At 46.9% G+C, this 143,066-nt stretch overlaps 5 protein-coding genes across 6 annotated transcripts; all 5 read left to right on the top strand.

The window, feature by feature from the left end:
- The first annotated feature begins 22,939 nt into the window (after nt 1–22,939).
- Nucleotides 22,940–32,113, top strand: LOC149329090 (Y+L amino acid transporter 2-like). Its single transcript, XM_089562113.1, has 7 exons — nt 22,940–23,262; nt 24,051–24,134; nt 24,930–25,031; nt 27,618–27,875; nt 29,042–29,167; nt 31,137–31,233; nt 31,354–32,113. The coding sequence occupies exons 1-7, from the start codon at nt 23,211–23,213 to the stop codon at nt 32,111–32,113; spliced, it is 1,479 nt and encodes a 492-aa protein (XP_089418239.1). The 5' UTR covers nt 22,940–23,210.
- Nucleotides 32,114–44,701: 12,588 nt separating this feature from the next.
- LOC149329089 (large neutral amino acids transporter small subunit 2-like) lies at nt 44,702–46,795 on the top strand. The gene is made up of 4 exons (XM_089559169.1): nt 44,702–44,771; nt 44,964–45,131; nt 45,559–45,660; nt 46,749–46,795. The coding sequence occupies exons 1-4, from the start codon at nt 44,720–44,722 to the stop codon at nt 46,793–46,795; spliced, it is 369 nt and encodes a 122-aa protein (XP_089415295.1). The 5' UTR covers nt 44,702–44,719.
- A 2,948-nt stretch (nt 46,796–49,743) lies between these two features.
- Nucleotides 49,744–54,644, top strand: LOC149329088 (Y+L amino acid transporter 2-like). The gene is made up of 2 exons (XM_089562112.1): nt 49,744–49,836; nt 53,096–54,644. Exon 2 carries the CDS (start codon nt 53,124–53,126, stop codon nt 54,108–54,110), a length of 987 nt encoding a protein of 328 aa, XP_089418238.1. The 5' UTR covers nt 49,744–49,836; nt 53,096–53,123; the 3' UTR covers nt 54,111–54,644.
- Nucleotides 54,645–72,442: 17,798 nt separating this feature from the next.
- On the top strand, nt 72,443–92,641 carry LOC149329087 (b(0,+)-type amino acid transporter 1-like). The gene is made up of 6 exons (XM_089562111.1): nt 72,443–72,586; nt 74,629–74,730; nt 76,792–77,052; nt 83,427–83,552; nt 85,689–85,785; nt 88,434–92,641. The coding sequence occupies exons 1-6, from the start codon at nt 72,445–72,447 to the stop codon at nt 89,434–89,436; spliced, it is 1,731 nt and encodes a 576-aa protein (XP_089418237.1). The 5' UTR covers nt 72,443–72,444; the 3' UTR covers nt 89,437–92,641.
- Nucleotides 92,642–103,852: 11,211 nt separating this feature from the next.
- On the top strand, nt 103,853–141,285 carry LOC149329086 (b(0,+)-type amino acid transporter 1-like). 2 transcript variants are annotated; one of them, XM_089560097.1, is made up of 8 exons: nt 103,853–103,900; nt 107,140–107,224; nt 120,740–120,946; nt 123,785–123,886; nt 125,066–125,326; nt 127,909–128,034; nt 130,046–130,142; nt 140,000–141,285. In XM_089560097.1, the coding sequence occupies exons 2-8, from the start codon at nt 107,221–107,223 to the stop codon at nt 140,778–140,780; spliced, it is 1,578 nt and encodes a 525-aa protein (XP_089416223.1). In that variant the 5' UTR covers nt 103,853–103,900; nt 107,140–107,220; the 3' UTR covers nt 140,781–141,285. The 2 variants fall into 2 exon arrangements, with proteins under 2 accessions (XP_089416223.1, XP_089416224.1); XM_089560098.1 differs by lacking the exons at nt 103,853–103,900; nt 107,140–107,224; nt 120,740–120,946 and adding an exon at nt 123,277–123,405.
- The last annotated feature ends 1,781 nt before the right edge of the window (nt 141,286–143,066 follow it).

Below are 143,066 nucleotides of genomic sequence, written 5' to 3'. Positions count from 1 at the left end.
GCCAAAATGGTTGGCGGCACCGGTATTTCTCTTTAATCTCCACAACTTTTCCGCGTTTCGTTTTCACGTATCGAGAAATCAATTTTTTCAAATAGTAATTTCGAACTTTAGTAGAGAGCTAGTAAAGAAAGCCCGGGCTCTGCACCAAGCTTCAAAGTCAATGTCTTTGTTGTAGACACTGGAGGACACCACCATGTTACGCTGTGCACCACCTCTAGCGAGCGGCCGAAAAATATTTACCTCAGGGAATCGCGAGAAGCGATCCCTCTTAAAATTTTTCAAAATTATAACTAATACCTAGTCAAATATTTGAGCGCCCGCGTTAATACAGGTTGCACTTTAAATTGTTCTGCGCAGTAGCCAAAAGTGGTGTGTAGAAATTACCTGTTTTTGAATACATGTTCTTTCACCAAGTCTCACCTCGTTATTTATTCCCGCATGTTATCTTTATGCCAAGTTTATTGCATATCTGGGGACTAATTCAGGCGAGGAATCTAATTTATTTTATTGCGCGTTTAAATATGAGTTGCCGCAAAATGCAAAATGTCCCCCGTTCCCCCATATCGCATTAAAACGAATATCCCCTTAATAGGACAGAAATGTGCTCAGAACCGAGATATTCTTTTTGATGCAATGCATGGCAGCTCGCAGTGAGGCGGTCAAAAAGAAGGGCTCGTGTTATTATATTACCTGCAGTTAGAATATAAATAGCTGCTGGATCGCTAAGTATATTGTTACGTAGCCGTTGGGGCTCGTAACCGAAAGCCTTTAAGGGGGGGTTGACGTGGACTGCACCGGAGAGCAAGCCAAGAGCACCCAGAGGAGGCCGGAACCGATCTTCTTCTTTCACTCGCCGGTGCACGCGACTTGCGAAGAGAAGCCGCCCAGCGGCTGCTTGTGGAAACGTGGCTTTACCCCCCTTTCTCAAAAAAAAAAAACATCGACCCGATGCATGCGTAAGAAAAGAAGGTAAGGAAAGCAGTTCACAAAAACATGGAAGAAAATAAGCAGTTCGTAAACAAGGATGGTGAGAAAATGAACAGTCACAAGAAGGATGCGGTGATGGCGTGGTGGTAGGCTGCTAGCGGAGCTCGCGCGAAAAATACGGCTTCATTCGCACTACGTGGACGACTTCGGGCTTCTGCTGGTGGCGATGAGTAGTAGAAGAGCCGTCGGGAAGAAGTTCGTATGTGACGTCACTCAGCTGACGGACCACTCTGTAGGGACCGAAGTACTGCTTTAGCAGTTTCTCGGAAAGTCCTCGGCGTCGAATCGGAGTCCACACGCACACCATGTCGTCCGGTTCGATGGTCACTACTCGGTGGCGGTCATTGTAACGCCGAGCGTCTCGGCCTTGCTGGTTCCGGATGCGCAGTCGCGCAAGCTGCCGTGCTTCTTCGCCGCGCTGAGTAAGTTCTTCGGTACCAACTTCGGGGTCGTGGCCTTCATGGGGCAACATGGCCTCTAGCATGGTGGACACCTCGCGGCCATACAACAGAGAGAAGGGCGTCATGCACGTGGTCTCTTGTTGCGCCGTATTGTACGCGAATGTGTCGTAAGGTAGGATGTCATACCAAGACCGATGTTCAACATCCAGGTACATAGACAGCATGTCGGCGAGAGTTTTGTTTAGACGTTCGGTCAGGGCATTCGTCTGTGGATGGTAGGCGGTGGATTTACGGTGGGTAGTGCCACTCAGCCGCATGACGGATTCCAGCAGCTTGGCCGTGAAAGCTGTGCCTCGGTCCGTTATGACAATTGACGGGGCGCCGTGCCTGAGGACGATGCGCTCTACGAAAAATTTCGCTGCTTCGGCTGCCGTGCCTCGTTCGAGGCCCTTTGTTTCAGCATAGCGTGTGAGGTAATCGGTAGCGACTATTATCTACCGGTTGCCCGAGGAGGAAGTTGGAAAAGGGCCCAACAAGTCCATGCCAACCTGCTCGAATGGAAGTCTGGGCTCTTGGACAGGCTGCAGTAAACCAGCTGGCCTTACAGACGGTATTTTCCGTCGCTGGCAATCGTGGCACGTTCGTACATAGTGGCGCACTACCGCCGCAAGTTTGGGCCAGTAAAACCTCTTTTGAATGCGAGCCAAAGTTCGAGCATAACCGAGGTGTCCGGCGGTGGGCTCATCATGACATGCCTGCAAGACTTCGTCGCGGAAAGTCTCTGGCACGACGAGGAGATAATCCTTTCCCCTTTGGAGAAAAGTTGATCTTGTACAGCACGTCGTTTAGGAGACAAAACGAGGAGTGCGTTCTGGCGAAGGGACGGGGTAATTCCGTAGTACGCGCTTTCAGGAAGTCGATGAGTGGTGCGAGTCCCGGGTCCTCACGTTGGTGCTGCGAATCAGTGACTGCGTCGACAGTTGCGATAAGTTGGAAGTCGGGTTCTTCGTCTTCGTTCGCCGACTGGATAGGCGAACGGGACAAGCAGTCGGCGTCGTTGTGCTGGCGCCCGGACTTATACACGATGGTCATGTCGAACTCCTGTAGACGTAAACTCCAACGTGCAAGGCGTCCAGAGGGATCGCGCAAGTTCGTCAACCAGCAAAGAGAATGATGGTGGCTCACGACCTGGTAGCGGCGGCCATAAAGATACGGGAGAAATTTCATCACTGCCCAGACAACAGCGAGGCATTCTTTCTCGGTGGTGGAATAATTGGTTTCAGCACGAGACAAAGTCCGGCTAGCGTACGCGATGACTCGCTCAGCGCCGTCCTGCCGCTGTACGAGCACAGCGCCGAGGCCTGCATTGCTTGCATCCGTGTAAACCAGGGACTCGGCATGGGCATCGAAGTGGGCAAGCACAGGCGTTGTTTGCAAGCGGTGCCGTAAGTCATCGAATGCCTATTGCTGTTCGTCTTTCCAGGCGAAGGTAACATCATCTCGGGTGAGACGCGTCAACGCGGGGCAGCAATTCGTGAAAAGTTTGCAATGAATCGGCGGTAATAGGCGCAAGTCCCAAAAAACGCCGGACTGTTTTTTTGTCGGAGGGAGTAGGCAAGTTGGCGACGGCTGCAGTTTTGGCGGGATCGGGCTGAACACCTCGACGGCTGACGACGTGGCCCAGGAACAGGAGCTCTTCATAACCGAAGTGGCACTTTTCAGGTTTTAACGTCAGGCCGGCAGATCTTATAGCCCGTAGCACGGTGGAAAGGCGTTGGAGGTGTTCCTCGAACGTTGGGGAAAACACAATAACGTCGTCCAGATATACTAAACAAGTTTGCCATTTAAGGCCGGATAAGACTGCGTCCATCATTCGCTGGAATGTCGCTGGAGTGGAGCACAATCCAAACGGTAGAACCTTGAACTCGTAAAGACCATCCGGCGTGACAAACGCAGTCTTCTCACGGTCCCGTTCGTCTACTTCGATCTGCCAATAACCGCTTTTGAGATCGAGCGAGGAGAAGTAGCGCGCATGGCGCACCCGGTCTAAGGGGTCATCAATGCGTGGTAGCGGGTAGACGTCTTTTTTTGTGACCTGGTTGAGTTTACGGTAGTCAACACAGAATCTCAGACTGCCGTCGGCAATTTCCTCACTGGCGTCCCAGAACCCTCCTCGCAGCGCCGCCCGTCCTCCTCCGCTTTTTTCTCCCTTCTCCTCTTTTTTTCTTTCGCCGTCGCTGCGCTCTTCGGTCTATTCCTCTTTCGTGGTCGCTGCGCTCGTCGGTCTATTCCTCCGGCGAGTGTCTCTCACCCTTTTGTCCGTTCTCCTCTTTTTTTCTTTCACGGCTGTTCCGCTCTTCGGTGTATTTCTCTTGCGAGCGGCCGGGGAGGGCCGGCTGGCCATTGCACTATACCATTGCGACGCAAGCGCGCCGCACTGGGCGCCATTTTGTGCGCCCTTCGTCGCATGTGTTTGTGCGCTTATGGCCCCAGTATGCTTTCAATAATCACATGCCTATTTTGGCATTTGCCGAAGAACGCCAAAATGCCAACCCCCTCTCCCTTATCTAAGGCTCGTAGCCGCGATGACGGTGCAGTACACCGGCGCGTATGTGATGCAGTGAACTGCTCCTGGCCGGAGCTTTGCAAGTGCACAAAAAGAAAGTAAAAAAAAAAGAATCCAGTGGTGTGCGCTCTGCCGCGTATGTCCTTTCGCAGACGGTAGCGCAAGGCAGCGCTACAAACGTCATAATCATATTTAAAACTGCGCGAACAGAAACAAGGACCGAGCAAGAACACAGTAACGCACACAAGCGCAGTGTGTGTTACTGTGTTCTTGCTCGGTCCTTGATTCTGTTCGCGCAGTTTTAAATATGAACGATTCAGACCAACTATACTCTGTTTCATACATAGCAGTCAACGCTGCCAAAGGTACGAAAGTAGTCCGCTGCAAAAAAACAAGCTAAATGTATCCGTCCGCCTCGCGTCGTGGCTGAGTGGTACAAAGCGCGCGCCTGTCTGTTCATTTCATAAGGGGCCAAGGTTCGACTCCCGGCTTGGCTGGTTTTTTATTTATTTTTTTTATTTTCCTTAAAAGATTCATTAGGTAGAAACTCGAAAATGTCAAATCCTAATACCTACTTTGAAAAACACAGCGCTGTTTACTTGTTTCGAAGGGAAAACGCAGTGGTGTAGTGTACGGCACACATACGGTGTAACTTGAGTCAGATCAACGTTCCTAGACAGTTTCAGTTTCGCAGCTCCGCTCGGAAGGTGGCTAAAGTGGCGGTCACGGGAACTAGTGGAGCTGCAGTCGAGCTTTTCTACATCGTCTGCTGTCGCGGGAGTTTCGCTCGCTGCAGTTACGACAGGCTAGTCAGATTTTCAAGCTGGTTTTCCGTGTGGTGGTGCTGTTAGTGTTGTGAAAACGTGTTTGTGGTGAAATATGTGCACTTGGTGACTTCAAGCGAGAGGTACACATGCCATCCTGCTTTGCGCCCGGCTGCACAAGTGGCAACAGAAACGATGCCACCGGTCGTCATTTTTTCAAATCGCCTCGCGATGCAAGCGAATTTAAAAGGTGGGAGCAGACGTTGCATGGCAAGTACAGACGGCTCTCTCACACGTCTAAGATATGTGAGCATCATTTTGAGCATGAAGATATTATCAAGGAGTACAAGCAGGTTGTGAATAGGCAAGAGGTCCGAATTCCCCGCGGGAACTGGGCGCTAGTGCGCGATGCCGTCCCTCGACTCTTTCCCGGCCTGCCAGACCGATTCTCAAAGCCAAAAATTGTGAAATTCAGACGGAAGTCACCAAAAACGCGTGCTGTCATGCAGACTGATAAGTGTGAAGATTCTTGCAGCGACAGTACGTCCTTCTCAGGCGATCCTTGCGTAGAGGCAGTCAGCCCGAATGAGCTGATGCCTCTTTCCCGCTCAGCGGAAACCAGTACTACGTCGACTGCACTGAGGATTGGTGACCTGGCGACTGCGACTCTGCCATCTACTGAGTGGCAACATGATTCTACACAGGACGAAATAACTGGGAAGGTGTGTGCAGTTTTCTACTGCAGAAAGCTATAGCGGCAAGCCGTCTAGTCATTCCCAAGGCGTGGAAGATGGTAGCTGCTTCGTGAACGGCTACAACAAGCTGCACAAGCAGCTTTTAAAAACTGTAGCTTCTGTCACTGACCTTGAGGACATTATGCTGGAAACAGATGGCTTAAATATCTGTGCAGGAGTAAATACAAACCTTCATGAACAGCCGACGAAGTCGGAAGCTGTTCTTCGCAAACACTGTTATGTTTTTTTTTTTCGAAACAGCTAATCTGTGCGCGTTGCTTGCGTTTTCGAAAACAGGTTCGAGCGAGGAAGAAAACGTCAGCACCTAAGAAGGGCCAGAAGCTGCAGAACTTGAAGAGGAAAGCTTTTCGAGCAACTGCCGCGCGGGAGAAGAAACAGAGCGATGTTGTGGCACTGAAAGCAGCGCTCGCAACGCTTACAGATCAAGGAATTGAAACAGCACTGGTTGATCCCCCAGCTTTGCAGCGCCTGCATTCATGACATCCTTAAAGCAGCTGAAATCGATCATACAGTTCAGCTTGAGTTCAGCATAAGCTCTTTTTCGAGTGAAAGTGATGACTTGGGCGAGCATGGATACGAAAGAGCTGGACCAGAAGAAATGGTTGTTTATTACTTAGCAGGATATGTGCATAAGAAGATAGCTAAGGCAGTGCATTGTAAGGATTGCCAGGTCACGCTGACGACTGCTCCTGGACACGCCAGCCCAAGTGATGTTGTTCAGAGGCACTTGACTGACCTGAGGTCGTTCAAGCCAGGATGCCTTCACGAGCCGTCGCTAAGGCTGTACGCAGTCATAAATTAAATATGATAGAGAGCATTGTTCACAAAGCCCCTGAGAAACGCGTTGTATTTGGCGACCTGTCCTGGGAGGTACTAGACAAGCATGAAGAGTCCTCTGTGCCTGCAGTCGGTTGTCATGCTCACTGCCAGGAAGTCACTGATGACGTAAAACCAAGTTTTACGTCATCATGAGGATGAACTTTTTTCCAGGAAATGAACTCTGAAATGCTGGTAACTGCTCAAGTGCAGTCGGCGAGAAAGAGAGCAAAACTGCTTTAAGCACCCATTAATGGAACGCTTTTTACAAAGCAAGACGTTTTTTTTTCTCTTTCCATGGAAGCGTTTGACATTTAAAATAATTTTCTCCTCAAGAGATCGATAAATTGTTTTTAAAAATGGCGCAGTTTAACGAACGATGTGCCGTAAAAGAGCTGTACAGTGAAACATTTAAACAAGTTTGTCTTACCTTATTCAGATCACGTTCAATTATTCGAACCTAATGAACACAAGAAACAGTAGATTATTTCGTTGCACAGGTTGGTGTGAAGTGCTATAACCGCCAGAAAAAACATAATATATACAATGACACACACGAGAAGGTTGGGACTATAGACACCTAAAAGGCGAAGCGCGCCGATCGTGCGTGCCTCCTTCAGATATTGTTCGCCCCAACCTCATAGGTTGTACCCTTCTGCCCTCCAAGCGGAACAGCTTTTCGACACGTACCAACAGCAGTTATGCCATATTCTTGTTTGGTCACGCCGGAAAAAAATAATTAACCTGCAGGTATAGGCGCGGCGCCTCCCGTCTCTACGAGGGTGTAGCAGACGATGCGCGAGATGCGTAGAAAAGCGCGACTGCAGCGCCGTTAGTTCCAGCGACGTCCACTATAGGCACGCTATCAAGCGGCGAGTATAGGGAGCTGCGAAACTGAAACTGTCTAAGAACGTTGAGTCAGATGGCGTTGAGTGCGAGCTGTCATTTAACACTGCGAGAGCTAGATATTGTCACCTTGCTAGGTCGTTTTTGCGGTGATCTTATTCCAGTAGAGAGACCTTTCTTGAACCTCGCAACTGTCCGAGGGCTCCCCGGTCATCTGGCCCACATATTCGAGAACTTCACGTACAGTCTTCTCCGGGAAGCGCTTCCTTACGCTAGAGTAAACGTTGACAATCACCTGCTTGCAGCCATTAGAAATTTTCGGAGACTTCAGCTTGGAGAAAAGACGAGCAGGAGATGTTTTTGAAGCCGCAATGGGCGAAGAAAACCAGCGAGTAGGAGATAGCGGCGCCATTTTCGCAGACTCAGAAACCGAAAGACGAAAGCAGACGACATCACCGGCAGGCCTAGGTGCGAAAACCTGATACAGCAGGAGCCGGAAAAAAACCAGAAAACTAAGGCACTCTGTTTTGAAGAACATAAAAAAAGCAATCTTTTTGCAAAATGAAACACTTTTATTATTATACTACAATATCGACCAACATTTACTTTAATTTTAAGTTCATTACTCTTTTCACTTTCGACGCACTACATTACGATGCGGACGAGGAGCGCGAACAGGCGCCGCAGCCTTCGCTGCGTTGACTGCTATGTATGAAACGGTGTATAGCCCGCCAGATGATACTTTTAAACGTCATAAGCAGGAGGTAAAGCCGCGGCCGCCTGCGAGCCCCGAAAAGACAGGCAGCGCTGTCAGTTTGGCCACGCGTGCCCACGCTCCGTCGTCTCGAACCAGGCGTTATATCGCTAGACGTCGCGCACGTAGCTCCGTGCGGCCCGGAGCACGCATTTCGGCCGTTCTAGACATTGTTAAGAGTGGACAACGTGGTCCTAGGAGCCGGGTGTGACTCATCGCAAAGCAAGGGATATGACGAGGCCTGGCGCCGGCGGCAGAAGCATTGACGACGACGGACGGGGTTGTTGCACTCCAAATCACCGAACCTCCGAACCGATCGAAGGGCGCTGTGTTCCACGGACCTGGGAGAAATTACTGTCAGACGAGTGTCGTCGTTAGGCAAAGATGCGGCGAGAGCTTGCGACAGCAGCAGCAACGGTGAAAGCAGAGATGCACAGGAAGCACGGCGGAAGCAGCGGTATACGTTGGCCGAGTCGGCCTTCGGGTCACCGGACGGGATGATGCTACGCAAGGTCACGCTGAGCGAGGCTGCTAATTGAAAGACGCTGTGTCGAAGGGGTCTCGTGCTTCGGCCATCCGGCGGGGGAGTTCGAGGAGGCTCAACCACCTGCGAGAAGAATGCGGGATTCTGCTTTCCCACGGAGGCAACGCACAGAAAACTTGCGGCAGTGGTCAAGGTGACGCATCTGTGTTTGATGACTGTCTTCCCCTTCTCATCCCCCGAGCTGTGAGAGAGCGAGAGGGCATCAGCACCGCCCTGCCGTGGGTGGTACCGTCAGCATCATCAACCGACCATCCGATTGGACAACATTCTTCAAACTAAATTCCCCAGTCAGGGATCTGGGGAATACGAACCGTATATAACGGGACGTTGTTTGTGATCGGAGCATTCGATTCGATTCCATTCTCATCTGTAAATATGTAGAATAAACACTTCTGTACAGTTTCCTCGATAACGCAGTCCGACATCGTCATTCGGAGCCGGTACCTGCGGGGCTAAACGAGTTAGTCATCTCCAGGATCCCTCCGTCTTCAACTCTGGTTCCAGCGGTGGGATAGAAGCCCCATCTTTAACACTGGTTCCAGCGGTGGGATTGTGGCCCGTTCTTAACAACATGCATTTTGCCCTTGTACGTGCGCAGTCGCGTTTGCGCGAGGAACGCGCAGGCCACACAAATGGCTCGAAGGGCAACGCGAAAGTCGCGAGCCGGCCGCCCTAGAAGCTCGGCAGGAGCAAAACAGCTGTGAAAGAAAATACGAGCAGAATCGCTTTATTAAGGCGAAAGCCTTTAATGCCTCATACCGTCGTGAGCAGGGAATGCTAGCAAGTGTGTTCGAGTTCCTGCGAACAAAAAAAAAACTTTATTGACACTGTTTACCTTCTTCTCCTTCCTGTGTTGTGTTCGCGCTGCTGATGCATATAGGCACATCTAGTGAACGCACGGGTTTCGTGAGTGAAATAAAACAAATAAAAAAATGCAAATATCAAAATCAACAAAATAATAAAGAAATTAAACTATAAAACACGAAAAAATTCAGGGGGCACTTTGACTGTCTAAAGTGGGTAGAGGCGGAAGCGTTTTCCGCACCACCTTCGCTGTTTCTGTGGCACTGGTGGCGTCACATATATTTGAGTACTAATTACTAAGTGATGGCAAATCACTAATTGTTAATTACTAATTAATGTCTGAATACTAATTAACTGCTAATTAATGACGCTTAAGCTTCGCCTTTAGGAGTGGAACAAGACAGCGCGTTGTAGCGCTGCCAGGGAGTCCACGGAACGCCACCACCCGTTCGGCGCGATGCCTTGCCCTTTGAACGCAACGCTTTTTGAGGAAAGGAAATGGCGCAGTAATTCTCTGTCATCTCGGTGGACGCCTGAACCGCACCGTAGAGGAAGGGAGGTGGGAGTGAAAGAAGATAGATAAAGAGGAGCCGTAATGAAGAAAATGAAAATTGTATTTGAGCAAAGGAAATTACGCAGTAACTGTCTCACATATCTCGGTGGACACCCGTCAAAATTCAGGGGGGCACTTTTTTTACCTAAAGTGTGGTCACTGATGTGTGGTTAAGATGTTAAGCTTCGCCCCTAAGAGTGGAACGCGACAGCGTCTTGCAACACTGCCAAGGAGTCCATAGAACGCCATCGCCCATTCGGTTCTACACCTCACCCGTCGGTAAATTGGTTTTTGAGGAAAGGAAATGTATCTGTCTCTCACATCTCGGTGGACACCTAAACCTCGCCGGAAGGGAAGGGAGGAGGATGGCAGTATGTGAAGACACCGTATTCACTAGACGCGCCTTTGTTCATTCCAAACCATCTAGCTGGCATGGCGGAGTGGATAGCGTGCTCGTCTCTCATGCCGAAGACCGGGGTTCGATTCGTGAGCTCGACCAATTTCTTAATCACTTTTATTTATTTATATGGCCTGACTAGTAAAGCGAACTACGCTAATTGAGTAATTAAGCAATTAACTAAGCTCAGGCCCACTTACTTGGATCGTCACTATACGATCCCTTGAATTGGTTGTATGGTTACTAGCCAAAGTGCAATTGGCCCCGTTTGAAATTCGCGCACTGTGACGTCACGACCGTTTCCACCAATTGAAAAGCGTGACATTTTCTGTCGACAACTACTCTTACAACGATGAGACATTAAAGGCTTCCGCCTTAAAACATTAAAGAACAAAGACCGCGTGGTCCAGAAGACGCGCAGAATCGCGGTTTTGCACAGCAGAACTGCAAGAAGAGATCGAACCAGGGCCTTTGGCACTTCAAGTGTAGTCGCTGCCAGTCCGTCACGAACACGGTTTGAGCATGAATAAAGGCAGATGTAGAGAACGCACAGGTTTCGTGAGTCAAATAAAACAAACAAAAAATTGCGAGTATGAAAAAAAACTATAAAGAAATTAGATCATAAAACACGAAAAATATTAGAGAAAAGGCACATCTAACACCATCTGCCGGGTAGTTGGTTGCGATCCATATGTATCAGCAGCGCGAACACAACACATGAAGAAGCGCTCTTTACCTTCTTCTCCTTCTTCCTGTGTTGTGTTCGCGCTGCTGATACATATAGGCCTCTTGCGCTGGAGTTTCAGGTAACGTGGCGGCGCCTGGTGGCGGCAAGGAGAAGTTGGCTGGGTAGTACCAGGTTGGGTCAGTAGTGAGCCCTGGCTGTGGCGGCGCACCTTTCTAGCCTGCGTTTTGCGTCGATTCGCACGTTTTTCTGCACTGTTGTGAGTGCGATAAGGATCGTCACTTGTGACCAACCACCCCGCGGCCTGGCCGTGGCTTAGTATTTAGAAAACCGACGCTCCGTGTGCCTCAGCACGAAACGCAGGCAGCAGAAGGAATCGGCGACGCCGATCCGCCCGAGAGACCTCGTTCAGTCTCGAAAAAGCGTCATCGTCGTTACTGCTGCGTCGTGGGCTGCCACGAGCAAGAAGGTCTGAATCCCAGTATCAAATTCCACCGTTTTTCTTCAAGGTCTCACGAAGCGGAGCGCCGGACGCGCTGGATAGCTGCAGTTCGACGCACTGAGTAAGCGAACCTTCGCGTTGTGCTGGCTGCTTCGCCTGCCTTGATGTTTGTTTGGTTATCCGCGTTGCTGAAATTCGTTCTTTTTGCACATGCAGTCCTGACGGCAAACCGTGGGATGCAGTGCCGAACATCAGGATATGCAGTTGCCACTTTGTGGGTAACGAGAAAAACAATTCGGCCAGTCATCTGGCATATGTAGTACCTACAATCTTCCCCGCAGTCTACAGCCGGCCTCATCCTCCTTGTTCTTTTGGCGCTTACCTCTCTCAAAAATTGTATATGTATACAGCGAGCAGCCGCATATGCAGGCGTAGAATGAGAATTTATGCATTCTACAACACAACTTGTCTAGTAGATCCCTACATAGACAGTTGGACCAAGCAAGCAGCAAAGCAGCAAAAAGTGTACGATGACAATCACCAAACAGTAGGGAATGCACAACAGAGCAAGCAGCAAAAAGTGAGAAACGAACAGCATAATTCAGAGATCATATCAAGGGAATGCACAACACAGCAAAGAGCGCAAAAAAAAATACATGGTATAATTCATATGCCATGTCAACATCTCACTTCAGATAATCACTATTAAGGCAAATCGACAAATCAGCAGGCATGGCTGGTGATTCACGACTAAAGACCCGGCCACTGCGACAATTGAGACAATTCTACTGGTGCAACGTGGTGAGGTGGCCAGGTGCGTGCAAATGACCACAAATGGGCGGGTTGATTAGGTCCGAATTCGCTGCGCACTACGAGCAGCCCAGCGTCGAGAGTGAAATGTGCACATTGTCGACCTCAAACCAGCACGTATGTGGCAGCGCGGCATCACTGATAACAGCGAACGTGTTCGAGCGATGTCGTTTTAAGGATGAAAAGCTACATCAAGAAAACGACATCAAGCGCGCAGCGCACGAGCTCGCACTGCAGCGTTATTCGGCTGCGAGCTCATATATGCATTGCATCATGTTAGCATTTGCTGAAGGAACAGATGGCGGCTACTACAAGGCAGGCATGACTACTTGTTTAGCGAGATGCAGTCAAGAAAGACTGCAGGAGGCCCACCGTTTCGTGGCATGCTGAAAGACCGCTGCTGGCGCGGCGTGTACCGTCGTGCGCTCGAGCAGTCCCGTATACATATCTGTTTAGAACTGCTGCGAATTCATATATTGCAAGTATTTCATCGCGTTGGTCCGCTTGAATCTCGAAGCGTGCAGACCTTATCTGAAGTTCAACTTCGTACGCGACTCTCTTCACTTGCGAATGACACCGCGTTGAAACTTCGCCGCTTATTTCTTGAACAGAGTGCACGTGCTTGGCGTTGCATAATTTCTTCCCTTTACACTGCGTGCCAGCCCTGAAAAAATCTTCGGCGCCCGATATTCGTTGTAGGCCATGGCACAGCACAAGCGAAAGTCGCGGGTCCATACTGCCAACGTGCTTTCCGAAGCAGACGCCAGAGCCCGGTACTACCCAGCCGAGGGCAGAGGGCGCTCTTTAGCACCATTTTCGCAGCGCCCCCTGGGCAATGCAAGAGGTCTATAGGCACATCTAGTGAACGCACGGGTTTCGTGAGTGAAATAAAACAAATAAAAAAATACAAATATCAAAATAAACAAAATAATAAAGAAATTAAAGTACAAAACACGAAAAACATTAAAGAACACAGACCGCGTGGTCCAGAAGACGCGCAAAATCGCGGTTTTGCACGGCAGAACCGCAAGAAAACGCGGCGGCAGGGCGCGGAGCCAAGCCACGTGCGACGAAGGGCGCACAAAATGGCGCCCAGTGCGGCGCGCTTGCGTCAAAATGGCCAGCTGGCCCTCCCCGGCCGCTCGCAAGAGGAATACACCGAAGAGCGGAACAGCCGTGAAAGAAAAAAAGAGGAGAAGGGAGAAAAGGGTGAGAGACACTCGCCGGAGGAATAGACCGACGAGCGCAGCGACCACGAAAGAGGAATAGACCGAAGAGCGCAGCGACGGCGAAAACAAAAAAGAGGAGAAGGGAGAAAAAGCGGAGGAGGACGGGCGGCGCTGCGAGGAGGGTTCTGGGACGCCAGTGAGGAAATTGCCCTGCCGTCTTTCTTCTTAACCAAGACGACAGGTGAAGCCCAGGGACTCCTCGATGGCTGTGTCATACGGTGTCATACAGCCATCGAGGGACTTCTCGATGGCTGTATGACACCGTCATTCAGCATTTCGTCTACCTGCTGAGCGATGACTTCGCGTTCCCGCGGTGACACTCGGTATGGGTTCTGTCGGACTGGTCGGATACGTTCGTCGGTTATTATGCGGTGCTTGGTGGGGGGCGTCTGCTTGACCGCAGAAGCAGACGAGAAACAGTCTTGACTTAGCTTATCTGGGTTTAACGTCCCAAAGCAACTCAGGCTATCAAGGACGCCGTAGTGAAGGACTCCGGAAATTTCGACCACCTGGGGTTCTTTAACGTGCACTGACATCGTACAGTACACGGGCCTCTAGAATTTCGCCTTCATCGAAATACAGCCGCCGCGGCCGGGATCGAACCCGCGTCTTTCGGGTCAGCAGCCGAGCACCGTAACCACTGAGCCACCGCGGCGGGGAGAAACAGTCTTGAAACTGACAGAGCAGCCCAACAAATCGATCCTTCTCGGTTGGTGATAGAGCGGGGTTCACATCGAGGGCGAATAGGGCCGTTCGGCTGGCGGATGTCCCGGTCTGGAGTGCGATGCAGTCAGAAGTTTCGGCGATATCTTCCAAGTAGGCGACCGCGGTCCCTTTAGCAATGCGTTGTAGCTCATTGCCGAAGTTTGTAAGAAGTACATCCGCGAGGCCATTGGTCAGATGGACGATACCGCGGGCAACACAGACGCCGTGATGGAGCAGCAGCTCAGTGTTCTGTTCGGCCACCCCTGCAGCACGGTACTGGTCATCGCACCTGACGGTAACGAGGGCACATGAGCGTGGCGGCACGGTTACATCCGCGTCATGGATGCGCAAAGGTGTGTGGCGTCGTTCGGCGTCTGAGGAAGTCGGTGCAGGCGGTGAAAGCGTGACCAAACGGCGAGGAACGTTAATGACGGCACCATGCTGTCGTAAAAAGTCAAGGCCGAGGATGAGGTCCTTGCAACAGTTGGGCAGAATAACGATAACCGGAACAAACACGGAGTCGGCAATGGTGACTCGTGCAGTGCACCGCCCTAAAGGTGTAATAAGGTGGCCACCAGCAGTACGAATTTGGGGTCCAGGCCATTCAGTCCTAACTTTTGCGAGCCGATCCGCGAAATTCTTGCTGATTATTGAGAAGCCTGCCCCTGTATCTACTAAAGCAGTCACTGGGTGCCCGTCAACAAGCAGAAGAAGGTCGGCGCTAGCTGTGTCATCGGTATGAGGGAAGCTTGGAGTCACGGAATCACGCTGCGGCGGCATCGCTGTCACGGAATCACGCTGCGTCGTCACGGGGGGGTCTTCGGGACGTCGGTTTCGTTTGTCAGCAACCTGACCCCCTGAGGTCGCCGCCTTCAGTTTCCCCGCCGTGGGCTTGGCGACAGCCCCCTCAGCGTATCGCTGAAAGTCCGACGGCTAGGTGACGAGTAGCGGACGGGAGAAGGTGACCGTTGGCGGTGACCCAGAGGAGGCCAGTACCGATTTTCTTCTTCTTTCACTCGCCGGTGCACGCGACTTGCGAAGAGCAGCCGCCCAGCGGCTGCTTGTGGAAACGTGGCATTATGTTTCAGTAGCCGGACAGTCGTCATGACTTGTGCATAGGGGATATTTTTCCGTTCAACAATGTAGAAAAAGTATCCGAGGTTAAAACTGCCGGTAGCTAAATCTATGTGCTGAGAGAAGTATAACGCTATTGAACATATCTACACTTGTAGGCGCGAATGCTCATCGCGAGTGCTAACTGAGCAGCAACCTTAAATGCTTGGTGTGATCCCCGCAAATGGGGCGAAGAGGGAAGAGCAGCTCTAATTTATTAAATATGTAAAAGATCAGCGATCTGAGACCTGCTAATTTTGGTCAGGTGTTGTAGTTACACGTACAGTTTTCATTTCAATCAGACGATTAAAAACAAATTGTTCACCACTTCGTTCCAAAATTGGTAACTCTTTTGTCACTTGCACAGCAGACAACCTCTAACTCACGGTAGGGTCTTGTTTTTAGTGTTTCTCTTTATTCGAACGCTTGTAAATGCGGTGGGTAGTGACTGCAAAAACAGGATGTCGCTAGGCACAGCTGGCAGAATGGGGCACGGAAAACAATGTCGGGGGTAAGGAGTCAAGGCGAATGCCGCTGTAAGCACAACTTCCGCTCGTACGTAGTGCTGATGGTCGAGCTAGTCGGTACTTTATTGAGAGTAAAACAACCGAGGAAGAAGAAACATATTCAAAAGTTTAACTTTGAAGTATCTGAAAATGGCGAAATGTTCACAAATATCTTCACTAATTTTTAATCCTGGTGTTTTCGAGGTCGAAATCTTTTACTCGGCGTTTTTGTTTTCTCTCACAAGTGGAAGAAAAACAATACTAGAACAGGATCATAAAGATACTATCTTAGCAGTTTGAAGGTAATATTTGTTATTAGGTTTTTTTTTTTTATGACGATAGCCATTATTGACACTCAAAGGCATGTCCCCAGTGTGTTCAAGCGACTCTCAAACGGGACTTCTGCTACTGCATCCTTCTCCTCTTAAAATATTGGCGCACAAAACTATGAGTTTGGTTTGGTTTGGTTTGGTTTATGGGGTTTAACGTCCCAAAGCGACTAAGGCTATGAGAGACGCCGTAGTGGAGGGCTCCGGAAATTGCGACCACCTGGGGTTCTTTAACGTGCACGGACAACGCACAGTACACGGGCCTCGAATTTCTCCTCCAAAGAAATTCAGCCGCCGCGGCCGGGACCGAACCCGCGTCTTTCGGGCCAGCAGCCGAGCACCATAGCCACTGAGCCACCGCGGCGGCCAAAACTATGAGTGTAAAACAAAAATGGTACAGGACTTCAGGAGCATCCTTCTTTATAGATAACACGTTTTCAAGCAAGCATCCTGGCTTTCGTACGCTTTGTTAGCAGGGGCCCGCCTCGGTGGCTCAGTAGTCACGGCGCTTGGCTGCTGACACAAGCCCGTATCCCAGACTGGACGAAATTAAGCAAAATTTTCACTCACTTGATAATACACCCATTTCAGAGCAAGGATACCCAGCATGGTCCCAACAGCTGCTGACACACCTTTGCTCGCATGAAACTCAGATACAGCTCTCAGAGGCGGTCACGGACGTGGATAACCACCTTCTGCACCTCTGGGAAGCTCGTCGCAGCCTCGTCCGCCGTTGGCGATGCCAAAAACAGAACAGAAAGCTTAAAGCTCGAATTGCCGAGCTTACCCAGAAAGCGGCAGAGTACGCGGCTCAACTCGCCGGCTCCAACTGGGTGGATAGATGCAACACGGCCACGCGACAAATGTAGAGCCGCAACACATGGCGTCTCTTTCGAGGCCTAATCGACCCAACCCAAACACGAACCGAAACACAGAAACATTTGCAGCGAGCCATGCACGCTTTCCCTGGCAACACAACTCAATTGGCACAGAAACTTCGGGACCAGTATCTGTGTACAGCCCAAGACCCCCGTGGATCTGCGTACTCTGATGCAGGCAGAGAGAACACGGAGCTGGATCAACCTTTCCAGCTCCATGATCTGCGGGTGGCTCTCGCCAAAATGAAACGGGGCACACCGCCAGGAAGGGATAAGGCCACCGTCAAGCTTTTGACGAACCTGCCCGACTTAGCATACGGGTCCCTCCTAGATTACATCAATGCAATTCGGCGCGGGGACACCCTCTTGCTAATTGACTGGAAAGCAGCTCTGGTCACTTTTTTCCTAAAGCAGGAAAACAAATTGACACAGATAACCTCCGCCCCATCTCTCTCACCTCCTGTGTGGGCATACTAATGGAGACGATGGTGCGCGATCGGTTATCAGCATATCTTGAACACAAACATGTCTTTGCGAGCACCATGTTCGGAATCCGCCCACACATATCCGCATAGGATGTCCTCCTGCAACTTAATCGGGAAGCCCTACCCCCTCGAATGCCCCCATAATGACCGGGTAGTACTCGATTTGGATCTTAAAGGGGCATTTGACAATGTAACACACGAGATCATACTCACTAACTTAAGCCAGACCGACTGTGGCCTCAACACATTCCGGTACATCAGCCAGTTTTTAAATGGATCGTCAATCCTACATCCGAATCCAAGATAGAGAGCATGGTGCTTACCTACTCGGCACGCGGGGAACAACCCAAGGGGCGGTACTTTCCCCGCTGCTCTTCAATCTGGCTATGATGCACCTGCCGGCCCAGCTGAGTGGTGTCGCCCGCGTGCAGCACGCCCTGTACGCTGATGACATAGCTCTGTGGGCCACGCAGGGCAACACAGGGGACATTGAAACCAGCCTGGAACCAGCGGCGACGATAGTAGACCGCTACGCCCGCCGCTGCGGTTTTTAAAGTTCTCCTGAAAAATCTAAATTTGTGCACCTCCGTCAGTCACAAAAGTGCACAACTAAAGCATCCCTCTCTTTTGAAAGTGGTCCCATACGCGAAAGTGATGAGATACGTGTACTCGGACTCTACATCCACAAACACAGATGGCCTGACACTACACTGGCCAAACTCCGTAAGGTGGGGGACCAGGCGGGCCGCATGGTCCTCCGGGTTTACAACAAACGCGAGGGGTTACTAAGTAAGGATGCCTTGCGGCTGGCAAACGCCTTTGTAACCAGTCGAATTCTCTATTCGACTCCTTATTTCCACCTACAGAAACAAGAGGAGGATGCGCTTGAGGTCATCCTTCGCAAAATTATTAAGCGTGCCCTTGACCTCCCCGTCACTACTTCAAACAGCCGGCTTATGGCCCTTGGGGTTGTGAATACTTTCCAGGAGCACCTTGCAATCCATTAGACGCGTTTGTCGCTAAAGGAGTCGGGCCGCCACCTTCTTGCTTGACTCCATATCCAACACTCACTCCCATGGAACACAGGTTTCACATCCCAGAACTGTGGAGACGTGCCCTCCACGTGCGCCCTCTTCCAGCCAACATGTCAAACGAAGACCATAAGGGTCGGCGCCAGGCACGAGCGGAAGCGCTAGCCCGACATTATGGCAACAAAACAGGTGGATACTATGTGGACGCCTCCGGTCCTCACCACGAGGGATGGTACACGGTCGCGGTAGTTCACAACAACAACACAGTTAACGGCCTCACCTTCAGAGCCCGTAGTGCAAGACAAGCAGAAGAGGTCGTTATTGCTCTCGCGGCCTCACATTCCGATTCAAAATACATAATCATCGACCCGCGAGGGGCATGTCGGAACATCGAACAAGGCTGCACTCCCTTCCTAGCCTATCGAATATACCAAAATTGCATACGGGAAACGGACCCCGCACACCGTCACCTTATATGGGCCCCTGCTCATCAGGGGTTGGCAGGAAACGAGGCAGCAGACGCAGCCGCCCGCGTGCTTTCTCATTGGGCTGTTTTCTCCTCCTCCGATCAGGAACCCGATCCTAATCCGATCTATACCTTCAAAGATATTACAACCTATTATCAAGGCAGGCATCGCCTTTACCCTCGCCCATGTAAAGGCCTGAAGAAGGCGGATGAGCGGCTCCTTCTCCGCCTTCTCACCAATACATTTCTGTGCCCGGCGGCACTAAAACATTTTTACCCCTCCTTTAACGGCAGCTCCCCGCACTGTAGTGCGGTGTCTTCTAACATCTATCACATTGTGTGGGCCTGCCCCTCCAACCCGGCTATTCCCCCCATCCCAAACCCAACCCGGGAGGACTGGGAGGCGACCCTGCTCGGCTGCCACGACTTACAGGCCCAACAAGCCTTAGTCGGGCGCGCCCGGGCGGCGGCCACCGCCAGTGGGGTCCCATACTAGGGACCTCCACCTACTGTTTGTAAGGATCAGTCCCTTAAGGGCTGATCCAAACATACCTCGTGTCCCTTTTTAATAAATGTTTTCACCACCACCCACCCGATGGACGCGGGTTTGATCCCGGCCGCGGCGGTCGAATTTCGATGAAGGCGAAACTCTAGAGCCCCGTGCGCTGTGTGATGTCAGTGCACGATAAAGATTCCCAGGTGGTCGAAATTCCCGGAGCCCTTCACTGCGGCGTCCCTCAGAGCCTGAGTTGCTTTGGGACGTTAGCCCCCAATAAACCAATAAATCAAACTTTGTTAGCAAGGACACCGAGGGAAAGAAAACTTATCGGAGCGTACTATCACCCTCCTGCATCTTGAATTCAGGCACGCACTCAGCCTGCTGCAGAAAATATTAACGGGTCTTCATAAAGAAAGCCGTCCAAGCTTGAAGGAGTAGGACGCTCCGGTAGGATGCTAGGCGTCGGCGCCGGTGAATGGCTAACGGTGGACGTCGAAGCTTCTTTCCGCTTGTGGGGGCGCTCCGGTAGGCTTTTGAGCTCAGATGGCAGCCCTCGCGGAGGCAGGCCGCTTCGAGTCTCGTTACTAGAGCCAAGAACCTCTAACAGATGTCGCGTGGTGCTGGCAACGCTTAGGGTGCACTGTGGACAACAGACCAGAAGTGTGACTTGACACTCTAATACGAACTTTTTATATCGCGGACTTGCTTCCACAAAGGACTTTACAACTTTGCGACGGCGACAGCAATAAGCCTGCTCGGCTTCTGTCCACTGATTCCATTTGCTGCTCCAAAGCTTTTGTCTTCTTAGTCCCATTTATCATAGAACTTAAAACATGACACTGAGTGAGTGAGTGAGTGAGTGAGTGAGTGAGTGAGTGAGTGAGTGAGTGAGTGAGTGAAAACTTTATTAGCTCTAGATTCGGTTGTATTCGGCGGTTTTGAGATGGCTTCATCCATCTTGCTCAAAGGTCGGTTGCCCTTAGTCCAGGGCTCCGCTGTATGCTGCTGCCAGTTTTGTTCGCCGAATCAGACCTTCTTGGTCGACCCGGCGATCGCTGGAGAGCACTCCTTCCCATTGTTCCGACCTCGGGTTTGTTATCACTGGTACCACGCTTATTCTCTGGCATGCCCACGTTATGTGGTACAGCGTGGGGGGTTCTTGGCACCAAGGGCATTTGTCATTGTATTGTGTTGGATACATTTTGTTGAGTACGTGTAGGTTCGGGTAGGAGCCCGTCTGAAGCTGCCTCCACGCGACAGAGTCCTCTCTGCTAAGGGAGTTGTCCGGTGGTGGATACCGTTTTCTGCAGCCCTTGTAATAATTTAGAAACGCCGAATAATCTTGGGGTACAGGTTCGTTCCCCTCGAGGTCGCCTACGTTGGATGCTCGGTAATAAGTGTACCCTCGAGCTATCCTGTCGGCCTCTTGGTTCCCTGTTACTCCCGCGTGTCCCGGCGTCCATACTATCGTATGCCTGATTGGTTCTTCGTTTGTTTGTCTTTGTGTTATGTGGCCCCCAGAGCGGAGTATGCGGAGCACTCTGTGCCCTATTCTGCCGCGTAGGTAGTTGCGGCATGCTGTTTGTGAGTCTGTAAGGATTTTTAGAGACCGTTTAGATCGATAGCCCTCCGCTGCCGCTAGAGCGACGGCCGCTTCCTCAGCCTCGACTATCGTACAGTCTTGTGGTGATGCGCTGGTGATCTCGCGTAGGGTCGAGTCGATCACCGTTGTTACCGCATTGCTGTTGTGCTACACTGAGAACCCATTCTATCCCGTTACATAGCGAAACATCTTACAGCAATGCATCGTCGAGATATTTCACGATGAATCTATGAGATCAATGTTTAAATGTGCTTGCGTACCACTCGCTCCGCACTAGATCACGCGGTTGCCCTGACACCAATCTTCCATCTGTTTCGCGGAGCCGCCGCATTATGGCGCTGCCGTCTGGTAAACTGTAGGGTGCCTCGATGCCAGCGGCGCAGTGCTGGCATCGAGGCACCCTAGTAAACTGTGAAGTCACTGGAACTCTGAAAGTACCGCATCTGTTTCTCTTCGCCGCCGCGCCGCCTATTGCCCAGTTGCGATCACGTGATTAGGCGCCTCCATAGAGGGTCCACTCGCTCTAGGAGCCGACGGGGCGCAGTGCTTCCGATGGGGTTGGACTGTGTGTTTTACGAAGTAGCACGTTCAGTATCGCATCTGTGTGCGTGTGTCTGTCTGTGTGCGTGCGTGTGTCTGTGTGAGTGTGCGCGCGCGTGTCTGTGCCTCTATCTGAGCGTATGTATGCGTGCGTGTGCGTGTCTCTGTGTGCGCGCAGTGTGCTGCGCGCGCGTTTGTCTGTGTGCGTGCGTGTGTCTGTGTATGCGTGTCTGTCAGTGCATGTGTCTGCGTGCGTATCTGTGCACCGCGTGTGTCTGTGTGCGTGCGTGTGTCTGTGTATGCGTGTCTGTCAGTGCGTGTATCTGCGTGCGTATCTGTGCACCGCGTGTGTCTGTGTGCGTGCGTGTGTCTGTGTATGCGTGTCTCTGTCAGTGCGTGTGTCTGCGTGCGTATCTGTGCACCGCGTGTGTCTGCGTGCGTGCGTGTGTCTGTGTATGCGTGTCTCTGTCAGTGCGTGTGTCTGCGTGCGTATCTGTGTGCGCGCGTGTCTTTGTGCACCGCGTGTGTCTGTCTGTGTGCGTGCGTGTGCGTGTCTCTGTGCGTCGTGTGTCTGTGTGAGTGTGACGGCTATAAATGTCTTCGTAGACGTTGCTTTACGAGATTTCGCAGAGCTCGTCGACTTTAGGGTCGCCCAACTGCCTCCCAGAAGCCTCCGACCGGCTACTGACCACACGGAGGGAAGAACAGGCGGCAGGAAATAGTAAGCGTTAAGGGAACGTTTTATACGCAGCAGACTTCCAAGTGAACCTATTTACTAAACGTTTTGTTATATCCCGAAAACATGCATTTGCGAGCCTCTCGCGGAAGTGATAGGACAAGCCTGCTTCTTGCGTTGTTAGCTCACACCCATGGGCTCAAGAATACGAGAGGTTGCGCAGCTGTCGTGCAACGCTTTCAAGGTTTTCGAAACCCTCACCTCATCTAAGCTCTCAATCATGAATACTTTAATTAATTTTTGCGCAAAAGCGATGAACAACGCCGCCGCAAGGGAGACTTTCTTCGCCTAGCAGACGACGCGCTCGCCGCGCTGGACCACCTCTGGCAACAACACCCCAATGTTGCCTGCGCGCCGCCCGCTGGTTGCGGTACTTTCAGAGTTCCAGTGACTTTAGTAAACTGCGAGCTCAAAAAGGAATAGTAGGCATGGCTTACTGAGTCTTTTTCTTATAAAACACATACGCGATGTTCTGAAAAAAGCTGCGCATTACTAGTTAACCCTACGGCATCCGCTTAACGTCAAGCTGAACACCTGCTAAAAAAGCATGCGCCTCGGCGGCACAAAAATTCGTGCCGCTGGGAGGATTTCCAGCACAAACCTTGCTGTGCATTTCCGAACATGGGCACCAGGAATAGATTATACAGCCTTGCCAGCTGCTGCGCGGTAGCAGACAAGGTGGATGTGTGCTGGAAAGGCCTTTATTGTTTTTAGCGAGCGCGGAATGTTGGTTTTTTTCGAAAGCCCATTTTGCATTAACCCAAAGAGGCAGCAAAGAGAAGTGAGGTTTAGTGAAAGCGATCAAGGAACAACGTACAGCGCTTGAAATTACATATGAAGGATCTGACGTGTGCTTGTTAGTGGGGAATTCGTAGTTGTATGGCGAATCATCAGACTACGTCTACAAACGTTTGACTAAACGGGATGTTTCGGAGGGAATAACTTCACCTAGAGCCTGTCGTGGAAATGCATCTATGCCAACAAAGTCAGCTATCACCAATGATGGAAGAAGAAAGTGGTGAGTTCAACATTCCTCATATTTTGCCTAATATACAACCCCTTTTCAAACAGTGCCCTAATCTCTGGGTTATTAAAATGGCGAACGTAGCAGATAGAGCTGTCATGGTGCGATTAACCACCCGGTATTGTTTACAACTTTTGTTCTGCGGACCCTTGAATTCTTGCTATGAATATTTTTAGCGCAAGGCGAGAATTTTGGGGGGTGTCCGAAAGCTGAAATTTCATTACATCTTGGTACACTGTACTGGCACAGCTATTTTTGGTAGAAACCCTAGAGCATAGTGAGATATTTTGAAAGTATTGCATGCCAACCACTCCTGTTGTTTAAACTTCGAAGTTCCAAGCAATAACTTGTAGCCTTTCACATGTGCGCATTATATGTTCGACAATCGCGGGAATGTTTTTCTTGTTTTGCAGGTGGAAGTTTATCAGCACGCTTTCTGTATACTATCAACTTTGTGTTATCTATTGTGTAGTGTCACAAAGTAATCTTCCTCCTTAAGCTGCACTGACAGAGCAGCTTAAGGTTGAGGTCCATCCAATATGAAGAGAAACAAAGAGTTCTCACACATAGCAATTTTTTCGTCTTTTTCGTACTAACGTTCACAGTGAATTTTGGATATTGTACTTCAAAAGAAAACTAAGAAAACACAAGTAAGTGTGCGTGTCTTAAGCAAATATTCAGTTGAACTGAGTGGCCAAACTTCCTTCCCATTCATAGTGCAGTGAACTGTACATATACTACGTTTAGCAAAAAAGAATCACGCCTGCTTTATTCACTTCTAGTGGGTACAAGTACAACCCATGGCCGCCTCAGGAGGGACATGGGACTTTTTAACGCCATATCTCTAGTAGTCGGCAGCTCCATAGGTAAGCTTCCTCGTCTCCTCACTAGACTTACTGATGCAAATTACGAAGCACTCGCCGGCACTACAACCAAAGCTTAGTTTCTTCTTAATTTTAAGCTGTACTGAAATTAATGCCAGTGGCCTAATTTTGTCGGGCCGTCTGTTTATTTAAATCCTCTTTTCAATAAACAAACATGGCCACTTAGGTTGGGCGCCTGCAGTGCTTCCAACGCCATACCTCTGATATGATGGTTGGTTGCTTTGGGTGGTTTATGGGGTTTAGCGTCCCAAAGCGACTAAGGCTATGAGAGACGCCGTAGTGGAGGGCTCCCGAAATTTCGACTACCTGGGGTTCTTTAACGCGCACTCACATCGCACAGTACACGGGCCCCTAGAATTTCTCCTCCAAAGAAATTCAACCGCCGCGGCCGGGATCGAACCCGCGTCTTTCGGGTCAGCAGCCGAGCACCATAACCACTTTCACTGCGGCGGCCTCTGATATGATATGTTTTATTTTTTTACTTTTTTGGGGGGATATCATTAATAAATCCTCGTAAGAACGATATCACAGCGTACTATAAACGAGCTGCCGTAATGTCTGCCTTCAATTTGTCAAGCAACTCGTAAAAGCTTTGAACGTTTTGTCGCTGTCCTCACGGTCCTTAAAACGAATTTTTTAAACCGGCAACGCCCACAATAGTTCAAATTGTCGTAAATAGCTGTCGCGATTGTGTGACAGCTGTGGGAAGGAACAGTTATATAATACTGCTGTCTGAACTTGCGTCATTTTGTTTGCTGCGGTTGTAAAATATTGCAGGTGCTGGGATCTTCATAACACCGAGCATTGTTTTTAAAGACGCTGGGTCCGTGGGCGTTGATCTTATCATGTGGCTCGCAGCCGGAGTCGCATCTCTAATCCGTAAGTTGTGCAACAATTGCTTAATCTCTATTGCATCATTGTAGCGAAGATTATTTCATCCATATGCCAGTCTTACACGTGCATGAACAGACTCAGTGTGTGAGCGCTGATGTCTTCTGCGTTGTGTTGGAGTAACCGCATGAGGTATGCCATACAAAGCTCAGAAGCCGACATATTTGGGCCTGACGAACTGCCCGGGTTTATAGACTTCCGTGCTGTTGTTTGAAAACAAGGTGCCGCATATGCTGCACTTTCTGCGATAACTGTTTTAACGCTTCAAACTAAACTGTCAAGGGGAACCAACGTGACAATTATATCTTAAGGTCCCAGTCCCCTTGTAACAGTGAAAGCACTGGCCAGTGAGTTATTATTGCTGCATTACGAATTGCGGCCGCACTGAACTTGAGATCTTCATTGAAGGAACAACATATACTATCTTTGTTACACTACCACTAGCGGTCGCATAGGGACTATACTTTTCAGCTGCTATCCTGGCATGGAGGGTATGGAACTCCGCTATATGCAAGATGTAAAAGCTCTCATTTGCTCTGGTTTCGGTGCATGTAAAATAAAACCAATTGATCGATATCTATTTGGAGCAATGCACAACACCGTTCTTTCTTCAACAACCTAAGAACAGCTTCTGTACATTGAACTCCACAACATTATATCCTGGTTATACGACAATGTTTTTTTTAGTATTTTCTTCTTAAACCATTTTCATTTATAACAGACTGCGTCAGGCATCCTTCACGCTGTCAGACACCAATACCATAAATAAACAGTTTACAAAATGCTGATAGCATCGTGCATCTCACATGTTTTCTGCCTGTGTATTAGGAACTCACATCCCTTGTAACAGCGTCCGTGTCTGAAAAAAAAAACAGGATGTATAAAAGTATTTTCTATCAGCGGCAGAAAACTATAGACGGAGAGTGAATGCGTATTAAACGCAATTCGCGCAAAAAAGATAGACCAATGCATAGTGGCCCGCAGCAGGGCAGAATGATCGGGCAGCAAATATCGGCTCGCAGGCAATCTGAACAATGTGAATAAAAGAACTCATGAAACGAGATCAACGCCGAATTTAAACGAAGTTTAAGAAACTCAACTACAAAAAGTAGCTATACCACCGGTATCTCCGAAAAACCCTATAAATTAGTACTATTCAAGAGGGCTTCGGGAACTCCCATTCCAACTCCCGGATGTGCTACACTGCTGACAACGCTTTATCGAAGAAAGTACTTTTGTAACTCCAAGAGGCTATTTTTTAAAAGTGCAGAACATTTTAGAAGAAACACCGCTTGCAAACGCTGAGCACTGGAAATGGTTATTTTTGTACGGCCCTGAATGCTAAGTTGTACAGTTCGTAAATGCTTGGCGCCGCTTGCTGAGGCTCCTTCAAATAATGCCACTTAATATCCGAAACAGTAACGAGCTTATCTTCACTGAGTGACTAATAACTACGTGAAGTAGGCTACTCTACTCGAGTGAAATCCCCCCTACCGCAAGCTGCCGAATATACCTCTCCTATATCAAAATCTACGTCAAGCTAACCACAACGTAGCCGAGGTCTTTTGAGCACCTTGACACACATGGGAAGCAATGGGGCAGAGACACTACTCATCGCTATTGCGCCCAGTATGCCGCGAAGTACGCGCGTCTTAGACTGAACTCAAGGGCATAGACATGAGCAAAGTGCGCATGGCAGCACGGGGAAGGTTTCCGCTGAATGTAAAGCGTTAGCATGACACTGCGTTGTATTTCGCCGGTGGGTCACGTCATGTATTCCTGTTGAGCCGTACGAATACTAATTGGAACTCACGGTGGGAGACTCACCCTTCGCCGCACCATAAAAGAGGTCTACCTCGAGCTCCGCCTAGAAAAACGCCTTTACCCTCCCCCCCCCCCCCTTATCCATCGCTCACGGTGCCGGAGGCTCGCCTTCTTTGGCGCATCCAAATGAATGTAGTTATCACCCCGTCTCGCCTCTTTCTCTATCGCTATCGATCAGACCGTTCCTGTCCCAACTGCCCCTGTATCTATGCGGACCTGGCCCATTGCCTCTTCTATTGCCCGGCTGCTCAGCAGTCGGGTTCCTACCCCTCACCTTCTTTATCCATCACCCCCTGGCTCGACTGGCTTGGCGCTGAAGGGGAGGAAGAACAGCGACTTCTGGTCGCCCAGGCGGTCGACATGCTCGGCCTGTAAATTATGGCCGAATAAAGATCTTGTACTACTACTACTATCTATTGTCGGTTCCAGTAGGATGGCTTCGTCGGAGGCTCACTGCTGTGTAACGCTTCACCCCTGAAAATATAAAATTGTCCCATCGGTGGTGGAGCACGACGCAGAGGGATTAGGTGCCCTAGAGTTGCTGCTAGGGTTAATGTAATAATGAACACAGCGCGAGAAAATGGTAATTTCTTACTGTTTATCATGATAGCTGCGGTTGTGTCGACATCCTTGATACATGTATAAGAATGAAAGCTGCCAATAAAGAGAACAAGAACGGCGCTCATTGGAGGCGCGGGCAGAGACATCTGACAGTGTTCAGTTTCTGTGCTTTCCTCTTTCGTTTCACAGATGGCCTTTGCTACGCCGAATTGGGTGCCATGCTTCCATCCGCTGGGGGGCCTTACGAATACTTAAGCGTTGGCGTCCAGTCATTGGGGAGGACGGGGGATCTCCTCTCCTTCCTGGTCGCCTGGTGCTTTCTCGTTCTGGAGCCTATATCTACAACGATACACGGACGGACATTTACGGCATATGCCTTGAGCTTTGCCTACGGAACTTGCACACCACCGCATGAAGTGACTGCGTTGGTGACGGTGGTGGTCATTCGTAAGTTTTATAATAGTATAGTAGGCGGCGCGGTTCAGTATATTTTCTAACACCACAAATGAAAAGTATTTGTTTCACTCATATTGAGCTCAGAGATATTCATATGGGTAGTTTGCGCTCCTTGCAAATTTATCCGCTGTTGCAGAAGTTATCACGTGTTGGCGTAAGAGCACGCACAAATCGCTCCAACTCACTGGCTTCATCATCAAAGGTGCATAATAGGCGCTCAACTTCTGCTCACGACCTCGAGTGAATAAATTAACCAAGGGTTTTGAACAGCTTGCCCTTGCGACTGCAGCCAAGTGGACTGTTCCAGCCCTACAATTAAAATTCATCATAACATACATCGCTATTCATTTAGAAACACTGATCATGGAGCATTTTGTCACGTCAGTAGTTTATATGCAGCGGCGGGAATATGTTTAAAAATAATTTTCTCAACAATAAGTGCGTCCTTTTCTGCCGAGAAAATGTCCACATGGCATCACTGAGCCCAATAATTCATGTCCGCTAACAACAACATGAGCATCGAGCCGTCCTGTGCATAGACATATGCGTCGAGTCAACCTTTATCAAACACCCCTAAAGGGACACTTTATAAGAAACTCCAAACCTTGCAGTGAAAACTTTCACAACGGGAAACTACCTCTATCCATCTGAGTTCTTTTAATGTTATCGTCCTTATTCTTCGTGGTTTTCTTCTACAACAGACAAAAAAAGACACTACAGATATGAGAAACGCAGAATATGCGTTCTAACGGCCCTTATAGCGGCCTTTTACCTGCCAATATTCGAAGTAAGAAACGCCGGCGACCTGCATACAGAGACTGAGACTCGCTAACGCCCTCATATGTCAGTATCTGAACGTTCTTCTCACACGCTTATCAAGTGCGTACCGCGCTTAAGGGCCAAAATACTTGCTTTTCGGGTGGTTGATGGAGCTCGTTATTTGTTGTATGGCATTGGGATAAAGTTAATAGAAGCTGATGTACAGAACGTAGCACAGAACACACGGTCATTTGTGCCGTCTTTTTATCCCTGCTGGCTTTTTTACTTGAGCTCTACGCATATCGCATTAAGAGTCCTTGGTGCAGCAAGGGCCCTTGTAATGGCTAAGCAGCCTATTAGAAGTTGCGATAGCACTTGTTATATGTTTTCTTTTTCAGAACTGGCGGCTGCAGTCAACACATTTTCGCTGAAAATGTCCTTAAGAATACAAAATATCTTGTTCATGGTGAAGCTTGGGGTGCTTCTTTCTATCATTGCTACCGGTCTGGTATGGTGCATTAAAGGCAAGTATACGCTCTCCCTTCTCCCCTTATATCGCTGGTGAAGTGAATAATTGCATCCCTAATGCACCTTGAGCACCAAGCCACCCAGGTTCAATGTCGGCGTTAGGCATTCATTCCTTCAATGCTAGAGAAACGCCCGTACCCTGAAGAGATCTACATCTCATTCGTTAGGTCGCGCATGTTTTTGGTTTCCTTTCTATTGATGATAAATTATATTTTTTTCTTAACCATGATCATTAAATCTCTTTTTTACTCTCTCAGTGAAGCTTGCCATCTTTCTGAACCCTTATGTACAATGTCCCACACCGCTGGCAAACACTGGCGTTTGTTTTCTACACCACCAAAACAGCCGCCGTGTTTAAGGGCTCATGCTATACTTACCACATGATCAAAGTAGGCAATCGATGAAATTCAATTGATGTTTTGTAGCTTGCAGAGCCCTCTAGACACAGACAGCCCAAAGACAACCTGTACACTAACAGCCAAACGCTGTCCAGAAGACGCTTCACAGGGAATGACGATTATTTGCTCATTGAAAAAGATGCATTATGTATACTATGGAAGCCCCAAAAACACTCCATGTATGTTCATGTGGCTGCAGAGTGACGCGAAGGTTTGTTTTAAAGCTAAAAACCGGCTGACTGCGCCAATTAATGGCAACATATCCTGAGCGTTTTACATGAAAAAAAAAAAAAAGCATCGACCAGTTGAGTACTACTTAATTGATGTTTTTAAAAACATAAATTGGAAAGTGCGAATAACCTTCCTAAATAAGGTGCTAACAACAAGATATGTCTTGCTGTCGCAATATAGATGTGGATATCACACCGAAAACGTGACTAGTAGATGCTAGAGAAACTTTTATATCCACTTGGTGCATGAAGAATAAATCCAATTTTATGGGTTGGCTCGGAGCTACGGAGACCGTCTCCTTTCGCACCGTCGGTGTCCGATACTTTTCGTAGACGAAAGAAGGAACTACCATTCGCATCTCTAAAAAGACAATGACGCCAAAAGGTGTTAATCAGCCTTTCTTTGTTGAGCAAAAACTAACCTTGTGAACTTTACAGTTTCTGCGAGCGATGGGCATGCACTCTAAGATCATTAATAAATAATATGAGGCAAGCAATTTTTTGGGGCTTTGACAGAGCCATTGCTATTCCCACGCATCAATTTCTGTTTCTGGCCAGGTGAATTTTTACAAATGCACGTCAAGTGGGTGCGTAGCACCGGCACATTGTACAGATGCAGAGAGCCTAACTGTGCTCCAACTCCGTTCGATCATGCCGAAAAAGTGCGGGCTGTCCAAAGCCATTCCAGAACGAGAATGAACACGTGACATAACCTTGTATGCGTTGAAGGGAAGACAACAGCTGTTGGAGAAAGTAAATATGTCAGCGAACTCTGGCCGGGGTCCTTAAATTTTTATGTTTAAAGCGAAGAGGATCTCTATAAACAATACGCGAAAATTTATGAGCTTTCAGTGCAGTACGATTGACAAGAAACGGCTTCTGACTGAGCCGGCGGGCCGGCTTTCGTGAGTCAGCAAGATTGTTCCGCGTGTATAAATTCGCGGCAGATTTTAGTAGGGTGGCTCTTCCTTTAAACCCAGTTGGAGCCTTCAAACAAGCACTGAATGCCTCTAGTGGCAAGCATAGAAATGCATATTTTTTTTTTGGCTCGTAGTCCCTTGTTAATTATTAGAAACAGAATTGGCTCACGCTGTTTTACATTCTCCAGCAACAACATGACTGGACGATAAATCCTATTTGGTGTACAGAAAAAGCGCCGGGTAGGAACAGCTTCCATATTTTATTAGTGGTAAGTTTTGCATTCTTTCACAAGACATGTTCCCCACCTGAGGCCCCGATAATATCATGAAAACCACAGAAATTCTCATTAAAACGCACCTGAGGTAAGCGCCTAATTTTCACATCTGTTATTTTTATACGTTCTCTCCTCCTTCTAGCACCAACTGTGCTGAACAAGTTTTCCTTCGACACGAAGAGACCATCTGGAAAATTATTGGAAGCGTTTGTGGTGGCGAGTTTCACAGGATCTGGAGGGTAAGGGCATACAGCTTCATCTTTGCAATTTTCTTTATTTGAAGAGGTAACCAAATTTAAAATGCGAATTGCTAGAAATTTCTCAATCGGCTGTACTTTCTCCATTACTCACAAATGCAGCGGCATGATCTGCTGCATGACTGAAGAAATGTCCAACCCAGCAAGAATAATACCATGGTCTGTAATGGGAGGTCTGTTCTTGGTCACTGGGTTGCATGTCCTCACGAATGTGGCCTACTTTGCTGTCCTGGAACCCCAAACCCTGGCCGCTACCGATGCCACTGCGCTAACCTTTGCCCGGGAAACGTGGGGCGTCACTGGCGAGGTTCTGGTGCCCCTGATTGTCTGCATCTGCACCTTCGGAACCATGAGCGCCACCTTCTTCAGCAACACCCGCTTACTCATGGCCGCGGCCCGCAAAAACCACTTACCTGCGGTCTTCTCACTCATCACGACCCGGTCATCATTGCCACTCTTCTCAATCGCCTGGAGGTGTTCGATCGCCATGGTGTTCACAGTAGTAGGACCAGTAGGATTCCTCGCAAAAGTGGGAATGACAGGGTTCACTGCGGTGAACGTACTGGTGATGTTCGCGCTTCTGAGGCTGCGAGTGACGATGAAGCACGCTGCACGGCCCGTAAGAGTGCCGACCATCATCGTAGTTGTGAACATTGCAGTGCTGCTAGCAATTGCGGCCGCTCCGTTTTTTAGCGGAGCAGAGGCTGCCGTCTATCAAGTGACTCTGGGATGCGTCCTTCTAGGTCTGCCTGCGTACGGCGCGTTTAAAGCCCTCCGGACATCCCGTGTGGCGACGACGGTGTACAAGTTCATGCAGAAGTTACTGCTTTGTCTACCGTGCGCCGGTCGGACTGACATTTGAACGCTCGATAAATCAGAGTGGGTGTAATTGCGAATGTATCAGCGATAAATTTACTACGGACGCAGAAAGAAGAACGAACGGGTAAACCCTCGCGCACATCATGCGCGCTTTTGCCAGTGAGCCTGTCGTAATTGCAGCGCGGTTAGTTTACAATGCCTAGTAAATTATCCAAAGTTTATGATCTTAAGACAGGGAAAGCTTGGCTTCTCCAACATGCGGAAACCGGAACGGGTAGTGCTATAACCTACACAGGCAGGAAGCAAAGCTTCACGATGAGCTATATCTCGCGTTATCCACTATAATATGAGTTTGAAGTTTTCAGCACAACAGGAAGTATTATTTATCAGTTGTCCAAGATGAATGTAACGGCTGTTGTGAGAAGTGAAAGGCAGGCGTCTTAGCGTAGGCAATAGCATCGGCAAATCACCGCATAGGCGAGTGTCAGCGGAGGCTCGAAATTTACAACTAAGTGTCAAGATTCATGTAAGGGCAAAGCCCACCGCTCTCACTCATAATAGTTAGGTCGAAAAATAAGCTAGTGTTGAAGCACGGCAACGCATAGTTTAACAGTAATTTCAGTGAAATGTGGTCAGTTTTCAGCACAACAGGAAGTATTATTTATCAGTTGTCCAAGATGAATGTAACGGCTGTTGTGAGAAGTGAAAGGCAGGCGTATTAGCGTAGGCAATAGCATCGGCAAATCACCGCATAGGCGAGTGTCAGCGGAGGCTCGAAATTTACAACTAAGTGTCAAGATTCATGTAAGGGCAAAGCCCACCGCTCTCACTCATAATAGTTAGATCGAAAAATAAGCTAGTGTTGAAGCACGGCAACGCATAGTTTAACAGTAATTTCAGTGAAATGTGGTCAGCGACTGCGATGATGCTTAGAAATAGTCAGTACGCTACTGTTTTCTTTAAGCGTCGTGTTGTGTATAATTTTGTGTCATACACCCCCCCCCCCTCCCCCCCCCCCATACGCACAAAAACCTTGCCATAGGTACCAGAAATATAGAAACCACTAGTATTAAACATCTAGCCACTCGACTCCTTCTCAGGCTGTGCACGAATCATAACAAGGCGGAAGGATTTATTGATCATACATGCAATGTCAAAAAACCGCAAGAGATGGACAGGAATGCCTTGTTCTCATTGGACGATGAATTATTCACATTGTAATGAACGAAAACACCGTAAAAAAAGCGGTCGCATAAAGAAGAAAGCTTGTTCGCGGTATCTGGGCTCACAAGAAAGTTGTTCGGATGCTTCTTAGCCTGTTTCACTAATAAAAATTACGAGGAGCTTTAGCGGCTAACGTGCTGAAAGGCGAAAGCCTGAGTGCTGCATTCTGCTACGCGATTGTTCACTTCACATTTTGTTGGTGCATTAATTAACGGCCAATTAATGACGCTTAAGCTTCGCCTTTAGGAGTGGAACGCGACAGCGTGTTGTAGCGCTGCCACGGAGTCCATTGAACGCCACCACCCGTTCGGCGCGATGCCTTGCCCTTTGAACGCAACGCTTTTTAAGGAAAGTAAATGGCGCAGTAATTCTCTGTCGTCTCGGTGGACACCTGAGCCTCACTGTACAGGAAGGGAGGAAATAGAGTGAAAGAAGAAAGAGGGGAGATAATGAAGAAAATGAAAATTGTATTTGAGGAAAGGAAATACGCATTAACTGTCTCGCATATCTCAGTAGCACTAGTCGAAAATTGTATTTGACGGAAGAAAGTTGCGGAGTAACTGTCTCACATATTTCGGTGGACACCCGTCAAAATTCGCGCGTGGTGACATCACGACAAGTTGGAGCAATCTGAAACGCGGACAAATACGCCTTGCTCGTCAGTAAATTGTTTTTTGACGAAAGGAAATGTATCTGTCTCACATATCTCGGTGCACACCTGAACTTCGCCTTAAGGGAAGGGAGGAAGATGGGAGTGAGCGAAGACACCGTATTCACTAGACGCACCTTTGTTCATTCCAAACCATCGAGCTGGCATAGCGGAGTGGTAGCGTGCTCTACTCGCACTCCGGAGACCTGGGTTCGATTCCCAAGCTCGGCCAATGTCTTACTCGGTTTTATTTATTTATCTGGTCTGACTAGAAAGGTTAATTGGACTAATTGGTTTAGTAAGCAATTAACTAAACTCAAACTTACTTGGAGCATCACTATACGATCCCTTTAATTGGTTGCATGGTTAGTAGCCAAAGTACAATTGGCCCCGTTTGAAATTCGCGCACTGTGACGTTACGACCGTTTCGACCAACTGAAAAGCGTGACATTTCTTGTCGACAGCTCCTGCTTACAACGATGAGGCATTAAAGGCTTCCGCCTTAAAATGTACCCCAAAACAAACCAAATGCTGCAATGAAACCTCCATGCTGCTGTCACCAGTAGGTTACGTTATATCCGTACCCTCCTATCGAGCTTCAAACTGTCCCATGAGCAATGTTTTCACTTGCAACCTTCAGCCCTTCCTTCAGGATAGAAATTTCAAGATTATAAGAAGAATTGAGTTAAGAACAGCATTGTGGTTCACGGACTCTTGAGTGCTGCGGTCCTGCCCTATGGCGTCAGTACGCCTTTCCACCAATCAGAGCTCTCTCCAACTTTAGCCACCTTGTTGTGCTTCGCTTTCTTCGTCGCGTTTTTACGGTTACATCTCCGAACACAACTCAATATGGGATGTAATAAGGGAGTAATTACTCATTGAAGTCCCCCCAAGCACAGCCATACGGCTATAAAGGAAAGCTATACAGCTTTCTCAGAAACTTCGTAGTTAAAGAAAAATTGCGGCGGCGCTTGGGTGGATGTCAATGAGTAATTACTCCTTTATTACAAATCTACTCCACCTTGGGGGATTCCCCTAAGCATTTGGTCAACACTGCTCCCACTTCGAGTTATTGATCAATTCGCTCTCGCCCTACCATAAGCTTGCCGTCCCGGTTAGCTCAATTGGTAGAGTGACTGCTGCAGTAAAGCGGTGGTCCCGGGTTCGAACCCCGGGCCAGGACGAATTTTTCTTTAACTACGAAGTTTCTGAGAAAGCTGTGTAGCTTTCCTTTGTAGCCGTATGGCTGTGCTTGGGTGGACGTCAATGAGTAATTACTCCCTTATTACAAATATACTCCACCTTGGGGGATTCCCCTAAACATTTGGTCAACACTTCTCCCACTTCGAGTTATTGATCAATTCGCCCTCGCCCTACCACAAGCTTGCCGTCCCGGTTAGGTCAATTGGTAGAGCGACTGCTCCGGTGAAGCGGTGGTCCCGGGTTCGAACCCCGTGCCAGGACGAATTTTTCTTTAACTACGAAGTTTCTGAGAAAGCTGTATAGCTTTCCTTTGTAGCCGTATGGCTGCGCTTGGGTGGACGCCAATGAGTAATTACTCCTTTATTACAAATCTACTCCACCTTGGGGGATTCCCCTAAACATTTGGTCAACACTGCTCCCACTTCGAGTTATTGATCAATTCGCTCTCGCCCTACCATAAGCTTGCCGTCCCGGTTAGCTCAATTGGTAGAGTGACTGCTGCAGTAAAGCGGTGGTCCCGGGTTCGAACCCCGGGCCCGGACGAATTTTTCTTTAACTACGAAGTTTCTGAGAAAGCTGTATAGCTTTCCTTTGTAGCCGTATGGCTGTGCTTGGGTGGACGTCAATGAGTAATTACTCCCTTATTACAAATATACTCCACCTTGGGGGATTCCCCTAAACATTTGGTCAACACTTCTCCCACTTCGAGTTATTGATCAATTCGCTCTCGCCCTACCACAAGCTTGTCGTCCCGGTTAGGTCAATTGGTAGAGCGACTGCTCCGGTGAAGCGGTGGTCCGGGGTTCGAACCCCGTGCCAGGACGAATTTTTCTTTAACTACGAAGTTTCTGAGAAAGGTGTATAGCTTTCCTTTGTAGCCGTATGGCTGCGCTTGGGTGGACGCCAATGAGTAATTACTCCCTTATTACAAATCTACTCCACCTTGGGGGATTCCCCTAAACATTTGGTCAACACTGCTCCCACTTCGAGTTATTGATCAATTCGCTCTCGCCCTACCATAAGCTTGCCGTCCCGGTTAGCTCAATTGGTAGAGTGACTGCTGCAGTAAAGCGGTGGTCCCGGGTTCGAACCCCGGGCCAGGACGAATTTTTCTTTAACTACGAAGTTTCTGAGAAGGCTGTATAGCTTTCCTTTGTAGCCGTATGGCTGTGCTTGGGTGGACGTCAATGAGTAATTACTCCCTTATTACAAATATACTCCACCTTGGGGGATTCCCCTAAACATTTGGTCAACACTTCTCCCACTTCGAGTTATTGATCAATTCGTCCTCGCCCTACCACAAGCTTGCCGTCCCGGTTAGGTCAATTGGTAGAGCGACTGCTCCGGTGAAGCGGTGGTCCCGGGTTCGAACCCCGTGCCAGGACGAATTTTTCTTTAACTACGAAGTTTCTGAGAAAGCTGTATAGCTTTCCTTTGTAGCCGTATGGCTGCGCTTGGGTGGACGTCAATGAGTAATTACTCCCTTATTACAAATCTACTCCACCTTGGGGGATTCCCCTAAACATTTGGTCATCAATATTGGATGCTTAGCAACTGCACCGCAAAGGGAGGGCGAGAAAGCGGGGATCTAGGGTAGACAAACATTAGCCCGCTGATTTGAGTTAAACATTTTGTTCCTATAAAAGGTAATATATAGGCGGATTGGAGGGGTGGTTTAGGATTTATGGGTTATGTTTTATCCGGGCTTTAATGTCACAAAGCGACTCAAGCAATGAGGGACGCCGTAGCGATTGCTCCGGAAATTTCGACCACACGGGGTTCTTTAACGTGCACTGACATCGCACAGAACACTGGCCTCTAGAATTTTGTCTGCATCGAAATTCGACTGCCGCGGCAAGGATTGAACCCGCGTTTTTGGGGTCACCAGCCAAGCGCCATAACCACTGAGGCACCACGGCGGCTTGGATTGGAGGGATGGACGCAAACAAGTTTTCACATAGACTCTGCGTTGTAATCGCATCTGAGTCTACGTAGACTCGGCGGATTTATTTTTTTCTGTGTAGCCAATGTATTCAGTGTGTTTCTCTAAATCAGGGTATGCACAGTGTTCGTCTAAATTTATTCAAACAGAAGCAGCTCGAACTAGAGCCACACGCCTGGGACGCAGATATCAATAGACATAAATCGGCCAAAAGCCAACACAACTGGCAAGCAGCAGCAGCGTAGGGCGCTCTCTCTGTGCTGTTTTCGGTATATAAAAAAAAAAGAAATGATTTCACAGTAGCGTTTTATTCGCTGGGAAGGACGCAGCCCACGATGGGCGATGTTAAAACCTCGCTCATAGCACGCACTGCCGCATGCTTTCCAGAGATAAAATGCAACCTGCGGAGGTTTGCAGGGCCAGCAAGAAAACTGCGCCCTTACACTAGATCAGTGGCGCATTGGCGAGCTGAACCTACCTACCTGCCTGCCTCAAGGAGGAGACTTGGCCAAGATGGCACTTCCTACTTAAGGAGGAAAAAGAGCGCAGGAACAAGGGACGAGAAAGAACACCGGTAGCACAACGCCTTGTGCCGTCGTACTCTTTTGCTTGCCTGGCAGCCTGCCTCCCTGGCAGTTCGGCAGTCAGCCTGGCAGCCAGCCAGGCAGCCAGCCGGAATTCCGTCTGGCAACCAGCCAGCTAGTCTGTGTATGTCTGTCTGTCTGTCTGTGTCTGTCAAGCCTTGCCTCCATGTTTGGAGGCTTTGCGCCTCTGTGCCAGGGAGCAAGTGCGCGCGTCCGCAGATGGCATTTTATCGCCGAGCACGCTACGAGCGAGGTTACAACAAGGGCCATGGTAGGCTTCAACTTTCCACGAGTAAAATCCTTCTGTTGCCGTGAGGTCTGCTTGCCGCAAGCCGAGTACAGCTGGCGCATAGCGTTGCTGATGCTTTCGACGGACGTTCGCTTTAGTACGAGTCATGGTGACTGATATTTCCGTAGCAGGCTCGCATTTCTGTTTCAGCGGGTTTAGTAAACGGCTGGGAGGGGGAAGGCTCGGTTTGGAAAGCGTAATTTTCTTTTGTCCATTTTTGGTAACCCTCAGCAACACCACCACTGTTTGGCAAGAATGCTTACGGTGAAGTGTGTTTAAAGGGATTGATTTACATCGATAGAAAGCTGTGAGGTGAGGCTTGCCGTTTCTGCAATGTTGGCGTTGGCGAAACACCGTTTCACGCTGATTGCTCAGCATGCAGTGGCGTCACGCATGACGTCCATCAACACATCTCGCACATGGGTTCAAACAGAGTTAAGTCACAAATGAGACCGTAGTGACGCCAAACGGACTTTATTACAAGAGATGAATATGACCATAATTGAATGAGGAGTATTCTGTTCACCAAGGCAAATGCTTTGGTTTGGTTTATGGGGTTTAACGTCCCAAAGCGACTAAGGCTATGAGAGACGCCGTAGCGGAGGGCTCCGGAAATTTCGACCCCCTGGGGTTCTTTAACGTGCACTGACATCGCACAGTACACGGGTCTCTAGAATTTCTCCTCCAAAGAAATTCAATCACCGCGGCCGGGATCGAATCCGCGTCTTTCGGGTCAGCAGCCGAGCACCATAACCACTGAGCCACCGCGGCGGGTTGGCAAATGCTTTCGCTGAATCTCACCTTATAGAGTGGTAAGCGCGCTGGTTGTTCTTTGTACTTCCAAGCGCCCTCATCTCAAAGATGCTGCTGAAATTGCACAGTCAGAGAGTCTCATGGCGATGTCAGTGGCAGCTATTACGGTATTGGTTAGGGTCACTGATCTTTAAAGGTCGTTGTTGGCAGGTTAGTAGACCCTGTGTTTTGCCAGCTGGGTAAGATCTGGTTAGCAGGTGGTGTTAAACGCTGCCTCTGTTAGTATGATTGCGGAGTGGAAGCGTACATAATGCAAAAATCTGTCACAGCACGAACGAAACGGGGACAACAAGAGAGAACAAACGCGACAGGACGTACAGCGTACAGGCGGTTATTAGTGCGAAAGCACAATTCATGCGTTCAAATCCCAAGCAAGGTGTTGCGATTTTTGTGGGTTTGCTATGTTTGTCGGTTTGTATCAAGTGAATCAAATAAATAAGCAAACATAAATATCTGCGGCGAAGATTCGAAGCCGCGGTGGCGCAGACGGATCAGCTTCGCCGGCCACTGCGCGAAGCACTAAGCTATCGCCGGAGCCGAACACGCCTCGTATTAAACTGCAACACACTCTCGCACTGTGCATTGCACATTGTCTTCTTTAACTATTGCTACTATCAAACTAATAGTGGCGCTTTGAGCTACGTATCGGTAGTGACAGACAGGTGTGCGCTGCATGCGTTGGCGTGGACTAAGCTGTGGCAGAAACATGGCACTAGAGCAATACGCGTTGAGATTGGCAACACTGCTGCAGAAACGCGAAACAGGAGTGTAGGCCGCCGGGGTACATGGGCATTGACGACTAAAGAGCTGAAGACGTCACTACTGGCTCCACGGTCAAGGGACTGCTCAATCGCGCTTTCAGATACGTTGCGGTGGTGTCCACGAGCAAAAAACTGAGCTTTCCCACAGTATTTTGTACTTTGCATGCTAAACCGGCCGCCATTATATTCATAAACTTCTCGAAAGGGGTTGTACTATTAAAACTTTTGCACAGCAGTTTATTTCTCACATACAAACTTTTTTTGTCACGTTCATTCTCATTTGCTGAGCAATACTTCCGTGTCTATGCAAAATTTATCTGCCTTTGTTTCTTCACTGCGAAAAGATTCCTTTATCAACATAACAATTATTTTGACTTCAAAGGAGGCTTCAGGCACTACTCTATTATTGTGGGTAACGCTTGATAAAAATGCGCCAGTATGCCGTGTACTTGGTAGCCTGTTTTTTTAGACTCTCTTTTAAAGGACACTGAGGAGAAATTGAAGTTGACTTGCATCGACAGAATACCAGCTCCTGATTACAAAAACGCCATTCATACTGACAACAAAGCTCCTGTAACATAGAAAAGAGCAAGAACCAAAATACAGGTATCGCCGCCACAGGCCAAACTCGCAAGTACAAGCTTCATGGCGTCATAGGACAAAACAGTGTTGCTAGAACCAATAGTTCTAGCAACACTAGGGCAGGAGAAGCTACGAATCACTGAGGCGCAGCAAATGCATGCGCAAATCTCCTTGACGTCGCCAGATGGCGCCACGTACCCGATAGCTACGAAGACGAAGAGACGCCGGGATAATGAAACATAGGGCATTATGGGGGTACAACAAATATGAAGTACTAAGAGGTATTTGGAAAGGAATAATGGTGCCGGGACTTACTTTCGGCAATGCGGTTCTGTGCTTAAGGGCAGAAGTTCAGTCGAGATTAGACGTAAATCAGAGAGCTGTTGGAAGATTAGCACTAGGTGCCCACGGCAAAACCACAAACGAGGCAGTACAAGGGGATATGGGCTGGGCATCGTTTGAGGCACGGGAAGCTAAGAGTAAAATACTATATGAAGAACGCCTGAGGAAATTGGACGATAACAGATGGGCAGCTAAGGTATTTAAATATTTATACAGAAAGAACGTTGACTCACAGTGGCCGAAAAGAACTAGAAAACTAACCAGTAAGTATGCCGGTCATGAGGACGGAGAAAGAAAGAGCATTAAACGACAGGTTAAAAACGCGGAAGTTAAAAATTGGATGAATTCAATGGAAAAGAAACATAGTGTAGAACTATATCGATTCTGGAAAAGGCAGATCAGGAAAGAATTTTTCTATGATAACTCAAGAGGCAGTGCCCTACTTTTTGAAGCTAGATCAGGGTGTCTTAGAACGCGCAGCTACAAAAAGAAATTTAACGAAGAAGATGACACATGTGCAGTGTGTGGTAGATCTGTGGAAACAATTGAACACCTCATAATCAAATGTGATGGTATCCATCCGGATGTCGATGCAGGCACAGTCACTCTTTCTGAGGCCCTAGGGTTTAAAGATAACAATGGTCATGTAAATAAATCTGCAGTGGAAGTCAGCAAAAAGCGATTGGAGGATTGGTGGTTGAAAAGCAGAGATGTGGCATAAGGTTAGAATAGTAGGAAACCGTAGGCAAAGTTGATGGAGAATCTTAATGAGAATTGCCAACACAGTAAACAAAAAAAATAATAAATAAAGAAAAGCTGAGTATGGTGGCAATTGCCACCACCCCGTTTCAAAGGGGGCGCTCCTATCCATCCATCCATCCATCCATCCATCCATCCTACGCGCGCTCCTGCAGCGCCGGGACCAATCAGCGCTTGCTCTCAGCGGTATGGGGGCTCCCGGTATTCCGCTAACGGTAACAAGGTACACGGTATGCTAAAGGCGTCTATTTGCGAGAACTTCGTTGACGACTTCGAGAACGGGATCCATTGTAACGCTGGCAAAACGCCGGTGCAAATGTAAACGAAGCGACGGCCGCAATAGCCGATAGATGCCTTCAACGTGCGGCCGGCGGTAGCTTTCTTTTCGGCTGCTGCTGGGCCGCACTGCTGGCCGCCAGAAATCACGGAGTCTGTGTTACGTCATGTGAATGTCATGTTTCACGTCACTTAGTTCTGTGTCGTCATAGCAGAATCCCAAGTTTGAATCAGAGCGGCGGGAAAAACTATTTCAACTTCGAATCCAAATTTCTTATAAATAAATGCATCTTTCGCTGCCGGCCAAGTGGCAACAAAGCCATGAAATGCCGAACTATCGGATTTTGCTATAAAAATATATTAATAGAGCTCTCCTCAGTGTCCCTTTAAAGCACACTTTTCAAGCTTGACCTCTCATTAAGCAGCGCCATGACTAAAGGTTCCTGAAACAGCTTTCACCTCGTCAGTTCAGTGAATGCACCCGTCTGGAATAAGCAAAATGCATCCACTAATACTCCGTCATTGTCTTCAGCTTTGTCCGATGGACAGGCATTGCATCAAGAAGGCAGTTTGGGCCAGTAATTCGTGTTAACCCCAGTTAATAAATCTGCTCCAGACGCAAGATTCGACTGAAATCTGATTTTATATGAAAACGAATGGCACGGGCTAAAAGTCAGGTATATTTTTTGCGGCATCAGTACTCTGGCCTGTGAGTACTGTGAATCAGTACTGTGGCCGTAATGGCACTGGGTGTCTGACATTGTACCTAAGGAAGGCTGGGAGGCATCTCGCAACTTGTGACTTTCTAACGTATTAAAATAATGTTTGTATGTGCCATAAGTTGGGCGAAGACACTAAAAAACCTGCCATGGTGTAGTGCGTGCGTGTGTGCGTGTGTGTGTGTGTGTGTGTGCGTGTGTGTGCGCGCGCACACACACACACACACACACACACACACACACACACACACACACACACACACACACACACACACACACACACACACACACACACGCACACACTAGTTATCCTCTCATAACTTGAAAAGCATTCTAGTACAACTGTAATAAACATTCTGTCATGTACAAACTGTGCTTCATCCATGTCATTCAAACACTCACACACACAATATTCTAGGTATGCCACTTTATTCACATAGCAATATTATCAGTAACCGAGCATAACCACGAATTCGTATTTCGAATAACGCCAATCGCCATAATTTTTTTTGCAATATTTTTAGTCTTTGGGCTCGAGCGTGGCGGCCACTTTTCACTTCATCATTGTGCATAAATCGTAGTATATGCTCCGCTGCACAAAGCGTGATTTTTTACAACTACCAGGCTACAGATTTTGGACATAATCGCTTTGTTTAGAAGTACGATAATTTTTTTTAATAATAACTTCTCATTATGTGAAGAGCAAATCTTCCACTCTGGTAGGTTTTGGGTATGGTAATTCAGAGCACTATGCATGGCGTTCTAATTTTTTTTGTTACCTTTTAGCAACACGATGTTCTCGCTGCTCTAAATGCTGCTGGCCCGTCTATACGACTTTAAACACGAATACACTGATAAGAGATGACCTCCAACGAACTCCCTTAGGGAATGCGCTAAACAGCAGCTTTCTCTAGTTTTACTCCTTCCTCTTTACATTGTACGGGCAGTTTTTCTTACCACTCCCCTTGATATCTAATAAACTCGGTAGTATAGAAACAGTGTTGACTGCGTTGCTTAAATAAATTCCTTGCACCTAGTGGCCAAAAAACTCTCTAGTTCATCGTGCGTCACTTGCATCACCTAAAATTTGATCACAGTTTATATTTTGCTCCCAACTACAAAGTTATGCGAGCACATAACTTTTGCGCCTTGCGCATATTTTACAGCAGTGCCTATTCCAGGCGCTCTTATCGTTCGAGGTACATGTTGCACGAATATTGATGACGTAAAAGGCCAATAAAACGGATATGTGCAATTATCGCCACCTATCAACACTCCTGTGGTTTTGAAAGCTTTCGATAACCATAAAAGGGATTCCTTCAATTTGTGCCGAAACATCAATTCTTAGTCGACTGTCAGTCCGGTTTCAGGTAAGGTATCAGTCAGGAATGTTCAACAGTCTAACAAGGAAACAGCAGGTAACAATTGGTAGCTAGGTGCAGGAAATGGTAAGGACTTATGGTTACATAGAGCAGTTTGTCACCGCTGATCCGGATCACGAGGGGGAAATAACCGGAAGAATAAAAATGGGGTGGAGCGCATAGGGCAAATTTTCTCAGATCATGAATGGCAGTTTGCCAGTATCCCTCAAGAGAAATAGTAGACAAGAGTTCTATCTTACCGGTACTCATCTATGGGACAGAAACATGGAGGCTAACAAAGAGGGTTCAGCTTGAGTTAAGGACTACGCAGCGAGCTATGGAAAAAAAATGACAGGTCTAACGCTAAAGACCAGAAGTGCGTAGAGTGGGTGTGGAAGGAAGCCGGTTTAACACGCTGCTTGGGCGTTTTTTTGCTGATGTGTGACCGTATACAGAAGTCCTGGTATATAGAAAGAATGTTCAGACGAAAGGGCTTCAACCAAAAAAACTCCATGGCATAAAGTGTGCTGTTGACAGGCACATGTATTTCTACTGCGACTAGCTATGGTATCAATGAATGTATGCTCTGGATGGAGTGTTCCTCACTACTCGGACGCACCAACACTGTGGGTTTTGTCTGGGGATTTGTGGGTGTTAGCCCTGGCATCCTGCCCTATCGCATATCATGGTCTCTCGTTCTGCGCAGAAAACAATAAGCACGTGAAAACCTAGCAGCTCCAGTGGCACAGCTGTGCGTGTGTTGACTTTCGCAAAGGGTTCACAACACCAGCTTCATAGCAGAAATACACGGCACTGTTGGGTAAAAAAAAAGCACATGCAAAGTTTTTTGTCTCTTTCAAAATCAGCCGGAGTTTTCTAGCAGCACTCTCTCTGCGTCCAAAAAACACTCCCCAAACAAGTGCAACACAATCATGCGATTTTTTTTGTCCTTTTCAAATTCACCGCAGCTTTCTAGTAGCACTCCATCTGTGTTTAAAAAAGAAGCCTCAAACAAGTTCAAAACAACCCACCGTTGCCGTTGCTATGGAAGGTTTCAATCGCATCGAGTACAAGACCTAAGTGTGAAAGCCACTAAGCTCTATACGGGAGCCCGCCGTACATGACTCCAAAGGTGCAACCATCACATGACCTTCAAGCCCGCCGGAATGTCACAGCCAGCACCACCTCAACTTTTTGGTGCGTAACCCTGTTGACTCACGCTCTAAACGGAAAGGTGTAAAGAAAGAGTAAGTTGTCCTCTAAGTTCTTCCTTTTATAAAATGATGTGCTTTAGAGCACAGTTTACTTCTTTTTACTCCCATATATGCGTATTTGTGTTTACAGTGATACCAGTCACTCGTTTTTCTCACAATTGTGGCGCCGTTGAAGAAGCACACACCCAGGGCGACACCCCAAGTATGTCGAAGACAGCGAAAACAGCTGTGTCAGAACATGAAGCTGAACGAGAAGCCAGTCCTAAGAGCGATGATGGAATTCGATTGAAGAGAGAACTGAGTTGGGTTGGTGGCACGGCTCTACTCGTTGGAAGCGTGATCGGTACGTGCATCTTCAACTGCACTCAGCGGCGATTTAAAATGCACACAAGGTGAAAATGGTAATTTTTCTTAGCCGTAGTAGACATATTCCAGGATGAGTCGGATCTGCATAAAGCAAGAACGCTGCCATTTAAGGAAGCAAAGCTCTACAATTCCTGTATAGTTGCTACGGGAGAAGAATTTCGAATTTCTTTGGCATTCATCGCTCCTGACTCTAATGTGCTAAGCGCTATAAATTTTTCAGAATTATTAATGCACAATAAGAAGGCAATGACTACATACAACATGATACTGAATTGCGCTCGTTTATGAATCACTAAAAAGCCCGATGTGGAGGTCTGTTGCAACTGGAACGATGCAAGAGGCTTGATGATCGCGCTATTGTTATCCTGGTGTGCGCGCTAACTTTTAACTGTTCCACCTCGCAGGCTCCGGCATATTCGTGACGCCTAGTTCAATATTCCGCAGCTCCGGCTCCGTCGGTATGGCGCTTTTGATCTGGATCTCGAGTGGAATATTATCACTGTGCGGTAAGATGCAGCAGTTATTTCAGTGCTTCTTCAACCTTGCGACTCATATTTACAGAAGTAATGTCTGTTTTATGAAACGAAACAGTTTGTATAGTAAAATATTGAACATAGGTTTTTTCTGGTGCCCAGTGATCAGTTATTTCCCTCTCGTCGGCCGATAAATGCCAAGAGCCTCTAGGATATGAAGGCGATGTTTCAGGCTCTCATCGTGAAGGCAAAATGAGCAGTGGGAACGATACGAACCGCCATGCCGTGGCACATAATTAGGAGGGAGTAATTGGTCATTATCATTTATTCCAACACATCTAAGCGGCTTCAAAGGAAAAGCTATACATCGTCTGCCCCGCACAGGCGGTGGTCCCGGTTTCGACCCTGGAACCGGGTCAAATTTTCCAACTGTGATGTTTCTAGGAAATTTCTAATTTTTTCTTTGTAGCGGTATCCGCAATTAGGTGGCTCTAATTACTAATTGCTTCGTTATTACATATCTGTTATACCTTGTGGGAAGGCCCTGAAACTTGACTCATATAGAAGGAATTTTTTTTTTGCTGTTGAACACTTCGTCGGAGGAAAGCGATAAGGAATGCTGTATTGCTCCTAGGCGTTTTCAACTGGAAGGTGTAAACCGTCCGGTTGTTTTTTACTGTCTTAAAAATTTCGTATATTGGGTTTTACTAACATAGCAGGAACTCTTATGTGTTAGGCGGCTCTCAAAGCGGCCTGTTGGTGCATACTCCAGCTGGTAAGCGGGATGAGTGCCAATCGGAGGGTCTGAACCCTGTAGCAATATTTAGCCATACCCTTTATGCATAGCTCTAGTAGATGACGCTGCGTGAGCCACACAACTGCCGCCACAAATCTACAAATGATCCAGTAATAAATTGCCCCCCCCCCCCCCCCTCCCTCCTGTATAAACAAATGCTGAAAATCCTTTCGGTCACTCCAATCTTACTCTTCAGTTTCACGTGTTAGCTCTGTTGGTATTTTTATGCGGTGTTGAATAACTACTTTATTTCTCGAAAAAATTCACTTCACTTTCACTTGCTAGCGCAAAAAATTCGGTGTGGGTCTGTAAAATATATTTACAGACGCCGCGACAATACTGATAGTGCGGAAAGTGGCCGTGGTGCTGTAGGGAACAGCTGGCATCTGTCTTGAGCAAAAAAGTTTGAGCGTACATTATCATGTTCGCTTCTCTAAGGGGCTCCTTTAGCTTAAAGTTAACAGTGGTTCTTTTTTCGATCACGCTGAAAGCGCCGAAGTATTATCAGGAAACCTCTGCTCCAGTTCTTGCCATACGAGCTACGGATATAGGACTGTGGGACGACGTAGTCAGGACGGTGTTATGAATGTACCGAAATGTCGCGCTTTTCATGTTCTATTCGCGTTGCTGCTGTCTGGGTGCCGGAAAGTTTCCCGATTATTGTTATATCATCGGTATGAAGTAGTACAGAATCGGCATTTATTTCAGCTTTATGCATATGTAGTTCGCATAGTGCGTATAGGCTACACATTTCTCATACGGTTATGTATTAGCCATGCGGACAGCATACGCTTTAAGGAATCGTCACATGAACCGCGTCCTTAAGACACTTCTCTTTCCCAAGCACGAAGGTGGAGAGGTTGGAAGATTTTCTCACGTTATATTTTTTCGCGTTATACAATAGCAGTTATTTCAGTTCGCTTCATCTCATGCTCACGCCAGTAACTTAAAAATCCTGAGGTTCTGTGCCGACAGCAGCGTGGTTTAAAAAAGTACTGCATGAAGAAAGTCAAATCATGCAGCCCGAAAGATGTCGTCGTCATGACGTATCACAAACCCCTGATATTCTCGGCATCTATTAAAAATTCCTCCCCATTAGTGAAAGCAAATGCAATACTCCATAGGCTGTTCTTTTTCAGGCGGCCTATGCTACGCAGAGCTGGCGGCCGTACTACCAGCCTGCGGCGGTGACTACGCCTACATCACGGCCGCTGGCAAATCCCTGGGCAGGGTGGGGGACATGATGGCTTTCATGTGCGCCTGGAGCTTCACTACTCTCTCAGAGCCGTTGTCTGGCGCCACTCAGGGCTGGGCCTTCTCTACGTATGCTTTGACTCTGGTCTACGATGAATGTTCACCGCCCTATGTCGTGAGCGCCCTTGTCGCCGTGACATTCGTGTGTAAGTGTCGGCGCACACCGTATACAGTGTTCTAGTGCGCACTATATGCCGTAGCTCTGATCAAGCATCGGTTTGTCGGATATTAACGTCCGATAACAAGCGAGCATTAAGGAGCTCCCGGGAATTCAAGGTAAATAGGAGTTCCAGCAATCTATGCTAATAACGACGGACGGGCGGACGGACGGACGGACGGACGGACGGACGGACGGACGGACGGAAGGACGGACGGACGGACGGAGAGGTAGGGTGACTGGAGGGCTTATTCTGAGCCTGTGAAAAACGTTTGCGAATACAAAAACAGAGAAGCAGAGAAAAGAAAGCAATAGTATTTTATGCACAAGTATCTGTGTCAGAAAACACCAATTCCTTAAGAACTGGGTAGATAACTAAATTTATCAAAGGATAATGATTATTTATCAACGAATAATGATTAGATAAAAATAAAAGATGAGAAAAATCATTCACCACCTTTGGATAACTAAAGTTACCAAAGTATAATGAACGATGAAGACCCGTAATGTGAGGCTTTCGATCACGCTCTTAAAAGTGGGCAGCGACAGCCTGAACATTCCTGTGCAATGTTCTCTGATAAAAGAAAGAATTCGGATTATGTAGTTTCTGTTTATTTGAGTAGAGCTCTTCAAGCGCTATAACCTGATTGTTGCCCCAGCCCCAGCTAAATCACATCTTAAACTTACCGCTCATGATATCATCTTGCACTTTGTAATAAACTCTGCCATGTAAGTGGGAAATAAAAGTTTGTTGGCAGAAAAAAATATTTTTGTAGTGTAGTGACGTACTATAAGTTTCTGTGGTTGTTCGTGGGCATACATGGTGGCTTATAAGGCGTTCATCATCAATTCATCATGAACTGCGTTTTTTCACTTTTCTCTATGGTCTCGAACGCTAGGAACTAAGTAGGTTATATCTGAAGCTCTACATTACCTCTGCCTGTTTTTCAGGCTTTGCAACTGCCCTAAACTGCGTTTCAAACAAGATGTCGAGCTGGCTACAGGAGACCTTGTCTACGTTGAAGTGCTTGATACTCCTCTCCATCGTTGTTACGGGGATCTCTTACTTTGCCAGAGGTAAGCTCTGGCCTTTGTGCCTTTTGGCTACTTCATATTTCAGACGTATCATATTTTCACTTCACTTTGGAGCCCAATAGATTGCGTTTTATTGACTCATAAGATGAAAAATATGAACTTAGATGATATCATTATGAGCCTTCATCGCAGAGATTGGGGGCTGGATTATTTTTACTTTTATAAATTCAGTTCTTGCAGCTATCGATAGTTTTATGTGACCTGGCGACTTAAACCCTTGTTCTTGATTCAGATTATTCATCTCTCTAAAATAGAAAATGCTTCATGCGTTTAGAAGTGCACTGGTGCTTTCTGATCTGGTGCTTTCTGGCCGTTACTGATCAACCTCTGCAACAAGAAATGCTTTATTGCCGACTCTATGGGTTTCTTGTGCATCTGTGTTAGTTAGATATTGAGACTTTAAAGCAATATACATTGATTTCAATAGCTCACATAGCTCTTATTTGTGCGTGGCCTTTAAAGCTCACACAGGTTACATGAACATAGATGAGTACATTGCTCGTTAGTGCTTACTGCTACTGTGGGCCACGTCTTTCCTGGGACTAGGGCCTGCTAGAAAATCTTTCTTGCTTCAGTAAATTAACGTGGAAGGTTTGAAAACAAGCCCTTGTCTACCATTCACTTCAAAAAACTGCCTCATTTAACAATCCATACCAAGCTACAAATTTGCACAATCTAAATCTCTGTCTCGAAGTCATTGGTTATGATACCGTGTCATGGTCACCAGGGCGGCCGTTGCTGATCAACCTCTGCAACAAGAAATTCTTTGTTGCCGACTCTATGGGTTTCTTGTGCATCTGTGTATCACAGGCTCAGGTGAATTTCGCCTCACTCTCTTCAGCTCCCGCGTCACAGTGACGGACATCGTGAATGCTTTCTATGGAGCGCAGTCGTCTTTCAGTGGATGGTAAGTTTCTACATTGTTCTATGGGAAACAGTGTTAGCAACGCTGGAATTGGTTTGACGGAGGCTTTTTGGTGTACTCGTTTTGTTTTCACGAAGTCTGTCTAAGTGGAAATCAGTTTTCTGGTGCACGCCGGTTCGCAATTGCGCGGATGCATTTATTTTAGTCCGATCCATTTCATTTGTTTGCCAACATTTCTTAAAATATTCAGGAAAACCACAAAGTTCAGCAACTTCTCTCATCTTGCACAAGTATAATTCTGACACTCATCGCACAGTTTACCACACTTGGAATCTGGCCATTCTGAAAAAGTGAAACTCTTACACAGCAGAGAAAGCTTTGGCCAACGTCTTCATTTGACCAACTTATTTATGCGTGTTCAGTAGTCACTGACTGCATGCCCCCAGTTTTGCTGGTTAAGGCGTACTTACATACCTGGACACAGAGTTCACACCGCGGAACCTGAGTTTAAGTTTGCCCATGAACCTCCTATCCAACTCTGTAACGTCTTTTACTGGCATTTGTAACAGCGATCATAGCACCTCAGTGCTAAATATATATTGCAGGTACTTATGCTTCTACTACAGTTTCTTTTTTTTTTCAAACTGCTAGTTATGTTGTCTGTCCCTTAGTTTCTTGAAATTCTGTTAGCCATTAATTTTCACGACTTGCATACTATTTTAAAGATGTGGTTCTAACTTCGCGTCGCCCTAAAAATGAAAGCACAGAATGTAAACGCTTTAAACATCTATATAACCCTCTAAATGTCTCCAGTTTAACCATAATTGGAGCAGCAGTTATCAAACCAAGTCCTCTCCTGCTAGTCGGGTGTTCTGCTGGGTGAAATGTTTCTTTATATTAACTCTCCCCATCATGCCTCCCAAATCTAGTTTATTTAGGTAGGATGTTAAGAAGAAAAAAACTTCCGAGCCGTTAGCACACTGTCGCAATTAACAGCAGACGCTTTTTGTTGCCTTGAGATCTCTCGTAAGGGCATGAAATTGTGCACAATTTAAAAGTTTCTAGAGCTACCTTACACATGAGAAATAAACATCTCATGCTTTTTTGCACTGAAGATGGACCTCGTAATCATGTTTGGGAAATCAGCGTGATAATGGAGGATATATATATATATATATATATATATATATATATATATATATATATATATATATATATATATATATATATATATATATACTACGATGAAAAAACTTGCTCGACTGCTGATAACATAAGGAAAGAGTTGAAGTACACTTCTTAGAGAAACATTTATTTACCGACGGTTTCGGACGGTGGACCGTCCTTCATCAGGGTAAGGTTACCCTGATGAAGGACGGTCCACCGTCCGAAACCGTCGGTAAATAAATGTTTCTCTAAGAAGTGTACTTCAACTCTTTCCTTATATATATATATATATATATATATATATATATATATATATATATATATATATATATATATATATATATAGCGAAGTATACGCTTCGTTAAAGGAAACATATGAGTTGAATAAATATGTTTCCTTTAACGAAGCGTATACTTCGCTATATATTCTTATAAGCAGTCTAGTACTTCACGCTTTCGCAACCTATATATATATATATATATATATATATATGGAGGATATGGGTTCTTTCGTGTGACCCTCTGGAGCAAATGGAACAGAAGGAATCAATTTTAATGAATGATCTAGCTACGCAAATGACAAATGCTCTTTTTACGCCTTGAACCAGGCACAGAGTTAAGCCTGAGCCATATGCGTACGTCAGTTCATTACCATCTACAAAAATTTTCGTGCTCTAGGTTAACCAGTATATTAATGTAACCAGTCGATTGTGTCGCTCTCTCTGGTATAATTCTTTGTTAATAATACTGTAAAATTGTTTTTCTGTACCCACCCCTGTTACAATCCCTCTGGGGATTGACAGTATGTTTAAATAAAAAAAAACTGCACAGGAATTTCATATATTACCTCATTGAGAAAAGACCTTACCAACAGGGATTGCAGATTCGTCAGGCAATTCTTCCAAAATCACACACGCGGAGAAACCATCGTAATCGCACCATGACATTTCCAGACTCATTTATACCGAGGACATGACGTCGTTGGAACCACGTACCTGGCGTCCTGGTTGCCGTCATCGACAACCGTCGCTTTCGCATTTCATTTGCTAACGTCCGCGGCTCCGTGGTTATGGCGCTCGACTGCTGATCGGGAAGAAGCGGGTTCGACCCCGGCCGCAGCCATCAAATTTCGATGGAGGTGAAACTCTAGAGGCTCGGGCAGTGTGCGATGTCAGTGCGCGCTAAAGAGCCCCATGTGGTAGAAATTTCCGGAGCCCTTCACTACAGTGCCCCTCATAGCCTGACTCACTTTGGGACGTTAAGTCACATAAACCATAAACTGATGTTAAGTCACATAAACCATAAACCAAACTTTGAATTTTTTTGTTCGCATTTAGCGTTCATTCTGTTCTGTAAAACCGTTCTTTCATTCTTTAGATACGTCGGTGCGGAAGCATCTCACATTATATGCACTGATCTGTTGCAGCCAATCTGCAACCTGTTTTGCAACGTAGAGGTGTGTTCTGTATAGTGCCGTTATTTTTTATTTTATTGCGAAAGGAATACTACTCGCACTTTCAAGCCTTCGCGTGACCCGGCCGCAGTTACGTTTGACCTTTAGCGGAGTGAATATGGGTGACCAACTCGCTCCTTCAGAAAGCTCGGCTGCAGTTACGCCGCGCCGCGCACCTGTGGCGCTAGTGCCGCGGTGACGTCATACCAGCTGTAGATTATGGGCGACCAACTCGCTCGTTTAGAGAGTCCGGCTGCAGTTACCGTGTGTGTTTGGCGCGCTGCGTACCTGTGGCGCTACTGCCGCTGTTACGTCACACCAGCTGCAGATTATCTTTTCTTTCTCTCAGCCGCAACATCAAAAACAAAATATAAAAAAAAATTACCGAAGACGCTTTGAGTCGTCGTGCAGCGGCGGCCGGTAGCCACGCGTGACGTGTAGACGCGGCGCACTGCGTTCCTTGAGTTGGAGGCGCTGCGCTTTTGCTTTCGCAACCTACCAGGCTTAACCAAAGCTAAGCCCCCGCCAATTTTTTTTCTATTTTTTGTTGTTGTTGTAGTCTCCATTTTCTTCAATTCAATGAAACTGTACTTTCCCATTTTTCTTTCTGTTCCTCCCCTTTACAATGTTTTTGTAAGCCCTGAGGGTAAACCTAAACAAATCGAACGTCCTGTGTTTCAGGAAACTGATCTCATTTCTTGCTGAAGATATGGCTGACCCAATCCGGAATATGCAGCGATCTCTCATGGCAGGCCTTCTAATTACCATCATCGTCTACGTCCTGACAAATGCCGCCTATGCCATGGTGCTTGACTACGACGCCCTAGCCAGCAGCGACGCCATTGCTTCGGCCTTCGCCTTGAAAGCCTGGGGCGAGGTGTCCTACGCCGTCATTCCTACTGCGGTCTCCATCAGCGTCTTCGGCGCGCTGTGTGCGTCCTTTTTCAGCTCCGCCCGTTGCATTCTTGCCGCCGCCAGGACAGGACACCTGCCCAATGTGCTATCACTCGTGACCGTCGAGTCCCGTGTCCCACTCACTTGCGTCCTCTTCAAGGGTGTCTTTACGACTGTGTTCCTCTTTTTTGGGTCATTAGAGATTTTGATACAGGCAGCGGTATTCGTTGAGAGCCTCTGGGATATTGTCGCTTTGATATCTCTCCTCATGCTTCGCTTCACCGTGAAGGAAAGAAGCCAATGCTACAAGGCCCCACTCTTTGTTGTGCTTCTGAGACTAGTGTCTTCTGTTGCATTCGTTATTGTACCGCTCTTAAACCCCACTGTCTATTACCAGTACCTGGTAATTTTAGGTGTTTACATGGCTGGTGCGTTGTATTACGCCGTATTTGTGGCAGCAGATTTTGATTGCCCGGCGTCACGCGCTATGACGACTGTTGTTCAGAAGTTGCTTCTCTCAGTTCCTTGTTTCGATGAGTTGACCTTCATGCTCAAAGAGAAAGATTCCCAGAAGCCGAAACTATGTGCGCAAGCTGATGCGGCCCGCAAGCAGCCGCATGACAGGCATAAAGCTGAAAAACCGGTGTTTGTGGTGGCTCATAACCAAGACGCAAATGAGAGAAACTTGGACAACAAACCTAGCGGGACCGGATGCCGAGATTCTGCTGTACGCCGCTTTGGGATTAGGTCAGAAGTAAACAATACGCATTCATCCGTCAAACCAGAGCTGACCAGGTTTTAAGCTCTTGCACCGATTTGAGTTCAAATACCACACAGGTGACTTCATGGACGCTATGAAAAGCTATTAAAACTACTTTCCCTCTACACGAAAGAACTGTTCGTCGTGGCAACGAGGGTTCTTGTTCGCTTAAAGGTGCACTGAAGAGGATTCTGAACATGTCTTTTTGCCGCGGGAACTCGATCCACTCGTTCCTAGCATTCTTAGAAACAGTGACTTATTGCCCTGTGTGGCCGATTTCCCCAATTAAAACGAATTAACGTCCGGCTCCCGCCTTTTTTTTTTTTTAATTCTGCCTCGTACGGTGGGCGGAGTCGACCAACGCGTGGAGTGCCTTTCACCCAGTCCCGTGGAGGCTTTGCTTTCGCTTTATTTTGTTTTTAGGTTTCCATGAATAAATAGTTTCATTCGCAGATAATATAGCCGCAAAATAATCCCGAAGAAATAAAAATACGCGCGGACTATTTGCTACTACGGACTACTACGTATTACTCCGCCGATGGCAGAGCGGCAAGCCGCCACGGGACTGGGTGAAAGGCGGTCCACGCGTTGGTCGACTCCGCCCACCGTACGAGGCAGAATTAAAAAAAAAAGGCGGGAGCCGGACGTTAATTCGATTTAATTGGGGAAATCGGCCACACAGGGCAGTAAATCGCAGTTTCTAAGAAAGCTCGGAACGTGTAGATCGAGTACCGCGGCAAAAAGACAAGCTCAGATTCCTCTTCAGTGCACCTTTAAGGCATCAGGGTTATAGCCATGTTAATGATTGCGTCCTTCCAGCGCGCTTCTACCAGGCGTCGCTGAAAGAATACAGTGATTTGGAGCAGCTCTGTGAAGTAACTGCTTGTGGTGGTGGTGGTGAAAAACATTTATAATGCAATAAATATTTACAGAGAGGTGATTGGGGTAGGTGATTTCCCCTAACAATACTAGGTGGAGCCCCTATTCCGGGGCCCCATTGGCAAGCAACGCCGCCCGCGTCCGGTGAACAAAGGCCTTTTGGGTCTTTAGGTCCTGACAGCCGAGCAGGGCCGCCTCCCAGTCCTCTCTGGTGGGGTTGGGGCTGGGGGGGATGGATGGGTTTGATTGACACGCCCAAACCATGTGGAAAGTGTCAGCCACCTCCCCACAGAACTGGCACGCGCCATCAAAGGATGTATTGAAATGTTTAAGCACCGCCGGGCACAGTACAGTGTTAGTAAGAATTTTGATGAGGAGGCGCTCGTCAGCGCGATCCAGTCCCTTACAAGGGGCCGGGTAGCGCCGGTGCTCCTCCTTGTAGTAATCGGTGATGTGTTTGAATGTAAGGGCCAGATTGTCTGATTGGGAGTAGGCGCCCAAGGACAGGGAGATAGCCCGGGGAGAGAGTGCGCGGGCGGCCTGATCGGCCTGTTCGTTTCCCTGGAGGCCCTGGTGACCGGGGGCCCAAATCAGGTTGCGTGGAGTTGGATCTTCGCATCGGCAGCTATATTCCAATATGCGCCAGGCAAGCGGGGGAGCCCAGCCCAACTCATAGTTCCGACAGGCCCCTCGCGAGTCGGTGATGATGTGTTTCGACTTGGGAGTAGTGAGAGCAAGAGCAATGGCAATCTCCTCCGCGTGTGTTGCGCTGTAGGCTTTGAAAGTGAGCCCGTTGACTGTGTTTGTGTTGTGTACGACTGCGGCCGTGTACCACACCCCGTGGTGTGGGCCGGCAACGTCCACGTAATACACATGTTGTTGGTTACCATAGTATCGCGCCAACGCTTCCGCGCGCGCCTGGCGACGACCGCTATGGTCTTCTCTGGACATGTAGCGGGGAAGGGGTCGGACCCGGAGGGCGCGTCTCCAGGGTTCTGGCACTCTCTCCCTTTCCTCAATATGGTAGTCATGTTTGATGTGTAGCCGGTCCAAGAGGCGGCGACCGGACGTGGTCTGTGCAAGACGCGTGTATTGGTTGAGGTGCATGATACGGCAGAATATCATCCGTCCTTCTTGTACGCATGCATCTATATCAATAATTTCTCAGCAAGTGCAAGCACAGACGACGTGCGGGTATGAGTCTTGCGAACGAAATGTCCAGCGCTGTCCCTGAGTTCTCGAATAAAGGCCGACTGCGCCACCATTGTGTACAGTTTCTTTTTATTCTGCTGGAAACCTAACTTCATAGATAAGCAAAGCCCCCCCCCCCCCCCCCCCCTCACTGACGTTCCCATGGCCGTTCAAGAACATAAAGAGAACGAAAGTAACCTCAGGCCTTCCACTATGGAATGTCTCATATTCTGTTTGCTGAAGAGGCAGGAGGCAGAGTGGTTTGCTGGGTGAATTGCGGGTTGGCTGAGCGCTGGTTTTTGAAGATGCTGAAGTGGCACTGAGAAATTCATTTAAGTGTAGAACATCTACACCGGTTTTCATAAATGGCCCAGTAGCTGAGGACGTTATATCTTTGAATCTTCTGGTGCCGATGCTTCGACAACCGGATCACACCATTACCGCAATGTTCATTCTGTACTCTGTCTGTTCTTAGACAGTGTGTATACTACCTACGCAAAGACTGGGGTTCCTGTTCAAGGCATAAAAAACCACGCGCGTATTGCATAAAATGAAACAAGAAAGTCTTGTTGCCTCTCAGCAAACCCCCGACTTTAGATATCTGCTGCCGATCCACAATGCGTTATTGCGGATTTCAAGCAGTCGTGTAGACTTTGCTTGGCAGGTGCGTTTATGGGGTTTAGCGCCCCAAACCGACTCAGGCCATGAAGGACGCCGCAAGAGAGGGCTCCGCATAATTTCTACTTGTTGCTCTAGCGGTGGCGGAGGGCTATAGAACCGGGCGGTCACTAACAATACTCACGGACTCTCAAAGAGCCTGCCGAAATTACATGAATGGCAGGATAGGTCGTCACGCGCTCCGTATACTCCTCGCAGCGAGCGACAGAATTAAAAACCAGGAAGAACAAAACGACAAGATCCCACACAAAATTGTGTTGGTACCGGGGCACACGGGGGTGGCAGGGAACCAAGAGGCCGATAGGATAGCTCGAGGATACATTACTTTCCGAGCATCCGACGAGACCGCGGAACTCGCGCCAGCACCCAGGGAATACTCGGCCATACTACAAAACTATAGAGGCAGAAGAATGCGATATCCCCCACCGCACAAATCTCTCAGCACAGAGGAAGCTGTCCCTTGGAGACAATTACAAACAGGCTCTTTCCCAAACCTACATATACTAAACAAAATGCACCTTACGATATACGCGGACAAATATTCCTGGTGCGACGAAAAACCTACTCTATACCACATCACATGGGCCTTCCAAAACATAGACGTGGTCCCCAAAATACAAAACCCGAGTGCGGAGCAATGGGAGACTCTGCTGTCCAGCGACCGCTGTGAACACCAACAAGGTCTGGTACAGCGAGCTCAACGGGCGGCAGTGGCCAGCGGAGCCCTGGACTGAGGGCAACTGACCACTGATTAGAGGCGGACGACTTCGACAGAGAAGGCTCCTGGGGGTAGAACTAAGAGGTCTCTGAAGATGCCCCCAAACGGCAGGAAAAATCATTAGTGAAAATAAAGGTTTGCCTTCCTTCCTACTCCCTACTGTTCTTTAATGTGCACTCACATCGCGCAGTACATGAGCCTTTAGTAATTCGGAGTCATAGAAATGCGACCGCCTCAGCCGGGGTCGAACCTGCGTCTTTCGGGACAGCAGCCGAGCACTATAACCATTGAGCCGCCGTGGCGGCTTCCTGTGCGATTTAGAGAACGTTAGTAAAGTATTATTATTATAATTACAATTACTTCATCTTAAATCTAAATAATTTCGGTAGGTTTTCATTCATTTTTCCCGCACCTTTTATTGGCACAGCATAAGTATACTCGGACGAGAATGAGCTTATGCGGCTTGCTTCGTGCTTAGTATGCTGCAGTGTATTCGTTGGGAATTTTCTCTGCACTTATTAAGCATGAAATGCTTTTAGCTACCGTTGTCGGCAGTGTGGTGACGTCACGCCGAGACCGAGAGCCAACATCCGGGCACTGAATTTCGCTCATCCGGGCACTGAAACGAGAATATCCGGGCACCGTACGAGATTTAACGAGATTTAACGAGACTCTCTAAGCCCTAGTACAGGACCGGCATACAAGCGCCGGTAACTTCGCGCCGAACGGGTGGTGGCGTTCATCTCTTCCTCTACGGTGCTGTTCGGGTGTCCACCGAGATGACAGAGAATCACTGCGCCATTTCCTTTCCTCAAAAAGCGTTGTGTTCAAAGGGCAAGGCATCGCACCGAACAGGTGGCGGCGTTCCTCTCTTCCTGTACGCTGCGGTTCGGGTGTCCACCGAGGTGAGAGAGAATTACTGCGTAATTCCTTTTCCTCAAAAAGCGTCGCGTTCAAAGGGCAAAGCATCGCGCCGAATGAGTGGTGGCGTTCTGTGAACTGCCTGGCAGCGCTACAACACGCTCTCGCGTTCCACTCCTAAAGGCGGAGCTTAAGCGTCATTAATTAGCAGTTAATTGGTATTTAGTCATTAATCAGTAATTAGTCACTGATTACTAATTTCCGTTATTTCGTCATCAATTAAGTGTGACGTAATCCACTGGTGACGTCACCAGTGTCACATAGGCATCAAAGTGGTGCGGAAAACGCTTTCGCCTCTACGCACTTTAGACAGTTTCGAACGCGCTGCATATACATTCTTGTCAGGCCTGCGTCTCGTGGCGTCCGCGTACGCTTCGTGTTATGCCCGTAAACATTTCATGCTTACTCTACTGTCGGTTACGGGAAAGGCAGAGATTTTTTTTTTCGAAGTTTTCATCGGCATTTCTTCCTCGGTTCCTTTCGACACATCACTAAGGACACAGGAAATTGTGTATGTACGCGCCTTATTAAAGCACTCTGCTTTAACGTACGATTGCCTTGCGCACCACCCCGAAGTTACAGAAAGTGCCGCGCCGCGCTGTTCTTGCTCTGCGGGGGGCCAAACTCAAAGCCCCCTAAACATGAGATTCCTTTCTGTCGTCGTGGTGGATTGCGAAGCGCGGAGTGTAGTGCGAGTCAAATGTAGGCCGCTCTAGCTTGCACGTGCGCACATCTTCACGCGTGGGGCTTCTCCCCAGTTGACGGGTTGTTTTAATGCGAGGGAATCCCGTGCTACGCCTGTGTTTTAATTCAGCTAGGTCCCCGAAGTTATGCCACTGATTGCAATATGTTTTTCAACACAAAATATAAGAATTTCCTAGTAATCAATTGGTGTGAGAACTAAGTAGATTAAGGAGATGGTTACACCTTGTAAAAAACAATCACTGCTTAACAAAATTGAAACAAAATGTAGTATATTAGAAGTAATCATATAATTTTAAGGCGTTACGTGCATAAGGCTGGCTCGAAGTCACAAAACACCAAGCGTAAAATTCGTACCTTACGTTTTGATCTTTGTTTTCGACTTGTAAAATGAAATCTTCGAGGACACCGATTTATCAAAGACATAGAGATCGAAGAAACTGTTGCGCGCCATTTACTTGTTTGTGACTGTGCCTTCATATGTTCGAGAAATAACGCACTTGTAAACACGTGTGTGCTACAGCTCACGCTCGCCCGGCTTTATTCGAAAATAAAAATGCTGATTTCATAATAAATTTGCTGTTTCTGTGTTAGCCTTAGAAGTTATTCTGTGACACCCATGTCCCTTTGGCACTATATTTTCGCAGATACTGTGCATTTCTGTACAGTTTACATCCCCACCGGCAGTATATTTGCAAGCAGTGGCGGAGTTGTGTTATCATTAACTGCGTGTTTAATGCAAGGAAGAGGAATCTGGTATCTAAAGAAGGCGACAAACATCGCCACATTAAAACCGAACTTCGTTGCGCACTATTCTACGAAGCTCAGTGGCGCGGCGTGTGTTCCCGTTTTAGTACAATAATTACTAGAAACGTCAACAACTACATAAGGTCCGTGAGGAATGATCTGCAATGAAGTTAGCGCTCTAAAAATAATTACGCCTGAGGTAATTGTGCAGGCTCAGAAAGACAGTCACGCAGCACGGATCCAAACTATGCTCCAAGGCGGCTACCTCTAGGTTTAATGACTAGCGTGCTGTCAAGCGAATCATGCGAACCGGTCACTATCATCGAGTGTTTGGGCGACCACATGAAAAAAGGCGCAGAACCAGTGCACTCCCAGGGATGCACACCGTCGTTATTTGTATCCTAGCGTCGCGAGGACTTCCTTCTTAACTGTAAGGTGGACTCACTTCGATCGAGTGAGTCCACCTCGAACAAAGCGTCGGTGACCCCAGCACGAAGAAAGAATGAAAAAAAAAAAAATCGCTGTGGCTTAGATTGGTTAAGCCCGGTAATTGCGAAAGCAATATCTGTACCTACGCCATGGTACAGCTGGTAGTGTAGCTGGTGGTGGTGCTTGTGGTTAGACTTGTGGCGACGCATCGTTTATACAATCCAATCCAGTCCAATCCAATGCAATCCAATCAAATGTAATGTAATCTAATCTAATATATTCTAATCCAATCCAATCCAATCCAGTCCAGTACAATCCAGTCCAGTCAGGCCGCCGTTCATGTGCACCGCCGTCGCACACGGACGGCGCGAGATCACGAAGCAATATTAAGCCGCTGGTGGTTGCCACAACTGCTCCTTTCTAGCGACGTGAGTCGAGCCTAATCTCTTCAGCGTAACGCCACAATCGCGCTCCTGGCGGAGAGCGCAGGAATTAGGCGCCGGTGGTGGCACCGCCGCGGCTTGCGACGGCACGAGTCGGTCGGCCTTCTCTTCGGCGTGATGTCACAAAGCACCTGTTGCGCTCCTAGCGGAGTGCGCATAGGCGCCGGTGGTGGCACCGCCGCGGCTTGCGACGGCGCGAGTCGGTCGCCCTTCTCTTCGGCGTGATGTCACACATGACGTCACACAGAGGTCAACTAAAGGTTAATGGTGGCACCACCGCGCCACGGCAAAGGCTGAAAGTGCAAGTAGTAAAGTTTGCGCTTGAAAAGGAAGTCAGGGACGTTAATCAGTATCCAATCTTCATTCTTCGATGGCAGGTTTGCCACAGGGAAGCTGACCGTTTCCTCACACTGACAAAGCGCTCCGGATTTGCTGCCATGTGGTATTTTCTCATGCTGCTCTCATGTGCCGACGAATCTCATGCAGCTTAACGCAACCCAAGCCTACAGGCAGGGGCCTTTATTATTGTCACATTACTTGCTTTGACATCAGCAGTGATGTTACGCAAACCGCAAGTCACGTGGTTTAATTGCGTCATTGTCAATCGGAATATCAGTGCACCATGACCACTAATAATCTGTCACTCCTCTGCCTCAATGCCCTCGGTCAGAAGGGAAGGGAAGGGAAAACTTTATTTACACTAATGGTTTTTCCTGCGGTTTGGGGGCATCTTCAGAGACGTCTTGGTTCTACCCCCAGGAGCCTTCTCTGTCGAAGTCGTCCGCCTCTAATCAGTGGTCGGTTGCCCTCAGTCCAGGGCTCCGCTGGCCACTGCCGCCCGTTGAGCTCGCTTTACCAGACCTTGTTGGTCTTCGCAGCGGTCGCTGGACAGCAGAGTCTCCCACTGCTCCGCACTCGGGTTTTGTATTTTGGGGACCACGTCTATGTTTTGGCAGGCCCATGTGATGTGGTAGAGTGTAGGTTTTTCGTCGCACCAGGGACATTTGTTCGTGTATATCGTAGGGTGCATTTTGTTTATTATATGTAGGTTTGGGAAAGAGCCTGTTTGTAATTGTCTCCAAGTGACAGCTTCCTCTCTGCTGAGAGATTTGTGCGGTGGGGGATATCGCATTCTTCTGCCTCTATAGTTTTGTAGTATGGCCGAGTATTCCCTGGGTGCTGGCGCGAGTTCCGCGGTCTCGTCGGAAGCTCGGAAACTAATGTATCTTCGAGCTATCCTGTCGGCCTCTCGGTTCCCTGCCACCCCCGTGTGCCCCGGTACCCACACAATTTTGTGTGGGATCTTGTCGTTTTGTTCTTCCCGGTTTTTAATTCTGTCACTCGCTGCGAGGAGTATACGGAGCGCGTGACGACCTATCCTGCCATTCATGTAATTTCGGCAGGCTGTTTGAGAGTCCGTAAGTATTGTTAGTGACCGCCCGGTTCTATAGCCCTCCGCCACCGCTAGAGCAACGGCTACTTCCTCGGACTCTGCAGCTGTGCAGCCTCGGAGAGACGCGCTGGTCATTTCGCGTAAAGACGAATCGACCACCGCCGTTACAGCGATTTTGGTATCTCCTCCTCTCCAAGACGCGTCTGTATACGCGGTCGTGGCTTGAGGAGCGCATGTTTTCTCCATGAATTCGGCCCTCGCTTCTCTTCTGCCTCGATGGAGGTTGGGACCCATGTTTCTTGGTATTTGCGCTACCTTGAGGGTCTTGCGAAGCTCGTCGGGGATCGTTGCCGTCCTCGACATTTCTCGCATCTGCTCGCGGTATCCGAGCCTCTGCAGGAGCGCTCTTCCTGTCGTTGTTTGCAACAGCCTGAGTTTTTGCGACTCAAGCTGCGCCTCTCGTAGCTCCTCAAAGGTGTTGTGTAATCCCAGGGCCATGAGTTTTTCTGTAGACGTGTTGCGTGGTAGTCGGAGCGCTGTCTTATACGCTTTGCGTAGCAGGGCATCCGCTTGTTGTATTTCATTTTTGTTGAGGCACTGGTAGGGTAGGCTGTACGTGATTCGACTAACTACTAGGCTTCTGACTAGTTTTAGTGTGTCTTCTTGACGCATGCCATGTCGCCTGTTGGTGATGCGGGTGATCATGCGTGCGACTTGTAGCGTTATTGCTTTCAGTTGGGTAAAAGTGTGAGTACTGCGCTGGTTAGATTGAACCCACATGCCCAAAATTCTTATTGTTGTCTTTTCGGGTATGGGCGTCCCTTCTATGTAGACGTTGAGTTTTAGGTCCTCGTTGGTTCGGACGGTCCGGTTTTGCTTGCCTCTCCAGACTCTCAGCAGTTCCGATTTCTCGGTCGAGCATGAGAGTCCTCTTTCTGCGAGGTATTGCTCTACACAAGAGGCCGCTTGCTGTAGCCTTTCTTCCTTCTCTCCGAGACAGCCCGTGTTTGTCCAGACTGTTATATCGCCAGCATACATTGCATGCCTGATGCCTTCGATGTTCTCTAGTTTTCGAGCTAGGCCTATCATTGCTATGTTGAAGAGTATGGGTGAGATAACTGACCCTTGGGGTGTTCCTTTGTTTGGAGTGCGAATTTTTTCCGATCGAAGGTCTCCTATGCCGATGGTGGCAGTTCTATTGGACAGGAAGGCTTTGACGAAGCCGTGGATTCTGCGTCCGCAATCCAGGTTGTCTAGGCCCGTAAAGATCGCTTCGTGGCTGACGTTATCGAATGCCCCCTTGATGTCCAGGGCCATTATGACATTTTCTCCCGTCCGAGTAAGAAAAAAATCGACGGCCAAGAATAATCAATGAACGCTCAGCCAACGAGCATGATCCGAGCTGGACCCTTCTGCAAGCTGGCCCGATTTAGTGTTTGAATTAGTGTCTGAACTCTGAATAGAGCGTATCTTGAAATTTCTTTATTACTACCTGGAAGATGTAAGCTTCGAGATTCGGTAAGTGAAATTGCTTGTCGCTGTCGCATTTTTGTGGCACAGCTCGTAGATCCAGATGTCCAGTATGCTGGCTACTTCAGAGTCGAGCTTTTCAGTCGAGCCTTCTCGACCTTCATACTGCCACCAACTGTATATGCAAAAATGTCCCTCATTATTTTTTTAAAGAGATCCTTTCACCACAAGTTCAGCTCCCCGTCCAAAAGCTCCAGTCGCACAGCAGCTTGCTGTCAGCTGGGCATGGATAGGAGAAAAAAAACACTGCAGTCAAAAAAGGAAAAAAAATCAAAATTCATCACAGAATAGGTTTGCGCACATGCATCTCTCAGCACTTTCCCTCCACATTCGCCCTCAATTCACCACAGCCGCCACTTCCGACGCAGTCGTAGTTTGTGTTTTGGAGGAAAAATTCCATTCTATGCAGTAGGCTAGGCTTATCGAGAGAGGCAAAAAACATTTAGCAAGTAAAAGCAATATAGCCAAAAAATCCCACGTCCTGCCCCGAGCAGCGAACTTCAGTGCGAAGGGAGCTCACAATTCTCAGTAGTTTGTCACATGCTCGAGTGCAGAAATGCCTTGCTTTTTCACCGCTCTTCGATAGCAGCAAAGCTGCACCGGCAGGAATTTCAAGCTCCCGTTCAGCAACCGCCTACGTTATTTGGTAAAGTATGGCGTCAAATTACTTTTTGTTCAACTTCGTTTACTGCTTGAACTTCTTGTCTCCGACATCTAAAAAATAACAAAACATTAGATGGACAACTGGCGCAATCCTCCACATAATAGATGCGACAAAGGGGCATTATTCGGGTGGGAGGAACTACTGTTGTTAAAGTTTTAAGGATTTGTTTCACAAAATACCTAGCCGGTTTTGCTTCAAAAGCTCACCATCATCTCACTTGTATACGCCACCTGTAGGCGCACAGGCCCCTCTCATATCTATTCAGTTAACCCTGTGCTGTTCCAGCTGCAGCCAACTTATGTTTGCTAACTTTTCAGTCTCATCCGCCCACCTAACTTTCTGCCGCCCTAATGCGCTTGCTTTCTCTTGGAATAGAGACCGTTATCCTTAAGGACGATCGCTTATCTCACCTTCGCGTTGTAGATCCCTTCCCAAGTCCATGTGTCCATCTTGATTTCGAATAGAATTTCACTAACCAGTGTTTCTTCCCTCACCCACTCTGCACACTTCTGATCTCTTAACCTTACACCTATCATTTTCCTTTCCATAGCTTGCTGCGTTGTCCTTGAAATGAGCCCCTTCTGTTACCTCTACGTTTCTGCCCCCTAGGGGAGTATTGGTAAGATAGAGCTGCTGTATACTTTTCTCTTGACGGATATTGGTAAACTGCCATTAATGATCTGAGAGAACCTCCTAAATGGGCTCCATCCCATTCTGCTAGGTTACACTACTAGCTGTCCTACACTAAAGAAAAACAGTGCGTCTAGTTCGCTACGAGCTCATCTGTGAGTTAAAAAGAGGAGGGGGCGAATACATCTGCATAAGAGCAATGTCCCCATTTTGGTGGCCTTCGGGCGCGTGCGAATGCCAGCTGGGGAAGCCTCAGGCTGAGGTTGCCTGCCCTCCGCTACTGTCATCCTGGGGTATCTTTCCACCAATGTACTAGTGTTCTGGCCTGTCTGAATGCGAAATGTCATAAGTCGTCGTGTTTTTGAAAACAGCGACTGCTGATTTGTTTTAACACAGTTCTTTTCCTTTTTCAGCGTTTTTCGGTGTTCACCGTTTGCCATTTTCGCGTGTAGAGGAGTTTTCCAGAGTTGCCTCTGTCAACAAGTAGCCGCTGAATGTAAGTGGTGCACACATGCCCGCCAGCACTGCCTAGCATGAAAAAAAAAGACCAGTAGTGTTAGCTGTTGTGCTAGTTCGTATAGTATATTTAAGTTGATATTTTTCTAGCACAGCGCCACAAGGCCAAAAGAAGATAAGAAGAAAGGCGATAAAGACGAACGCAGCGCTGTGTTTGTCCTTCTTCTCATCGTTCACTTACCTTTTTTGGCCTCTTGTCTTTGCGTTGGAAAACTATGATCTCAAACCTAGAAAACAGTAGCTGGTACTAGCACGCTCATGAATTTCTCGATTGAACTCCCGCAGGCTGAGAGACTGTGGTAATGTCAGGACTTCTCAAGGGCTTTCCTTGTACCTTGAGCATATCCGAGAACTGTGTAGTTTGCAGGGTGAAAGCGAACCCAAGCCGCCTTGGTTACGCATGTTGACATGTGGAACAAGGCGCTACACTGACGCACACAGAAAGACAGGACGACAAACAAAGGTGTCTAGTACTGGGGCCTTTCCTCGTCGAGCAGTCTTCTTGTCTGTGTCAATGTAGCGGGTTGTCTCGTAAGTTTATAGATATTTTTGTAGCGCATGCAAAACTTTTTTTCTTTGCCCATTTTACCTCAGGCGGTAACAAATAATGACGCAGGTACAACAGGTGCAAGTACGTAGACGGCTATGTCTCTGTGAGCAGTGAAGTGAAATCGGGCCGCAATATGATGACGGGAATGTTGTTTCCTCTCACGTGACAATGCTGGAATGCAAGTAGTTATATTCAGCAATTGCGCGGCGCTAACAATAATTTAGTTTTTACAGACACCAAGGCCACATTATTCAACACTAGATATATACTATCAGAGCTCGGAACGGCAATAGTAAACCAGTTGGACTACTAAATGAGTACCGCTGCAAGAAATGCTAACTAAAATATTTTGTATTTCAGAAGTTCGGTACAAGAAATTATAGTAGATATGAGAAATTAGTAAATTATGCATAGGTGAGTGAAAATAATTGCTTCAGTTTTCTGTAAATTCCACGCAATCAAAAAACGCGATGCAGATGGCTCTAAAAAAATTGCAATAATTCACGAGCCATAAAGAAACCTATGAAGACATTGGGATCACCTGAAATACCTCTGCAATCATCACAAAGGAACTGTGAACAAAATCCTAAAAATGTAATTTCAAAAAACGTAAGCTGATATGAAAAGGTTGTTACCCTTTAAGGAGGCACGCAAATTTCGGAGGTGACGTTATAATATTGTTGTTTTAACATAGAGCAACAAAATTTAGCAGGCTTATTTGAAATTGGATGAACAGTGAAATAAAATTATGACTCATATACCGGCAATAACTTTGACGTTATAAACTGCTATGTGCTTCATTGCTATAACAAACTTGCAGGAAGCCTTGAGTCACATGGTTGGAGCCTAAAGTGGCTGTTGACTTTTAGTGAAAGAAATGGTTCCTCAACCAGATACTTCACATATTTTTATTAACCTGATTTTTTTGCTACACTGACACCCAATATCTGTGCTTGTGTAATGCACTCATTATCATCACGTCAAAGCAGTTGCGCAGTGAAAGAAAAGGTGAAAATGCAGAAAAACACTGCATAAATAATTTATCAAAAATGTAGCACAAAAAAACTTGGGAAAATCCCGTACTCCATTCTCGTGCTACACTTTTTGCAAGCAGAACAGTCGGGTTCAAATATAGTTTAAGGCAGTGGCTTTGTTTGGGTGCCAGTTTTTGACCACAAACATATGGTTCAAATGAGAGAACTGCAGTGGAACGTTCTTCCCAGAGATACCACCCTTGACGCGAATGGCTAGCAGATGCGAAGATGTCACAATCAAAAATCAATCTTTTTCGCGTAGGTTTCAGCCAGTTCTTTACCTTCCTATGTTCACCATAAAACAATTTTTATGGTCGCTCTGGGGCAGTTTCCGGCGGAAATTTTTCCGCTGATTGAAAGAGCAATGTAAATTCTGAATTTGCTGTTTTCTAACATTCGAGTTTTTGCGAGATTTTCTTGATTTGCACCTTACGTCGTGCCTCAACTAGTTAGTCTGAAAATAAATTATCGACTGAGAGAAGGCTGATTAGCAAATTTTTAGAGTTCAAAAGCGGGTAAAAAGCACCATAGCTTGACCTTGTGCCTCTACGTCGAGACATCAGAGGTAGCGCAGAAATTCTAGTAACATAGGTGGACACGTAACCAGTACAAGACCTCTGTTCAACTAAGGATTGTTGAACAGAGGTTGGTAGGTACAGCAACCCTGCGGGCTAGGTAGGGTACGTACAGTCCAGGAAAAAAGTTTATGGACCACGTGTCCCTCAGACGGAGCCGATAGCTATGCTATTAGCCGCCGGCCGCGGACCACACTTGCACATGAAAGTAAAACTTCGTTCTTCCATCTCTACAAGTGTGGCCTTAGCCGCCGGCTAATAGCAGAGCTATCAGCTTCGTTCGAGCAACACGTGGTCCACAAACTTTTATTCCCGACTGTACGTTCGCATCCATTCTTGTTGCGCATGCGTGCAATGTTTGTCCAGCGTTGCCTTGTGTCCTTGTTTAGGTACTCGCGTATTTTTCGCTAATTCTGTAAAGTTAGAAGTTAGCGTGCTCTCCCAATCTAGTCCAAGTCATGAACTTTAGCAAGATGCAAGAACATAGGACGGACACCAAGAGCGATGTTTTCAGAAAAATTAAGTAATTCAATAAAAACCAATTCATTGTAATTTATTGACTTCCCTCAAAATGGAAAATATTCAGCAGTGTTGTGCTGGTAGCCGTAGCCAAAGATGAAATGTAAAAGGGATAGCAATATACACAAAAAAGCAATCATTAAGCAACAGCGAAACAAAGCTCTGGATTTGGCTAAACTAAGCCACTGCGATCAAGATAAAATACGGGCAACAAAATCAAATATAAGCGAACTATACTGCCGCAGAAATGAAAAATTTCTCACCAAGTGAGAAAACCTTTTATAAATTTTCTCTGCAATGCCCATGACGGAGTTCGCAGATTGAAGCTTACGAGGTTACCTATGAGAGGATAGAAGCTTCGGCATTTTAGGAGCGAGATGTTTCATTTTTCGTCAATCTGACGGTTATTCCGAAATCAGGGGACAAAATATTGTGCATACCACTCACCATAAACCTTTTTGCCAGCGGGAACATAGATATTGCCATGCCTGATGTTCTTCAGTGTAGTGCAAGCAACTTTAGAATAAGGGCACGTGAAATTAATTGTTACTAATTAAGCTACTAATGCAGCGCACCATTTTTCTCATCCTGCAATTGATCTAAATGTATTAGCCTAGAACCCTTAAACAAAGGCTTGCTCCAATATTTGTGCTTTCCGAAGTAATTATTCCTAATTCTAGCATTTGCAAAACCTCTACTTAGGCGGGTCCTTTTACCACAAAAATAACTATAATGCGATAGATATGGGTGACGTTGGGATCATTTCACAGCTACCGAATGCTGCCTTCTTATGCGTGTTCCCAAATGACGTTTACAAATTAAGCATGCCTTTAGTCTCGCTGATGGCTTACTTTAATTGCTCACAGTCTCAATCCGGCGAAGTGTAGGGTGGCGGTCGGTGCCACCAAACGACAAAATTGCGTGCCATAGCTGCATACAGGCTGTTGCTGGGAGCAGCTGCAAACAGGCAGCTGTTTTTGCAGGTGCAGTCGCCAACAGGGACGATAGACGCGCGTTTGTACTGGCGAAAAGAACCAGCAACCGGTACCGAGTTGTTACTCAGTTGTAATGTCGTACTTCAGGCTGGGCGCGGGTGGCTATGCTCCTACGAAAATTAACTGCATGCTAACGCAAACTTTAACTCATTGAAGTGTTATTGTCGCGACATGTCATTCAGTAGGACGATCACTTCCGAAGTGAAGATTTGAAGTCGTCAACAACTTTAGCCTGCAGTGAAGCTCCGTCCACATTAAGGACCGCCGCACAGAATTTCTCCACGACAAAAAAGGGGTACGTTGTTAAAATTTTTCCTGTAACCTAAACCAGAAGCTAATCACAAGAAACCAAGCTCTAGAATTTTGATGCATGGCTTGTTTGTTAGAGTGAAATATCAAAAAAAGTTGTAGGCTTATCAAGGTTAAGCCCAGTGGATGCGAAGCAGCCTTCGTTTTGCATTCTTATTATTAACGTCCTTAGCGTTTGGAGGCATCTTGACCGCATACACGCCCGGCGCAAAGACGCTTGCGCGGTTGCGGGCACAGAGACTGACCCGACGGCGGGCGCGCGCCGCTTCATCCATGGAGGAAGGAAAAAAAGAGGAGAGGCCCTTTTCACACAGAACCCTGGGAGAAAAGTGTGGAGGAAATCACGTGGTTTTTTCTCGATTGGGGGGCCATCTTACTCCGGCAGCTTAGCAACGGCGTCATAGTTGCTGTTTACGAACCAGGCGATAGCAGACGGCCGCGGCGTAGCATTTGAGGTGCGGCGCAGGCGTGCTTTCCTCAACTGCTCGAGTTTGTTTTTGATCGTGCTCACAGGCTGACGTTGGCGCCGTTCACTCATATCTCAGATGGAATTCGCTGCAAAACTCTCGTTGTTGCGTGCATTGATTTCAACGTGCTCGGCGACCACGATCGCACGGGCATTTCGTCTACTGCGTCACTGCTCGGAGCCGTCGGGAGACCGCCGCTGCATTCGCGCTGTTCGTTCACCAGTGATTCAATACGGCGTGCGCTAGAGCGGTCGTCGGCGCATTGTGCGGACGTTTCGCGTCCTGTACGTGCAGTGTGTGTGTGCCATTCGCGCTCCCGTTTACATCGGCAGTGAAGCTACCTATGCGTGTTCTTGCAACGCTCCAGCGATTGTCACTGACGTCGGTATAACTGTCATTTTCGTTTTTCGACGATTGCGCTTGTTTGAGCGGCGGGGGCCATGACATGGGCGGAGAGCGATATTGTAAAGGAAGCAGCTGCGCTCGCTTTGCTCTTAGTATACAGAAACTTTGTTACATGCCCGTTTGAGGCGTGTAACATTTGAAGCGTCTAGCGAGCTATTTGCCTCTGGGACGTGCCGGGCTCAAGTGTATTCGTTCATATTGTGGCGTGCAACGCGAAATCGAACACCGGAGTACGAAAAACTGCGGCGGTCCCTCAGTGGTTGTTGTTGTTGTTGTTGTAGCCTACGACAGAATGGCACATACCCACTCTGGGGGATCGGCCAAGAATCGGGTGGTAAAGGTTGGTATTCACCTGTACGTAGAAAAGGCAAAAGGAAAGCACACGGGAGAGGAACACCGAAGCTTATAATCTCCACCGTCAGAAAAAAAAAAAAACGTAGCCAGAAGTGGCGACGGGTACTGCATGTCAAGATGCGTCACCGCAGTAATTGAAAGCGGAGGTCACTTCCTGCGCTTACAAGAGTTGAGATAAGCATTTTTCCCGGCTGCAACCAATTGTGGCCAGGGCCGAGCAGTTGGAGACGGCACGAATACGACGCAGTACGAAGCACTAACTGGAAGTAGCCGCCTGTTTGACACGGTTATTTCCGCTTTATTAACTTTTCCGCTGACGAACACCAGCATGGGCATAGGGCACCCTAAACCGGCAAGCAGCCAAGCGCTACTCGCACGGGGGCCTGCGCCCATGCGGTAGCACGCTCCTTCGTTGGCTTTGAAACGCGCGCGCAATCGGCGCGGCGGCGAAATGTAAACAGAAGCCCGCCGAAGTAAGATGGCGCCGAGCTTGTTTCCGGCTTCACAAAATGTCACGTGACGGCCTCTCCTCTTTTTTTTCCTTCCTCCATAACTTCATCCCTGGCGTGACGTCACATATCACGTGATGCAGCGATGGTGGCGCCGCCGCCGCGTCGCGCGCGACGGCGCGAACCGAAGCGTGGAGGCCTCCGCCGGGCGACGTCCGACGGCGCGATATGAGGCCCCATCTGCAGCCGGTGTGACGTCATCACGTGACGTCGCATCATGTGATCTCACTTCAAGGTCAATGGTGGCCACCGCCGGGCGTCGCGCAAAGGCCCGAAACCTACGTTAATATGCTTCGCATAAAAGCTAATTTCGTTTACTGCTGTGATTGGCCAACACAGCAATACAGGACCGTGACCGCGGACTGGAACACAATGCTAGCAACTGCTGTTTATTTAAGTTGTATCTTACTATAGACGCATTAGTTTCATTTTGCTGCCCAGTTTTTATGTTAGCTGATTGCTCATCAGCCGTGTGAAAAACTCTACCTTTATCAGATATTTTTGCTTGCACACCGTGGTAGCTAGGTTTCCTTAAAAAACGCTGACAATACCTAGACGGTAGTGTCTGATTATTTTAGCGCTTCCCTTCAACACTTAAAATAGCGTTTCGCGGTAAAATCCGAGGCTATTTTCTCAACTGAATATAAGCGCCCAAATATTATTTCCTTCCGGCGTCGAGTTATAGCAGCCTTGGAGTTGTGCTTGGCGGGAGACCTGTGTCAGCAGGGAAAGTAATTGCGCCATGTGGCGACTAGAGGAGAAACTTCACGGATTTATAAGCAAGTCGGATGGCTCCAAGTGAATTAACTCTATAATTACTTTTTATGAAACGCTATCTTGAATGCACTCTTCTTGCCATAAACAGCGCTCGGTTGTCCCGGCTGCGACAAAAGAGCATTCAGGAAACCGAAAATAGGAAAGGAACGTCACTCGAAAGGTAAATTCAATCGCCAAATGGAAAACCTTGTGAACTTTATTAGTGTCCCTAAATGTCTGAATTTTATATTCATAAATGAACGACTGCGTGCGTAGATAGTCTGTAAAGCTCAAATTTCAACGCTAGAATTAGGGAACTGAGCGACAAGACAACAATGCCAGATAGGGATGTGGTAGCGGAGTAGCGAGGGGTATATGACGTGATCACTGAAGTTTATTTTTATGCTTATTTTCCTTGCATTCGCAGCCCCAGCCTGCCGGACGAGAGGCGGCCGGGTAGTTATGGCGACGTCGGCGGAAGGCATCACGACAAATCACGAACGCGCAAAAGACACAGGGGCAAAGGCAGTTGACAGCAAAATCCGCTTGAAGAGGCAGCTTGGCTGGGTAGGCGGTACTGCTTTCGTCCTTGGGAACTGTATCGGTACGTTCAGTGTCCATTCTGACAAATGAGCAAGCAATACAGGCAGTATGGCGGGAAGTTTAATTCATTCACAGCAGGCAGCAGTCAAAACACGATCTGAGTTACAGTAATATCTTGATCTCAATACCCCAGCCTACAGCAGTGCTCCTCTGTGTAACATGACTTGCATGCACAAGGTAGAAACGTTATTAAAAGTGACGCCCTTTGCTTTTACGTCATAGAGAGTTCTATGAAAGCTGGTTGTCTGAGGCTCAAGTGAGGCACCGAGACCTGTACTGTAGAGAGAGAGAGAGAGACTCTTTAATGAAGAGCAGAGAATTTAGCCGGCGTTTAAAAATCGCTGGCATGCTACTCTGCGTAGGGAGGGGAATTTGGGAGATAAAGACAGAAGGAGAGCAGAGTGGAAGAGGTAAAAAAAAAACGAAGATAAAATGCGGCCATGAAATGGGTACTAAGGATGCAATGGCGAGAATTGATGTAACCTATGGAGTGATGGAGAGCATAGTCCGTCAAATGGGCTGACGAAGTTCACTGCATGAAGAATGCATGAAGGTGACGTGCAAGTGAGTTTAAAGCTTATCAAGATGTCCAATGTCTTTTAAATATGTGAATAGAAAAGTCATTGCAAGTCTCTGTTGCCTAAGGCAGGCTAAGGGACCTAAAACTTTGTCCATTGTAAGGGGCACTGAGCAGAGCTTCTGCATGCAATGTTCATAGTACGCACGCTCGGTAGTATATGCAGGACACTCAAGCAAGATATGCTCCACAGTTTCTATCGCGGCACAGTTGTCACAGTGCGGACTGTCCATTTGTCTAAAACGGTATCGTAAGCCGTTTGTATATGCAGCATTAAGACGAAGTCGATGATAAAGTGTTACTGTAAACTGCTAGGACCTTATATTGGTAACGTGCATGCCAGGGATAACAGCGAAATACTATCAGTCCCATAGAATAAAATCCACACTGTGCAATTTGCGTTACGTGACCAATTTTGAATAAAATTATGCAGAAAGAAAAACTACATCATGAAATTTTAATATCGCCATCATACTGGCACCTCCTATATCTTTGGTGGGCTGAGATGCTGAAAAAGTTCTGCCGCACGGCAAGTATTTATTAGATATGAGAACGATACGTAAATTTGAGTCTCAATTTGAGCCATCCAATGACCAAAAACATAAAACACCTTGCTGACCAAATAGTTCCTTTACGGTAATTCAACCTTGTAATACATGCACCAAATACTGCAAATTTCTTCGCAGTGCCAACTTTGACAGCTGCCATCTGTTATTTTAAAAATATTATTCTCTCTATGAATTTCACAGTACCAGGACAACGAGCATCTCAAAGAAGGAAGCACTTAAAATGCCTCGATGATTTAAGGTGCCATATACACATTAGGGGTATTGGAAAGATTACATTCGGTTTGGTTTGGTTTTGTTTTGGGGGTTTAACGTCCCAAAGCGACTGAGGCTATGAGAGACGCCGTAGTGGAGGGCTCCGGAAATTTCGACCACCTGGGGTTCTTTAACATGCACTGACATCGCACAGTACACGGGCCTCAAATTTATCTTCCAAAGAAATTCAACCGCCGCGGCCGGGATCGAACCCGCGTCTTTTGGGCCAGCAGCCGAGCACCATAGCCACTGAGCCACAGCGGCGGCAAAAAGATTACATTCCTTAGAGCGTGAAGTGTTTGATGGCTCGAGGAAGGAGTCTGTCTGGTTACAGCTCTTTCGAGAACAGGACTGGAGACCATCTTGGCCGGAGAAACACAAGTGCCCATGTCGAAACGTTGCTCAACCATTTGCTCAAGTTCTAGTTGTGAGACATAAAGTAAATGCATACAGTAAAAGACAACATAGGACACCGAATTAAATATACCATTATGCAGAATCGATAAAGCAAAGAACAAGAATTTATATTCGTCAAGATGCGTTACTAGTGCAGCAGTCCTTTAGGTTAATTAGTTTCACATTTTATTTCATTGCTGTATGCATCTAAAAGACTTAAATTCGCTCATTTCATTCTTTTTTTTGCAGGCTCTGGCATCTTCGTGACTCCTAGCTCAATATTTCGAAATTCCGGATCTGTTGGGATGGCACTCTTAATATGGAGTTTGAGTGGAGTCATATCTATAATGGGTAAGTAGCTACTACTAATGATAATATAAAGGCTCCACAACTATTACGCATTGCCGCAAGACTGTATCAGTGAATAATGGCAAAATTAGTTTCAAACTAAATGTTTACAGCATAGCAGAGATAGATCATCAACAGTAGCAGATATTCGTTAACTGCGGGGTAGAGGCTTTTCCCAACGACCTCTTTAAGCGCCAACTGCGGCCATATTATTCAAAGCAAATATTCAATGTTCTCACTCGAATGATTCCCGGCCAGCTTTGATTACGTTTTCCTTTGGTTGGCATCCACATAGACACCTTAAAAGGACACGGGGTCTTGGCTTTAAGCTTTACATGTTCTGCCCATGTCCTTTTCTTCGTTTTACTCCAGCTAATTAACACAGAACATAAATCAATAAATTTACCACCAAGATAAAATAGTGTAGCGTTTCTAATGCGCAGTCTTAAGTTTTCCTGCTTCATGGAGAGCACGGCCACAGTACGGTGTATGTAGCAGTCGCATTAATATCTACTGTTGGCAGAAAATGGCGCTTAATTAATATTTCGCAAATTATTTTTAAATGATAAGGAACTACAGGGCCTCAAGGCATCCTTCTTGCACGTGATACTTAGTATGGGTTCTAAAGCACGCACGGAAAATTTCTACAGCTCATTTACCTTTCCACTGGGCATGTACTGCTCAGGTTGGGTTCGAACCCGGGTACTACGCACTGTAGACGAGCGCCCTAACCACAGAGCCACCGTGGCAGGTGATTTCTTCAAAAAAAAAAAAAAGTCGGCAGAAAGATTTCACACTGCTTACCTGTGAGAAGGCGTAAGCCCGCCAGCTCACTTTGAACGCCGTCGTGGCGCGCTGCGTCATAATGTTACCCGATGTCACGAAGCTCGCAATTCTACTCTTGCACGGTTCAACGTAGCCGTAGCACCCCTTTTCACCTGTGCTCTAAATTAGTGAAGGGAACGCCGCCGTACCAAACCCCGAACTCCGCCTTATTGTACGATGCGATAGCTAATAGGTTAATGCACATATATGCAGATTTGGTCTTTCTGTACTTAGCATTCATACATCCCTGGGAATCCTCATTAGCGGTGCGCCACTGCCCTGGGATGGCAGATGCTGCCACCGATGGGGCTTGTGGGATTCAGGTTGTCTCGAGTAACCTCGCGCGATCAATCATTATTTAACCGCCACCTGCACGGTTACACGAGTGAACAATCTTTTATGGGTACCATTGAATGCCAGCGCACGCGCGCGCACACACACACACGCGCGCGCGCGCACGCACGCACGCACGCACGCACGCACGCACGCACGCACGCACGCACGCACGCACGCACGCATACAGACAGGTTAAGGCTTACCTTAAAAAGCAAGCGTCAAATCGGCAGTAAGGTATGTGATCTTTAACTCGGACATACGTGGTTTACATTAGCCAGAAGCTTCTCCGGAAGTAATGTTTAGTCAAGCGCATAAAACAAACATTGTGGCCGCACCAAGTTTAAAGCTTTCGGTAATGAAATTCTGGACACGCACATTGGCGTGGCTAGCTTAGGATTCACCAAAAGACCAATCAAAGTGCGAAACCGAATTTCAAAATCCATCATCACCTGAGGAGCTGGCAAGCTGCAACAGTATCGACATCGCTACCGGGGAGAGAAAGTGTAGAAAGTGTACGTTGTGTGTCAGGTTGGGGATTAAGTAATAAAAATATTAATTCACCTTGTGGCCGTGAGCGGGACTCAAACCGCGGCGTCACGAATTGATGGGTTTCGCTTGCAGCAGCATTGGACAACTGTGCCATCTTCGCAGCCGAACACTCCACATGTTGAAAGGCCAGTCTCTCGCACTGTTCCTTGGATGTTGTGGTTTCTGCCAACTTCCATCCGCGCGTAATGGATCTAGAACCCATCGCTATCGCATTAACCTCTTAATGTGACTTACGCGACCCCATGACCATAAATGCAGCTACCAATCTTAAGCCTAACCGCTAACATGCGTAGGAAGAAAGCTAAGGCGGCACCTTACAAGTTAAGGATTGTTTCTGGATGCTGCTTTCTGCAGGAGGTCTCTGCTACGCCGAACTTGCAGCCGTGTTACCGGCGTGCGGCGGCGACTACGCTTATGTTATGGCCGCCGGCAAACGCCTGGGCCGGGCGGGTGACATGACCGCTTTCATGTGCGCCTGGAGCTTCGTTCTTCTCTCGGATCCCCTGGGCAGCGCCACCCAAGGCGTTACCTTCTCCACGTACGCGCTTAGCGTTGTCTACAAGGACTGCCCGCCACCGTACGCCATCAGCGCCCTGGTGGGAGTCGCATTTACGTGTAAGCGTTTCTGAGTAGTGGACCATCTTTCGCATATCGTGGCGCATTATACAACAAAAGTTGTACACAGACCTTCCTTGATGTAGAACAGCACCAGCATCGTTGTTTTGCGTCGTTACTGAAAGCAGGGCAATTATAATGCAAACATTCCATTTCATTTTTTTTTGCTCTCATCACTGTGCTTGAGCCAGTTACGAAGATGAGCTCCGGAAATGACCTCGTTAAAATGAATCACATAGTGAAAAGGTGAAAGAAATGGAATGCAATCGAAAATTGGCGCACTTGTGGCCGAGTGGAAAGCTAAACAAAAGCCGAACTTTGAAACGATTCGTTTTTGCCATTTCTTTTCGATCTCTCTAATTACTCGCTTCTGCCAACGCTTCTGCTAGTTGAATAATCACGCCCTCACTCATACCGCACTGGTTCGTCGGTAGGAGCACCGACGAATAACGACGGGAGCATGACGACGCGCTTTACATGTGTGACGAGATTCTTCTGCCCTACTTCGGTCTCTGTAAAGAACCTCTGAGATGGCTGTGCGACAAATGAACGGGCGTGGTCCCTGTGACATGGCCCGCCTGAATGCGGCTGCAGTTAGGTGGCTAGAGGTGTTCCGCAGGCAAACATGACGTGCCAGTGATTGGTCATTCGCTTCCCCTACCTCTTGGTGTCGTGATGATTGAGCTCTGGGCCGAAGAGAAGCAATATTAAAGAGCGCTAGAGAACGCCGTCGCAGGCTTTTAAAAGCAAGTGAAGCTGCGATGCGGCAATCACTGGATTATGTGGCCCGGGCCATTGTGAATCTGCACTTGAGTGGTGGGGCGAAGTCTGGTCGACAGAGCATTCCGCCTGATGCGCCTGAGGTCAGTAAAGCTTGGGTACTTTGCACCTGTCACTATACATGGAATTTTATCGGGTGTAAATGGCGCCGTAATGTGTCGTGACAAAACACTCGCGTTTTCATGCTGTACTAAGGGCGTGTTGCCCATGTGGTGAGTGCTGAGGAAATTAAACCATATAAAAAGAGCACTGACGTCTCGCCAAAGGCTATAAGGCATCGCCCCGTAAATACATCAAGGGCTTGATATCTGCCGAGTAGGAAAATACATAATTATTAATTTATTGTCTGGAATCGGTCGTAGCGGAACTAGTACAAGCGGAAGCAGTGAGCCCGCAGCTTTATTTCCCTCAACTCTAGCTTTTCAATTTATGTAAACATGTAACGCTGGAATGCTGTCCCCGGGCAATGACGCCATTTGGACAACTGCGACGTACACCACTTGCTTAGCTGTGAGTCACGACGTCACATGCCACAGCTAGCAACAATTACGGCAGAAGGGCAATCGCGAAAAGTGTCGTGACAATCTAGGGTCTTTGATTTTGTTTTGTCAGATTGCCGAGATCCTTAGAATGCTGAAATTTTAAGGCGGAACCCTTGAATTCCTCATCGTTGTAAGCAGGAGTTGTCGGCAGAAATGTCACGCTTTTCAATTCGTCACAATGGCCGTGACGTCAGAGTTCGCGAATTTCAAATAGGCCCAACTGTGCTTTGGCTAGTAACCATGCAACCAATTAAAGGGATGGTACAGTGATGCTCGAAGTAAGCTGGACTGAATCTAGTTAATTAGTTAATTGACCAATTAGCCTAATTAATCTTTCTACCTTGCAAAGTAAGGTAGTAAATAAAACCGAGTAGATATTAGTCGAGTTGCGGAATCGAACCAGGGTCTCCGGAGTGAGAGACGAGCACGCTAACCACTCCGCCATGCCAGCTCGATAGTTTGGATTGAACAAAGGCGCGTCTAGTGAATAAGGTGTCTTCGTTCATTCCCATCTTCCTCCCTTCCCGTGACGGCGAGCTTCAGGTCTCCACCGAGATATGCGAGATATATACATTTCCTTTCCTCAAAAACCAATTTACCGACGAGCAAGGCGTAGAGCCGAACGGGCAATGGCGTTCTGTCGACTCCCTGGCAGCGTTGCAAGAGGCTGTCGCGTTCCACTCTTAGTGGCGAAGCTTAACATCTTAACCACACATCAGTGACATAAGCAGCAACGCCGCGCTTGAGGCTTTCGCCTCACCGAACTCTAGGCCAACAAAGTACACCCTGAACCTTTTTCAAAAGCGTCTTTAAAATGAAGAAATGCCGAATTTTCGTAAAGTATATACTCCCATTCAAAGTTTCAACAAGCGTCACGTTGCGCTTTAACTCTTTCGCTACCGCGGAAAAATGCACGATTTGGAGCGTATTGAAAGAAAATTTTTTTTCTCAAGAACTAATACACCCAGCACATATTGCAATGCATGAAATTGTAGCTTATTAGTTACACTTCTGAATGAAACAAACACTAGAGTTGTGTGTGCAAAAGTAAATGAACATTTATTTGTGAAATTTGCTAAAAACACAAAAAAAGTAAATAGCAAAAACAGAAATTACCGGCTGCACTAAGCCCGAACTTGATTAGAGGAAAACTGGAATATACAAACTGTTGCACATGTTTATAGCTGTCATTATTCACAGTTTCAGCTATGAGAAAAATTTACTGCACTTTCCATGGCTTGTCAAGTCAGGGGTCATGACTGTGGTGCCACTGTGAAGAGCAGTCAGAGGTGAAGATGTGAAGTAGAGGTAGACTGACAAGTGCTTCACATAAGGTTTTATCTTTGTTCCTCCCTTGTTCTCTGATAGCCGAGCTTGTAGTTTCTTCTTTTTTTCATTCTTTTCGGTTGGTGTTGAATGGATTCTATGAGAGGATTGGGGGCGTGGACTTCTTTTCCCTCATCATACCCGAAGATTTCTTGAATGAGCTGCTCCCTGAAAGCCAGCTGATAAAATTTGGCATTTTAGGCACGCTCTAAAACATCAGGATCGATGAAATAAGTTTTATCGATGTGGTTCAAAAGCCAGGACACTTTTCAAGTGTTGCCAATAGAAGCTGCCGCCACTGAATCATCCGGGTCCATTACGTGCAAAAAAACAAAAACAAAAAAAGCGAAAAACCAATTTTGAGAAAAGATTTTTGATGGCAGAGAGCCAGAATAGATTATTCTGGTATTTCAGTAGAGATACAGTCGTGGCAGGTCAACAATTCCAATGTATATGATGATTCCAATGAACATCAGAATCTCCAACAGATGCACGTCTTCCCATGAGCCGTCACGCCGAATTTGCTGAAAATCTTCATCCATGCATACTTATTAGTGTTTCCGCACACGATCTTCATCATTTCCGCCGTGAAGAGCATCAAAAAAAAGTCGAGAACTCGAGCGAATCTCCGAGCGCCGCTCCGCAGCGATGTGCCGATATGGACACCTAGCTGTTGTCTTGGTTGAAAAACGCGACGCGACCTTGAGCATTTGGCAAACTGTCTTCGCCATACGTTGTCAAGACCCTGAAGCACAAAAATAAACCACTGTCATCAATTACAAACCGTAAGCACCGCAGAAAACACACAGCGAACGAAAACAGAACTTACATGCAAGTACGCGCTGACGTTCCAGGCTCCCGAGGCGAAGTCTTGCTGCCGAAACCGAAATCCAACGTTTGTACATTGTTGCCCGACTAATAACCGCTGCTTTCGTCGCAAAAAACGAAACTGAAACCGGCCGACGTGCTCGGTGTCAGCTTTCGCTTCCGAGGAGCGCGCGGCGACGCGGACGCCATTTTCTCCGGCTGACGGTGCTGCGGCCGTTCAAAGTTTTATTTTTCACGGCGCCCCCTCATGTCAAAACACTGAAACCAAGGCTGCAATCGAAAGAGCAGTTGTTGAGCTCGCTAACTAGATGGCGGAGCACGTCCACAACGCTCCAAAATTAGCTTTTTTGCGCGGGCGATTTAAATCGATCATATGCGAACGATCGCCTATGGCGCGGTAGCGAAAGAGTTAAGAGGAGGTAAGTATGCGTTATTTGCAGCCCTGCGTTCATACAACGTACTCTGTACATCGCAACTGGACATACGCCCAACCAATGATAACTCATATTGCAGGAGTGCAAACTGCTGGGCTAGTTGGTTCATATTGCATAGAAAGGGAACCAGCGAAAATAGACGCAAGACAAGAACAAAGAAGGCACACACCACAACGCTGGACTTACAACTGATTTATTGCGATGAAGAATTGATCATTTTAAAAGAATTTCTTGCCTGCGCACACACCCTACAGACAATACACTTCGCGCACTACATGGTGACATGGCTACTATAATGATAAAAACTTGCACTCCTTTTCGGTGATAATCACAGACGGCTCGCTGACGCATTTCTGTTTATTCTTTCTGATCATGAATGCCTCCAATAGCTCACGCTCACGTTTAGATTTCCCCCGCCCGATAATGCTGGTAGTGTGAAAACTAGGAGAACATTTGCAGTCCTTTACATGCAAGGCTAGATTGCTGCCTGTGCCAGTGCCTAAAGTTGTGCGATGTTGCCTCAGGCGCTCAGTCAAGCATGCTCCGGTTTGGCCTATGTAGAATTTCCCGCATGACAATGGGATTGAATACACCACGCCCACTGCGCATGTGGTGAACATAGTCTGGTGTTTCGTTTTGCAAACACCAGTTCTGCGCAGGTCTGCAGAGGTTTGGGCGCACAAACCGGACAGTTTGCAAGGAGCAGAAAATGCCATAGTGACACCAAACTTCTGAGCCACTTTCTTCAGACCATGTGAAGTCTTGTGGAAGTAAGACATGACTTCCACCTTTCTTGGTTGCACTTCTACTGGGGAAAAAACTGAAGTTATCTTCAAAGGCTGCCAGGCCAGTAGAAGTGCAACCAAGAAAGGTGGAAGTCATGCCTTACTTCCACAAGACTTCAGATGGTCTGAAGAAACTGGCTCAGAAGTTTGGTGTGACTATGGCATTTTCTGCTCCTTGCAAACTGTCCGGTTTGTGCGCCCAAACCTCTGGAGACCTGCGCAGAACTGGTGTTTGTAAAACGAAGCACCAGACTATGTTCACCACATGCGCAGTGGGCGTGGTGTATTCAATGCCATTGTCATGCGGTAAATTCTACATAGGCCAAACCGGAGCATGCTTGACTGAGCGCCTGAGGCAACATCGCACAACTTTAGGCACTGGCACAGGCAGCAACCTAGCCTTGCATGTAAAGGACTGCAAATGTTCTCCTAGTTTTCACACTACCAGCATTATCGGGCGGGGGAAATCTAAACGTAAGCATGAGCTATTGGAGGCATTCATGATCACAAAGAATAAACAGAAATGCGTCAGCGAGCCGTCTGTGATTATCACCGAAAAGGAGTGCAAGTTTTTATCATTTTAGTAGCCATGTCACCATGTGGTGCGCGAAGTGTATTGTCTGTAGGGTGTGTGCGCAGGCAGGAAATTCTTTTAAAATGATCAATTCTTCATCGCAATAAATCAGTTGTAAGTCCAGCGTTGTGGTGTGTGCCTTCTTTGTTCTTGTCTTGCGTCTATTTTCGCTGGTTCCCTTTCTATGCTCACATTGCACCGCGCCAGTTATTGGCTAATTCGCCTGTTCTGTGTTGGTGTTAGTGGCAATAGTGTAACCAGATCACGTGACCTCGTGGAGTGTTCCTCAGGTGCTCGCGGAAGCTTCTTATTCTTTATGGTTTGGTTTGGTTTGGTTTATGGGGTTTAACGTTCCAAAGCGACTAAGGCTATGAGAGACGCCGTTGTGGAGGGCTCCGGAAATTTCGACCACCTGGGGTTCTTTAACGTGCACTGACATCGCACAGTACACTGGCCTCGAATTTCTCCTCCAAAGAAATTCAGCCGCCGCGGCCGGCATCGAACCCGCGTCTTTCGGGCCAGCAGCCGAGCACCGTAGCCACTGAGCCACCGCGGCGGCCTTCTTATTCTTTGTGGCTCAGAGAGATGGTCGCATGCGGCACCCACTAGATTGTGCATAATTAAACAACCTTACAACAATACGACATTTAGAGGGCATATGTGCTCATTTCACATGCCACAGCATGGCCTACATAACTGAAGAAAATTCCGCTAATAGAATGCGTGTTTCAAATGTTGGAAAAAATTCTTGAATAAACAAATAGCATGAACGAGCAAACATGTTCTATGCGATAAAATGCATCTATTACTTAAATTAGCATTCAAAATAACAACAAAATTTCTTCATTCATACGCAGGAATAATCCATAATGGCAGCGCTGAAATAAAGCATCCCCGAGTGTCGTACTTATTTGTCTGAGTAGGATAGTTGTCAGCTGGCGCCATCATTTTAAGGCGACAATTTTTAATGGCAGAAGTACGCAGCAATGCCGAAGTTCACAGAATGGCACAAATTCAGCAGCTCGAGTTATCTAGCGGTATCATTAACGAAAGAAATCTGCTTTCTAACTACGTTGCGTTGAACTAAAGCCTCGCTCTATTCCAGGCTTGGCAACTGCCCTCAACTGCATTTCCAACAAATCTTCGTCTTGGGTGCAAGAGACGCTCTCTGCCATTAAGTGCTTGATACTCCTGTCCATTGTCATCACGGCCGCGGTTTCCTTTGCCAACGGTATGCTTTTTTTTCCTGCGCGGCACACAGTTACCTTTCAGAACTCTGTCACGAATTACGCCATACTAGTAAATGGGTGATAATTATTTTCCTCCCACGGAAGGAAAACTACGTATCTTCGATAGAGCACTGCGTTTATCAAAACCAAGTCACGCCACAAGTGCTGTAATGCTTTCCTAAAAAGTGGCGGTAGCAGGTGTCTAAAATAAGCGTTTTGATCACTGTCAGTCGGAAACGTTTTTCCGCTCTAGATTACACCATCTACGAAATGAAGGGCAGAGGTCACACAATTTCTCGCATATCATGCAAATGCAACCCGCGCGGGATTACATGTTTAATTTCGGCATAATTTTACCTCAGGCGACCTTGAAGATAAAATATGACCAAATGAGACATCATCACCGTATCGCCTTGTCTTGAAGAAAGCACAAATCTTTGAGGCTCGAGATGATTATACCACTTCTCCTTCTGCGCAATCTTTTACACTTCGAAATCAATCAACGGAAAGGGGACACTTACATGTGCTACCACGATGCTATTGTGTTTAGCTAGATGTCACCCTTACAGCGGTAGCTGAAGTTCATAGAACTGTCTCGACGCGCAGATAACACCACCACCAAGAACTAAAAGCATCCTTGTTCACCACCGGATGCAGGATTGTGTTATCTGCGTGGGGCCGTGCAAGCACGTCGAATCTACGCACTGCGAAGGTGTAGACGGCTCGTAAAGGCGTCGGAGCCACTTTTAACATCTCCAAAGTGCGGTGTCTTCGTGTACATGCACTTTCGTTTCGGTCTTTTGGGATGTTGCTTGTACCTATGAATGTTCTACGTTTGCTGCTCGTTTGTGTATTTAATTTATGTTGTCGTAGCTTCATGGCACATGCTTTCCGTTGTATTAAACACACCATGGCTAACGTTAAAAAGAGAGTCGCACATTAGAACGCTGGCTCGTTTTCTTCCATCGATGAGCTAAGAAATCGTAACTGCCAGCGAACTATGGCCAAATTGGAAAGTAGTCGCTGGCGGCTCCACCGTGCTTACACTCTAGGGATTTCAACCTTTTATCTGCCTATGCTAAGTGTCATTTTCATAGTGCTCCTACGCTTCACTAGGAGAGAGTACAATTGATCTGCCGCTGTTGTCACGGGGTGAGTGGGCTAAGACCTTGGCCCTAAACATACAGCTTATTCTACCTGAGGGAGCTCGCTGAAAATATATCGCAAAAGCTGCGGCATACGACGGTTTGATATTAGTAGGGAAAGGTCCTAATATGTAAAAGAAAAACGTCTAGACTTGCCGCTGCCTGGAGGATACGATAGCTAGAACGCTATCGGACTGCACACGCTGCGGCACGTCGTTAAGAGTATTAGTTTGTACTTTTTGATTCAGATACCCTTTATAGCTCACGGTCAGGCAGTTTCTTAATATTACCGCGAGAGAAAAAGGGGGCTGCTGTGGTTCGTCCACAGAGGCGAGTTCCGGGTATCTTGCTCGGACAGTCTTTGGCAGCAAATGCGAACAGAGTCAAAAAGTACTTTTATTCAGGCAAGCTTTGAAAAAAAAAAGCAACCCTTGAAGGCTTCCCGTACAAGTGTAATCAAAAACTGTCACTAATATTTATCTTAAGAAAGAAGTGAAAATAGGACTACTAGAAGACATCAATCTCAGTTCCGTGGACAGCGTCGCAGCGCGTCTATGCATATGCGGCAAAATCATTGCTTTCGGCCCAACCTTATCTAATCTAGTTGCGAAGTTCGCACTTCCAAACCTTCCCGATGGAGCCTCTTTACACACTCCGAAATATTAAAAAACACTATCTTCAGCGCTACTTTGCCGACATTTTCTCTGCATGGCAGAGGTTTAATAAGGTTCTCATTTCCTGTATAAGTAGCTGGTCAATGTAGGAAAGATTTTACGGAGAAGAAAGTTCCTTGGTTTTCTTGTCACGTTCAGAACGCTGATCACGCGTCTTCTTAAGATATGGTTGTTATCTTCGGACTCTCAGACTCTGGCTCTCAGGCTCCTCACTAATGACTGATAGGTATATTCAGCTGTTCTTGTGTCTAGTAGAGTGGCTAAGTTACGTTGGGTGAGAATACGTCCTTGCAAGCTTTTGATACATCCTTGCGCGCAGGTGGCAGCCAACTACAAGCTCCGCTATTCTCTACTCACGTTACGACGGCTGGGATCGTGGACGCCTTTTACGGAGCCCTGCTTTCTTTCTCTGGATGGTAAATAGGTACTTTTATAACCACTGCAAGGCTAAGAATTAGCATAAACAGATCTGACGCCTAAGCGTAAAGATTGGTTGGTTGGTTTATGAGGTTTAACGTCCCAAAGAGACTAAGGCTATGAGAGACGCCGTAGTGGAGGGCTCCGGAAATTTCGACCACCTGGGGTTCTTTAACGTGCACTGACATCGCACAGTACACGGGCCTCTAGAATTTCTCCTCCAAAGAAATTCCAGCCGCCGCGGCCGGGATCGAACCCGCGTCTTTTGGGTCAGCAGCCGAGCCCCATAGCCACTGAGCCACCGCGGCGGCTAAGCGTAAAGAATCACGGTCCCTTACTGCTCTGGCATTGTTTACCAACGCAGTAAGTCATACAAGACCCTTGATGAGAAATGGCGCTCAGAAGTATAATAACTTGCTTTGAGATAAGGCCCCCATGCAAGCTTACAATATCATCCAAGACGACCCTTTTTCTTTGTCTTAATGTAATTCATTGACAACACTAAAAATCAGTAGAACCTTGAAACTCTGTGTCCTTGTTCGTGAAGAAAAGCATTGCCGCCTACGCAAGGGTGCCGCGAAAATCGTTGAAACCAAATGGACTGGCAGATGCACCTTCCCAGAATAAAGATAACAGAGGCATGAGAAATACATCGTGTGTGGTAGACACAGCACAGCTGAGCACAGAGCAAAAGCAAATGACTCTGGCAAGGCAAGCCGAAACATAGAAGCTCGAAATACTGGTAAACCGTATGGTGGGTATACGGATGGCACATTTCTTCTTACACTTCTAAAGTTGCTGACAGCAATATAAGCCAACTTTCTTTCCCGTTGCATTACAATTCTTCTGAAAAGTTTTGTGCTCCTCAGACTGAGTACTGAGACTTTTCAGCCATCGGATAATAGACGGAGCTCTCGGTTATTAGGATACCCCTGCAGAAATTTTTTAATACTGGTCAGGTTTCCTCAGGATTAGTTCCGACCATTTTATGGAAGTACATTGGTAGCAATCAGATTACCTAACTTTGAGGGTTGCTCTTTTCAAAAAGAAATTCCTTTAGAGCAATTTCGCATGATTCAAAAGGGCATGATTTCGCATGATTCAAGATTCATCCCTTTACGCAGGATGGCGTGGGGAGACATGAACAAATTATTTTAAGGCAAATTAATTTGGCAAACGGATGAAAGACTTCCGTAAAACTTTAGTCTTTCCTTAAAAAAGGCGTTAAGTGCTTCTGACTCTTCAAGTTAAGAAAACGGCGTATTGAGATGCGTGATCTGGAGCCGCCATCCAGTTCACAGCCGCACCCTACCTAGCTCAAACTACCAGCAATAATGAAGAAACTTAATGAAGCGCCAATTTCAGCCAAACCTTTCCCGGCTAAGAAAAAGCACTCAGAGGTAGGGGCGTGCAATACTACAGTTCCAAAGCCTAGACTCTTACTAAAACTGCAGATTATGAAATAAATAATAGAGCGGCCGGAAAGAAAGATAAAATGACGTTTCAGTTCTCACACGGAAATCTTGTTCACAATGAAGGTGAAAACTAACAGCGTCATTTGAAATACGGCAGTCACGAGACCCAACGATCTTTCGTATACTGGTGACCAATGTATTGGTGGCTGAAGGTGCGATGCAACCACGGTACGCTTTTAGAAAACATGGAGCTGAGTTGGAATGAGGGGCCGCAGCCGGTGTGATTCGGTTTTCTCAAAGTGGTAAATATTAGTCATGAAGAACAGTGGTAGACGCGTACATCCGGGAAAGAAGACGGCCATCAGAGTCATTGATCTTTATGTCGGCGCCGTTTTTTTTTTCATCGTTTACCATCCCTGCTACACGCGCTTTAGTCAAAATCTTGTCTTGGAACAAGTACTTTAGCTTTGCTACTGAAGCGAGTACGAATACTAAGCTAGAGGTTAACCCCAAGTCGAATACGAATGGAATATTAGATAGGTAGGTGGGAGTTCAAGGTCTCGGTGCACTAAAGTTTATATTATAACAGAGAAGAATACGGGTCGAATATTTTTAAGTATATGCGCTACTTTTGTGAGCATTGCATTAGGTGGAAGCAACACACAGTTTATTACTTCGACCACCGTCCTGTTACATAAGTCAGATAATGACCTTCTGGTACGATGACAACACTTAATAAAATAGTACATCGCATGAGAAGATGAGCGCAGAAAGAGCTAGATTTACGCCATAATCTAGGAAATAAAGAATCACGACAGGGTTTCTTAAGCCTTCCTGGGTTTTCGCTCCGTCCAATCTTGGAGCGATGTATGGACATTATGAACGCCGTAGCACAAACGAACCTCGTCGCGGTGCTGAACCCTTCATCCCTCGTAGAGCGATCGTGACAACATGCTGTGCGGCTTCGGAATGGCCCACGGATTTCGGTCAGTCACCGCATTGTCAAATAGGGTGAACCTTATTATAACCTTGCGCAACTTGTCCGGAACTTATCGGGAACTTGTGAACTTATTATTAGAATTTCTTTCAAATAATTTTGAGTCAGCGCTGTTTAGTTCATTCGACTAATGGAAGGCGACAATATTTGTTGCGCTATTCCATAGTTTTCAATAAGCGCAATTCCTACTGATAAGTGCTAAAAAATGAAAATCCTTTCTTTTCCGGTGTCCCAGGAAATGCATCACCATCATTGGCGAAGAGATGGCGGAGCCAGCGAAGGATCTCCAGCGGTCACTCATGGCGGGTGTGCTTTTCACCACCTTCATCTACATCCTGGTAAACCTCGCCTACGCTGTAGTGCTGGACTTCGGCATCCTCATCAGCACCGAAGCCATCGCCTCAGCCTTTGCCCTGAAGACTTGGGGCGACGTTGCTTATTCCGCTGTTCCCATTGCTGTGTCCATTAGCGTCTTTGGAATGCTCTGCTCTTGTTTCTTCACCGCACCCCGGTTAACCTTGGCCGCGGCCAGGAAAGGTCACATGCCTCGCTTGCTTTCACTTGTCACCATCGAGACCCGCGTTCCGCTAACGTGCGTCTTTTTCAAAGGCATTCTATCAGTTATTTTTCTTTTTTTCGGCACTCTGGAAGTCCTGATCCAGGCGTCGGTGTTTGTAGAGACTCTATGGGACGTGGTCGTCGTTATTTCCCTCCTTGTACTTCGATTCACGATGAAGGACAGACAAGCATCGTACAAGGCGCCCCTTGTAGTGGTCCTTCTCAAGCTGGTGAGCTCTATCGTTCTTGTTATCATACCGCTGGTCGAGCACGTGAATTACTACCAATACTTCGTTATTCTAGGTGTTCACGTTGTTGGTGCGTTGTACTACGGGGTGTTCGTCGCTGCAAGCTTGGATTGCCGCTCATCACGTATAGTGACCCACTTCTTTCAGAAGTTGCTCCTCTCTGCTCCGTGTTTCGATGAGCTCACGTTCATGCTCGACGACCGCGGGTGTCCAGAGATGAGCACACTTACTGCAAATGGTGACGCAAATACGCAGTCATACAATACAATGAAGCCTAGCGAAGCAGTGCTGACTGTGGATTCCACCGGCAGTAATTCGAAGACTTTGTCTAAACGGCATCGCTGCCGAGATACTTCCACGCGGGCTGCTGACTCTCCAGTGCAGAGAGACGAGACATACGGGAGCGTCAATTCGATATCCTCACGGTTTTAGTCTTTTCTACTGACGCCGTGGTAGAAGCTTCGTTTTTAGGAGCAGGAGCTTGGACCACACTCGAGCAAAACCGAAACAGCGTAGCCAGAGTGAGCGCTAGCCAGGCCTACGAGCGCACCATCGCACAGCGAAGTGCCTATCACATGTACTCTGCCCGCCCGGCGCTCCAACGCGGGTGCGGCGACAAGAACACGTGATATTATGAACATGTGACGTGAAAGTGACGACAAGATTACGTGATGCGTCGCTTTGTGACGCATGGTCTGAGGTGTGGCGAAGGCTCTCTCCGGGGCACAGTTTTGATTTCACCCCTGTGGAGGCCCAAAACACCTTTCACTGGAGCTGTGATGAGAATAGCATTTTAAAAAACCTTAAGACTGGTATGAATGTTACTTACCGTAAGCTATAAGGCTTTCAGTAAATAAGGATCCTAGCTGTAAAAACCAAAGTTCGCTACACAATAATAGTTGACCAGCCCGCTAGCTAAAACACTTTAACTGTATTCTGATGGATGCCCCAATGAGAATTCCAAGCTTTGAGGCTCCTCTAATTGAAAAAGCGGGATTACAAAATTTGCCAGCCGTCTAGGGTGGAACATCGTGCAGACTCGGCTGCATTATATACGTTGGCAGTTTCACCTACACTGGTTTTTTTATTTTTTCTCACGACTAAAGATTCTTTGTGAGCGCCCACGTACCAACACCAAAGACTATCTCAATATATGGGCCGTAGGGAACGGCGTTGCTTTGAAATACGTGGACCTTGCGCAGCACTTGCAAGCCACGCAAAGCCCTTTGCGATGGCACAGAGCCCATGATCGGTAAGCACGACATTCCGTTGTGCTGCCCTGTTGAATTGCGAAACGAGGAAGTTGGCGATTACAAAATGTAGGCGGGCCGTTCTTGCATATTGGAGATATCCTTCCACGTGCCGCAGCCTAATCATAGTCAATGTAACGAGACAAAGTCGTGCTCCACACCAGTGTTTTCCACACTGTTGAAGTCCTGGTTACAAAAGGTTTTTTGAAAAAAAAATTCAACAGATTACTAGTATGTGATTGCCGAAAACAATAAATGTATTACCGAGAACTTTACACCTTACAAAAAATAATTAGTTCACTACGAAATCCAAAGAAATTGTAATTATTACATGTAATCAATTACATTCATCGAATGACGTACAAGTCTCATTGGTGCGTATTACAAAGAGCTGCCAGAAGCGTGTGTGCGAATATCAAGTGTTCTCCGCCGCTTCTGTTGTAGCGATATACCAAGCGTATTTTTCGAGCAGTGAGCAGGGATATAGAAAAAAATGTTCGTGTGGTCCCTCGGCAGGATATTTGGCAAGGCTGGTTACTTATGTGAAAATTAGTCGCTTATGTGAAAATTAGTTGTGGAGTTGATCCTGATTTCTGTGCAGATAGAGAAAATCCATGACCTTCTGTACCAAAAATTTCCAGAAATGTCACAAACCACATCAGCTTATTTTCGCGCTGGCAGTAAATAAGGTAACGCGATGATGAGCTGCTAATCTTCACGGTAGTAATATGCTGTATATTGCGCCGTAGCACTTTCGCGACGCATAACCAGCAATTCTGGACAAAAAAATGTGTCTGGGGGAAAAAAAGTTAGGGCAATTTCTTTTCATACGTTACAATTAATGTGTCCGCTGATGTCCCGTCGAGAGGCTTCCATTTTTTTTTCTATGAACGCTTTTGGTGATGTCAGAAATGTTTCCGATTGGTTTCTTTTGTAATACAACAGCTCGATGGAAGCGTTGCAAATACTTGAAAAGAAAGATTTTGCTGCGCATCGATAAATAGACCATTTTCTTCGATATTTCTACAACAGTATCTTCCAATTTTCCAATAATCATATATTTCTGCACAAGAATCCTGTACATATTTGCCGCAGTCCATTAGAAGAACGTTGTTGAGTAATTGTGTGAACTCCACCACAATGAAGCCGTCAAGCAGAGAAAGCAGTTCAATCTGTGCGGCCTGTTACCTTGTTTGCTCACTTTCGGTTAGAGTCCAATACATCAAATGCATTTAGAACTACGCATATGCAAAAGGAATTCATGAAATTTCTCATGTTAAGAAATTGTGTAGTGATTCTGTCTGACCACGTCGGCGGCAACAGAACTGCTGTGCAGTTTTCAGTCTCACTCCCACCAGATTATAGAAGAGCGCTTCTCAGGGATTGTATCAGCCTGTGAGTAACGTTCATAGTTTTCCTTTGAAAACGAGGGTGTTAGCGTAAGTTACAAAAAGAAAGTACGTGGGAATAATCGGGCGATCATATGCACTGACATGTTTAGCTTTAAGTACTGTACATTGGTAAGGAGGGAAGATAAATCATTAGACGTCGTTTTTTTTTACGGTAATAGCGCCGTGACCTGGGAAGCAAGGAGTTTTAAAATATATGGTGTTGGTAATCTGCGCAGTTTGGTAACGAGTAATGTGGCCTACAAAGAGAATTAGGGCCTGAATTGAGAACAAAAAAACCAATAACTCACCGCAGAATGACCGGTTTGCCGGCCCAGTCGGACAGGTATCGGTAGTAAAGAGAAGAAATCATTTCTTCGCAGAAAACACGTTGCACCACCTGAGCACTACGGCCATTCGCACGAAGTTTTTGTGCTGTCTGCCAGATTGTTACCCACAGCAAGAGCCGGAACTGCGCCTTGCAGCACGGCTCCAGTGCGCCAGCAGCCGCTGAAATTAAAATGCCCGAAGGACGGAGACGGCGGAGAGGTTACGTGATGAAATATATCGGCGCTCATGATCTTGGTGTTTAAAAGTGTATAACGAACATTTATTCATATGCATGTGCGTGCTTTTTGTTAGTCATCAGTGGGGCAGATGCCGCGGCCTCATTACGAATAAAATTATCACTCAGCGACAATTTTATTCTCTCTTAGAGTCCATGTCTTTTGTGCTGTAGAGATTGCATTCCAGTACAATCTCTCCGAACTATAATAAAGATCGTAGTTATGCACCAACTGTTCAAACAACAAGGTTTATTATAGTTCATTATTTCTTTTACATCGGGCTCCTCGACTCCTTCGGCTGACTAAGTGCCATCCATCAGTGTCACTTAATGTCTGCTGCTACTTGTCGTTCGCGTGTGTGGTCAACACATGTCCGTGTCACCTTCTTCCCGTCCACGTTTTTTTTCCCGCTGTTTCTCGCCTTTTAAACAACCTTGCCCAAAAATTTGTGTTATTCCAAACTGTTTTTGGATAAATGATAAAAAATTATTACAGGAAGAGTTGAGTGCACTGGACCAGAGCGAAGATCCCGACTTCATGCTTGATATTCTGATATCGACCTGTATGTCGTTGCAACTCTTTTCGGCGTCGGTGCAGCTTACTTGCGTACAGTTAAAAGAACCAGCGTTCACGGGTAGGGCTGGAGATTTTCTCCGATCCTGGGCTCCAGACCGACTAGAGACCACACACTTTCCCCTTCGGCATAGCCAGATTCACTCATTAGTTCCTCGAAAAAAAGGCATTGCACACAAAGACTTCCAAAAAACCACAAGAACACAGCCGTGGATAAAGAACTGAAATTATAGTTGGCAGTGCCAAATTTCAATTTTTGTGTTTCTTTGTTCAGCACAGTCGGCAAAAAAAGTAGTGAGTAGCATAGGAAATCGATGAGCACTCATTTTCTATTTAAAGAAATAGTGCAACGGGATTGAAAGAGACGAAGTTTGAATTTAATTAGATCAGTGTATTAAGAACGTGAAAAATGTGAAGTACACATGGTTTTATGTGCCGAAAAGTGGATCAAAGAATCACGCGGTACACGACGCCTCTCACGAATAGGGCGAAATTATTTCGTACAGACCGAATAATCTTCAAAATAATGCAAAACACGCTTCGCTGAGTTTTTTTTATGAGTAAATGCTTTTCTTTATACGGAAGTATTTTACTCTGCATTTCAGTTCACTTTTCCTTTTTTAAGTCCGCTTCGGATTTCCCAGCACCAGTCCTATTTGGATTTTAGCATTGCGTTTCTGTTTGACGGGGTTTTTTTCATAAGCTATGATTATTTATTTTCCCTACAGGTGCGCCGCTCATTAGGCTGGCAAAGCTTGAGAGTTGAGCGCCGCACAAGCTTGCAGCCGATAGAGGGCCTGCAAAGCAAATTTGCCTGACAGATGATATTATTTCGCTGAAGAAAACACCAATCAGTGCGTTTGGCTGATTTAGTTTTTGGCTGCAGTACTAGAGGATGGCACCGTTTGTACGGTAATACGCTTTCTATAGAATTATAGTGCCTTGAAAAACAATACCAACGTACGTGCACAAAACGTTTCCACGCCAACGCGAGCGGGTTCATTTGTTAGATACCATGCATGACCTCTTCTCTACCATTGTGGCAGCTATTGCGGGCACGTCTGCGAGTATATTTTCCTCCAACAAGAAGGAAAATAAGCTTTGTGGCCGGGTGTCTGCACGGAATATCCAGGTGGTAAGTTCGCCTTATAACGTTGAAGAAACGCAAAGTCCGCACGTTCCCGGAAGTACTTCACACTTCTAGTCACGTCTTCTATTTATGGCCTTTGATCCTCGACCGTCCGTAAACACGATCTGCCGGCACCCCAGCTATTAATCTCTTAGATTAGGCATTCTATTTTGAACGCAAAAACGATAGCAGAACTAGTTTTTCGTACCAAGTAAGAACTAAAAAGCACAGTTTAAAGCGCGTGCTGTTTATAGAATCTGTCTGACCAGAAGGGTGAAACTTGTGAAAGACGCAAGGTTATGGGCTCCGAATGACGTTGCAGTTAAACTTGTTCATGTTTAAGCAGTAACCCACGTACAGGATTATCCCGTTGGAAAGAATACGAAATGCAGTGCGCTTTCTGTTCGGTCAAGAAGGGCCTTTTACAAGCAAAAATGAAATGAGAAAGTTTCAGTTAAGCGCTTTTGCGTTACCCTTTCCTTACGATAACGCACTGCGCGCGAGTGGAGCGATCTCCTTTAGCTGCTCATTTGAAGAGCTTCTTTCGCGCAGAACGCTATAGGGAGTCGTCCAAGGTAGTTTGGTTTTCTTCGTCGCTTTACGGCGTTTAAGTCCCAAAGCGACTCAGGCTGTGAGGGACACCGTAGTGAAGGGCTCCGGATAACCTAAACACCAGGGGTGCCCGGGCACTCAGGTACGAACACCTGGGCATTTCGCCGCTATCGAAATGAGACAGCCGTGGCCCGGGTAGAACCCGCGTATTGCGGGTCAGCATTCCAGCCCCACAACAATTGAGCCATCGCGGCGGCTCATTCAAGGTAGATCTACAATGGTAGGTTAGCTTGAATGGACAACCACGCGCTCAAAACATGGCCGCCTTTGCCGCGGAGCCGGCGCCATCTCCGTAGTAAGTGGAGAACTAAAAAGGGATGTTTGATTTGAATAACAAACACTGTACGTCATAGCGAATTTGTTCTTTTCCGTTAAACAGAAATGCTCAAATGTAGCGTTGTTCAGCATAGCACGCTAGGCGAATAAAGAAGACATGACAATTAATAGTTGACTATCAACACAGAGCTTAGAATACCAGCGTTCGCTGTGACTTCTTCCGCCGTCCTTGCCCTGTGCGCTGCGTTAGATTTCAAGGTGTTAACATTCCAAAAGGCCCAGAAATTTGTCTTAACGCTCCAGAGGTGCAGCTCTAAGAGGCCGACTTCCGGATTTCGAGCTGTTCCCGAGCAACTGATTTTGCGAGGAATGAGATAAGACAGAATTCGCTTGACTGAGTTTTGTTTGCATGAAAAGAGGCATCAGGGCCACTTTTTTTAAACCACAACTTTTTTTTTTAAACGAGCACGCAACTCATAACATAGATTGTCATGAGAAAGAGATTGATCAACTAGCATAGGGAGACGAGGTATAAAATAAACTTAGACTATGACAAGCTAGTTGACTTTGACACTGCATGGGACAAGGGAGCTGTGAATATCCCCGCATTAATTCAGTGCAATTAGGGCGACTTTTAGATATTTTGGTTAGTGCGACAAAAATCTGCGCAGTATAAAGGAAAGCTGCCATGAAGCGCTCAAACAATGAGTTATCAAAAGAAGTTACAGCACAACCATGAAATACCAATCGGGAGCTTCTAGCCTTACGCAACATTCATGGAAGTACTTTCTTCAAGAAACTACGGAGGAAGACTTGAATTGAACAGCCGACCTAATGGACTGCTCTGTGCCTAATAGGTAGTATCTAAACAGCTAGATTTTGCAGACGAAGCAGCAAACCATAACACGTGACATACAATAGTCTCTTCTCTAATCCACAGTAACCAGGCAGATAGACAAAGCAGTATTACGGCAAGAAAATATCAGCAAATCTCGCTATGTTCATTATGTTTTCATTCGTAGTTTTCCCTGCTCGTGACCTACAAGTAGCTGACGTTCTATGCCGCGGTCACTTGCCACTTACGAAGGAGCACTTTAGGTTTCTCCATTAATAAGGCGTTTCCTAATTTGCAATGAGATTTACGCGCATACTTGAAATCCCTGAAATTCCAAGCCACTCAAGTGCACGCTTATAGTCTCCTTCTTCACTATGTATGAGCGCAAAAATCTCATTGGTTATTTCAGCTAGTGCAGTCAACACAACGCATAAACATTCAGTCCTATGCCAGGTGCCAGTTAATGAACAAAACTCACTAAAGTACACGTTCTTCCGTACATTACGAAGCAATCATCTCCAAAATCCCCTCGCACAACTCCTTCACAGGCGCTATAAGACAACTTTCTGCTGCTGTACGCACCCAGTGACAATGGCACACCAGTAACAAAGTAACTCCAATGCCACACAGCTGCATTGAGATGTCAGCGGAGCAGTTCTCACTTGGACACTTTCCTAAGGAGCATCACTTCTTCAGCTGCTTGCGCTCTTCGTCTTGATGCATGCCAAGTCTTTCGGAGGATGGCAGCAGCTCCGAAGCCTACAAATGGATGAGCCGACGAGAGCGTTGCATGAAAACAAAAGGTAACCAAGCATTTGAAATTAACGCTGATAAAAGGCCACCAACCGCTCGCAAGGAAGTCATGAGTAGGAAACTTTGTATACTTGCAGTTTGTCCAGCCAGTCCAGACGTCAGCGCCAGTTTCTCCTTTGACGGTCGAAAGAAAGCAAACTACAGCTTCCTACCGTTGACATGGAAATAATGCATTTGAAAAATGACGAGACGCTGCCGATGGTATAGGAATAGGGCGGTAAGAGAGAACGCCTTGCCGTCAACTGACACCCTTTGCGTGCTTAAAAAATTCCAAGGGGGTGGGGGGGGGGGGGTAAATTTCTTGATCTAATGTGAGGTGAGGCGAAAGTCTTTAGCGCGGTGTTGCTGGTTGTGTCACTGATGTGTTGCAGATGTTATTTAAGTACACAATTTTTTGTCAATCGTAAATGCTGGAGACACTGGAGAGCGTTTGGGAGGCATCCGTCTGATTCGACGCCTTTCTGCAAACTCTCTCCAGCGTCCTAGACAAAGAGAACTACATATGCGTTGAGATTAAGTAGCGTAGCCATTAGTACGCTCGGCTGCGGTATGGAAGGATGGTGGTTCGAATCCCATCGTGCACAAAGATTTTTTTTCTGGTCTCGCTAGAAAAAGAGTGACACCTCTGCTGACAACCTTCTGCCGACAACAATGAAGCAGTACGCCATGCTGGAACGCCGCTGTGATAGAAGGCACGGTTCGCCAGGTCACCACTGTTGAGGATTTGCGGGGTCACAGCGGAGCACCAGAGAGAGACGACCAGCGTGGCAGGCTTCTCATTCCGAACTGCCCGTGCCGGGTGTGCGCCCCGAGCACGCGCTGTCCAACTTTATTTTCTTCTAGCGCGCGCTGTAACGCCGATCTCAGCGCCGGCGCTTTATAGCGACGCCGGGCGCTATAAGGCTTTCGCCTTAAAGTTGACTCTTTGCATGTTTACTTCTCTCTGAAACTGAACTTGGTTCGCGATGTTATTTCCGTTCATATTGTATCTCTTCTGTCCAAGCCCGTCTACAGGACCTGTTTCGGTGCCCCTGCCTCTATCAGATAATTATATAATCTAGGAAAAAATACGCTCAACCGTTAAAAATTGAGTGAGAAGTGCGGTATTTCTTGCGTGTGCGCAGTGACCGACTCAACACTGTGAAGCGTCTCATTACTGGTCGTAGGCGCTGAAGTAAATTTCGGCGACTCAATACATTATTTCGAGGTATTTTATTAGCGTCATTATCATCCTCCCCTGACTACACCCACTGCTGGACAAATACCTCTCCCTCTCCAATTAACCCTGTCTTGTGCCAGCAGCGACCACCCTCGCCCCGCCAACTTGTTAATCTCATCCGCCCACCTAACTTTCTGCCGCCCCCTGCTACGTTTGCCTACTGTAGAAAACCACTAAGTTATTCTTAAATACCAGGGGTTCTTTCATTCGCATTATACGTCCCGCCTAAGCCTATTTCATCCCTTTGATTTCGACCAGGACGTCATTAACCCGAGTTTGATCCCGTGTTTGCGTGCACGTATGGTATACCTGGATATACCCTTATTGTAATGAGGAAAGTGTGTATCAGAAGTTTTACAGACATACACATAAATGATATGCATGTGCGTGATGTGCAGCCACGCTTGTTAGTGACTTTTTTTCGTTAGCACGGCCGAAAAATGCCGCTTGCTGTTAATCCCATACGGGCAGCCGTCTCCCGCGAAATCGTCGAAGCTAAGGTGATAGACCTTTACCTGTCGCCTTGTATTCGCCGCCAGGTCCTCATGACTGGCGCACTCCAGCCTCTTACTCTGCCTTTGGCGATACAAAGAGTGAAATAAAAAAGAAACTTTCTAAGCATTTCTTAGTATTTGCAAAATACGCGACAAGGGGTTTCGGTGTGTCCTAAGACACCTAAACAATGATATTGACTAAATGCCCGCCAGAGTACTTTTACAATGCTTTGCGTTCTACATCACCCCCAACTTACGGCCATGCGTTTTCTGGCTGCTGCAGAACTTCCTTTTTTATTTTTTATTTTGTTCTTGTCTAGACAGGACTTCAAGGTTTACCACAGTCTGCGATGATGCGTCGAGAGCTCTTCAAACTTCCGTCCGTTCGCAACCGCCCACCACGCTAACGTGTCATTCCCGAGTCACAATGAAATATAGCGCGCCCGTCAGCAGCGGGGATTGACACGCCAAGCATGGGCACCACTGTCGCCGCCGCCGAGTTCTATTTCAACTTTTCCAAGTGATGAGGCCTATTAAGCAGTGAGCTTTTCAAGCCTGTGTGCCTTCTCCCTGCCAGTCGGTCTCCACAGCCGCGTGACAATGCGAAACGCTTGTCAAAACAAAACTGTCTTTTCCACGGGCTCCCTGCCACGAAAGTAACTTTTTTATCTGTATCAAGACTGGCATTTTCAACCATCCATCGAAATGAATGGAGTTGTACGCCTGGAATGAAAGAATCGAAAAAAGACCATTGCACTTTGTCACCTCATGAGGCAAATGATATGCGATTCTCCAAAGTAATATGCTCCTTAGGCAGATAAAAATCATTAATGGAGCGCTACAGAATAAACGCAGTCGAACAAGAACTATGCTGTAAGGTCGTAGGCTTTCTGCGATGTGTTGCAGATATACAGGCTTCCTAGAAAAAATCAGTTTACTGGTCGCGAATAGTACTCGTCATCTGTGTAAGCATACTTATATTCATCGTATCCTTCATATGTTGTTTGGTGACGATAGCGTGCGCACTTAAATTCTTAATAGCTGATGTAAAGCGGGTTACTTCACGTAACGGGACAGATATATCGCCCTTTTCTGTTCTTAGAATAATATTTTTAAGACTGAACACGAGCGTACGTTCCTGCTCTCTCAATTGTCATCAAGTCAGAATACGAAGAACTTAGCACAGCGGTTGGTTTCTGCTTTCTTTTACCACATTCTTTCTTTTACCACTCGCAAACAGGCACTTCCGGCTGCTGCTACTTTTGCGGTAAGGCGCACCCGTAGCGGTGACTTACGAGTGATGGCTGCGGAATCCTGCCCTGCTGTTTTAACCTGGCCTCGAGCGTCATTGGGCCTGCAGACACACCGTTCGCGGGTCATGCCACCGATGCCTGCTGTTACCTTCACACAAGCTTCAGGGTGCCACTGAGGCCGGCGTGAATCAGCCGCCGACCGTCAACTCCGGCGCATTGAAACTTAGTTGTGTACAGGTGCCGTCAAAAGTAAATGGATAGCAATATTAAAAAAAAAAATTTAATCGTTGCTCCTCCAGTTCATGCATCCTTGAATACATATGTTCAACCTAATTGTGATTTTGTGAATTGCACTGAGCATCAACAAATATGTACCATTTAGCTTTAGATCTACAGAAATTAAATTTTTTGACAAAGTCGCCTTTCATTTACTTTTGACGGCACCTGTACACTTCACTGGGACGACTTCCTCCCCTAGCCCTGCCCTGTTGATAGAGAAGACCTGCGGAACTTCTGTTGCGTCTTCTCACAGGCGCCGGGAATAATTTAGGTGGGGGGGTGGGGAGGGGCACATGCCTCACGCCCGTCCCCTGCAACCGAGGTCCTCGCACAAACATCCGGAAACAGCCCGGACCTAATTTGCGTAGCTACGGTAACTAATGACGTAGGGCTGCTGCTCTTGCGTTGCGAGCGCCGCTTACGGTGCAAGCAGCACACCGGCACGGGGGAAAACTGATCTGGGGTACTTGGCTCGGGTAACAGAAAGCGCGCGGACGCCCGCACGTGGCACCGCTCTTCGTTGGCGAAATGCAGCCTTGCGGGAACGAATCTTGACAGCTACCTCAGTCGGGTATCGGTGCATCGGTTTCGCCCTGTCCTGGCCCGTTATTATTTTTATTTCCTTTTGGTTGCCCCAACCTAACAAATGTCCTGGCCCGTGCGAACATTCGTCGTCAACTTAACTGATGAGTAGGACGTCCATGATTCTATAGCGTAGCCTTCCGAATGACGTCTCGTTTGTCGCTATCCGGTGTTTATTGTTTGCGTAGCGATAAATGCCGCTTGTGTCAGCACGTTGTCGCATTCGTCTAATTTCAAGGGCACGGCCCACCGTGGTCAGCTCACGCGCTGTGACGCTAGCGATCACACGGTGGGGTGGCGGCCTGACTGTCAGGCACAGACGAGTGGAGAATGGACATATATACTCTCTACCTTCCATTTTAAAACACCACAAATTGGTTGGTTTGTTTTATAGGGTTTAACGTCCCAAAGCGACTCAGGCTATGAGAGACGCCGTAGTGAAGGGCTCCGGAAATTTTGACCACCTGGGGTTCTTTAACGTGCACTGACATCGCACAGTACACGGGCCTCTAGAATTTCTCCTCCAAAGAAATTCTAGCCGCCGCGGCCGGGATCGAACCCGCGTCTTTTGGGTCAGCAGCCGAGCACCATAACCACTAAGCCACCGCGGCGGCCGAAACACCACAAATTATACCCAGAGCACCATATCAGCGGCTCGGCGTTTACAAACGGATTTTGAAAATTTATTTTCTGTTTGGTTTATCTCTCTCATATCATCGGTCACCTTTTGCGCTTTAGGTAATCCCCGGTGGCATCTTCTATACTTCGCTTGCTGTTTCAACCCGATTTTTTTTTTATGCCCCTTGAAGACGTCCTCCCAACGCACTGCTGCTGACAAAGATGTATTCCATCACTGAGTAGAGTAAATACCGACAATCCGACTACTTTTTTCTCAAAAGGAAACATCATTCTTACGCAACGCTGTAAAGGATCAGTGAGGGAACTTTGGTGGTTGCTGTGTTCACATCGCGTAATAATTTGCCCAAAGCTACAAATATTACTTTTCAATTTAGGTATTTGCATAAGAAGTAAAATGATAGTTTAATTGCGTGTTTCCAAATCCAGTTCATACTTCGTTCGTTTCTTCCTGCTTTTATGTACTCAAGCAAGTTATTATAATGTTGTAATGTTTAGGTACCAGAGCGTATATTTTGCAGCGCTGTAAGTTTGCTTTATTGGTGACGTTGAGGTAGACGGCAGCAGCGATGGAAGTCCGCGGTCCGCCAGGTCGGGCAAGCTTTTCCTCGGAGAGGTGGCAATATGGCTATTAGGATGGGCGTCCTGATCCTTATATCGACGTTAGGGCAAAGGAGGAGACATCCTGGCGACTCAAGGAGGGGATCAGACAGCCGCGTCGTAGAACGGCTTGAGGCACTGGATAGGCACAGGTTCGCGGCCGCGGTGATCAGTAGACGGCGTGACTGCTTCAATAATGTACCTCCAGGCAGCCCGTTACCTAATTTATCAATAGAGAGTATCCACGCAGTTTTTTCTGCCTTAGGGCACTTTCATTCTTGAAGGATTGCTATCATTACTGTTAAAGATAAAAATTTCACTCTTCCACTGGGAACATTCAGTGTTAGGTGGTGATCTGGGGTGCTTCTCTCGTCTTGATATCCAGACAACGAGGTACAGCCTTTGACAAAAGTTACCAGGCTGCATGGTTGGCTTCTAGCTCGTACAGTGGAGTCCTTACAGCTTCCCTGAAGCTGAAATGGTCGTTAAAGGTAAGGACTTGGGGTCTCCTTACCTTCCAACATCTTTTTGATCTTTAGGGAAGCCACAAGGGCTCCATTATACAAGCTAGAAGCAAACCATGCAGCCTGGTTACTTTTGACCAAGACGGTACATAGCTTGCGAGCCGTGACGTAAGACGGGTGCTGAACTCATTTCAACTAAAACTTCCACCGAAAAAAAAAAGTTGCCTGCTTAGCCGGAACGAAAAAAAGGGACAAATGTGTCGGCATGGGAGGCCAGAGCATTAGTGTATCATGTAGGGATTGAGTTGCTTTGACGATTTAGTGGCGACTTCATAGTCACAATGATGTCATCTCAATGACCATCAAAATAACAACGCTGATGCTCAGTGGGCGGCTTAGCACCGACTTCGGAGAAGAGAAACTGGAAAATTTTTTCTGCATTTCTCTCACGAATGAGCCCCATTTTCGGAATCGTGTACATCGAGCAACCCAGGAAAGCCGCACCCTTTCAGGCCTCGCTTTCAGCATTTTCCTTATTTTTGGTAAGTGACAAGCTAGCTAAATCATTTTAGTTAATATAAGGAACAGTCGGTGATTGACAGTTGTCATTTAATGGACCACCGAGCCTACGAAACCTGTAGCAAAGATGACAGCATGGTTGAACTCAAGGCTGTAATTTTTTTTTGACGTTTTGTTCTTCACAAAGCAAAAGAACGCCGCTGCTGCCCTGTTGTTAAAGCAATAGACTTCTAAGTCACAGGGCGCGGGTTCTATCCCAGCCGCGGCGGCCGCGTTTTGATGTAGAAAAACGCAAAACACCAGTGTAGTGTGCGGTGTCAGTGCAATTTCAAAGGTCCAAGATGGTAGAAATTATTCCGGAGCCCTTCCATACGGCGTCTTTCATAGCCCGTGTCAGCTTTTGACTTTAAAGGCCATATACAATATAACTTTAAAAAAAGTACTTGCTTAGAGCGATTATCGCCATTAAATAGGCAATTTCGTCAAGGTAATTCCACTGAAACATCGACGGAATAAATGACGGTGGCGATGCAGAAATGTTAATGAGTTTTAATATGTACAGCCTTTGTCAAAAGTTTAGAGACCAGGGGGTTTGATTCTAAGCACTATTGTGGCGCTCCTGTAGCACTCATGGAAGTCCTACGCATCGGAGGGAGCAGGATCGAAAATATTATTGCCTTCAGGAGATTTGGGACGCTGAGGTCGCATTACGAGCAAAGCAATGCAGCCCAGAAGCAAACCCCCTGGGCTCTAAACTTTTGACAAAGGCTGTACCTTGAAAGCTAAACCTCCATTGCAACTTGACGCTCAAGAATGCAGCGCAGACAGCGCCTTATCAAAACCAACCCTCCTTAACCGTGCTTACTAAACTACCCTTCCCAGCGTCTAGCTTATTAAGCACGCACGACTGTCAATCAGACAAGCGAGCTTGCAAAACAGCGAAAATAACAGAACTAAGCGAAAGAAACTGACACGATCAAAAGAACTTCGTGAATTTCGGTTGTGCCACGATGAAGGAAAGGCATTTGGAACGCGCGCGTTCGACGAGCGCGTGTCGAGGACGACAGAAACACGAGCCTCGTGGACGATAAAAAGTGAAAAAGAATAAGTACGCCAATCAAATCAGGAGAAAAACAGAGAGCGACCGGGAGGGGGAGCGAAGGCGAAGGAGCGAACTTTTTCCTCTCGGCAGTAGTTCGAGGCCTCTAGTCTTTCGCTTTCTCCAAACCTGTTTTCGTATGAACGCGTACTTTCCCCTCCGCCGCCACCGCTTCTTCGGCCAAACGCATTTGCCCCTCCACGAGCAATGCGATCGGGCGGCAACAAAACGTACCGCTAGGCAAGTGGAGCCGTTGGGACATTCTACACGAAGCCAGCTGCCCAGTTTGGACCGCGCCTTTCAGCAATGGTAAGTGTTCTACCGACAAGGCTGAGGAAGTGAAGTTCTGTACAGGCGGGAATGTGGTGTACCCTGTGGCAGGCCAATCGATCTCTGGTTTCTATTTGCTGCAACAACAGTTCTTGCGTTACAGGAGGCTCAGTGTTGACCAGATATAGGTGACTGGCTTGATTGGCAAAAAAACGTTGATTGGTTTGGTCATCGTAACTGCCTCACTGAAAGGACGGTCCTTATCTCATGGACGGAAAATTTTGATACTTAATGGAACTGCATAGTGCATCACTTGATAGCGTCATAATATTTGTATGTAGCTTCAAAAATATGTTCCATATTTGGAGAAAAGAACGCTTTTTTTAGAAGTACATGATTCGTAAGTATTCCTTCTATTCCATGTAGCCAGGCTCCTTAGCACATGTGGAAGTACTAAGCTCCGTAGAGTAAAGACGAGTTGCTTATTTTAGGACTTTGAACTCTCGCAACAAATAACGTGTAAGAACACATGGCCCACTAGGGAGCCAAGTAGGATGTGTATTTTTACAAATGGTATCCGCCTACATTTGCGCTTTAATTGAAATTAGTAGTGATATCCATTCATAGAGGTGGAATATATGTTAAAAACGACCTGTGTCGCGTAATAATAGCATGTTTCAATTATATGCGGTCTACTTCATCAAAACGAGCGCTGTCGAGCCAAGACCTAAACGTTGAAAAAAAAATGTTAGTTTTCCTCTTTAGGTCCAACATTAAAGATTGTTTTTTATGTGTTTTTCTTATAGCGCTCGAGAAATGCCAGAAATAAATATTGGAATATCGTTCCCTTACTGCTGTGCATCATTTAAAAGAACCTGTGCAACTTCATCTGAAAGGGTAACGTAAACAGGCAAAGCGAGACCCCTCAAATGTCCCAGTGAACGGCTTTAATTAACGCTTTGCAAGCAACACGGGCAAAGACGGCTGCGCTTCAGCACTATGCGGGAGTTTTTTTAGTTTTTTTTTGTACTGTTTACTTGATAACACTTAACGTTATTAGTTAATCTTATTAGCATAGCCTCCCAATGAAATGTGAAGAGTCTTCAAATTACAGACCACTTTTTATCATCAACTTATTCTTTTGTGCTACCTGGATAATGCCTGTAATGGATCCACTTCTTTCAGCGCCGAATGACAGTGATGCCTTTATGAGTTTTCAGTAGGCCTAGTTTAGATAATCAAGAGGAATTCTCTTGAGTCTGTAAGTTAACGTTAATTCATTCGCTTAGAGAGCAAGGTAAGAATTGCTCAATTATCTCATCTTTTCATATAACCATGCAATTTACAGTGTGAAAAGGTGCATGTGAAAGGGCGCGAACAGCTGTGCATGTTACACTGGGCCTGGAACTTCATATAAGCGTAGGCGGTAATACCGCCTTTTAGTCTCAGCCTACCTATCATTAAAGAACGCGAAAGGCTAGAATTAATCCAATGAGAGCTGCTCCAACATTTTAGTGCATCGCTATTTACAGAATATTAGGAAGTTTCACTTGTGTCTCCGGTGCAATCAAACCAGTTTATCAATTTCGAACTCTTTTCTTGCCTGCTAGCCTTGCTTGGTTTCTCAGAAACATAAGTGCCAAAAAGCCAAGGAAGCGCTTTAATCTTTTCCATGAAATATATCAAAAGGTGCTTTCTTATATCTTGAAGTTGAGCCAAGTATTTTCACGAACCGTTCGGGCTAAAGATTGAGGAGCCTATCCCGTGCTGAAAGTCCGCTCTACAAATTACCTTATTGGATTGAAAGCCATTTCTCCATATTCTTGGCAGTACTAGAAGCTAACGCTTGAAATACGCAAAATATGATTTGGTTGCTTAAAACGAACGGTTGGTTCCCATTTAACCAGCAATCGAAAGCACAGCAAAAAAGCGGGAGGTTTTCGCCGTATTTTTACTAGGGCTTAAGCGACGTTGCCAAGTATCCGTTCCGTAGGTAGACACGTGGGCGGGTAGCTTTACATTTAAAGGAGTAGCGAATGCAAACAAACCGACTACACAGTAACCAGCCGTACATGGTTGGCAGCTTTGACCAGCACCAAAGAGGTGGTGGTGAAGTGAATGAAAGAGTGGAAATGACAGAGAGAGACTTGCATGTGCAAGGCTAGGAGAGTATTTAGATGTGGGAAGGTTATGTACGTATCTATGGCCTCCAAACAGCTGCCGAAGTGTACAGAGACTGGTGACATCCGGAAAAGCGTTTACACTGTCCAGCTTTTTTATCCTCGTAACCTGACTCTTGCGAGCTTGCAATCACCTGCAAACAATCGCCCGGTCAGTTCCCTTTAGTGGCTGTGAGTTCAAGTGTGGTGCTCGTCGAAAATAAGCGTCCGATTTCGCGGATGGGCTGTGTAACTTCCGCGCATTGTAGCCACACTGCAGTCATGTGGGAATTGCAAGAACCGTTCCGCGTTTACGGACTCCCTGACTTCTCGACATACAAAGCAACACTATAAAGGTTCTAAAGCGATGCCAGGAAACGATTCCCACCATGAGCAGAGTGGATATCTGTCTTCACCGCAGGCTGTAAGTTTCCTTACCTTACGTTATCAGAAAGGGCTGCACCGTGTGCCGATTATTTTGAAAGGCACTCTTGAGAGCGCTGCATGATGAACATTTTGAGGTACAATCAGTGTCTAGTGTTATCGACATTGTCAGCAAGGTACCACCTTTGAAGTTATAAGCAACAGAAAATAGCACTCTACATAACGTGACAGTCAGTATTTCTTACTGACTGTCATAGGCCATGACATGACAGTACATAGGCCATGACAGTCAGTATTTCTTATAAGGCCTTATGACCTCTCTGTGTCTAGAGCCGCTCTTTTCCAATAGCGACGAGGATCAGCGTGCTAGTGTACTGCCGTAAAGATCAACGTGCGAAAACAGAAGGCAACCAGAATTTTTCATTGTCGCAAAATAAATAACAATTAAGACGTAATATAACAAACAAGAAATCGTACATCAAAGTGGATAGGTTAATTTTATGGTGGTGCTCGTGTTATGAAAAACAGCAAGTTCCAAATTCCCACACAAAGGGCAGATTTGTGTTCGTCAGAGTAGCTGTCAACATTTCTCTACGGTTAAGTACGTATCTCTTGTATTCCCCTCACACTGCGCTCGAGACGCTACTATTCATTACTTACCATTGCGGAGTACAAGTGAACATGCTTCTTTGTTTATTTCACATATGAATAACTGCATAACAATCACTCTTCTAGGCGGGGAGAACAGAGGAAGACGAGCTGATGGGGATAACTTCACACATTCAAATATTCTCCTGAAGGCTTTCCGAAACCAACATGGGTAAGTGTCTTTTCTACGTTTTTTGTTTACTTGCTGAGCGGGAAATGCAAGAACCTTATCATCTTGCACTGATTCTTAACACTCCAGCGCTTTCTGCCAGATTTTATTTATTGTACGTTCAGAGCCGGAGGCATTACACAAAGGAGTGGGTTACATAGGATAAAACAAAACAATGAATACAATACAATGTATGTTATGGAGAGACAAATTCAACTTGCTCCTGAATATACAAAGTTAGCTAGTGCATCGAGAAAAAGTAGGTTATTTTAAATGGCTGCAACATCGGGGGAACCAGCTCCAGTCGACGAAATGCAAGGCCCCACGCTTTCTAGAGTACTGAAAGCATCTAGAAACATGATAAAATGAATAAACCCCCTAGTCCATTCCACTTCTTTGTAAAGTTTGCCGTAGCTCCAAGAGGTGGAGCAAGCTTCACAGCTGTTTTTGCAGGGATTGAACGTATTCTTGACGGTAGAACAAAAGCACAGTATATTTCTTGAAATTTTTAGGTACTCGATACGGTGTGGACTAGCGGGTCACCTGCGATGGTTCCCCAAGGCTCCCCGCATTTAGTTCAGACAGATTCACAGGAAACTCTCGCTCACGTTCCCTTGCTGAGTAGCAAGACTACTGAGCTTCTAAAGCGGAACTTGTGATATATGGTGGCCTGTTTTCAAAAGACGCTTAAGAAAAGAATCTGTTCAAATGTTCAAATGCTCAGGTCAAGTCGATAGTGATGTCAGCGCGATATTAGTGCGAGTAGTTTGAGAAGCATACCATGGAATATATTCGGTTCAGGATAACATCTGTTCCCATTTTCGTTTATCGCATCAGCAACCCCACACTAAGTTGAATATTCTCAGACACGCGGGAATAAATGCACTGTTCTCTTCAAAGCTCTCTCGGCAAGGCCATCGACATAGCATTTTAAAAGTCTGAATACATTTCGAAGTAGAAAATGTAGTTGCGCGGTGATTTAGCTAGCTAGCTACCTGCCCACTCTGAGGCCTCGGTAGAGGCGGACTTTCTTAATCACTTCGCTGCAACCGGCCGCGCCCCTAATCAGCGCGCAGAATCACGCCCATGACCCTCCTTGACATGCTGTTAGCAGCCACGTGTTGTATATTCTTGGTATTGGAGAATCCTGCCCAGCAGGTTTTCCTCAGCTGTTTTCGTTGCAAAATATGACGAAGGAATAAAGCATATACGTGGTTCGGCCTCGGGTCACTGGCTGGAGTAAGCGCAATGAAAACACGTGGCTCCGTACCCTCCACTTCTGATGCTTTTTCTCTATGGTTGCTGCTCATATCTTGTGTAGCAAATTAGGCCGTTTCCCACACGCCTATATATTTCAAATCTCTGCGGCGCATTTCTTACGGCTTTTAAGAAGCGTGATTTTGAAGCTGAAATATTGTGAAGTGCCTTGGGGTGTGCTTGTAACACCTAGGAAAAGCGGTGTTTTTATTGCGTATTCTGAAATTCGCTAAGAGTTTATTATTTTATTTTTACTGCGAATAAGCGGTAATGTTTTCGAAGTTTATCGCATTCGCTACGAGACGCAACTTATAATTGGAGCCTTCAAAGCGGATGAGGCAAATCGCAGCTACCTCAGCGGTTATGGTGGACAGAGTGCAGTTAGGAAAAGCAGATATATCTTGAGCTCGACAGAGTGTCACTGTGAGAGAACATTTTGCTCCAAATAAGATGTTTCTAGTTTAAAATTACATTAGTCAAAACTTCCCCTGGTTTGTTTTCACAAGTGGTAAATGCGACTGCAACGCTATCGTCGTTGTGCGTTTTGCTCCTGTTTCAAATTATGCATTTATGAAGCCATTCTGGAAACGCTATTAAGCGAAGGAGCCTTCATTTCGTTCATATGGGTCTCACTAGTAGGTGCAGAATGCAGTGCATCTTAGATAAAAACTTTTCCTCTTCGTTACTACGATTAAACGTTGTGCTACGGTCATTTGTGCGTTCTTTTTTGCCTGAAAGAGTAAATTGGAATGTAAACAATATACAGAAAAGCAAAATTCCACGTATAAAATTTGAAGTGTCTAAGACAAAGTGTCACAATCATTACCACCTAAAAACAAAAGCCCAAGGCGCATAATCTTGTTTGCAACTGTCCGCACGCTACTAAGTTGAAATGGACATGTGAATGATATCCGAATGAAGCTACATTTCAAAAGACATCTCCGAATACATGAACACGTATACATCTTCAAAGCACACGACAGACGACGCTAGTCAATAGGAGAATTTTTTTTAGCCCTCCGCTTAAAAACTTAGTCTGGTTCTGAAGCAGTGAAGCGTCTTTCTTTTATAGATGGCGAGCTGTCCGTCCACACCATTAATCTAAATTCGCTTTGAAATCTAAACGAACACCTCGCCTATAGCTTCAAAGTTAGCAGCACAAAAGCTCGCTAACAGTAATGCTTATAGGACATTAAGGAATTGGGATAATAATTGTGTAACGGTAATAAAGCGTAATGTTAGCAAATGTTGCACAAGCAGCTGGTAAGCTCGTATAAGTAATACTTGTTAAACGTCCAGGTGCCATGCTCTATCACAGCTAAAACTGACTTGGGATGTGCCAGCTCGTTTACAATCGTCTGTCGTTTGCTGTCAATATTAGCCGACAGGTATTACCCAACCAGTGCGTTCCTACGTGTGAATGGCTTCGTATAATATATAACACCGCTTCTCTCGGTTTTCTGGCATGGTATCTTTTATCTACATTTTACTGTCTGGCACCTCACCCCACTTCAGAACTATTGCATCGCCAGTATCAAGCGCCATCTTTGAATGTGAACAAAACATAATATGGTTTAATTTTGCGGCACGTAGAGAGGGCAAAACGCATGTCTAAAACACGTTCTGAGCGTGTTTCGGGCTTAACATGAGGTAACTAGCAATAAGATTTGGTTAAAAATGGCCTGCATGTAAACGTGTGCAGTTAAACTCGTAGAATTTCATCGTCATTTTTTGCCGTCTTGGTCGCAGCGGCTTTGGGAGCTTTAGAACACACAGTTTGATTGTTGTAGACATGTGTTTTGCCCTCTGTACAATGTGTCGCAAAAGTGTACAGTCGAAGCCGCTGTTAGGATGTATTGTGCGGTGGACTAAACCTTTCCATCATATGGTACACGTGAGAAAGTGAAGAGATTCATGCTTGTATACGTAAATCTTCCAGCGATGTGTACGTAGACAACAGTTAGAAATTCTAACCGCCTTATATAGTCGACGATTACGTGGAAATAGTGTTCACGTTTGCAGTTCGTCTCAAATTACAGGCTGACGCAAAATAAACTCATCATTTCCATGCATTCTGTGATTGCAGTACAAGGATGAAAGATGTACATTTTCTTTTCCTTTAAGTATTTTGCTTGTATAATCATGACAACACTGGCATTTTTTGCAGTAGGTGCACAAATAAAATTGCATTTGTTTCTTGGGACCAACCTGACAACTCCATCTTGTTTTTATTTTTCGTAAGAGCACGAGTCACAGCTGCAGCCCCTCTAAAGAAACGCTGATGTGAGGCCCCATAGTTGCCTGCGGCTGCAACGAGTGTTCAGAAAGTGTTAACGTTGAACGATTTTTTTTATTAGTTTTAGGAGAAAGGATAGAAGGAAGCTAAACAACGGGGATTAAAGCACGCAAGAAAACATTCTTTCGGCCATTCCCAGTCTTAAATTATTTATTCTAAATCGGAAGCCTAGTAAGTAAGGCAAAAATTGCGTAAAAGAGCCGCTCGCATCGTGTGAGATTAGAAGAAAAGTATAAGAACAAAAATTCGGCTATTCTATCGTAACATGTACTGGTCATGGTTGACAAACCGAGTTCGCTGGTGAAACCATATTTAGAGTCAAACAAGTCCCTAGTCTAGAGCGACTGGCAAGCGGACAGAACTTATGGCTGCCTGCCATAAGGATGCGTCACACAACAATTCTTGAATAGCGGTAGCGGTAGCCTCCTCACTCGTATCGTCATGAAAATTCAGCAAAATGCGTTTCGCGTGGCATCGTAAAGCAGAAGTCAAAGAGAAAGATAAGGGTGAAACGCAAGTATTGCTTCTTTCCGTCTATGTACGTTATGAACGACGTAGTAGGCTCGTAAAAAGCACGTAAAAATCGTGGAAAACCAATAGAACTAAGAAATGTACAAGGAAAACTGCTGTATCGAATATTAACTCTTGAATATTGCAACACCGCGCGTGTGACGTGAATTCCATCGGTCACCGCAGCGCTTACCACCACCAACTTGCGCGAGAGATTTTTTTTTTGTTATTGTGCGCTAATTGCTTTGAGAGGAAGTTGTGATGCATGAGCCGCACACCTGGCGTTGTCTGTATGCATCTTTACACTTGATAAAGCAAGCTCACCGATAAAAATTGCGGTTCATAGCTCAACAAAGAAGTCTGTTTCATTGAGGCCGGTGCATGATATTCCCACTGACTGCATATTTTAGGCGCTTTCTTATTTTATTTGCATTACACAAATAGCTCGTCTGCTTCACTTTTACGCCTAAGAAGCGCACCTGCACCAGCCCCACACCTTCATAAAATGTTATGAGGTTTTTGTGAGAAAACCTTCAAAAAGCCAAATACGTGAGAATATCGCAAGGCACTGAACACATATTTATTCTGATATGTCATGTTAGGTCAAGTTAAACATCCCGGTGCTCGCAGAAATTGCTTAGTGCGACTTCCTGTTTAGTCTCAAAATGCAGTAGATGAGACTGTAGAAACCTGATACAACAAACTAAAACAATAGATAGGACAGCCTTGGCAATCTTGATTACAAGGTGAAACTTGAGTCTCGCTTGAGAGCCCAGCTGTTACAAAAAATATCAGGTTGTGCCTATATGAGAAGAGAAAAAACGCAAGAACCTTGTTTGTGTTGAAGGACCGGGCGACGTCTGTATCATCAGTTAAGCGCAGGCAAAAAAAGCAAAAACAAGTTCCAGCTTCATTGCGACCTCACCATGGGCTGTGGGCCAAATGCTGCTACAACATCCTAGTGCTGGTCCCTGGGAGTTTAATCTCAGCATGTCACACTTGTACTTCTTTTGGCCCGCGCAATATACATACACGCAGCAGATATGCAGCCTTCACACATCTGATAACACGAATTAGGAGCTTTGCTGTCACAGGAGAACTGAAGGTGCGTGCTACCAAGAAACAGAAAGGCGCTCAAGGCTTGCTTCGATATAGCGCACAGCGTGATACTATCAGTGGTTATGTTACGTGATCTTATTTTTGGTTACGTCATGTTATTTCACCTGATATTATGCTATGCTAAGCTATGTGGGGTTTAACGTGCAAACAGTGAATGTAGGGTAAGAGGCACGCCGTTATGTGGGCGACCCGACTAATCTTAACCATTTGGGATTTTTTAAAAGGTAGTGGTATCGCATAGTACTCGGCCGTTCTAGTGTTTAGCCACCATCTGGGCCTGGACCTGATCCCGCGGCCTTAGGGTCCGCTAGCGAGCGAGAAAAGGAGGACACAGCGGCGGTACTAAAGGCAGCGCAGTTGAACAAAGTGAAACGGGTGTTCAGTTTAATTCAAAGTCGGACGGAAATTTGTGCGCATTAAGTTGAGCATAAATTAAAGGGACGCCAATTGAATGAGCAGCTGATGCACTGCGTTTCACGGCTGACCGCATTGCAGGTAGCGCAGATACGGCTTTTCTGCACCCGCATGATACTTCAGAGTTTCTCAAAATTACCTAGAGGAAAACAAGGAGGCACTGCACTTCATCCACCATGCACAGGAGCAGGAATGCGCCTAAAATTTATTCAAGACGTGAAAAAAATTAGGAGGGCACTTTGACGATCTAAACTGTGCGAGGCGAAAGCCTTTTCGCGCCGATTTGACTGCCTCTGTTGCTTGGTAATGCTTAGGAAACGTCTAGAAACATCTCAGAGGGGCTACTCACCAATTACTACTAATGACTAATCACTAATTAATGACTAATTGTTAATTAATGACCAATCGCTCATTAATGGTTGCGACATACAATGCCATAACACAATGATTTTTGGCTATGGCGTATTACACCATCGATGACGTCATCGAGATGATTAACAGCCATAGTGTGACAATTTTCGCGGGCGGACGGACAACGATGAGCCATTAAAGCCTTTCGGCTTAAAACAGAACATTAAAACAGCTCCATTTGCTTGCAGAGGTAAGCATTGCAGCGCAGTTACCGCTTCAAATGCAGATTCCATGTTTTGCAAGTCAAATGAGAAACCTCGTTTTTCTGACATTCCGCAATTGATGAATTGATATATAAAAAAAATCACATAGACAGTGGAGTGAACTTTCCCTGTAGGTAATATAGAGAAATTTTTATCTCAGTGCTTAGTGTAAGTGCTCGATGTTTAGTGGGCTGTAACACGCGCAGATATCATCTCTGTCTCGTTGGCCGTCTGAGGCCGCTTCAAATTCAAACGTAGCTGTTTTCTCCACACGGCTGCAATGCGGTTTAAAAGGGCACTGAGGAGAAAGTGTATGCGTCCTGTATAGATAGAACACCGCGACTGATCACCACTCCAACCGTAAACGGCGCTTTTATGAGCTGCTGCAAAACACTTAAAATAAAAAGTTGTCATTCCCAGCTGCAGATTTCGCAAGTGGAGTGTATTGGCACAGTTCTTCGGACGCCGATGTTACAGGCTTTCTGAAACACCCTTCACTTCGAAGCAGCGATCACAGAGTGGTTATCGGAGCCTACGTCACGAGATTCAATACAGCCCAAGAAAAAAAATGTTAATGCATTCTTTCTCAGCACTCAATACGTATTTTACTGACAGACAAACGATATCATACCTACAAAAAGCCATAGAATTAATTTTTATTAAGAAGATAATTTGGTGAAGTTTTTGTCAGCGTTTCCTTAAGTTCTTATCATTAATTACTCGCTCTAGGATGCAAAACTGGCTTAGTCGGAGTTGGAGACTTGCTTTTTTTACAATTCATCGTAATTTCAATTTTTTTACCTTCGTCTGCCTTTTAACGTTTTTTGTTGCCTTTTTTCCCGAATATACGTTCTGTAACCTTATTAATAAAAACCAGTTGTGAGAAAACAGGTCATTTGTGTAACTTTTCTTTCTTTGTTTTCTAACCGTGCGTCCGTTTGTTTTCACCGTGCGTTTCAAAAATGCGGGAATCGGTAGGATGGTGGTAAAGGTAAAGGAAAAACTCTCCTCAGCATAAGATTTGGTTTGGTTTACTAGGATTTAACGTCTCAAAGCGACTAAGGCTATGATGGACGCCGTAGTGAGGGCTCCGGAAATTTCGACCACGTGGGGTTCTTTAACGTGCACTGACATCGCACTGTACAAGGGCGTCTAGAATATTGCCTCCATCGAAATTCGACCGCCGTGGCCGGGATCGAACCCGCGTCTTTCCGGCCAGCAACCGAGTGCCATATAACCCCTGAGCCACCGCGGCGGGGCTCTCCTCAGCATGTGTAAAAAAGTCTATACTTACTGCAACAAGGAGTTTCGTACAAACACTTGTTCTATCAGTGTCAAATACAACGCAAACTAGGACATTTGGAACGCGAATAACGACATAGATGTTTAAGATACAACATCGGAAACAAGGAAGGGGTTTAATAAAGACATAAAGCAGAATTCAGCGGGCCTTCTAATGAATACCAAGTGGTGCAGCATTCAGGCGCCTTCAAATGAGCGCTTTTCTGAGCTCCCTGGATGAGTGGACATCACAACCACGCTTTAAGGTATGTGGTGATGGTGTCTACCATCAAAAAAGTGCGCTTTCGCACAATATTTCATGTTTAGTAATGCTGAGCCGCCGAACATTTTCTTTTCGAAATAAATTTCGGCACCATTGACGCGATCTGTGGGTGGATGAACACAAGAGGTTAACTGCAGTCTAATAGAGATGACAGGTTCTTCCTTCGCGTTGATTCCTTCGTCTTCATCGGACTTGAGGGTGTCGCGTGAACCCGAAACACATCCAACTGACAAACGGTATAAGACCAGGAATTATGTACAAAGCATTTAGAACAACATGGAGTGGCCAAGCTCCCTGGCTTCCTCGCGGGCCATCTCTGCGGCCACTCGAGCGTGGGGTCTGCTCAACTACCTCCAGAAAACTCGACGCCCAAAAAGTGTTTGCCGTGCCCTACCCTTTGCACGGATTAAACTAAAAGGGAAAGACTAGCGCTCCCCGTGACGTAGTTGTAACGTCACTTCCGAGCGTTCCTATTCGTCAGAAGTGAGGTAAGGGTTTCTCACTCTCCTTCGTAGAGGTTATCTTCGCAACCGTCTGCAAAGATCGGTGGGACGAACATGATCTTTCGGAATTCCAGACAGGCAGGATGCGAGCTGCCGACGCATGAGCCCCTGGCACATTCGACGCGCTGATGACTTATTCGATGTCTCAGCTCGTACCGAGTACTATAAACATTTTATAAGAAGGCTGTACGTCGTCTTTTAAGCTAAACATAAGGTCGATGCTTCTTACAACTCGCAGACAGTGCCGAAATAACATATGCAAAAAGGAAGCTACACATCGAGCATTAGAGCAATGTTATTTAAAATGAGTCATTGCTGCAGAACAGCAAAAAAAATTGTGATGCCGTTTTAGAATTGCTGGCTGAAGCACTTTTATTTTATTTCATTTTAGGTAAATTGTTAATGCTTTGAGTCGACATTTCATAAATACTGCTAAACTGTTCTATTTCTAACGCTACACACTCACTCTTTATTGAACGTTCCATGAGTATTACGCCTTAGAGAAATTGTTGCCCAGATAAATTAACTGAGACTGAATCGATTAGTAGACAATTCGTTTCGTTTTGACGGAACAAATATAAGACTGAAGTGACATTTAGGAAATTTTCTTGCTGTTGATTAATATCATGACAAAATGCTTTGACGTTTTAACAAAACCCACTAAGTTTCAGTTTGTAGTGAACTCTTTGAGTGTTTAATAAGCTGTCAATTGAAACTCACTGCGCATTTTTGCAAGGGACACCTCACCATCCCACAACCTACCTTGCCTTACGAAGAAAGCCAACAGCCATGTATAGGAACCGGAAGCACACGGGTACTTTTTTTAATTTTTGGTGCTGATCAGTGCAATTTATTAGTAATTATTTCATCGGTCTTAAGAAAATTGATTACAAAGCAGAGAAAAAATAACCCCGTCCGCCGGTGGGATTTGGAGGTCGTGAGTTCGGATTCCACCGGCACCACGTGGTTGTTTCTTCCTTCCCGTACTGCACCGGACCATACCATAACACAATATAACATAACCTTCACTACCGCACTAGTCATTGTTTGCATATTCTTCATGATTAGCAATGCAGCGCCAAAATGGGATGAAAACGATTTAAAATCCTTGTTGCCTCGCAAGGTATGTGGTTGTGCCTTATGTAACCATTGCCCACCGAAAGGCTGAATAACCTGCAAAAGAATGTGCAGCTGAACTAGCTACCGATCGGATGTCCTTGGTCTATTGCTGAATCCTCCAGCTATGGCAGGCATCTCAGATGATGGCGCTGGAGAGGAATTTGATGTCCAGCTGCTCACATTCGACAAGGGAAGCTCCTCTTAATAAATGGCGGAAGCTAGCGCCCCAACCTGAAAAACCGTCCACACAAGCTATCTACTGAAGATGGGAGCAGTGTCTCTGTCGAAACGCTAGGTGACGCAAAGCGGCAAATTTCATATATGACGACTCCGTGTCTGCGTTGGGTCGCCTGTCTTTTATGACAAGTAGGAGCTCATGTGGCCCGCATTCCTGCGCCAGGCGTTCGCCGAGAAGGCTAGGGAGATGAAGAACGAGCTAATATTCCATCGTCATGCATCCACTCCTCTTCAAGGAAGGTACTCTCTTACTCATACTTGTCTTTATGCCTATCTGCTTAGCTGTTGGTAAGATTAGAGGACCCAAATCGTGAAGCTGAGCTGAAAATGTCAACACTGCATATATACCCAGAAATTCTGGACAAAAGTGTTTTTTAGCGAGAGACCCTTTATGAACGCAATATTTTCATAATATGTAAGACTGCACTATAACAATCGATATACCTGCAGATAACCCGAGGGCAGTCTTGTATTTTGTTTTCTATTAACGGTTTTGTTGCCAGCAAGAAGCGTTCCCGATTAGGTTTTTATGGCCATCTTAACTGTTCGATCCGATCTATGGAAACGAAACATTTCAAAACAGATATTTTGCTGCATGCCAGAAGAATGGGCCAATAACACTTCAAGAACAGTTTCGTACAATTTTCTTGTTTTCAAAATTTTTTGCTGAGAACCGGGTAACTGATTATAAAAGCACATTGTACAAATAACACGGCACTATTCAAACTGTTAAGATTTTTGGCTCTTTCAATATGAATTCAGCTGACTGAAGGCGTTCTGGTAACTGTTTGCTTGCCAATTTATTTTGACGAGGTAGCAGTGGGATGAACCGCATAACTTACCCGTTGGTAGCAGAATATTAAACCTCTGAGCTGGTAGATGTTAGGGTCTATTGCGTCGTCACCAAGCAGTGTGAGATGGTGAGGTTAGCGAAATTTAACGTTCAAGTGTGCACATGAGTCCTCATACACTGCATAGTTTAGGGCTCTAAATTAATCGCCACCACGTGGGACTCTTCAGCGTGCACTGTCGTTCAACAGTACATGGGTACGTCATAAACGTACTTTGCCCTTGATATGCGACCCACATTTTATCGCCGCGAATGCAGGTTAAGCACCAGTACACCATAGGTATCTCTCTGCCTCAACGAGTGCCTAGAGTGGCGGACGCCATTTTGACTTTTTTAGAGTAATGGGTAAATGATAGGTACCTTGCTTTCCCGCGAGCTTGCAACTAACAGTTTTATTTGCGAACAAATTTTCCTTATTTCAAAAACATTTATGGCGCCCAACTAAACATGTAAAAATAATTGCTTGTACACCACTGTTGAGACCACAATTGGACTACGAATTCCATATGTAGAGCTTCAAGTACTGTATCGAATCGATGCATTTCAAGCCGTCCAAAGTCGCACGCCACGTTTCGTGAGTTCGCAATATTTGCACGACGTCGGTGAGTAACTCTGTAAACCACAGTCCAACTTGCAAAGCATTTCTGCTCGTCGCCTCTCCGCAACCCTGTCTCTTTTCGATAAATTTTATTATACCTCAGTGCGCCCGTACCGTGAAATTTTCCACCTCCTTTTTCCGCACGCTGCATGAGACTACGACGGCCTTTCCCACTACGTCACTGCCATAACTTGTTCATCACCCTTCAAAGCGAACCTTGACAGACATGCCATCGTGAACTGCACTACCACTTAATGATTACACTTTCTTATGTAATATCCTGAAGAGAACTTGAGGAAAATAAATGACCCCGCCGCGGTGGCTGAGTGGTTACGGCACACGGCTGGTGACCCGATAGAAGCGGGTTCGATCCCGGCTGTGGCGGCTGAATTCCGATGAAGGCGAAATTCTAAAGGCCCTGTGCACTGAGCGATGTCAGTGCACGTTAAAGAACCCCAAGGTGGTCGAAATTTCCGGAGCCCTCCACTACGGCGTCCCTCATAGCCTGAGTTGCTTTGGGACAATAAATCCCAACAAACCAAACCAAACCAAAATAAATGAAATTAAATGAAAGTTATAACATTGGCACAGAAGTGCACAGTACAGATAAGTGAACTAAACCAAATGAATAGAGTCCTAACTGGAAAACAAGAACAAATAGGCACGGACAGCGCTTGTAATGCGAATGCAAAGTAACTGATGGTCCCCTAGGCAGACAGAATGATTTCCAAGAGAACGCGAGCGTAGCAGTGGGAGGGAGAAAGCCACAGTCGTGAATACGAATTAAAAACATGGCGAGTAAGTTATTAGATCACGGGTATTTGCAGGGTTATTAGAGACGCATTTATCCTGCAGTGCTCATAGTTAGGATCCTGATAATTGTGTAGTAGCAGTAATAGTATAGCAGCATTCCTGGTAGTCATTGCTTTTGTAGCTTTGCTAGCAATAACATTAATAACATCTCGCTGGAGATAATGGAATGAAGACACCATTGTGGGATCACGATGTTACCATGTGATCGGAAACATTGTTGCCTAGCAACTCCAGCTTGCTGGTCAGCCAAAATTAGGAGGCTACGGTGAAGTGACCGTCTTGAAGTTGTGTTTATTTCCCTCCATGTTTCATGGCATTCCTCTCTCTTTAAAATTCATTGTGAAATCGGATTCTGCTGCGACTATAGTTGGGCGGAAAGTTACATGGAAATAAGTTTCTCCTCTGGGTCCTGGTTAATCCGCATTTAATAATGAAGTTAGTGGACTCAATGAACCAATTTTGACAGCTGTCAACGTTGCATCCACTCTACGGCCGCAGTGTCCTTACTGGCGAGCTGATGCTTTGAGCCTTTGAAAGGGTTTATTTTTATTGAACGAAGATAACTACTGCAGCCACACCCAGAGCTGCAGCGCCATAACTATTTTATTGTTGTTTATGCCCAAGCTCTTACCGTGAGCTGCCTTCATTGTGTATTCTGCCGCAATGAAGCGAACATACTATTTACTGTAAATATTATTGTTTCTTAAGTTCTACATCAATACCGGTGCAAATCATCCTTGGGAGGCAAGGAATTGAACATTCACTGCCATAAATGTTTCCTAAAGTTTCCTTCTTTTTTCCAGCAAATTCTTGTGAAAGAACCGAATTATCATTGGAATGGAAATGTTTGGCGTGACACTCTTTTTTTTTTTGCTCTGTGTTTACTTGTGGTTGCAGCACGGTTCATTTCAGTGTAGTGCCGCTGCTGGTCTCTAACTAGTCCGGCCTTTCGCGTCTTTCATTGTTGCCTCCATACACACGTGCCTCTACCTTGTCCTTAACACAAAGTCCATTGTTTTCACGAATTGTTTGTTGAATATCTCATAACACGAAGAAAAATTCTGTTTTGATGCTTCGATCTGGTTTTGTTTTATTGCGAATGCAATACTACGCCAGGTCTTACCGCTCGTCGCGTGGTCCGTGGACCACCTGCTTTCAAAAATGATTTGGCCAACATGGGTGGCACATTCTCTACCGTTGGCTTGGATAGAAACAGCCACCGGCCAGTGCAGTGGTGCCACATTTAACCGCTGCGCCACTGGGATGGTAGTGGTATGAGGACTCGCCGCCATCTATGAATGTTAAGTAGAGAATGGGCAATTCTGCATTTACGGACATTAACCCACTATGCTATCCCGTCATGCCCTTAAGGTGAAGGTTAAGTGTCCTCTCCAACTGAAGAATGAACACCTGCTTTCGCACATCTACTCGGTTACATCTACTTTAAAGCACTACCAAATTTTGTGTCTTTGTTCCGCACGCATTTCTAGATCCCATTAGCCTCCTTGTGGTTCCTCTGGAACCCCAGCGCTTATTGGGACGCTGTTCCATTTCATAGCCGATTAATTCTGGAAAGGATCTACTTCCTCAGCAATTTGTTTACGCCCCGTATATCTGTGTGCAGGGTCTTCAGCCAGCAGAGGAAGCTGGGACCCTACGGCTGCGCCGGTCGATGTGTCGCCGGTTCAAGACAGCAAGAACGCCAAAGATCAAAATGTTCCTGTCACGCAAGAGAACACAACGCAAGCAGCTCCTTCCGCGGAAAAGACAGCCCTCAAGCGGCAAGTTGGTCTCGGCAGCGCAGTTGCTCTAATCATAGGGAGCATCATTGGTAAGTTATCATATTCCTACTACCGAAAATGTTTGGTTTGGTTTTATGGGGTTTAACGTCCCAAAGCGACTAAGGCTGTGAGAGACGCCGTAGTGGAGGGCTCCAGGAATTTCGACCACCTGGGGTTCTTTAACGTGCACTGACATCGCACAGTACACGGGCCTCTATAATTTCTCCTCCAAAGTACTTGAACCGCTGCGGCCGGGATCGAACCCGCGTCTTTCGGGTCAGCAGCCGAGCACAAAACCACTGAGCCACCGCGGCGGCTACTACCGGAAATGTAATGAATAAATACGCAAGCTTCCAATGTTCACTTCCATTTAAAACGTAATGTTATGTCTCTTAGTATGACGAAAGAAGTCGGACAGCGCGATGCTAAATGAAAAAGTTCTGTTTGGTAGTTATAGCTGGCAATAATTGCGTATCACATTAAAAATGCGTTCAGCTGAAAAGAAAAAACAACAGTTGAGAAGAACTTGTGGAAGCAGTATACAAAAACTGTTATACGTCGGCACCTTTTAAATTATCCAACATTATTTATGTAGCTTTTGAACCCTTCCTCAGCGCGTCGATTTATCCTGTTTAACGGCGTTTCAGCTGCTGCGCCCAATACTAGGGAGCGAAGTGCAGACTGCGCCGGGCTGCCTTTCCATGAAGGCGAAATGCAAAATATGGATATAAGCTGTGAACTAATTGCAAATTGTGCCGTAACACCAAAGCGCCTTTCATAGACCACGTAGGGATTCGGTACGTTAAGGACCGCGTACTTTACCTCAAGGGTAGATGCGGTGTTGTGAAATCTCTGGCAATTTATTTATTTATTTAGAATAACCGCAAAGGCTTCAGGCATGAAGTACAGCATGAGGGTTAGCAGTATCACATAAAAGGAACACATCAGTGGTTACCTGAATTTAATATTTTCTCATTATATATATTCCCACCTGAATATAGTGGAGTGGAGCACGGCATCAGCGGGAAGATCAGTCTAGTTTTTTCCAATCTGGATAAAAAATGAGAAGAGATTAGCACTAGTATGAGAACGAGGAGGGTAAACACTTTTGGTATGGCTTAGACGCTGTGAAGTCCAGTGTGAAGGGACAATGGTGGAGTTCGATAGCTCTCAATGATAAAATTTTTATAAAGACAAAGTCAAATTGCCTGGTCATCCCGGTCCTCCTTGCGTTCAGTGACATACTCGCCCAAGCAGCCTTACCAGTCTCCTCGCAGATGGGACAAAAAAGCTTCTTTAGTCAAAGAGAATTGTTGAAAATATGTGGTCACTTTTTCTTCAGCTGGCTTTCAGTACGACAGCCCGTATCGCCTTCATGAAGAATATGCGTTTGTATTCTTGAGCACAAGCGGTCTCGTTCTACCTCAGGCGGATTACGGTTTCTTGCGAAATTCAGATCCGTAGCGGCAGCCGCCAGCAAAATCACTCGTAAGGCTTGTCCAGCACCTTTACTAAAGACTGTGGAGATTCGGGCAATAAGATGTATATATCAAACGATGTTTTAGCAGCTGTTCTTATGTCGCCTCTAGTAGAGGAGTGATCAGGTTCTGCGTCGGCCTCTCGTTACCATGTAATACATGTTGATTCGGTACCAGCAGAAGCGTCATGGCGTGTCCCACTTGAAATGAATTAGGGAGCAGAAGGTGAATGTCTGTGACTTCTCTTTCTTGCATTCCTTGCTTCACATGAAATGTTAGTGCGCACAGTGCTTATCTTGAGTCACCTGGTGTTGGTCGTGCACTGTTCTGTTCTTTTTTGTTGCCTAGTATACCGGCAAACCGTCTGCAAACCGGGAAATTCTGCTGTACGTGGTGGCTCAGTGGTTATAGTGCTCGGCTGCTGGCCCGAAAGACGCGGGTTCGATCCCGGGCGGGGGGGTCAAATTTCGGTGGAGGCGAAATTCTAGAGGCCCGTGCACTGTGCGATGTCAGTGCACGTTAGAGAACTCCATGCGGTCAAAATTATCCGTAGCCCTCCACAACGGCGTCCCTCACAGCCTGAGTCGCTTTGAGACGTTAAGCCCCGTAAACCAGCCATAAAACAACCACTGAAAATTCCTGTCCGTTATTCTAATGCACTGGCTAACTAGCGCATGGAAATGTGCTCACGGCGTAGCGCTGCACTTAGAGGTAGCGATGATTAAGATTAGTTGTAAAAGTTCTTAGGCAGCGTTGGCGGAAATCGCCATGGCAGGAGGTATTCTTCGTATACATTAAGTGGAGCCAATGATCTATTTTCCAAGCATTTCGCTGCGCAGAAGCCGACCACCAGGCCAGAGAGAAGCTTGTACCCATTCTAACACCAATGCGTACCCGGTGAGACTGGGCATCGAATCCGGCACCTCCCGCCAACGAGGGGGATGCTCAAACAACTAGGCCACCACTACGGTGCCTGGAGCTAACCTATAAGAAGGCTCTTCAGGCCAGCCGGCGCAACTTCGGACTTCTTGGTATGAGATGTCTTCGTATTTGTGGCATCAGTAATGACAAACCCACAGTGGAACAGCTGAGAAGTAATGCGGCGGATTGTTCGTAAAAAAGTAGGACGGGCAGCGGCGTCATGGCTTTGAAATCAGCACAGCATAGATGCATACCGCATGCATACCACCGTATAAAGCGCAAATGAGACCAGGTGCCCTGGCTCTAGAAAAGATAGAGAGTGACACGAAGGGCGCGATAGCGTGAAACAATCATCACAGTCAAAATGTAATTGGATTTTTTCTAGAAGGTCTGTTGATAGCGTTTCTAGTGTTGCTTAACTAGTCATTGGTTACGGTAGCCTTCTAAAATTATCCACCATTAATTAAATCTGTAAACTAAACTCCGCAGGGTCTGGGATCTTCGTGACTCCAAGCTCGGTGTTCAGGAACTCTGGTTCTATTGGAGTGGACCTCCTCGTATGGCTCGTTTGCGGACTGTTGAGTATCATAGGTAAGTCAGATTTTTTTTTTCTCACCTTATAGATCCTACCTTTCAAAACAGGCTCCAAAGGAACATAGCTGACCTCGTTTGCATGAGTGAAGCTATTTTTCTAAAGAGATCTGATTAATTTCACTGTTTCACAGATAATTTCTGCAGTTAGAGGTGCGTTAGTGGCTTAAAACTGGATATTATGTTTTGTTGCCCCTTTTCTGGTGCATTTTCTTTTGCGACCATTTTTATGTCCTCCTGGTTACGCCCATTGCCGCGGCATGCAAAATAATCCAAATAAAAAACAATGGTCTCTGGTCTTACCTAAATACAATTCAAGAGGACCTGTCTGGTGACGTAAACGTGTAATTCTAGGAAGAGGGGGATAGTCAGAACGAAACGCCGTTATTTATTATCACCTGTTCACACGTCACTTCAATAACTTGCAGAGGTGCACGCTGTCCCGAAAGAAACACTTATTACGCTTGATACGAATTATTGAAAATTTGCTTCGGCATGTAGGGCGAAATTGTTTGATGGGGGTCAATTTACGAGAGATAAGTTAGAATAAACTAATAAAAGAATATACTTTCCAAGCATGCTCGGGCATGTATTGTATGCATGCTAACCAAGTAGTCTCCCTCACACCACCTGCTGATTTCTTGGATATGTATCCTGGCCTAGAAAATGTTTACCGGTGCGGGACGGCACTCAATTTCTTATTTACGAGGCTGTGTTAATTATCTGTGGTGAACTTAAAAGCAATAATGAAATATTTCATATCGTCTATAACCTACCAATCATGAAGTGATCGCGATTTTTCTACCACGCTGTGTGGGCTCCCGCTAATTTTAACCCTATTTGTGTGATGGCCAGATGTCAAGTGCAAAGGGTGGCTTATTTTGAGCGCATCAGCGCCGTGTTTGTCTCTTCCTCTTTCTGGTCCAGTTTTCTAGCGCTGTTTCAATTTCCTCGGTAAACCATATTTGTTTTTGGCTCAGCTGATATTCTAGTCGTTATGTGAAAACTTCATGGAGTATCAACTGCCAAACTATCCCTGCGCCTCGATCTGGCAACATGAAATGATAACCTGTACTTTCTATTTTGCACAAACATTGGCCACATAACTGCAACTTACGTCACTTCAGCTCGCCCAAACACGCTGAGTGCACTTCTCATTTCGCGTTTCAAACGGTGTAGGAGGGCTGTGCTACGCCGAGCTGGCGACGCTGCTACCGGCCTCTGGCGGGGACTACGCGTACCTGACGGCAGCCAGCAAGGTCCTCGGCCGGTTCGGGGACGTGCTGCCCTTTATGCAGATGTGGTGCTACTCATTGGTGCTGGACCCCATGAGCGCTGCTCTTCAAGGCCTGACCTTCTCCAGCTACGCACTCAGCGTCGTCTACCCGACTTGTGCCGCCCCCTACGAGATCAGCGTCATGGTGGCGCTGTGCTTCACCAGTGAGTCTGCGATGTGCTCGTGCAGCCAGGACTTCCTATTTTTGTAAAATGCAACTTGTGAAACGCATGCGATAAGAAATACCGATGTAGCAGTACCGTTTGTAGCAGTGTTTACCGTTATAGCAGTAGCAGGTAGGCTCTTTGTTGCTTAAGGTACCGTTGGCACACGCCACAAAACAAGCGGTCACCTCTTCCTCATCATCATCGTCATCTATCTGACTGCTCCCGCTGCAGGGAAAAGGCCTCTCTCATGTCTCTTCAAGAAACCCTGCCCTTTGCCAGCTTCGACCACCGTCTCCAGCAACCTTCTTAACCTCATCCGCCCACCTAACTTCCTGCCGCCCGGTGCTACGCTTGCCTTCTCTTGGAACCCACTGCGTTACCCATAAGGACCAGCGGTAATCTTGTCTTCGCATTACATGTCCTGCCCCAAGCCCATTTCTTCCTCTTGATTTCGGCTAGGATTCCATTAATCTGCGTTTGTTCCCTCACCCAGTCTGCCCACTTCCGGTCTCTCAACGTTACACCCAGCATTTTTCTATCCACAGCTCGCTACGTTGCCCTTAACTTCAGCTGAATCGTTTTCGTTAGCTTCTGCTTTTCTGTCATATAGGTGGGCATCAGTAAGATGCTGCTAGCACCATGCAAAACGCGTATGCAGGAATTTGGTGTGGTACCAATATGCAGTGCTCTCTTGTGGTGGCACAGCCTGAAGGCAAGCAGAACAGCTATAAATGAGGCTAAAGTCAATACATGTAGTGATGGAAAGGCAGCTGATGAATGTACCGTTTAGAGACAGAAGGAAAGTAACGTGATACAGAATCGAAATCATACAGTTATGTTTTTCGAAATGAAATCGCAAAGTAGGATGTGGGAAGGCCACAAAGCGGTTCAGTGATAAGAGATACCCTAGTAGACCAAGACAGTGGGCGCCAAAGTAAACAAAATTGTAGACTAATACGATATGGGGAGGTGGATAGGGGCTACTGGGCACAGTAAGGTTTGAACGTGGTACGTGCTTGCGCGAAGAAGACGGGACAACAAAGAAACACACGACATATACAGAGCGGTCAAAGATGAACCAACTCGCCCAAACGAAAGTTTTACTTGAACAGTAAGGTTGAGATTGGTTTGCTGAGATAGCTTGTTAATAGCTCGAGCAAGGCAGCGGTAACTGGAAGAATTTCAGCAGAGTTTTTTTGCTGGTCAAGTGAGTGTGACGCGGACAATCGCTTAAGCATTTTAGAAGCTGCCGCAGAGCTTTTGACAAAGCGCAGATCGATATCACTCTCTTGCGTTTGGTTGTGAGGGCTCTTGTTTCTGTACCTGGAGGACATTAGGAAAAGCCTTTGTCCTTCAGCGCACCCGAGAAGATTGAGTTTGACGGTGATTATTAAGATTACGATGGCGATTTCGATGCGGTAAGTAAACTGTCAAAGGCGCTAGTGGCGCAGCACTAGCATACACCGACTCAAGTTATGAGTCTCTTCGCGCGGTGGTCTGCTGCCCGCATGTTCACTTTCTCAGTTTATGATGTATATTTCGTGTTCTCCTTGTATGTACCCCAGCTCTTCTGTATCTCGTAAATTTATGAGTAAAGCTTGAATTTCTTCAAGATCCAGAAGCATGTCGAGGAAAGTTTGCCTCGACGTGCCATCACCACGCTCCCCTATGCCGGTAATTACCACTGCTGCTGAAAGAACTGAAAAGATATTTCTTCTTTTCACAGCTTTACTAGGGAGCACATCGGTTCGTGCTCCACAAGGGCGTAGTTCATGGCATATGGTAACTAAGAAAACGTTGGAGACTCGATTTCAGGAAAAACGAATAAGGCGCCGGGAGACAGTTACAAAATTTCATTTTTTTTTGTGCATAGTGAGCGCGAATAGACGAATGCTACTTCCCTGTAGGATATCAAATTCTCGCATCACTGAAAACAAATGTACTTTCAGCGTCAATTGAAACGCGAACAAGCCAATTGAAACGCGAACAGCACAAACCGCAGATATTAAACAAGGGAGGCAAAATACATGAGCAGTTGATTTTCCCATCGAAGCGGGAAGGACCGCTCTTCTGAAATTTTAATAGCCCACGCCTGTATTTCACCTCCATCCTCTAATATGCTTGATTTTTTGTGCTCGCGTCTCAGGTGTTTTGTTCGCATTTCATTTGACGCTGATAGTACTTTGCACAGTCAGCGATATTGTTAAGGTAATACCATGAGGTAGGAACGTCACAGGATCCCCGACCAGCATTCAACGCCAACGTCAAAGGTTTGAGTGTGTGTGTGGAGCGGTTTCATGTCATCGTTTCTTTTTTTTTTACCTTTTCGCGCTCACCAGTCACGTACAGTGTTAAGTAATAATTCGAATCGGAAAAATGATCAACGTTCTGCATAAACGCATGACTGGCCTTGCGTATAAAACACTTTCCTTGAAGGCGTAATAGCCACACGCGCTGCCTGTGTGCTCTCAAGGCCACGCCGTACTACGCTCGGCTCTGAGATTTCGTCAACATATACACTGGCCTACCTCAGCGTATAGAAAGGACGCTTGCAACAACCTCTAATTTTTTTCACGCAGCACTGGCCACCGCAGTGAATTGCTTCTCCGTGAAGACGTCGGCGAGAGTTCAGGACGTTTTTTCGAGCGTCAAGTGCCTCGTCTTGATCTCGGTGATAATCACAGGGGCAGTCTTCGCTCCTAAAAGTAAGTTTGTGTGTTATCTCTTTTAGTTAATTGCTGGAACAACAATTCCACGAATTGGTGAACAGTTGGTGCGGTTCCCTGCCAAAGTGGGTGCACGTGTTTCAGGGTGAAACCTTTTTTCAATTACACAGGTCTGTTCAAGGACATGAGGCTCCATCTATAACATAATGGAAATCGAAATCGAAACTGGTCACCTTTTCGTCAGCCGAAACATTTTTATCGGCAATCAACCCCAGCCGGTCAAGTTAGGGTATTTGGTTCGATTCTGGAGTGTTGCTCTTGTCGCGTGTTGTTTTGCATTTTAATGTAAAGCGTTTGCTACTTGTCTATTATTTGTGTTGTTCGGCAGAAATTTTGTTGCCTACATGCAGGCCTTTTTTTTCGTTGTTTGCTGTTGACAAAGCACTGTGAAATTGTATCCCCACTCCTGCCTTGGCCACCAAAAGGCGGCTGGCAGTATTGAATAAATAAATAAAAAAATAATATTCTTTTCAAACTCACCTGATTCGTGCAGCATCATTTAAAGTGATCCTGCTAGCGTTCGAGTGCGGCGAAAATGCCAAAAAAATTTTTTTGCAAATAAAAAACATCATATTGTAAAGAAATTCGAGAGAACCTAACGTCCTTCTGTACTGTTACTCTACGTTCTAGCAATGAAATCTGTTCACGCCTTGATTCTTACGAAACGAAGCATGCCTATCTGTGCTAGAATCACTGTATTGGATACGGTTCAGTCTTTACTTTTAATGAAACATTACATATATTAAAAAACTTTAACGAAGGCATTAGCGGCCAGGGAGAGGAAGGAAACAAGGAGATGGTAGTTCAAATTAAGGCATATATAGTGATGAAGTAAGATCGTGAACATATTTTAATGTTTGTATCCTATAGTTGTACTATTCTGGACTCCAGGGTCCGGGAACAACTATCGGATCAGGAACGAAGAAGCAAAAATAAATATACTGCGGCCTTCCTTTCTTTTTGTCAGCAAGAACGGATGAGGACAATAATCACCTGGGAAAAGAGGGAAGAAATCAAGGTGATTTATTAAAAACAATATCAAAAAGAAAACTAAAATACCTGACGGACAAACAAATGCTCAGAAGACTACACGTCTAGTTGTAGGTGAGTTGTAGTACCCGCAGAATTCTGAGCAAAAATGATTAATTACCGTAGTTCAAAACTGCTGGCATTCTTTGCCCATTCAAAGTACGTAATCGACTTTGAGATGAAAAGGCTTTCCGCTCTCCTGAGATCGGTGACCTGAACTTGTCCACAACTGAAGACGTCCGTGGGGATAGGTTAGCCGCGGCTGCACAGGCGCCGGTTAATTGGAGGGATATGGGAGAGGCCTTTGTCCTCTATTGGGCTTAAGCAGGCTGATGATGATAAGGTACGAAAAAATAACCACTACAAGCACAAGCGCGAGCTCTGCTTTAACTTCAGGAAGGTAGGCCGTCACTTTAACAAAGACACCCATTTCCCTACCGTATTGCGAACGAGTACAGTACTCTGTTTCCTAGTGAGCGTAGAGATCCATCCGTGACAATATTATACCCCAGGAATTTAGGATTGCCACGTGGTTTTCATATGAGAAGGTTTTTTGGGGGTTTTACGTCCCAACGACTCAGGCTGTGAGGGACGCTGTCGTAGAGGGCTAAAAATAATTTCGACCACCCGAGGTTCTTTAACGGTCACTGACGTTGCACAGTGCACGGCCCTGTAGCATTTCGCCTCGGTCGAAATGCGACCTCCGGCATAGAACGCGCGACTTTCGGGTAAGCAGCCCAGCATCATAACCACTGAGCCACTACGGAGGCTTTTGCATCCAAGAAATGTGACCAAAACATAAAATTTGTGCGCGAGTTTTTTGCAGTATGTAGGCAGGATGTATCTCGGGAGTTAGAAAACAGAGGGACCAAAAACTAATGTTTTGAAAAGCGTCGGAGTTTCTGATATTATTATTCCTGCAAAGAAGCTTACGACAAACTGCATTTTATGTGTATTTCAGGCACTCATTTCCAAGGCGAGGCCATGTTCGAGAAGCCAGAGTCACCGAGCCGCTTCGTCTTAGCCTTTTACGGAGCACTGTTCTCCTATGGCGGTTGGTAAGAGCATTAATTTCTTCGCATCCATGCTACCCTGGTCAGTCCAAGCGTCGAGCATCCCTTATGAAGAGTCCGCACTATTATCGTACGTGCGTTTATGGAGCATCCAGATCGAGCAGTTTGAGCAGTCTCGTTTTGAATCACACGGCTTTAAGTCAGCAGAAGACTTCAAACTGGATATTCATAGGAAATTCCTGTGCGATTGACGTGCACAGGTAAACACTCATATTACGCTAGATCGCAACGTGTACAAAACACTGAAACACTGTTGCCTGCTTTTTTCGATCTTTGAGCGAAATTTCCTCTCTTTTAGTGTTTCTTGCGTGAGGATGCATTCTGGTGTATTGCTGAATAAATATTGGCAGTAACTAAGTTCGGCTATGCCAGGATATACTTAGCGAAAGCAGGCATGAGGCACAGCTGGCCAAGCAAGCGTAGGCGAGCGCCGCGACGAGGCGCGCGGTGTGACGTCAACCAGATGGCGCGGCGAGCGCACGGCGTCCGCCAGCTGCGGTGGTTGCTAGGCAACGACTCAAGGTCGGTCTCTGTTCCTAGGAGCACCGCCACAGCGAAATCGCAAGTTCGGGGCCAATATAGCTTTCGCTAAAAATTACTTTCAGCGCCTGTACCTCTCATGGGAGCCGAAAAACAACAACATGAAAAATGGTGGCTTTGTCGAGCTATAAAGCCCCGCTGAACACTAACTAGAATGAAAAAATTGATGCGGCTCAACTCGGCTCAGCCAGGATATACAGAATGAAAGACTACCGAACCAGTGGCCGAATTCGACGCAGAGACATTCGCACCATCTGGTTTGGTTTGGTTTATGGGGTTTAACGTCCCAAAGCGACTAAGGCTATGAGAGACGCCGTAGTGGAGGGCTCCGGAAATTTCGACCACCTGGGGTTCTTTAACGTGCACTGACATCGCACAGTACACGGGCCTCTAGAATTTCTCCTCCAAAGAAATTCAACCGCCGCAGCCGGGTTCGAACCCGCGTCTTTCGGGTCAGCAGCCGAGCACCATAACCACTGAGCCACCGCGGCGGCCATTCGCACCATCTGCTGCTTTTTTCCGCTTGAGATAATCTTGTCGCCTGTGCCGCTGCTTCTCCAGACATACCTCCCGTTCTTCATCGGCTGCATCAACTAAACGAGCCTGCCTTCGCGACTTATCCTTAGCCAAGGCGACTTCGTGAGCACTTTGTCGCAGGGATCGCTAGACTCGTTCCGGTGACTGGTTCCAGCTGCGTCCGCCCTGCCACAGTGGCTCAGTGATTAAGGCGCTCGTCTACCGAGCCGGAGTACCCGGTTGGTTGGTTGGTTGGTTTATGGGGTTTAACGTCCCAAAGCAACTAAGGCTATGAGAGACGCCGTAGTGGAGGGCTCCGGAAATTTCGACCACCTGGGGTTCTTTAACGTGCACTGACATCGCACAGCACACGGGCCTCTAGAATTTCTCCTCCAAAGAAATTCTGCCGCCGCGGCCGGGATCGAACCCGCGTCTTTTGGGTCAGCAGCCGAGCACCATAGCCACTGAGCCACCGCGGCGGCTAATAGGCGCCCGTGTGCTGTGCGGTGTCAGTGCACGTTTAAGATCCCGAGGTGGTCGAAATTTTTCCGGAGATCTCCACTACGGCACCTCTTTCTCTCTTTTAAGCTGAAAGCCTTTAATGGCTCATACTGTCGTGACGAAGATGTGTTAGCAAATTTGTCCGCGTTTCAGATTGGTCGAAATGATCGTGACGTCACTGCGCGCGAATTTTCACTGGTGTCCACCGAAATACGTGAGACAGTTACTGCGATTTCCTTTCCTCAAATGCAATTTTCGACTGGTGTCCACCGAGTTATGTGAGACAGTTACTGCATAATTTCCTTTACTCAGATACAATTTCCACTTTCTTCATTACGACCCCTCCTTCTCTTCCTTCTTTCACTCCCCTTCCTCCCTTCCTGTACGGTGCGGTTCAGGTGTCCACCGAGATGAGAGAGAGTTACAGCGCCATTTCCTTTCCTCAAAAAGCGTTGCGTTCAAAGGGCAACGCATCGCGCCGAACGGGTGGTGGCGTTCCGTGGACTCCCTGGCAGCGCTACAATACGCAGCCGCGTTCCACTCCTAAAGCCAAAGATTAAGCGTCATTAATTGGCAGTTAAATAATGAACGGATAGAATGTGAAGTGAACAATCGCGTAGAAGAATGCAGCACTCAGACATTCGCCTTTCACCACTTCAGCCGCTAAAGTTCCTCGTAATTTTCTTCTTTCACTCCTACCTCCCACCCTTCCCTTACAGCGCGGCTCAGGTGTCCAAAGAGAGAAGTGAGACAGATACTGCACCATTTCCTTTCTACAAAAAAAAAAGACAACCAGTTTACCTGCATGTCTCTGCGGTGTCTATAATTAGGCGGCGAGCGCTGGCCTTTACTCAGCAAGAACGAATCACGTGGTTTGTCAAGTGAGACAGCTGGCGAGAGCGGGCGGTTGGAGCGGCGGTCGGCGCTGCAGCGAAATGAACGGTAGCAGAGGCGTTGTTTGACGTGTTACGACGTCACAGCCACACCTCCAGTGAGCCTCGAGTTACAGATCAAATCCAAGCGTCACGAACCGCTTTGCACGCGAGAAGTGTAGCTTTTCTCTCGAAAAAAGGCATGCAATTTTTTTCTTGAAAACGCCGAATCCGGTGCTACAACAATGGCCGTATCATAACTCTAGGTTGGTGCCGTAGAGTGGACTTGTTGGAGCAGATACCGCTGTACGCCCCAGTTGTTTGCCTGTTTCTTTGTTTTTGGACACACACGTTCCCTGTGAGTGTGTGTGCATAGGGCGACATCAGTTGCCGCAATGCATCTTTGTTTTTGTAGAGGGACGGATGTCCCTTTTTGATCGTGAGTCGTAATAAACTTCCCTTCTGTGTGAGAAGAGAAAGCTTCCCTAATAATGGCGAAAGTGGCCCTATGTCTTTTATAATTTCCGTAACCTGTTCGGGCGGCCGACTCTCAGAGATGATGTTCATCATCAATACTGTGCGAGCATGTGGCTTGTCGAATGTTCAAACCGTAGTCGCAGTCCAGTACTTGAGCTTTGTTCAATTTTAGGAACGGGTACCTAGCAGCAGAGAGTAATGTCAAACACAGCGTCGAGAGAGAGAGAGAGAGAGAGAGAGAGAGAGAAAACTTTATTACAGCAGGAATTCGGGGCACGCCCCAGGGTCCCCGCACGACCCCACTCCACTCAAGTGTTTATGTTCCTGAGGTGCATAACACTGGCAGCCCGGCCGGTGGCGATGGTCCGCACGGCCGGGTCCTCCGAGCGCAGCAGGGTCTCCCAGTCCTCCCAGGTCTTCAGGTTCTCTAGGTCCCGCGGGGGAGGGTCCGCCGGGCAGAGGGAAAGGATGTGGAGGGAAGAAGCGAAGGGTTCTGGGCATAGGGCGCATGCCGGAGTAGGGAAGGAGGGATGATAGTGGGCTAGGGTAAGGGGCGCGGGGAGAGTGTGTGTCTGTAATATGTGCCAGAGTGTTGCGTGTCTGTTATCTAGGGAGGCGTGGGGCGGAGGGTAGAGCTGGTGTGCAGCTCGCTGAATGAGTGCATGCGCTCCTTCGTGAATCTCGCATCCGAGGCCACCTGCGCCCGGTTTAAAGAACCTCGGGCTAAAAGGTTGGCGGCCTCGTTTCCGGGATTCCCGGAGTGCGCAGGCACCCATATCAGCTCCACTTGGCGGGGCGGGGGTGCATCGGGCGAGTTCAGTATGCCAAAAGCAGGGACATAGATTCGGCCTCGAGCAAAATTTAGAATCGCAGTTTTTGAATCACTGAAAATGTACCGGGCTTCCGTGCGGATGATAGCGAGTGCAATGGCGGCTTCCTCTGCAGCCTCTGGGGAGGTGTTGGAAGGGAGAGGTAGTGTGATGAGGGCAGATAAAGAGGAGTCCACCACAGCTGCTGTCGCTTCATCGCCCGTGCAGGCAGCGTCCACCCATACGGCGTCCGGCTCGGAGCCGTACGCTCGATGGAGTGCCTTCGAACGGGCTCTGCGGCGCTGCTCATGGTGGGAAGGGGGCATGTTCCTCGCGAGCGGCCTGATGAGGAGCTCCTGGTGAAGGGATCGTGGGATGGCGAGGAGGGTTGGGTCGTTGGCAGGTATTCTGACTCCGAGGGAGTCCAGGATATACCGACCTGTGGAGGTTTTTGTGAGTCTGATGCATTGGGCCTGTCGGTGGGCCTCCACCAGTTCCTCGATCGTGTTTTGGAGGCCCAAGCCTAGTAATCTGTCAGTGGGTGTGCTGAGAGGAAGATGAAGTGCTACTTTGAATGCCTTGCGAATCAAAGCATCCAAAGCGTTTATGTCATGTTTAGATGGTTGTAAGTATGGGGTGGTGTACAGCACACGGCTGAGGACAAAGGCATGAATGAGGCGACATAGGTCACGTTCCTTCATGCCTCTATGATGTCCCGAAACCCTGCGGATGAGGTGCGATATCGCGCCTACAACCTGCTTGAGTTTCTTCAGAGTGGTGGTGTTTTTGCCATCGTTCTGGATGTGCAGGCCCAATACACGGAGGGTGCCAACCTCAGGCACCGGGTCACCATTCAGTTCAATGGCAATGGGGGAGCGGGGACAGCGGTGGTTCTTAGGACGGATGAGGAGCAGTTCGGATTTCTCTGGGGAGCAAGACAGTCTGATGGTCCGTGCGTAATTTTGGGTGAGGGTGGCTGCTTCCTGTAAGGTGTTCTCTATGTCGCCGTCACTGCCGTGGGTGGTCCACAGGGTGATATCGTCGGCATAAAGAGTGTGCTTCAGATGGGGAATAGTTGCCAATTTTCGGGCGAGAGGGATGAGGGTAATGTTAAAGAGAAAGGGGGAAAGGACGGACCCTTGAGGGGTGCCGATACTCTGAGGCGTGTAGGAGGGGGAAGACAAAGGTCCGAAGTGTATCTCAGCCGTGCGGTCAGTGAGAAATGCTTGAATGTAGGCATACGTGCGCACACCCACATTCAATGGGGATAGGGCAGTCATGATCGCCTGATGTTCAATGCGATCAAAAGCTTTGGAAAGATCCAAAGCTAACAGCGTCGACCTTTCGGCTGTCTGTGACAAGGTGCATTGGTGGCTGCTACAACGAGACCACGACATAAAGTCGAGGCCGTCCTTGTTTTATTGCGAAAGCGATACTACTCCCAAGAACGGCTTTTCGCGGAGCGGCGGCCACTTGCCACGTTTGACCTTTAGAATGACCCCTGACGTCATACCATGCCTAGTGACGTTTTGGCGTGACGTCATACCAGGAGCGAGAGATAGACTACCAACTCAGCTCGTCGGGTAACGGCGGCCGCTTGCCACGGCGCGCCGCGCTCCTCCCGCTAGAGACGCTAGTTACGTTTTGGCGTGACGTCACACCAGGAGCGAGAGATGGGCTACCAACTCGGCTCGTCGGGTAACAGCAGCCGCTTGCCAGTTGGTGGTGGTGGAAAACATTTATTTACACATACACTGCTGGAGGTTATGCATGAGCTGACCCAGAGGGGGCCAGCCCTTACAAGTACTAGATCAAGGTCCCTAGTTCGGGACCCCAGTGGCGTCGGCCGCCGCCCGGGCTCGCTCGACCAAGGCCCGTTGGGCCTGCAGGTCAGAGCAGTCGAGCAGGGTCGCCTTGCACTCTTCCCGGGTTGGGTTGGGGTGAGGGGGGATAGCAGGGTCGGAGGGGCAGGCCCACACCATGTGGTAGGTGTCCGAGGACTTCTCCGCACAGTGCGGACAGCTGCTCGAGAAAGAAGGGTCGAAGTGTTTGAGAGCTGCCGGGCACAGCAAAGTATTAGTATACAGGCGAAGCAGAAGCCGGTCTTCCGCCTTTGAGAGACCTTTACACGGGCGGGGATAAAGACTGTGGCCAGATTGATAAAGTAAAACAATGTCTTTAAACGAGTAAGCCGAGGTGCACCAGTCGCCACCACTTGTATTAGGAGTAGAAACGTAGATACGGCCAAGAATGTCGCAATAGCGCTTGCTTGCGCCGGAACCAAGGCTAGTTTGATTCTTAGCGACAGCAAAACAGCAATCTGGAACATCGGAAAGGGCAGGGTCTCGCCGGAAACGGGTCGCATTGTGTTCGCAGCCAAAATTGATCGCAAGATCACCTTAATTTGGGTCCCAGCGCACACGTCCGTCCCCGGTAACGAGGCGGCCCACGTTTTAGCCCGAGATCTCTACTTCCGGGTAACTGTAGAGCCACCCGACTACCAGGGGATGGACGAACGTTTGAAAATGTACGCGAAAATCGCCGTGCACTACAGTTTAGGCAGGCGTCTAAGGCCACCACCAGATCCAAGCTTAAACAATACAGAGGCCATCGCCTGGCGACGATTACAGGCCGAAAATTTCGCAAACCACGTCTGGTTACTTCAAACTCAGAAGATGAAAAAGATGATAAATGTAAGACCTGCGGAGCGAAGGGGATCCTTGATCACATAATTTCACAATGCCCCGGATCCCCGGGCGCTGAGGACAATATTAAGAATAGAGCAGCCTGGGAGGCCCTTCTGCGAATCGAGGTCCCCGCCGACCAGAAACGACCTGTCCACCTGGTGGCTGAAGCCGCAAAGAGCCAATGTATCTTCGCCAGTCTTTAGTCGCGGTGGTATCGGCTCCCGTTCCCTAAGCCTGCGTCCCAGGGACGGGGAGTTGGGGGCCTTCTACATCGGTAGAAATAAAATTTGTTGTCAATCAATCAATCACTGCGGAGCCGTCGCCGCTGTTTGGTATGACGTCACACCGCTTGCCTTGTCGATGCGCTCGCCTGCGCTGGCTTCGCCTGCTGTGTCGCATGCTTTCGCTAAGTATATCCTGGCATAGCCGACCTAAGCGAGTGCAAATTTGGATCGATGCGATTGCACGCAGCTTCTAAGCACACCAAATGAGAGATGCAACGAAGACGCCCATGCACTCTCCGGTTCGACTTCAAACCGATGGCTGACGCAAGTTGCGACTGCCAGTTCTGCGCTAGTTCTCGCGCGTATTCAAGCGCAACTGGTCCGCACTTGTGCAGCGTTTTGGATTTGATGCGGCGGAATGCGTTCGCGCGTTTTTTGTGGCTTCGGTGTTCCTTGTTCGTCGATTTTATTTGGCGAAAGATTCGTCCTAGTATCCAAGATCACCGCTTATCTGCCGTACTTCCTCTTTCTCCGCTCTTCGGTTCTCCGACGCGAGCCCTCTCATTGGTCGCTTCCAAAGCGCACACGTCCTTGGTTTCGCACCTCCTTTCCGCTTTTCTTCTTCGCTCCTTCTGTCGTTCATGCGCTTTCATCCTTTGCATGCATCACTTCGAAATTTGAAAATTGGTTTTGAGGAAAGCCAATGACGCAGTAATCGTCTCAAATCTGGGTGGACACCCGAACCACGTCGTAAGAAATGAAGGCAGGTAGGAGTTAAAAAGAAATAAATAGGTGCCGTAGTGGAGGGCTCTGGATGATTCATTGAAAACTTATAAACAATGGGGCCATTTTTTCTACCTACACTGGGTAGACTAGTGTAGCAAGTGTATCAAGAAATCATGATAAAGTGGCTACACTTGTGTAGCCAGTGTAGGTAAAATATGGCCCCATTGACAATTACCGGAGCCTTGGGTGGTCCCCCTATTCCGGCAGCCCACTGGCCTGCGCCGCAGCGTGGGTCCTGCGAACCAGTCTTCGATGCTGGTCGGGGTCCTCGCTGTGCAGAACGGCCTCTGAAATAATTTTGAGCAGCTGTGAATCATTAACGTTCATTGACATCGCACAGCAAAAGGGCGCCTTTGCGTTTGGCCCACACAGAAACGCGGCCGCCTAGGCAGGGAACTACAGCTTAGTAGCCGAGCGCCCTAGCCCTCATCCATCATGGCGGTTATTTCTGTGCCATGATTTGTGGTCATTTGCCCTCTAATGCTTCAGACATTAATAAGTACAGTAAATTAAGATTACATAACAGGCAGTGCCATAAGCATCTACGATAGCCAAGGGCATACTGACACATGACTAAGGTCACAATCATGGGGCAAACGATGGTAAAACTAAAGATAGGTAATAGAAGAATCGCAGTCATGACCTAGTATTGTTAGAACAGTACACTGAACGCCCAAACACAGTGGAGAAATTCATGACGCACCTCCGAAAATAGATAGTGACTGAAACTTCTAGTGATTCTTTAACCCGGAATTCAGCCCGCTGTTAAATTTTTACAGCTGTATGGGCCTGTACACCACAATTATGAATCCTGCTCAAAAATAGACACAGGTTATATGTGTCACTACTATAAATAGTGCAAAGCTGCAAGAAGAACTTGTGGAGCATTTCTTGGTGTCTTCATTGATTCCCTATTATGGAATCAAAAATCGTGAATACAGCATTTTGTATACCTTTCATTTTGCTCATGTCGAGCCAAGATTATGTCCTGATAATTCAATAGCCTCTTGTTGCGTCCGCGCTGTGTGCAATAAAAATTGATAAGGTGTTGTGAGAAAGCTGTTACAGGCGCTTTCCGTTGCGATAAGATTAACAGTCGTTACAGCTGAAACACGCTTATCTTTTCGCAAGAATCGTTGCATCACAGCCAGTAGACGCGCCTTTTTTGCACGCAGCATGAGCATTTTTTTTCCAAGCCCTGCTTCTTCTTTCATCGAGAAACTTTCTCATCATAAATGCCTGAAGTACATAGTAAAAAAGCCTTTAAATGCGGGTCACATTTTATTTAGGTTTCAATGTGAATGTAGGAAATCGCAGTTGCCCAAAGGAGGGGTGTTAACCGTACCCTACACATCACTGCTTACCAAGTACGGCTATCTGCATGGTAATAGCAAGCCGCCGTATACATGAAAAGAGCTGAAAGTACAAACACAAAATATAGAGGCGATGTAACAGGTCTAGCATTGAAGAGAGTAATTCAGAAGCAGAGCTCTGTAGCAACCCAAATGCTAAACGTTCCTACACGAAAGCGGTACGCATCGGATAGTGAAAAAGCATAGACGCAGACATACAGTTGTTAAGCATGAAATGCTTTTAGCTCCCGTTGTCGGCAGTTTGGTGACGTCACGCCGAGACCGAGGGCTAACATCCGGGCACTGAATTCCACTCATCCGGGCACCGTACGAAATTTAACGAGACTCTCTAAGCCCTCCTACAGGACCGGCATACAAGAGCCGGTAGCTTCGCGCCGAACGGGTAGTGGCTTTCCTCCCTTCCTGTACGGTGCGGTTCGGGTGTCCACCGAGATGACGGAGAATTACTCTGTAAGTTGCTTTCCTCAAAAAGCGTCCCGTTCAAAGGGCAAGGCATCGCGCCGAAAGGGTGGTGGCCGTGGACTGCCTGGCAGCGCTGCAACACGCTGTCGCGTTCCACTCCTAAAGGCGAAGCCTAAGAATCATTAATTAGCAGGCAGTTGGTATTTAGTAATGAATCATTAATTAGTCACTAATTAGTAATTTCTCATTACTTCATCAATTATGTGTGACGTAATCGAGTGGTGACGTCACCAGTGTCGCATAGGCAAAGTGGTACAAATAACCGAGGAATGAAAACAACGATTACAAAGATGAAAGGCAAACAGAAACCGGATACAGCTGACGAGGCAGGGCGGAAGAGATTCTCCAGACACTTACAGGAAACGATTCAGTCCACATGGACCAGTGCACAGTATGTGTGGTGTTGTGTGTTGAACACTAGACACATTTCAAGATTTTGGCTAGTACCATCTACAACCAATGTGTTATGCCCGTAAACATTTCATGCTTACTCTACTCTCGGTTACGGGAGAGGCATAGACGTATACATACAGTTATTAAGGGTATTAGATTCCTCGCTTATTTTAGATCATCTTTTGACATCTCTCTGTTACAGGAAACAGATATGCCTGATCGCAGAAGAGGTACGAGACCCCAGCAAGAACATCCTCAGAGCCGCCCTAATAGGCATCCTAACTGTGACTGCCATCTACGTGCTAACCAACGTCGCCTACTTCATCGTTCTGGACCCGCTCACCTTCGCCAGCTCCGAAGCCATCGCCGTGTCGTTCGCAGCCGCCACTTGGGGCAAGGAAGCCGCTGGCGTCATCCCTATTGTGGTGTCCGTAAGCGCCTTCGGCACCCTGTGCGCCGGTTTCTTCAGCTCCGCTCGCGTCATCCTGGCAGCGTCGAGACAGGGACACCTGTCACCCATCTTCTCTTGCATCACCGTTAACAGTTCGACACCTTTGGCCGCCATTATCCTACGCGGTGTCCTTGCTCTGGCGTTCACCTTCATCGGTTCTATATCCTACTTGATCGAAGCGTCGGTGTTCCTGGATGTGCTGTGGGAGATCGTAGTATTGCTGTGCCTCTTCAGTCTTCGGTACGTCATGAAGGACGCCCACAGACCCTACTCAGTTCCACTGCCGTTGGCCGTCATCAGGTTCCTAGTTTCCGTGGCTCTGGTGGTGCTGCCGCTACTAAAGCCCGTGGACTACGTGCTGTACCTGACGATTGCGGCGATGTTCGTCGCTGGTGCCCTGTACTACGTCGTCTTTGTGGTGTTTTCGTTGAGTGTTCCTGGTTCAGCGCCACTCACACGTTTCCTGCAGAAGGTGCTGTTCTCGGCTCCTTGCACGAATGATTTGGAAATCATGCTGAAAGAAAAGATGTGAAACCCTGTGCTTTTAAAGACTGCTGATGAAAGATGAATTTTCATTTTTTATAGTAATTACGAAACTGCCGCCTGTAGAACATGGGTCATCGTTAGGTGCTCTGTGACATCTCTCTGACTGGAGGTGAACGGACAGATCTGCTTGGAGCACCAGCCATGAGGTTGTTTGACGCTGGCGAGCGTCGCATAGACGTTGCCGTGCCCGTCTACTGTGCACCATGGTCTACGCGTAATTAGCAGACGGCTGTTCAAAGAATTTTTACACACCTGTCTGTATGTTACAAAACTCGTGACTTTCTAAAGAGTTAGGAATATTTTACCAATGTACAGCATATGCTATGCCGAGCATAGTATATGTTCCTTCGGTTTACTGAGAAAGTGTGCTTACAGTGCCATTGTGTTTATTTTTAGCATATTTCATTTTTTAATTGTGCTCGCAGTGCGAGTATGGCTCAGGCTGTGCCTATGCGCTCGTGACGAGATGCTGAATATACAAAAGAAAATTTCAGTTGACTGCGTTCGTATCGTTCGATTTTCACTCACGGCCGAAGGACAGATGCATTGGTTCACTGCACGATTTCGTACTGTGTTTCTCCAGCGGTGTAGTTAAAGAACTCGCTATGATAACGATGTTTGAAGAAATCATGATTCGCAAAACTGAGAAAACAGTGCAAAAAATGAACAGATGGCCTATCGATACGTGGTAGGCGCCAATGTTGAGTAAAGCGCAAGCTACAAAATCCTCACTAATTTACTTTCTTATTTTTATTTATTCATTACTTTATGTCACATCGTACTTACAGTGAATGGCTGTGGGCCCTATACTGCAGGACCTTTCGGCAAAATGAACAAATGACTGCACTCGTAAAGAAACTAAGAACTTATGTGGGGAAAAAAACTGCACCAAACTGACGCTTGCATTTTGCACTCAAAATGCATAAGCGAAATGCAGCGCTTTTAAATACTGCTTGAAATAAGGGATCGGCATTGAAGCTTCTGACTACATAAGGTGCACCCTAATCGACCCTTTCGTGCATTTCAAAATTGTAATGGACACGAAATCAAACGCAATCGCATTTGTATCTCCGGAGAATTTCTGCATTTGTCTACACCCTTGCGGCATGCTTTGCAAGTTACGTGGTTGATGTTGCCCAGAAAAGAGAGCGGTGTTGCGAGGTACGGGCTGTGGACTCGGTGAAGGCTATGAAATGGGCCTTTATTAAAAGAATTTGACCCAAAAGAAAAGAGGGCCCCAGGCCCTTGGAAGGTACAGACTGGCTCCCCGAGCAGTTGCTCTCTTCCGCTGCTGGAGGACGACTCTCGTTTTTCGAGAAGCCCATGCCCTGTTTCTAGCAGGACGACTCAGTCTCATCCCGACTGCACTTGTCTTGAGACAACACGGCTCTGCTATCTTTGCATATCGAGGCCTTTTTGTGGGCTTGCTGCCACTTTCCTCTTTAGACGACGACTTCCTGGCATTTTTGGGGGGTTGGTTCTGTGACCTATCCGCCCGCATCGCACGCTCAGAACCTGGTTTCTGACACGGAATGCGGTTCTTTTCTTTAGGCTTTAAAACAACCCCATCTTTCTTTACATCAGTGACAGATAGCACTGCCAACTCAAGATAAGAGCCCTTCGTTTGTTTTTGCTCCGGCAGTGGTGCGTTCATCTCTTCTCTCTGCTGCGAGCCTCCCGCGTGCACCTCGGGACCAACAACCGACTCCTTAGGTTTCCCACACTCGCTAAGGGTACACTTCTCTACAGGTTGACGAGCAACTATCTCGTTGGCGTCGCAGCTAGGCACCAACTCCACGCAAACGACCTTCTGACGTTCCACTCCCTTTAGGTTATGCGACTCGTGCCTCTCAGGATTGTCCTGTCGCGACTTTTCGCACAGTTTACTACTATATTCTTCCTGTGCATGTTCTTGGCACTCTGTTTTTTCACTCCCCGCTTTTGCCGAAGTTACGCATCCTTCATTCCTGTGCGGGTCGTCGATGAAATAACTGAACTTGACCTCTTCAGTGCTAGAAAACCTTTCTAAACGTCTGCTTAAAAGACGGGAAAATGGAGTCAGTCAGAGGAGCCTTCTCCATGTTCTACTGCGCTTTTGGGAGGTATGATGGTGAAGCAGGTGCTATAACCGGCGGCTTCGGCGTGGTCTTAAATAACGCTGGTCGCCGCGCCTGTCGCAGGTGAAGAATGATTTCATAGATTCCCTCCTAACTTCCCTCATTCCTACAAGAGAAACGAGGAAAATTTCCCTGCCCTCATTTCCCTACCCTTG

This window comes from Amblyomma mixtum, chromosome 9 (genome assembly GCF_055824585.1).
Source record: "Amblyomma mixtum isolate Tamu chromosome 9, ASM5582458v1, whole genome shotgun sequence".
In the NCBI taxonomy this organism is placed as follows: Eukaryota; Metazoa; Arthropoda; class Arachnida; order Ixodida; family Ixodidae; genus Amblyomma; species Amblyomma mixtum.
Note: the sequence above shows the minus strand (reverse complement) of the source record. Positions and strands in the feature narration are given on the sequence as shown.

What these genes read in the sequence shown, in the direction of transcription:
- LOC149329088 (XM_089562112.1), top strand. Translation starts at nt 53,124, where the DNA reads ATGGCTGACCCAATCCGGAATATGCAGCGATCTCTCATGGCAGGCCTT.
- LOC149329086 (XM_089560097.1), top strand. An exon ending in CGGACTGTTGAGTATCATAG is followed by an intron (nt 123,887 to 125,065) that starts GTAAGTCAGATT and finishes CAAACGGTGTAG; the next exon opens with GAGGGCTGTGCTACGCCGAG. An exon ending in CTGTTCTCCTATGGCGGTTG is followed by an intron (nt 130,143 to 139,999) that starts GTAAGAGCATTA and finishes TCTCTGTTACAG; the next exon opens with GAAACAGATATGCCTGATCG.
- LOC149329087 (XM_089562111.1), top strand. Translation starts at nt 72,445, where the DNA reads ATGGCGACGTCGGCGGAAGGCATCACGACAAATCACGAACGCGCAAAA. An exon ending in TGGAGTCATATCTATAATGG is followed by an intron (nt 74,731 to 76,791) that starts GTAAGTAGCTAC and finishes TGCTTTCTGCAG; the next exon opens with GAGGTCTCTGCTACGCCGAA. An exon ending in GGTGGGAGTCGCATTTACGT is followed by an intron (nt 77,053 to 83,426) that starts GTAAGCGTTTCT and finishes GCTCTATTCCAG; the next exon opens with GCTTGGCAACTGCCCTCAAC.
- LOC149329090 (XM_089562113.1), top strand. Translation starts at nt 23,211, where the DNA reads ATGCATCTATGCCAACAAAGTCAGCTATCACCAATGATGGAAGAAGAA. An exon ending in AATGATGGAAGAAGAAAGTG is followed by an intron (nt 23,263 to 24,050) that starts GTGAGTTCAACA and finishes ATTCACTTCTAG; the next exon opens with TGGGTACAAGTACAACCCAT. An exon ending in TCTGGTATGGTGCATTAAAG is followed by an intron (nt 29,168 to 31,136) that starts GCAAGTATACGC and finishes TCCTCCTTCTAG; the next exon opens with CACCAACTGTGCTGAACAAG.
- LOC149329089 (XM_089559169.1), top strand. Translation starts at nt 44,720, where the DNA reads ATGACCTTCAAGCCCGCCGGAATGTCACAGCCAGCACCACCTCAACTT. An exon ending in AGCACCACCTCAACTTTTTG is followed by an intron (nt 44,772 to 44,963) that starts GTGCGTAACCCT and finishes GCGCCGTTGAAG; the next exon opens with AAGCACACACCCAGGGCGAC. An exon ending in TGGAATATTATCACTGTGCG is followed by an intron (nt 45,661 to 46,748) that starts GTAAGATGCAGC and finishes ATATATTTACAG; the next exon opens with ACGCCGCGACAATACTGATA.